This window comes from Cetorhinus maximus, chromosome 1 (genome assembly GCF_964194155.1).
Source record: "Cetorhinus maximus chromosome 1, sCetMax3.hap1.1, whole genome shotgun sequence".
NCBI lineage: Eukaryota > Metazoa > Chordata > Chondrichthyes > Lamniformes > Cetorhinidae > Cetorhinus > Cetorhinus maximus.
Window position 1 is genome coordinate 157,470,709 of NC_135879.1, and position 144,179 is coordinate 157,614,887.

The 144,179-nt window shown below is 44.7% G+C and overlaps 1 protein-coding gene across 1 annotated transcript; it reads left to right on the forward strand.

Moving 5' to 3' along the window:
• The first annotated feature begins 11,669 nt into the window (after positions 1–11,669).
• Positions 11,670–115,786, forward strand: LOC144684633 (melatonin receptor type 1A-like). Its single transcript, XM_078548692.1, has 2 exons — positions 11,670–12,092; positions 113,833–115,786. The coding sequence occupies exons 1-2, from the start codon at positions 11,909–11,911 to the stop codon at positions 114,699–114,701; spliced, it is 1,053 nt and encodes a 350-aa protein (XP_078404818.1). The 5' UTR covers positions 11,670–11,908; the 3' UTR covers positions 114,702–115,786.
• Positions 115,787–144,179: the final 28,393 nt, after the last annotated feature.

The window sequence follows — 144,179 nt, forward strand, 5'->3', positions numbered from 1 at the left end:
ACAGTCAAGTACAATACACTGACCAGTATCAGCTTTTGTTACATAATCAAAATCAAATGAATGGAGAGGGTGAGGAGATTGAACTGATGTGTGATAAGATAGCTTGAAATGAAGGGGTGTATTTCGCTATATATTTGCAACAGAGACATGCACAATTGAACCCGTGTAAAAGATCGAACAACATTTTTTCTGGTATTTTATTGTGATCTCTTTTTGACTGATGATCTTTTTTTATTTTCTGATTCTTTCATTGCACACTTAAAGCATCAGTACAAGTCACATTAAAAATAGAAAAACTTTCACTAATGCATGCTGTTCAACATGCTGGCCTGGAAATACCTCTGTGGGCACAGTTAGGAAATTAGACTTGAATATACACCTGTTTGTCTGAGCTACAATTGGGTCCAAATTTCCATGCAGACTAATTATCACAAGCCTGAATGTAAAATCGGCCATGAATCAGCACAATCTATCAGCCTAATTGAGTTTGCCCCATCTCTTAGGACCGACTGACTGTTCAACTGCTGTTCACATGAAACCCTGTGTACGTGGACCATACAGACAGAGTAATACTTTGCTGAATATTTGTTTCAATTAATAAATGAGTTTTGCTTAAAAAAGAGACATGTCAAAGCTTTTCATCTTGCACTCATCAGGACATCTCGCAAGAATACCAATATAAGGGGAAAACAACCATCCATACTGTATGTGAAGGGGGTGCTGATTGGTTGGCAAGTAGCGTTGTCATGGAAGTCATGGTGACTGACAGTTAACTGCCAAGCATTGTTTGAAATTTAAACCAGGCAGCTTGACCCTGATTGGTCAAGGCATTGCCCTGAGGAATGAACCAGCAAATGGCTGTCACTTATTTTGTTTAGCTGAAACAGGCACAAAGTATGTACATGTTCTTTCTGTCTGCAAAGAACAGAGACCTGTGTGTTAATTTATGTAGCTTCCAGTACATGCAAATGCACCACAATGCGAGCCTGACTGACAATCTTAAATTGGCTGTCAGCATATTTCTTAGCACACTGAGGATTAATCAAGCTGCTTGTTTTAAATTTCAAACAATCTTGGCAGTTAACTGTCAGTTGCGATCACTGGTGCATTCTCCATGGCAACACCCCACTTGCCAACTAATCAGAGGAGCCTGAGGGGTCCTCAGTTGAAGTCCAGCACTCTGAGGATGCACCATCGTATGACTCCTGGACACCCTCCATCAGCATGGATACACACACATCAGTGGGTCCAGGTTCTCAGATAGATAATGTGGCAGGCCACTGAGTGCATGCTGCCCACACCAAAGCCCTGCATGCTATGGTTGCCAGCTAACCTCACCTTGGTGGCTCAATGCCTTTCTGACATGTAGCCAAGTCCTCTCCTGCTCTTGGTTAGCAGGGAAGTACAGGTGGACCTTGAGTTGGAACATGGGGAAATGATAATTGGAAACTGGGACTCTTCGCAAGGCAGCCCTCAGTTTTCAGTCCTCCCCCACCCCAATGACAGAGCTGTATATGCTATGTCCTGCCCCAGTGGCCGAGTCTGCCCCTGCAAAGCTGTGTGTGGGGCACTTTTTGACCAAGCCCTCATGGGCTCAAAATTCCAGACAACATCTACCATGGGCATCCATGTGTCAGAGCAAGGGACTGAGCAGGCTGTCCCTCCATCTCTGCTAAAACAACAGGGATAGTATCACATAGAAGTAATAGGAAGTATACAAGGCGAAGGTCTTAGTTGCACAAATGGAATCACTTAAGTGCTTATTGCATTGCTAGTGTTCTGGGATGAAATATATTTTTTAAAATACCATTTTGCTTATTTAATTGTGGACTTTGATGAACCAAAGGATAGCTGCAACAGGTCACATGATTCACAAGTTGGTTACTGTTTCTGGAAATTTTCAGCAGCAGTTACAGGACAAAAGCTCAACTCTCAGCCTTGTGGAATCTCACACCTCTCACTTTAAGGGCACAATACAATCAGCAAAGCCAGGGGCCAGCAGACGATCCATCTCCCCAGCCTGGCCCTATAACAAAGGGCAAACCATCAAAACTCATTATACCTGCAGAGGCATTAAAGGCCGCTATTTATCTCCTAAGGTGAACAATGGATTTTAACTAGAGGCTGTGTGAAGATGGATGTTTTTTTAAAAAAATATTTTTGGGAATATGGTAGTATTCTATAAAAAATGGCTTAGTGTGTGTGTGTCCATGGGTAATTAAAGTGGGGGAAAGTTAGTAAATGGAGCTTGTCTGTGGAAATTAAGAGATGAAAGGTAAAGGAGCTAGATGCATGCATTTGTAATGAAAGGCAATGGTGAAGTTGGAATTACAAGTAAATAAATTGGGTTTAAAATGTGCATGATGGGTGTCAAGAAAACAAAAAATTATAATATTTTTCTTCTGATAATCCTGGCATATTTCCCCATGCACTGGAAGTCAGGCTGTAATTGGATTAAGAGCTAAAGTCAACAGCAAGTAGTGGTTTTGATATGTTAATGAACTAAGAGGAACTTTAAATAGAGTTTTACATAAACCAATAACAGGAATATTTGAATTAAGTTGTTTTAGTTCAGCGTATGTGCAGGTTGTAAAAAGGTGAAAGGAAATAAGGTAAAGATACAGTAGGTTTGTTTTCACAAGTCTAAGAGCTAAAGTAAAGAATGATTTAATCAAGTCAAGGGAAGAAAGAATTTCTAAAGAGATTGGCCGAGGCAATGAAGAGATCAAAGTGAAGGAATGTATTTAAGGAAGTACTGAAGCCTATGTGAGGGAGTAGCTGCCCAGAGGACAGCAGGGTAGCTAGTCATAACTCCCAGAAGACAATGTGAGTAAGGCCAGTCTGAAAAAAACAGTTGCTGCCAGCCTCAGAGGACATCCCAAGGAAAAAGCACTGTTTGGTAAAAATTACTGGGCTTCTATGGATTCTAAAATCTATAAGGATAGTTGCTGAATAGAAAAGGGAAAGGTTAGCTCTGAGGGTAGTTAAGTTAAGATTTGTGGAACAATTTACAAAGGTTTCATAAGTATACAAGGGAAGGTTATTAATTTTTGTTTGCCCTGAAAGTGGAGGCAAAAGCAAGGAATTAAAGATTTTTTTACTTTGGAAAAGTTGATTTCAAAGAAGTGCTTTGGACAATGGAGCCTATGGTGAAAAGGATTAAAGGTATTTAAGGGAGACGTTTAGTTGAGTTGGTGTGGCTGTGGGGGGATGTCCTGAGACCATCTCTGTGCTGAGAAAAGTTGTGAATATGAAGCAGCCATCCAGTTTAAAGCCAAAAAAAGTCTTTGTTTTCAGAAAGCAGCCTGTTTCTCAACTTCCTTCAAATTTCCACAGCAGAGTGGAAGAGAGTGAGAAGCTGTGTAATGTACTTTACTAAAGTAGCAGCAGTTTTGCCTTAGGTGATTTGCTGGATTTATATGGTTAAAAATATATAAGGCAGTTGTTGCCAAGTAGTTTACTTGTGCGTTCTGACCAAGTGGGTTTTTGGGGGCAATGTTTTGTAAGACTGTTTCAACCGTGTAATTTTAATCTTGTGGTGTTTATGTTTTTCTTTCTTCTTGTTGTAAACCTTATAATTTTAAAATCCCAGAAGTATTATTGAGATTCTATGCTTCCGGGATCAGTAGTTTTCCCCTTCAAAATAGAAAAAAAAAATTATGATCAGTAAGACAAGTTTCCTTCTAGGATTTGGCTTGCTCACCGAATAACATTAGCGGCAATTGTGACAAATTTGAGGCTCTTGGCAAGATTTAAAATTCCTTGATTAATTGGGATTTGGGAATTTAAAGGATACAAGTATGCGGAGAGTACTGAACTCAGGAGTTTTGTGTTGAGGGATTGGACTGCACCATGGCTTTGGCAATTGGTAAGACTTTTCTGGGAGTGAAAGATGTTACTGTGGAGTATTTGAAATCTTTGACTAAAATTCAGCTGAGAGAGTTAGCAAATGAAATGCAGGTACAAATAAAAGTGGAACTTCGTAAGGCCAACATGGTTAAAGTACTTACTCAGCATTTAAAGTTAGAGGAGGAGACACCTGAACTTAGTGTGTCACAGCTTGTGGTAGTAAGACTGCAGTTACAAATTAAACAGCTTGGTATGGAAAGATACAGGGCAGAATTTTGTCGTCGGTGAGCAGGGGGCGGGGCCCGCTCGCTGACACGTAAAATGATGCGGGATGACATCAGGCGCAACCCCCGACATCATCCCGCCCCATTTAAATTTTCAGGAAGGTGGGGGCACAGCAAAATCAGCTGCGGGCCCGCCGACCTGTTAATGGCCAATTGAGGCCATTGACAGGATCATTAAAACAATTAAAGGACCTGCCTGTCCAACCTTAAGGTTGGTGGGCAGGCCAGGAGCCCCGGCGGGCAATAGAAAAAAACATCCACCGGCGGGATGAGGTTTCATGTAGGGTTTTAAACATTTTAATAAAGCTAGTATGTAAATTATGAACATGTCCCATCTCATGTAACATTGTCACATGAGGGGGACATGTTAGGGAATTTTTTTTTTCTATTTTTAATCTTTTTCAAAGTGTAAGCGGTATCCCTGAGGCAGCACTTAGCCTCAGAGATATGTGCGTTCTTTCATGCGCATGTGCGAAAGAGCGCACTCTCGCTTTTGGGGAATCCCCCCCGCCCACACAGGAAACGCATAGCACTTCCCGCTGGATGTCACGCTGGGCGGGCCTTAATTGGCCCGCCCACATAAAATGGCGGCGGGGCCCACTTCTCCGGCGGGGATCGGCTCCCCGCCCGCCGGAGATTGGGTCAGGCCCACCTGCCTGACAGGCAGAAAATTCTGCCCATAAAGACAGAAGTTTGAAATTGAAAATGAAATAGAACTGAAGGAATTGAAAAATGAAAAAAAGAGAAATTAGAAAACTTGAATTAGAGAGAAAGGAGAAAGAGAAAGAAAAGGATAGATTAGAAGAAGTAGAAATGAAAAAGATTCAATGGGAAAAAGAGGGGCAGGAAAGGGAAAAGAAGAGATTTCAAGAGATAAAAATGTGAAAGCTCAAACTTCAGCCTCAGAGAGAAAAGTTAACAAATGAGGAAAGAGAGAAGGAAAGAGATAGAGAGCTTCAGGGCGAGAAAGAAGCCAAACCGTATGAATTGCCTAAAGCGAAGCTTAGAATAAAGGAGGAAAGGAGAGATAGTAATTCAGATGGTGACTTTAATTCCTTTGAGTAATTTGATTTAACTAGAAATCTTTGGTTTGTGCCTAAATTTATGGAGGATGGAGTTGAAAGATATTTCAGCTCATTTGAAAAGTTAGTTATAAAATTGAATTGGCCAAAAGATGCTTGGACTATAATGTTACAGAATGCTTTGTCAGGTACAGCAATGAATGTGTATGCTAGCTAATCAGAGGAGCAATCTGCAGACTATGAGGTAGCAAAAAATGCAATATTAAATGTTTATAAGTTTGTCCCTGAAGCTTATGGGCAATATCCTGCCCATAAGAGAAATTGTGATTATGGAAGAATTTAGACATAGTATTCCAGTAACTGTCAAGCATTTAGGACTGTAAGAGAGAGACCCAATCAAACATTTGTAGAGTTTGCAAGAAAAGAAGAAACTCTCTGGGATCAATGGTTTAGGGCATTAAAGTTAGACAAGACTTATAAAAATATGGGTAGAACCTTACCTCTAGCGGACGGGCTGGGCAGGAGCGGCTGGGCTGGGCAGGAGCAGGCGGGGACGGGCGGGGAGCCGATCGCTGCCTGCGATCGGCTGCACGCTGCCATTTTACGCGGGTGGGTCAATTAAGGCCCACCCAGCGTAATACGCGGATGGTAGCACTCAGCACTACCTGTGTGGGGGGAGGGGAGGAGGGAGAGTCGGGGCTTGCAAAAGAGCACAACAATCTCCCTGAGGCACGGAGCTGCCTCAGGGAGATTAAATTGATGATAAAACTTTCCAATAAATGAAGTAAAAAATTATTTAAACATGTTCACTCACGTGACAGTGTCACATGAGCTGGGACACGTTTGTGCATTTCGCAAAATTTATTTAATTATTTAATTAAACTTTCAGGAAATCTCAACCCGCCAGTGGATGAGGTTTCCTGAAAAATATGAAGGCCACTTGGGCTGTTTGCCTGCTGGTCAACCTTAAGGTTGGATGGGCAGCATTGTTAACAACTTTAATTACCTTTTTAGTGGCCTTAATAGGCTATTGACAGTTCGGCGGGCATGCAGATGCCTCTGGCGCGTGCCCACTGACCGAAATGTCAAAATGATGCATGATGACATTGGGATGCACACCCGATATCATCGCGTGTCATTTTATATGTAAGCGTGTTGGGCCCACCCCTGCATGCTGACGGCAATATTCTGCTCATAAGAGAAATTGTGATTATGGGAGAATTTAGAAATAGTATTCCAGTAACTGTCAAGGGATATTTAGATGAAAGACAAAGTAAAAAGATCATGGAAGCTACTGTTTTAGCTGATACTTAATGATATTTCACACAGGCAGTTGGGTGTCGGAAAGGGATCATTTGGGGGTCAGCAAGGGAATTAGAGGCATCGAAAACCCAGTGATGGTAAAAGTGTTAGTAACAAGGAGCCAGTTGAAGGACGCCAGTCTATTAAATATAGAAAGGTAGAAGTCAATGGTGAAAGAAGAAAAGTAGTATGTTAACATTGTAACAAGAATGGACATACAAAATCAAATTGTTGGAGATTCAATGGGAGACCAATTGCAGTGAGAGGAAATCAGAAGAGTTCTATAAGTAAAAGTGCTCTACATTCTGAGATGCAGGTGCAAGGCAGGCCAGTAGCCTTTGTACAGGTGAAAGAGGAAGAGTGAGTATTAGCCAGAGAGATGGGAATGTGTTTGCAACCTACCCAAGGAAATTCGGAAGGGAAAGTTACAGATATGTTTAAAGATTTTATATGCAAAGGGAAAGTATATCTATGTGTTCCATGAAGAGTACGGAAAACTCTTAAGATCTTAAGAGATACAGGGGCTAGCCAGTTATTAATATTAAGGGATAGTGCCATCTGCTGTCCAAAAGGGGTTGTTGCAGAAGAAAGTGTTAGTTAGTGGAACTCATGGAGGGTTCAAGCCTATTTAGTTATATAAAGTAAATTTAAAGAGTGATTTGTTAACAAGAGTTGTTGGAATGGTGGAGAAATTGCCTATTGTAGGGGTTCAATTTATTCTAGGGAATGCTATTGCTGGATCCCACATATTGACTATGCCTACTGTAGTAGGGGAACCTGTTGAGATGCAGTCAACAGAGGTTTTACAAAAGGAGCATCCTGGATTGTTTCCAGATTGTGTGGCGCCAAGGTCACAGACACACAAACTTAAACAGGAAGAGGAAGAATCTAAAAGACATGGGGAAAATACTGAACCTTAGTTGGCTGGATCAATCATTGAAAAGATTACTCAGGAAGAGAAGATTAAAGGGGATGTGGTTGAGGTGTTTAATTTGTTGGAGTTAGTAGAGTTACAGCAGGGGGATCCAGACTTAAAGCAGTTATGCCAAACAGCTTATTCTGAAACTGAAGCAGCATACATCCCAGAGCGTCAATACCTTCAAGGCAATGGGCGGAATTTTCAAGCACATTGGTGGCAGTCATGATAGGTTGTGTGTGCAAAAAATATGGTGCAACCTGCTTCATGACGGTGTGAAGGCAGGTCACAATCATCCACTCAGCCCGCCGGCGGCAGGCTGCATTTCCCGCCATCGGTCGGCGAAGAGTTAATTGTAATACATCAGCATATAATTAAAAGGCCATCCCACCAGGCTCTTGTAACCTCTCTGTACCATCCATTCATGTCGACGGGAAGGCACACCATTTTTGTCGGTGGGTACAACTCCATTTTACCCACCCATTACTGCACTTAGTGCAATTCTTGGATAATTCCGCCTATTGTGTTAAAGAGGAAGTGGAGACCACCTCATTTTAAAAATTAATTTATGGGATGTGGGCACCGCTGCCTAGGCCAGCATATATTGGCCATCCCTAATTGCCCTTGAGGTGATGGTGAGCTGCCTTCTTGAACCTCTGCAGTCCTTGTGGTGTAGGTACACCCACAGTGCTGTTAGGAGGGAGTTCCAGAATTTTAGACCCAGTAACAGTGAAAGAACAGCGATATATTTCCAAGTCAGGATGGTGAGTGATTTGGAGGGGAACCTCCAGGTGGTGGTGTTCCCATGTATCTGCTGCCCTTGTCCTTCTAGATGGTAGTGGTCGTGGGTTTGGAAGGTGCTGCCTAAGGAGCCTTGGTGAGTTTCTGCAGTCCATCTTGTAGATGGTGCATAATTCATTGGTGGTGGAGGGAGTGAATGTTTGTGGAAGGGGTGCAAATCAGGTGGGCTGCTTTGTCCTGGATGGTGTCAAGTTTCTTGAATATTGTTGGAGCTACAGTCACCCAGGCAAGCGGAGAGCATTCCATCATACTCCTGACTTGTGCCTTGTAGATGGCGGACAGGCTTTGGGGAGTCAGGAGGTGAGTTATTTGCCAACGGAATCCTAGCCTCTGACCTGCTCATGTAGCCACAGTATTTAAATGGCTATCCCAGTTCAGTTTCTGGTCAGTGGTAACCCTAGGATGTTGATAGTAAAGGATTCAGCGATGTTAATGCCATTGAATGTCAAGGGGAGATGGTTAGATTCTCTTTTGTTGGAGAAGGTAATTGTTTGGCACTTGTGTGGTGTGAATGTTATTTGCCACTTGTCAGCCCAAGCCTGGATGTTGTCCAGGTCTTGCTGCATTTGGATATGGATTGCTTCGGTATCTGAGGAGTCGTGAATGGTGCTGAACATTGTGCAATCATCAGCAAACATCCCCACTTCTGACCTTATGATGGAAGGAAGGTCATTGATGAAGCAGCTGAAGATAGTTGGACCTAGGACACTACCCTGAGGAACTCCTGCAGTGATGTCCTGGAACTGAGATGATTGATCTCCAACAACTACAACCATCTTCCTTTGTGCTATATATGACTCCAACCAGAAGAGAGCTTTCCCCCTGATTCCCTTTGACTCCAGTTTTGCTAGGGCTTCTTGATGCCACACTCAGTCAAGGAAATACTTAAGAATCTAAATGTGATATTACATTACCTCCTAAACAACTGTGATTTACAAGAGTTGTTGCAGTCACACTAAGCAATTTTCAGAAATAGACCGGGGAAGACAAATTTGGCTTTGCATGATGTTGAAATCAGGGCTTTAGTTTCAATAAGGCAACACCCATATAGATTTAATTCAGTAAAAGTGGCTCAAGTGCAGAAAGAAATTGAATTTATGCTTGAAAATGACATCATAGAGCCCAGTCAAAATAATTGGAGTTAACCCATTGTAATGGTGCCAAAACCAGATGGATCACAAAGACTATGTATAGATTACCGAAAAGTAAATGCAGTAACAAAGGTGGATTCATACCCTATTCCACGATTGGGGGATTGTATTGAAAAAGTGGGATGGTCAGTATTTATCACAAAAATTGATTTAATCCGAGGATATTGGCAAGTACCCTTATCGGAAAGGGTGAAAGCAATATCAGCTTTTGTGACACCGGATGGTTTATATCAATGCAAAGTAATGCCCTTTCGTCTGATGAATGCAGCAGCAACATTTTGAAGACTAACAAACAAAGTAATTGAAGGGCTAAGCAATTGTGCTGTCTATATTGATGACTTATTGATATTCAGTCAAACCTGGGAGAAACATCTACGACGTTTAAAGGAACTATTTGATCCACTACAGGAAACCAATTTGGTTGTAAATTTGCTAAAAGTGAATTTGCGAAAGCAAAAGTGACATATTTAGGCCACACACAGACAAGGCCAAGTGGCCCCATGAGATGCAAAAGTAAAAGCTGTTGTGGAATTCTCAGTGCCTACAACAAAATGGGAAGTTTTGACATTTGTGGACATGAGTGGATTTTATCAGAAATTCTTGTCAAATTTTAGCAGTGTAGCAGTGAAAAAGAACAGGAGATCCCAATGGACACAGGAGTGTCAGCCTGCATTTGACAGCTTGAAAGCTGTACTAACAACTACACCTGTTCTCACAGCACATGATAATACAAAACAGTTTAAAATGGCTGTTCATGCCAGTGATGTGGACGTTGGTGCTGTGTTACTACACGAAGATAAACTGGGACTTGAGAAACCAGTAGGATATTTCTCACGGAAGTTGAATGTACATCATATTCAACTGTAGAAAAAGAGACTTTAAGGTTGGTTTCAGCTTTGCAGAATTTTGAAGTGTATGTTGCAAACAACTCTTCAGGGTCAGTTGTATATATGGACCACAATCCTTTGAAGTTTCTGGAAAAGTTTTGAGATAAAAACGCAAGACTATTTTGGAAGAGCTTGTTATTGCAACTGTTCAATTTTAAAATTATACATTTGGCTGGACAAGACAATTTAATTGAAGATGCATTGTTAGGAGCTTAAATTCAAAAGGGCTTGGATGTTGGGGAATTGAGAATGGACTGGAATGAAATTCTAACAAAAGAATTGTATATATGTTCATAGTTGATGCATGATAGTGTAATCATTTTTTTGTAATAATTAATAAGAAATGGACTGAGAAAATGAAAGTGCCTTTTTAAAATATGACATTTCCTTTTTCCATTGCGGGAGGTGTGAAGATGGATGTTAATTTTTAATATTTTTGGGAATATGGTGATATTCTGTAAAAAAGGCTGTGTGTGTGTCCTTGGGTAATTCAACTGGGGGAAGATTAGTAAAGACAGCCTGCCTCTGGAACTGAGATGAAAGGTAAAGGAGCTAGACGCATGCATTTGTAACGAGAGGCTAAAGTGAAGTTGGAATTACAAGTAAGTAAGTCAGGCTTTAAAATTTACATGAGGTGATAGGTAAGAACTTGACTGTTCAGCTGCTAAATTTCAAAGAGAGTTTAATGGACTTTTACAATTTACAAAGGTTTCATAAGTATACAAGGGAAGATTATTAAATTTTGTTTGACCTGAAAGTGGAGGCAAAAGCAAGACATGATTTTTATATTTTGGAAAAGTTGATTTCAAAGAGGTGCTTAGGGCTTTATGGAGTGTAGGATGAAAGGGAAACTATATATATTAAAGCGAGAGAGGAGTTGGTGTGGCTGTGTGGGGGAGATATCCTGAGACCAATTCTGTGCTCAGAAAAGTTGTAAATTTAAAGCAGGCATCCAGTTTCAAGCCAGAAAAGTCTTTGTTTTCAGAAAACAGTCTGTTTCTGCCCCTCACCTGCATCCCCCAAATGGAAAACAAGCATTTTTTTGTATTTACTTTATGATTCAGCGACCCCCAGGTAGAGTTGGTATCTTCACAAAAGATCTGTAAACCCTAAAACTGAATTTGGTCAAGAAAAAATTACATCTGAATGAATAATCGAATTAGTTATTTAAATAGACGGAAACTAATAGGCATGATTGAACGAGCAGCAATGGACTAACTGCACATGTATGGATGCGTGCAAATATGTACATGGATGAATGAATGAATAAACAGTCGAATGAGCTGAAAAGGCGACAGACAGCAAAACGCCGCTACCTTTGAATCAGGCAGCGTGCAAAGCTCCGTGTCTTCACCACACAGGGGCGGTGTTCTTACATTGCTCAGTGCAAACCCCCGTCAAATGATGAAAGAGGGGCAGCTAACGCTGAATTGCCACAAACTAGTAATGTGATGGGGAGACCGAGTGATATAAAAGTCCCGCTTCCGATAGATTAGCAGGTCCAGAAAAGTTAGATCGCTGTATTATTTAAAAAAAAAATAAAACTTTAACCATTATGGATCCAGATGTAGATTACATTAGTCAATTTCATCACTGGTGACCAATTTTAAAATTTAGCCGGACTGGCTTTGGATCGAATGGTTGGTTATTTCCCTTAGAATTCACATTTGCTGCTACCAAGTTAAAGCCAGCCAAAATGAATACGAATATAAGCTGTGTAAACAGTTCTAGTCCGGTACCTGAGCGGTTCATTCTCGATCGCCCACCTTGGATAGCAAACACCCTGGCGGGACTGCTCATATTTACCATTGTGATCGATATCTTGGGGAATCTACTTGTCATCTTGTCAGTTTATCGGAACAAGAAATTGAGGAACGCCGGTGAGTCCAGCACATTTTTTTGTGTGATAGGTCATGTCTTCAATTCTAACATATTTCCCATTTCAAGTGTTAGCTTCCGTGGTTTTTTTTAATGTATTGTGTTTAATCAGAACGATGCCGCTAATTATTATTTTATTGTTTAGTTGAGTAACGTGTTTGCCAGGTTCTCGGTGGATGGGATGTATTTACATTCAGAGAGCACCCTGTCAAACACAGACCATTCCCGGAAATCTGAGCAGAGAACAGATAAAGATCGACAGCATCGCCCTGATTGACAGGTCATCTGGGTAACTGTGGATCAGCTCGGACAGGTTGTTGCTGATAGAATCACAGAAGGAAGCCACTCGGCCCATTGCGCCTGTATCGGCTCTTTGAATGAACTCTCCAATAACTCCCACTTTCCCGTTCTTTCCCCAATGTCCTGCAATTTTCCCCCTTTCTGTATTTATGTAATTCCCTTTTGAAGTGACCATTTAATCGTATGCTACCATTCTTTCAGGCAGTGCACTCCGGATGTTTTCCATTTTTAAAGTGGACATTTCCCTTATCTACTTTATTCTAAATTTCACACCGAGTGTGAGTTGCTGCAAGAAATAGTGCTGGTGATGGTGGGTGAGCTGGGGGTAAGTGGGGAAGAGTGTGGTAGTGGGAAAAGGAATTGTTTCACAATCAGAGTGAAAAATTGTAGCCGTTTTGTCGGCTTTTTGCCTTCACGGTGACTCTTCCTTCAGTGTGTTGGAATTGTGACATTGATCTTACAGTCTCTTGTGAAGAGATCATTATAACAACTGGCCTCTTCTGACCTGACACCAGTACCTCACTACGATGGTGAAACAGGATACATTCCCTTATGAAATAATTCGTTTGGCGGGACGTATCCTCTCACTGTGTTAAATCGTGTTAAGCCGCACAACATTTCATTAAGACAGTATTTACACTGCAGAGGGAGTGCCTGAGAACCCGCGGTCCACTTGTAGTGTACATGTTTTGTTCAGCGCCTGCAGGAATGTGCCTGTTGAATTCAGTTGGAACAGTGGGATTACCCACCCAACTGTAGGAGCGAGTGATCAAAATTGAGGTGATATTCAACCTTAATGCATAAATAAATGAATTTTGACTTGGTGCTATTTTTACTCTTTCAACACAACAATAAATATTTCTTTGGTAAAAAATTCTTACCTGTGGTGATGCTGATCTCTGCTGAAGTTTGTGGAGAATTCATTGTAAAATAATACAGCTTTCAAACAATAGTCCCCCTGGCAAATGTTAGATGACAGTACCCTATAAATACTATATTGCCCTTTCCATTCTGTCCTATGTTGAATTTTGTTCCAGTTGGTATTAAGTTTCCTCACTATATGTTAACATGTACTATATATAATATATCAGTATGTTTGCACATATAATATTTCAGGATTATCCACCTTTTCCCATTGCATTTCAAATTTTATTGAATGTGTTGGAGTGATTTTCTTTGAGCTCCCAGAACATTGTTCTATAAAACATGAGAGATAGCAAAAAAGGACAAAAATTCTCTTTGGAGCTGCCATAGATGAATTCAGAGCTGATCATGATAATTCTATGACCTTCTTTGGGATGTTTAGATAGATATTCACTTAGTTAAAACACTATTGTTGTGGTCCTTCTCGCTAAGTAGATAGAAAGATATTGGTGGAATAAGTGAGAGGATTATTGAGATGACAAAGTATGATGATAGAGAATTAATCAACCCTCCCCAGAATTGCCATGTGCTAATTTCATTGACCTGTCAGTCATATTGTGGTATCCATTTGGTGGTGATGACATTTGTGATAAACTTTCCTAATTCATTGACAGATATCAATAGAAACAGCAGTATTTTGCAAAGTAACAGAATTCCATTATATTAAAGTTACAGCACACAAACCTGATTGACAGTGAAATATTGCAAATAACAATGTAAGGAGCATCATCCTTTTTTCATTGATGTTTTCAGGAGAAGAAAAGTGCAGCAAAGCAGTTGTGAGAAAGCAGAATGAGCAATGTTTCGACATCTGTGATGCATTTAAAGTATGATAGATACCACTTCCTCTCTATTTTCATACCATCTGCTTTTTAAATCTTATTCCTGGCACTCAGTCCAGCAGTTTGCCAGCTTTCAGTAAAAGATAAGCTCAAAGTGCAAACTTTCCAAGCATGTTGAAAGTAATGTAACAACAGAGGAGCAACAGAAAGAAAAATCAGAAGAAATATAAGCACGAGGAAAAACTTTTTCACACAATGAGTGGTTGGGATCTGGAATGCACTGCCTGAGAGTGTGGTGAAGGCAAATTCAACTGAGGCGTTCAAGGGGGAATTGGATTGTTATCCAGAAAGAAAGAATATACGGGGTCATAGGGAGAAGGCCGGGGAGTGACACTAGGTGAACTGCACCTTTGGAGGGCCAGCGTAGATATGATGAGCCGAATGGCATTCTTCTGTGTTCTAACCATTCTGTGATTCTGTGATGACAAAGGAAAGGACTATGTGTTATATATAGAACATGGGCAGGCATCACAGTGAAGCCGCAAAAATTAAATGTCCTGCTAGGACATAACAGAAGGGTTTAGTTGGTACTTGGTACTGCTGCATTTTCTAAAATCTTTATGTTATAATTTATAATCTTGTCACAAACATTCTAATCTGGAAGACTAAGTATTTATAATTTGTCTTCAGGTTACCTTTCATCTTAATAGTATTTACTGATTATTTAAGATTTGCAGAAATATATGTCTCACATTAATGTGAAATGATGAAAATGATTCTGATTGTGCAGCTATTTTAATTTGTCTTTAGGACTGGTTTAAATTTCCTGTCTCATGAGAGAGGAAATTATTTATTCAGAATTTCAGCTTTTGACATTAGAGCTTAAATTTCAATAAAATATTTGTTTCTCTTGACAATCAAAGGAGTAGATATATTTTAAACAAGCAAGTGTAAAGTGCCTGTAACAAGTCCTTCCACAGAAGAGCCCCTTATTAAACTATCCTTTCCAAGTAATTGAATTACAACATTTTAAAAATAAATATGAACCTTTTTGACCGTAAAACTTATTTGTATACTCAAGGTATTCAAGGCAACACTGAGAAGACAGATTAAATGCCGTGAGATCAAATGCAGCAGGAGCTCATTCATTTGTTATTGCAAATGTGAATTGTAGCATTGCTCTGTGTGCCATTAAAATTATAATATTTCCTCCTAAATTTTCTACCAATTTTGCTTTGTGAGTTTAGGTGTAAAGTGAAGCTATTGCTGGTTAATTGGCGTTAGTTCATTAACATTGCAATTATACCACACAGCTGCTGTGAATAGCTGTGGAGCATAAAGCTCTTCTGGCAAGATCACGGACATACAGCAGATTTCATCTCCAAGAGAAAGCCATGAATGCTTATAAATAGGCAAAGAGCTCTGCTTTTCAGGTGGCTGTGTTTTAATGTAAGGAGATCACAGATGGCAGAGTTATTTTCCTCTTCATAAATTTAGGATACTCATTAACACATTAAGAAAGTGCCCTGGAGATCCAATAGACCACAAGAGCACTCTGAACCTAACTTCACAGCATATTCGTATTGATGTGTAACAAAAACCACTAAGAACAAAAATCTCTAAGAAGGTGGTGCATAGTTGTAATGTAACAGATCTTATTTACAAAGCACAGTGTTGTCTTAGGAAAAGTTCATGAATGAACAAAGAGGTTAATATGGACAGCCAGCATAGAGAGTATAAAATGTGCTATGATCAGGCTCATGATCATTTTGCATGAATTGCAGGCATTCTTTAGGGAGGCAGTCAACCTTATTCCAGGAAACATCTTTTCAGTGCAAATCAATTTATTTAGTACACTTTTAACATATATTGTATTTTCCAATTACAATTATAGAGTCCTATTAATGAAAACAAGTGTAATTTAGTTTTGATTACATACATTTATAGTGCATTTGTAACCAGAGTATTAATAGTTATGATTCTGCATCTTGCAAAAGCAAGTTTATCTTGACTGCATCAGTACGCTTATTTTCTAGCTTGTTAAATAACATCTGGTGTAAATGTGACAGGTCATATTTTTCCTTTCCGCTCTTTTTGACATATTGTACTAAAAATAATTTTTAGCTCGTATTTGTTTCCACTCTAGTTAAACTGAAGAAACAAATTATCATTACTTTCAGTGTCGTATACAGTATATTTTACATCAATTACTCTTCTGAACTGTCAGAGGTGTTAAGGATAAGGTGTTAAACCAAACTCTGTCTGACCTCTCAGGCGCAAAAGATCCATATCACCATTTTGAAGAAGAGCAGCTGAGTTTTCTTTGGTATCCTGCCAATATTTATCACTCAAACAGTATTTTTAAAAATCTGTGTGCAACTTTGATGGCCATAATTTCTACATTACAACAATGACTACACCTTAAAAAGTACTACTTTGGATATAAAGCATTTTAGGAGGTATTAAGGTCATGAAAGGTGCTATAGAAATACTTGTTTTTTCTTTTATTATGTACCATCTGTATATAGTACAGTATCCACACAGCATTTTTATTGCTAATCCAATTCAGTTTCTGGTCAATGGTAACCCCAGAATGTTGATAGTGGGGATTCAGTAATAATGCCATTGAACATTAAAGCGAGATGTTTAGATTCTCTGTTGCTGGAGATGGTCATTGCCTGGCATTTGTGAAGCACTAATGTTACTTTCTGCTTAGCAGCCCAAGCCTGAATGTTGTCCAGTTCTTGTTGCATATGGACATGGATTGCTCCAGTAATAGGACAGTCGCGAATGATGTTGAACACTGTGCAATAATCCAAGTGCATCACCACTTCAGGCCTTACGATAGAAGGAAGGTCATTGATTAAGTATCTGAAGATGGTTTGGCCTAGGACACTACCCTGAGGAACTCCTGCAGTGATATTCTGTCACAAAGATGATTATAATCCACCTATCACTCACTGAAGGTCAGGCATTCTGCTGCAAGCTGGGGCCTGAACTTGTGCTAATTAAAAGGCCAAGTTGCAGGTGAGGTGCTTTTGAGTAATTTTTTGCTAAGACAGAGTTGGTGGCAGCACTGTGCTGGATTCTTGGATGTGTTTTCTTTTAAATCAGTTTCTGAACACAGCCAAGGAAGAGAGAGCACCACTTGATCCAGGTATGGGGATAGTTGTTGCAATGCCTCCTCATCTGCAGCATGACCAGGAAATAGAAAAGAGGAGGCAGAGAGGGGAAGGCCTGTGAGGCGGGAGGGAGTGGGAGGCACAAGAGCAGACAGGGAGGAGACACCCTGGTTGTGGTGGACAGGCTGTACATTAACAAATTAACAACTTCCACTTCAATAACTTCCCCATCAATCACCACCATCACATTAATTTCACACTCACCATCACAACTTCCCTTGGCTAACATTCAACAATAAAAGCCGCCAACAAAAACCTTTGCAAAACATCTTTAGACTGCAACATTTGTAATTATACAAACAACAATGAACTACTTATCCTTGTGCATTCTTTTAGTGCCTGTCCCTTTCCTCATACCCCAATGAGGTGCTACCCCAATGACTGCACATAGCTGGTGGAAGGCTGCTGGCATTTACTGGGGGAGCCTGCAGATGGCCTGAGATGACACCCTCAAGCAGCCCTGGGTCTTGAGGATCAAGCTTTGGACTGCACCACCTCGGCAGCATTCAGCTGAGAGGCACTGCAAGGGCACTTGCAAAGTAGCAGCGGTGGAAGGACAAATGCAGTCAACTCAAGAAAGGACTTAAATTTGCAGTCCAGGGAGTCAGTGGCACTTCCCCATGGTGACACCTCAACCTTTCTAGTAGCCTGCTGCAGGACAGATTGTCGAACTGCTATGAGAGTCTGCATGCCCCTTTGAGCGCTGAAATCTACAGCTATGATGACTGTATGGCACCAAGCATCAACATTATGACCTTATCTTCCTGAGGTCTGAAATTCCACTGAAACGCTGAGACCTTGGGAGGATTCTGCCTGTGCTGTAATGGAAGCTGAGGCAGCAGCCACCATACACTGTATCATGGCTGGGCCGCTGGTGCTGTCATGTAGATGGCCACCACATCCATGCTAGAAAGGATGGACTCCAAGCTCCGCATGATGCCCTGTATTGTGGTGAAGCCAGACTTCTCCATGCTCCTTGACAGTAACAATGTGGCAAGCCTGCCAATGTCCAATTCATCTTGATATTCGCTGTCACCAGTGATCTCCTGTACACCACTCCGTCAAAATTTTTATCTAAGTTCCCTGCGGGAGAATTGTCTGTGACCTCACCCTCCAGGGAGCTGGAACATGAGCCATCCTTTTCCCCTAGACTGTCTGCAACCTACTTGTGCCCAGTGATTCACCATGTGCTGAACTCAACTGTATACTAGTCTGTAAAGTTCACAGAGTGCTGGTAACTGAGCTGATGGCTGGGATTGTAAAATCAAATGATGTTGCCTCCTTATCATTGTGGAAGGATTGCTGCTGCTCATCCTCCTGGCTCTACTAAGGCGGTCCAGGTGGTAGGTCTAGGGTATTTGAAAGCATGCAAGCAGAAGGAGAGAACTGAGGTAAGGAAGTGTTTGTGAGAAAGTTCATAGTCATGCCATCAGTGGGTTCCACTTGATGGTTTATCTCATGGTGAGGAGTGAGTTGAGAAGGGGTATAAGACAGTCACTTACCATCACCCTGGACAATCTCTGCTGCATCAGAACCACAGGCTGATGATCCAGAGCCCCACCTCCTTGAGGAGGCTTAGCAGTGGAGTCTTGCAGGCCACCCTCCGGCTTTCTGGGGCTCCCTGATGTGTGTGGCATTCTCTTGCAAGAGAGAATGGCAGTGATTGTGTTGCACTATGATTGGTTGATGTGCCTATCATAGCTGAATAGCTGGAGACCTTTAAATTTGCAAAAAAGTGGGTGTGTTGCTGCTAGCATTGGTAGATGCGTGTGGGTAAGGTGCAGTATGTGAATGTTAGATGTGAGTTCTGAGTGTCTGAGTTGCTAGGTATGGGATGAAGATGTGGTATATTGAGCAGAGTGAGACATTGGTGATGCAGTGGGTAGGAGATGTAATGTGAGGATGGATTCACTCACATTGACCACCTGTGTGAGGTCATTTTACTCGCTTTTGCACTGCTGCCATGTCCTTGGCATCAGAATCCGTGCAATAATCTCTCCGACAATGCGCTCCCACTCATGCTGCAGGTTGGTTTGTGAGGGCTTCCTGCCAACCAGGAAAACATAAACTCCCTCGTGGACTCTATTTTGGTTGGCAGAGTTTCCAGGGTGGTGTTGCTAAACCTGGGAGCTCACTCCCTTGTATGCTGCTTCCTGCAATCGTTGCAGTTAATTGCCCAGCACCCTTCATGTCAGCAGCTCAGTTTCCTATAACATGGAATCTGCCTTTAAGAAGGGCAGGCTGGCTGGATCTTGCGATTTGCTAAGAGACCATGTGATTTACTAACAGCACTGCCTGGTCCCTTATGCAGAGCGCGGAGGTTCCAGGCAGCAGTTCAGAGAGCAGAGCAGCGTGGGAGCCGCACACCCAGTGCTACCATTATTCAGGTGAGGCAGGTATACCAAAATCGCGTGGTGCCTACCTCGACCTGAACGGGAGTGAGCAGATTACGGGTCATCACCCCTGCATGCAAAATATGGAGCTATCTAATTTTTAGCCTGCAAGGGCTAAGCCAGGGGACAAAGGTTAGAATATTTAATTCAATGTGAAATCTCATCTAGAATGCAAAGTAAAAAGAGAGAAAGAGAGACAGGATTAAGAGAGTGAAAGAGAGATAAGAGAAGGAAAAAGTAAAATAAAAAGTATTTTTTCAAAATTTCTAACCATAGTCAAATTCTGAAGAAATTATGCTTCACACTTGCATTATGACCAATGCAGTTGGTAAAGCAGAGTTATTTAAAAATCCTAGAGGGACACTTCAAATAACTGTCATAACCTATAATTTTAAGTGTTATGTTTGAGATGCAACTCTAAATTCAGGGATCAGACCAACAGTTCTCGAGGTTTTATGTTAAATTAAATGAAATATTTTATTAATTTACACAGGTTAAAAATATACATGGCTACAGATTACTACTATCATAACTTTTAACGAATTCCCAAACTAATCTCCATTAAGACAACAGCAACCCATAGACTTAACCAAACACCAGGCAAAGCATTTTCACCTTACAAATTCAAAATGAGGTTCTTTTCATTTGGTTCCTGTGGATCCAGTTGGAGGCTTACAGCTGCCTTTTGATCTTACATTGCCTCTGCTCTGCACACTCGAAAACCGCTGATGTTATACCTACCACCACTGATTGAATTCAAATTCACATTGTCTCACCAACCTCTTTGAACGTCACCTTTTAACAATGAAACCCCTTTCATAGTATCAATTTTATTCATAATATAAACATATTGCTTGGTATCTGCTAGATAGGCATCAAGTTTTCACCCCACTTCTTGAATGGTCTATTCAAAAAAATGCAAATGCACGCTATCTCTCTTACATATCAAAACTAGTACATATCAAAGCACCCATCTAGCTGGCTTTAATCCAATTAAGACACACCCACAGACTAAACCTCTGTTTTAAAAGAAAAATATTTTCCAAAATATATACATTAATAGCTTCATGACATCCCCATCCTTATCATAAAATGAACTGTTATAATTCTAAAAGACAGCTTCATTTTAATAACCCATCTCACATGATCTCCTATACTTATTGCACTATTACATTACCAGATGTATTAACATAACTATACATATATATATATATATATATATACACATATATATGTACATATACATACACACAAGTCCTTGGTATGAACAGAAGTCACTCCAGTTCAGTGTCCAGTTTTTTTCAAATGTCCCAATTTCCTTTAAGCATTTCCTTTAAGTTTGAACTCTTGATAATGCATCTGCGAACAGATTTTCTCTTCCAGCAATATGTATAATACGTAGATTAAATGGTTGTAATAATAGACTCCATCTGAAAAACCTTGCACTTTTGCCTTGAAATTTGTCCAAAAGATTCAAAGGATTATGGTCCGTATAAACGATTGCTTCTGATGAATTGTTTGCAACGGAAATTTCAAAATGATGCAATGCTAACACCAAACTCAAAATTTCTTTTTCAGTCATTGAATATCTTCTCTCTTGTACATTCAGCTTCCATGAAAAATACCCTATCGGTTTCTCAATTCTAGTGTTATCTTCTTGTAACAATGCCTATATCGTTCACGTCAATGGCCAACTTGAATTGCTTGGCATAATTGGATACTGCCAACACTGGTGTCGCAGTTAATGCAGTTTTCAAACTATCGAATGACTTCTGACACTCCAGTGTCTATTGAAACTTTTTGGGCAGCATTTTGCTGTCAGCAAGCAGGGGACTGGGACCGCTCGCTGACACGTAAAATGACGCAGGATGACGTCGGGTGGAACTTCCGACGTCATCCCTCCACCATTTAAATTTTCAGGAAAGCAGGGGCGCAGCAAAATCAGCTGCAGGCCCGCCAACCTGTCAATGGCCACTTGAGGCCATTGATAGGATCATTTAAACAATTAAAGGACCTGCCCGTCTAACCTTAAGGTTGGCGGGCAGGCCAGGAGCCCCAACCGCAAAAAGATAAAACATGAAACCTCATCCACTGGCGGGGTGAGGTTTCATGTAGGGTTTTAAACATTTTAATAAAGTTTTTCTGTAAATTATGAACATGTCCCATCTCATGTGACACATGAGGGGGACATGTTAGGGAATTTTATTTTTCTATTTTTAATATTTTTCAAAATGGAAGCGATCTCCATGAGGCAGCAGTGAGCCTCAGGGAGATGTGCGCTATTTCGTGTGCATGCGCGAAAGAGCGCACTCTCGCTTTTAGGGAATCCCACCCCCCCCCGCCCGCACAGGAAGCGCATAGCGCTTCCCGCCGGACGTCACGCTGGACAGGCCTTAATTTGCCCGCCCACATAAAATGGCGGTGCGGCCTGCTTCGCTGGCGGAGATTGGCTCCCCGCCCACCGGAGATTGGGTCGGGCTCACCCGCCCGTCAGGCAGAAAATTCTGCCCCTTGTTTTTTTTGAATAGTTCTCAGTGGAGCAACCACTTAGCTAAAATTTGGTGCAAATTTCTGGTAAAGCTCACTCATGCCCAGAAATCTCAAAACTTCTCGTTTTGTTGTAGGCACTGGGAAATCCACGATAGCCTTGACTTTCGCATCTCTCAGAGCCACCTTACCATGTCCAATGGTATGACCTAGATACGTAACCTGCGCTTTTGCAAATTAATTTTTATCCAAGTTCATCACCAAATTATCTTCTTTTAGTCGAGTAAATAATTCTCCCAGATGCTTCAAATGCTCCTCCATGTCTGACTGAAAACAATTAGTTCATCAATATAAACCGCACAATTGCTTAGAACTGCAATTACTTTGTTTGTCAGTCTTTGAAATGTCACAGGTGCATTCTTCATACCAAATGGCATGACTTTAAACTGATATAGTCCACTTGGCATTACAAAAGCTGATATCTCCGTTGCTCTTCCTGACAATGGTACCTTCCAATATCCTTTTAGCAAGCCAATTTTTGTGATAAATTTCGACTGTCCCGCTTTCTCAATGCAATCCTCCAACCGTGGTATGGGATATAAATCTGCTTTTGTCACCGCATTCACCTTTTGATAGTCCACACACAGATTTTGTGTTCCATCTGGTTTTGGTACCAGTACAACAGGCAAACTCCTGTTTCTGCAACTAGACTCAATGATATAATTTTGAAGCATGAGATCAATTTCTTTTTGTACTTGTGATAACTTTGCCAGATTTAATTTATAAGGTTGTTGCCTTATTGAAGGTGATATTCCTATACACACATCACGTAAAGCTAAATGTGTCTTTCCCAACTTATTTCCACAAATAGGTTTGTGTGACGACAATAGCTTTTCCAAATCACCTTGACACTTGCTTGGAAGGTAACTTAATATTGCATTTAAATTTTCAAGCATCTCCTCATTATCCAATTTGATTAGTGGAAAATCAACTTCAGAGTCCTGCACTTCTACCTCATCATCCACCATCATTAACATCTCTTTTTGTTCCTCTTCCATGCATGGCAGGGGGATGGGATCCTGAGAGGAGGTTCAGCAGGGGGATATGCACAGCCAAAATTAGAAGAGAGAGCAAGAGAGTCTGGAAGGCATAGAACTTATAGGCCAGTTAAGGCACAAGGGAGTTTGACAAGGTTGGGTGTTATTTATTTTAATGCAAGGAGTCTGACAAATACGGCAGATGAGTTGAGGGCACAAATTAACACATGGAAGTATGATATCATTGCTGTCACAGAGACATGGTTGAGAGGGGGCAGGAATGGCAGCTCAATATTCCAGGATATAGGGTCTTCAGACGAGACAGGGAAGGAGGTAAAAGAGGAGGGTGTATCGCAATATTGATCAAGGAATCAATTACAGCAGTGAGGAGGGAAGGCATCTTAGAAGGCTCTTCAAATGAAGCCATATGGGTAGAATTGAAAAACAAAAGAGGAGCAATCACATTGCAATGAGTGTACTATAGGCCCCCAAACAGTCAGAGAGAAATAGAAGGGCAGATATGTAGGCAAATTTCAGAGCAGTGTAAAAATAATAGGGTAGTAATAGTGGGGATTTCAACTTCCCCAGCATTAACTGGGTTAGTCATAGTGTGATAGGTTTAGAGGGAGCAGAATTCTTAAAATGCATCCAGGAGAGCTTTTTAAGCCAGTATGTAGAAGGTTCTACAAGAGAGGGGGCGGTCATGGACGTTACTTTAGGGAATGAAGGCAGCATGTGTCAAAGGTATCAGTGGGGGAGCATTTTGCAGATAGTGATCATAGCTCTGTTAGATTCAAGGTTGGTACGGAAAAGGACAAGGATGGGCCAGAAATCAGAGTTCTAAAATGGGAGAAGGCCAATTTTAATAAGATCAGATATGATTTGGCCAGAGTGGACTGGGAGCAGCTGCTTATAGGTAAATCTGCGCCAGAGCAGTGGGACTCATTCAAGAAGGAAGTAGGGAGAGTACAGGGCCAACTTATCCCAGTAAAGACAAAGGGTGGGACCAACAAATCCAGGGAACCCTGGATGTCGAAGGATATACAGGATTGGATAAAGAGAAAAAGGGAGGCTTATGGCAGATACCGAGGGCTCAAAACAGCAGAAGCCCTAGAGAAGTATAGAATGTGTGGGGGGTGGGGGGGGAACTTAAAAAGGAAATTAGGAGAGCAAAAAGGGGGCATGAGAAAACATTGGCAGGTAAAATAAAGGAAAATCTAAAGTTATTTTACAAGTACATGAAGAGTAAGAGGATAACTAGGGAAAGAGTAGGGCCCATTAAGGACCATCGTGGTAATTTGTATGTGGAGCCAGAAGATGTAGGTAGGGTTCTAAATGAACACTTTGTGTCGGTGTTCACAAGTGAGAGGGACGACGTGGGTATGGGAATCAGGCAGAAGGACTGTGATATAATTAAAGAAATTAGCATAGAAAGGGAGGAGATTCTAAGTGGTCTGGCAGGCTTAAAAGTAGATAAATCTCCAAGCCCAGATGAAATCCCAGGCTGTTGAGTGAGGCAAGGGAGGAGATAGCAGGGGCGCTGGCAATAATTTTCAATACCTCTCTGGCCACAGGAGAGGTGCCAGAGGACTGGAGGACAGCCAATGTAATACTGTTATTCAAGGAGGGAAGAAGGGATAAACCAGGGAACTACAGGCCAATCAGTCTAACCTCAGTGGTGAGGAAACTATTGGAAGCAATTCTGAGGGACAGAATTAATCTACACTTGGAGAGGCCGGGATTAATCGAGGACAGTCAGCATAGTTTTGTTAAGGGAGGTCATGTCTGACCCATTTGATTGAATTTTTCAATGGGGTGACCAAATGTGTAGATGAGGACATTTGATGTAATCTACTTGGACTTCAGCAAGGCTTTGGATAAGGCCCTTCATGGGAGACTGATAATGAAGGTAAGAGCCCATGGGATCCAATGCAATTTGGCAAATTGGATCCAGAATTGGCTGAGTGACAGGAAGCACAGGGTGATGGTCGAGGGGTGTTTTTGTGACTGGATGCCTGTGTCCAGTGGGGTCCCTTGCTGTTTGTGGTATATATAAACGATTTAGACTTGAATGTAGGAGGGTTGATCAGTAAGTTCGCGGATGACACGGAAATTAGTGGGGTGGTAAATGGTGAGGAGGATAGCCTTAGATTACAGGAGAATATAGATGGGCTGGTCAGATGGGCTGATCAGTGGCAAATGGAATTTAATCTGGATAAGTGCGAAGTGATGCACTTGGGCAGGACAAACAAGGCACGGGAATATACGATGAATGGTAGGACCCTGGGAAGTAGCGAGGATCAGAGGGACCTTGGTGTACATGTCAACCGGTCCCTTAAGGTAGCAGGACAGGTAGATAAGGTAGTTAAGAAGGCATATGGGATATTTGCCTTTATTAGCTGAGGCATAGAATATAAGAGCAGGGATGTTATGCTGGAACTGAATAAAACACTGGTTAGGCCACAGCTAGAGTATTGCATGCAGTTCTGGAATCCGTATTATAGGAAGGATGTTATTGCGCTAGAGAGAGTGCAGAGGAGATTTACCAGGATGTTGCCTGGGCTGGAGAGTTTTAGATATGAGGAGAGATTGGGTAGACTGGGGTTATTTTCCCTGGAGCAGAGGAGATTGATGGGGGACATGATTGAGGTGTATAAAATTATGAGGGGCATACATAAGGTAGACAGGAAGGAACTTTTCCCCTTGGTGGAGGGATCAATAAGCAGGGGGCATAGATTTAAGGTAAGGGGGAGGAGGTTTAGAGGGGATGTGAGAAAGAATTTTTTCACCCAGAGGATGGTGGGGATCTGGAACTCACTGCCTGAAAGGGTGGTAGAGGCAGAAACCCTCATAAAATTTAAGAAGTATTTGGATGTGCACTTGCGATGTCCTGGCATACAAGGCTATGGGCCTAGTGCTGGAAAATAGGATTGGAATAGTTAGGTACTTGTTTGACCGGCGCAGACCCGATGGGCTGAAGGGTCTTTTTCTGTGCTGTAGACCTCCATGAGTCCATGACTCTATGAGCTCCCAAGACGCGTACATCCTCAGACGCTCCCAGGTACCGAGGCTCTTCAGTGCTCCAGCCCGACTGGATGGATGTCTGCTGGGAACAAGTGCTATCCATTGAAGATGTGGCTCATGACGCCTCTCCGCCACCCAAGAGCAGTGGCGGAACAGTGGTACAACAGGAGTCATGCCTCCACAAGGGTGGTGGTAGAGAGAACCATAAGTCTTCACAAGGTGTGCTTCCGATGTCTGGACTGTTCAGGGGGTGCACTGCAAACCCCCACAGAGTGGGTGTCACTGATAGTGGTTGCATGTTGCGCCCTCCACAATTTGGCACTGTTAAGGGGTGACCCACTGGAGGAAGAGGAGCTTGACGCTGCTGCACAGGCCCCAGATGAGTTTAGTAGTGAGTCAGAAAAGCACCACGGTGAGGTGAACATTGAGGGTGTGGAGCCAGACCTTGGTAACCTCCAGGGAGACAGGGACACCGTGATCCAAAGCTCCTTCAGCTAGGCTGCCAAGTAAGAGCTACCACCTCATGCCAGGGCTGCCGCCTCCATCCTGGATCACAGAAATGACTCTTTCCTTGGCCCCCAAGATACACTCTGTTCCATTTGCAATTAAGTTTCGAACCACCCACATTCAGCATTACATAATGGCATACCCTTCAACTACAACAAATGAAGCATACTCAGGCTAAATCACAAAAGCAAATGTAATTTAACGTTGGAACTCACATAATATTGAACAGAACATTATCTGGGTTGGTGGTCACACCATTAAAAAAAAAATGGGGAACTAAAGATCACCCGTGACCAGTCCCTCTTGTGCTTAAGGTGCTTTCAACTTACGTTTGCCGGTTCTATGTCTAGGTGCCCCCCCCTCACTGGCACCGGCATTGGAGGCAGCCTGCTCACTCTGCTATGTTGTTGGCCTTGATGACCTTGGTGGTCGTCCTCTGGCCAGCACAGCCTGTGCTAGCCCCGCCTAGGAGGGAGCAGCCAGTGCCAAGGCTGGCATCTCCCCAGTCGCCGTAGACTCATCAGATGTCGTGGTCATTAGCAGGGGGGGTGGAGGAGTTACTGACATCATTCACAGCACCCTAAGAGGAACTCACAGAGATGACAGGCAGCTCGTATGCCAATGTGAGGTCGCTGTGGACCTCCCTGCTCGCCATTGATGGATGGGCACCTAGCTGCGATACTAGGTGCCCCATCCATCTCACACACCGACACCTGTGTGAGGGTTTGCAGGTCCAAGCGCAACCTCAGGAACCCCTGATTCTGTCCCTGGAGCAGCCTCTCCATGAGAGTCACCACTCTCTCCATGGAGAGGCAGTGTGCTCGGCCATGAGGGTCAACGCAGTGCTAATGCTCCGCATGGGCTCCACAACGGAGACCATGGCACACAAACCCTCTTGGATCTCCACTAAATCCTCCTGCACACACCGTTAGACATCCAGCATCTGCTGCCTAATGGACAAATCCAGGGGCTGATTATTAGCCTTCGACTGAGCATTGTCCTGGTTCCCAGCAGACCTCTGACTGCCAGCCCCCTGGGCACTCCCTGCCTCTGCCTGCACCTCAAGCGAGTGTGAAGTGCCCTCACCAATGTGCACTGAGATACTAACTGCTGAACTAATGCCCACCCAGGTGCTGGTATCTGTGCTTCTGCCCGGTTCAGAGAGTGGGTGTGGCGCAGGTGCTTCTGGAGCATGGTTGTCCTCCAGGGTCAGGGGTAGCTCCTGGATGTCCTGTGCTTCGCTGCTTGGTGGAAGATCCAAGGGAGAAGAAGGACATGTCATTAGTTTAAGTCATCACACTGTCACTGTGCATGCCAAGCATCCTGGTGAGACAATGGATATATGCATCATGGTGCCGCTGTGGATTAATGAGGAATCCAGTCTGGAGGCTCCCATCGATGATGAGACTGCACAAAAATCTTTGCAGCATCCGAAACTCTCACCTCAGTGCACTGCACTCTTACCTTCATCTGACACCCCAGCCTCTCCGCGGCCGGTTGACTGAGGTGTACAGCACCTCTCGAGCTCCAAGGCCTCCTGCTCGTAGTGGGAGAGGATGAGGAGGTGTGGGGGTCGTCCGCCAGTCTGCGACCTCTCAATATTGTTATGGGATGTATTCCCCTGAAAGGACAGAGGAACATTGATTAGTCCACTCTCTACCTGCATCACCACTGCAGCCCGGCCAACTCCACCTGAGGAGCATCTCGCAGGGTAGATCCGAGCTGTGGTCCTCGAGCCGCAAGACACTCAGTCCAAATAGCTAGGGCTCACCCCCTTGGCCAGTGCTGGCATGATTGACATTTGGCACTCAGACTCTAGCACCCCTGAGCTCCAAGGGGGGAATGGCCGGCCCAAAACAATTCAGTGCACTAACCCAGGCCAACACGGTACTCACCTTTTCTGAGCGCAATAGGTCATTAAACCTCTTTTGACATTGCACCCAGGTGCGCCGCACCATGTCATGGCTGCTCACCTGGACTGCCACCTCCTCCCATGCCCTCTTTGTGAGGTGCGGTGGCCTCCCCCTCCCATCTCTGGGGACAAGGGTGTCCCTCCTGGCAACCACCTCCTCCAGGAGGGTGGCGAGGCACTCATCGGAAAAGCGGGTCGCTGATTGCCCAGCCGACCTCACCTCCCGCCTGCTCTCTGCATCCTCATTTGCAACCATGTTGCTGCTGCAACTCCGACGTGGTCAGCCTCCTTGGGGTTGCCTGCGCCATTTTTGAACCAGCCACTGGGTCGCCATTGGACCGTGTGGACAACGGGCCCCCATCTCCGCCACCCCCTTCTCAGATGCTCAGCAGTCGGCGTTCACGCTGGGCGGGCCTTAATTGGCCAGCCAGCGTGAAATCATGGTCGGGCCCCAATCGTGGTTCCCAATCGCTCCTGCTCGCCCCAACCGAGCCTGTCCGATGAGGGCAAAATTCTGCCCATTAATGAAAAACCTGGCCTTTTTAATCCATGTGCCTTGAAGTGTAAAGATTTTGTTTTAGTAAACTAGGAAGGTTTAATTTATTAAAATTTATTAAATATTTTTCTTTAATTTTAAATTCATAAGAAACAATACTTGTTGTGGGAAAACAGTTGACATTGTTCATTTGATTATTTTTCTGCAGTCAACGAAAACAAACTTTATGAACTTGTCAATGCCCTGACAGTTCTTCTCTATAATCTGTGTTCCCTGGTGTCCAAAGCTTTAAGGGATTTTTGTTGGTCAATTTGTGTTTTCTCTGCTCCTGCCATTTAGAACACTCAAAAAAAAAACTGGTGACTTTGATGTACTTGATGCATTAAGTCCAATTTAAAATGAAACAAAATCAATTCTTTCCAAAAGCAAAATACTGTGGATGCTGGAAATTTGAAATAAGAACAGAAAATGCTGGAAAAAGACACAGCAAGCCCTATTCTTTCCCTAGTTATTCTCTTGCTTTTTATATATATTTTTTAAAAACCCTTTGCATTTTCCTTTATTCTACCCACCAATGCTTTCTCATGCACACTGGGACATTTCCCTCTCTCTTGCAGGATAAGATGGAGCACAATCATTTGCAGCAGAAGGTAACTGGGTCTGGGGTAGGGTGGGGGTGGTGTGGGCTGTTTATGCAGGCACAGCTGCATGTCCTAACTCCTGTGGAGGAGGTGGTGCTGGCCATTTTGGTGACAGCCATTACTGAAGCTCTGGCAGCAGTGGGGCTGAAACCATCAAAGATATCCATATACTCATCCCTCATCCTCCTTTTTACATCCCAATTACCTCTCATCCCGCCACCTTTCCTGACTTACCAGCTGCATAAGGTGTGGGGTCATTCTAGGCATCGGCTGGAGACATCTGTGGGATCTCGCAAACTGTGGCCCAACAGTGCATCAGGCAGGAGACGGATGCCCTGTTCTCAAGGCCAGGGGAGTACATAATGTTCCACATTGATAATGTAAGTGAGGCTGAGAGAGAAATCAGCTTCAATGCTATAACAGGATTCCCTCAGCTCCAGGGGGTTGCAGACTTCACACCTATGGCCATCAAGGCTCCCTCAGACCAACCAGGCTTTTTTTTTGAAAATGGTTATGCTCGCTTAATGTTCAAATGGTCTTCAAAAACCAGAAATGGATCCTGCAAATGTGCACTGGAATCCCGGAATGCTGCCTTGATTCTTTCATCCTGAGACATTCCCAGGTGCCTCAATTGTCATTGCATCAGAAAGCCTTCGTGGATGCATCCTAGGTGACGAGGGGAGACTACTGAGGACCTGGCTGCTCACACCAGTGAGGAACTGCAACATCAAGGCAGAGGATTCATACAATTACAGTTGGCCTTCTAAAATGTGCTTCAGATGTTTACACCATTCTGAGAATGCTCTCCAATACAGGCTCTCAAATGTCCCCTACATTGTGGTGATTTGCTGTGCTCTGTACAAGCTGGCACAACAGAGAGGATTGAGATGGTGATGGATCATTCTGTTGAGTGCCCTGCTCTTCCGATGAGGAGCATGAGGGCAAAACAAAACTACAGGAGGTGCCGATGGCCGCAGCCATTGACATGCGTGCAAGGGAAACCCGCACCTTCCTAGATTCTTCGGAGACTCCCTATGCTGCCACTGAAGCAGAGCCAGTTGACTCCCTGTGGATGCCCTGGTGGCCTGTGATGCCATGACAATGTCATGGGCCCATGAAGCCCCTATCCAAAGTCCATCATCCATCCTTGTCCTTCAGTCACCAGCTCCCCTTTCATGAGCTCCAGCTCCATCTGGACATGGCCCCTGGGGGAGTAAAAATCACACAAGACATTGAAGTTAGTCATAATAGAATTCTATGAGGGGTGCAGGAGCAGAAAGACCTCAGGGGAAATGTGCACAAATTGTTGAAGGTGGCAGGGCAGGTTGAGAATTTGGTTAATAAGGCATATGGGATCCTGGGCTTTACAAATAGGGTCATAGAGTACAAAAGCTAGAAAGTTTAATAAATGTTTATAAATAGCTGCTTCAGCCTCAATTGGAGTATTGTATTTAATTCTGGGCACCACATGTTTGCAAGGATGCAAAGGTTTTATTGAAGGGTGCAGAAAAGATTTGTGAGAATGGTTCCATGGATGAGAGACTTCCATTATGTGGATAGATTGGTTAAGCTCCTTTAAGAAGAGAAGGTTGAGAGGAAATTTGATAGAGGTATTCAAAATTATGAGGGGCCTGGACAGAGTAGATAGGGAAAAACTGTTCCTATTGGCAGAAGGATTGAGAACCAGAGAACCAATTTAAGGTAATTAGCAAATGAACCAAAAGCGCAATGAGGAAAAGTTTGTTTATACAGTGAACGATTAGGGTCTGGAATGCACTGCCTGTGAATGTGATGGATTCAATCGTGGCTTTCAAAAAGGAATTGGATCATTATCTGAAGAGAGAGAATTTACAGGGCTGCAGGGAAAAGCTGGGGAAGTGAAATTAGGTAAGTTGCTCTTGCTGAGAGCTGGCACAGACACGGCAGGCCGAATGGCCTCCTTCAGTGCTGTAAACATTCTATGATTCTATGAAAGCATAAGTTGAGATGAACAAATTAGATTGTGGTGCCATACATGAAATAAAAGCAACCCCAAAAGGCCCACTGAGCAACTAGATGTGATTTTGCAGTCGCTTCTGGGTGCAGCTATGTTGTGATGCCCCTGTGCCTGTAGCTCATGTGGGGTGGCCAGCTGGCCTTGCTGCTCCAGTGCATTAGAGACTTATTGGAGATGAGGGTGAGAAGCCCTTGAGGGGCCCAACACCGGCTGTGCCACCTTCATCTGCATGTAGTGCTGGAAGCAGCATTCATGTCACTGTCAGAGGGGCCAAGGGGCCACTGTCAAAGTCAGGGGCACCTTGAGCAGAATCCCCTTCCCGTTTAGCCATCCATTCCTTGACCCTTCCATGGCCCACCTGCACTCTCCTTTGGAGGAGTGGATTGTCACCTGGCAAAGGGTGCATGTGTCGTTGAGTCATCTTGCCTATCCAGCACTCAACACCACTCAACGATGAGGCCAAACTGTGGATGCTGGTGTGTGCCTCCTGCATCCACTTAGTGCTCTGCTGTATGTGGCTCTCCAGAAGGGTTGCCACTCTCTTAATGGTGGAGGCCACATGCTCATAAGCCACTCATGGTGATGGATGGACTCCTCCATCATGGGTTCGTGGGAGTGAACAGACTCTGGGAAATCTGACAAATGTTCACACATTTCCTGCTGTACTGCTATTCTCACTCCTCTCATGGGGGCTGACTGCAGCTGATGCTGCCTCTCTCAGCTGCTCCTGCACATGCACAATGTGTTTACCAGCCGGTGCCACCCTGCGTGTCAGGCTCCACCAAGGTGGGAGTATCTGACTGTTGGAGGGTGCACTAACCTGATGTGCTGATGTATCTTCAGATGCTACCAACTCCTCTGAGGTCTCTGCTGTCTCTGATCCTCTGTGCTGCACCGTCTCCAACACTGGCCCTGCGGGAGAGACAAGAGTGCTGTTAAAAATGTCCCTATGCAGACTCTTCCTCCTGGCTGTGCATGCTACTGAGCTGCATATGGGTATCATGGACCATAAGCTCCCCACTGAAAACTGAGAAGGTTCACATCTCTCACTCTCTCTGGGCTCCAGACCCACTGAACCCTCTGTGACAGCCTGGCCTGGTACCACCCTGCCAATCTCCATCATCACCTCCTCCATCTGTGTTATCATTGCAAGGAAGGGCACACCACCACCTGTCTATCTCCTCTTCCTTGCATTATGAGCTGTCTTCTGCAGTGGCCCAAAGAAAGTGTGTGTCGCAACTCTCCTGCCTTTGCAATGCTCATCAGGCTGTGTCACTTTCAATGGCCACCATTACGGCACTGGGAGGCCTGCTGCATGCACTCTTCCCTGTTGGCACTGCATTGAGCACTAATGATTGGCTGTGGTGCTCTGGTGTGATGCCACCATCTGCCTTGATACACAAGTTGGTCCTTGTTGAGTCCCTTTGTATGGGTCATCCACATTGTTGCACAAGTCATGACCACCACATTACACATGAGAGCCTGTCAACTTGCTAGCCTGTATGTCACTCACCTTGCCAGCCCTCACAAGGTCATTGAAGCACTTCCAGCACTACACCAAGGTTCATGCCACAATCCCACATCTGCTCACTTCTTCCGCCATCTCCAGCCAAGCCTTCTGAGCCTGGCTGGCCTCCTCCTCCTGATCCTCTCTGAATGGTATCTCCCTCCTTTCCTGCATTACCTTCAGGAATACCTCCGGAGAGGCATAGTTGATGCACGGGATGGTCCTTCCTCATACTCCAGCTATCCTTCCACACACACTGTCTACCTGCTGCTGAACCCTTTTGTTAGCCTGCTCTGTATGCAACCAGTATGAAGGCTGTAGACAGCCCTTTAAAAGTGGCGCCCTCAAGCTTTCCATCAGCACTAACTCCAGACACCGCCTCTGTTGGGTGACTCTTCCTCAGGCCTGCCGTTAACTGGCTGCATTGCCTAAGATACCTACAGAAACCCCACTGACTGCACATGTGGGCGCGTAAACCAAAGTAACTACAGTATTGAGATCTCAAGCCAATCGGCAAAATCAAGCCTTGTGTGGGGGTAGTTATTTTTATTTTTGATAAAAGCCCTGCTGCCCCTATCCCAAAGAATGCTGCTATTTAGAAAACTCCAGGATTGGCAGACCTCAGTTCCATTCTTGGCTCTGTGTTACTCGCTGACGGTACAGAATTAGAATTGCCAGAAGTTAATTTTTAACACCAATTATATTGCCACCCTTGAGAAATTCAATTGATGCAGGATTAAACCCTCAACATAGAAGTGCCTTTAGACATTAAAGGTGTTGTATAAATGAGGTTGTTGCAGTTGTTTCACAGCGCTGAGCTAGATACAAATTAAATGACTTCACACGCGAATTTTGTGTAAAGTTTAATGTGAAACCATCTGCCTGGAACCAAGGCAAACTGTTTGGTGTGACGGAAAAATAAGTGATCTCCCCAGCCAAACCTTACCTACATAAGTGAAAGGAACAGAACTCTTGGTGATCAAATTCCTGATTGTGAGTCACATTGACATTTTAGTTTAATGGGCTTTTATGGGCTGGACTTGCTACACATTCTTGGAACTATAGAATATGAAAACAGAAACTGGCCATTTGGGATAGCAATTTAACTCACTCTGCTTTCTGATGCCAAATGGGTGGCATAATGTGAACACATGCCTGTAACATTGACCTGAGGCCTGTTTGAAATTGGGGTTTGGGCCCAACTTGCCTGAAACTGATGAGCTTCTGGTGATCAGGTATATAATAGAGACCTCCGGGATCTTCAGAATTTTGTCTGGCTCCCATGCATAGTTTCAGGTTGGTCCTTGGATGGTGGGCAGTAAAATAGAGGTGGATGGAGAGCCCAGACAGCGGTATTTTGTAAAAAAAGCAGGAGGACCAAGAGAGAAAATCACTTTTAATTTACCTTTTTTAATGCTAGCTTCCAGCAGCCCCTTCAAGGGTCTCCGGGTAGACAGCTGAATATCTGGAACATCTGGACTGAACATGTGTGGCACATGTTTCGCCCATTTGTTCATCAATTTTCCCTCAAAGCCCTAAATCTGGCATTAGGCTGAGTAAATCTGGAATATTGAAGACACCGAACACAAGTGTCAGTATCAGACAACTAGGAGCCCTGCACACATGGAGGTCACCAGCGTCCATTTTGGCAGCCCATGCAATGCTGGAGATTAAGTGCAAGAGAACATGATCCCCGATTCATTCCTCCAGCCTTAATCTTTTGCCGAAAACCTGTGTGAAAAGGGTTTGAAGCTTTTCTCCCACTGTGTCTTTACCAATGTGATGGGGCTTTTGCAACAGCCTGAGATGCAGTTACAGCAAGGTAATTCTAATTCTACATCACCATTTTGTTATGATGTGGAAGATGGTGTGTGCCAGGTGGATCAAATCCATGAAGGAAACTTAGAGCAGAATATTGAGCTCGGCTGCTGGACGCGCACACGACCCAGCCAAGCATAAAATGACACACGATGGCGTCGAGCGAGCATCCCGACGTCATTGCGTGGTCCCGCGATATTTCGTTTGGCGGGCACATGCCAGAGTCGACAGTGCACTCACTGACAATTAAAAGGCCTATTAAGGCCATTAGAAAGTCAGTAAATTCAAATTTACGTTAGCGGGCAGGCGAAAATGCCAAGCGGCCTTTGCACTTTTTAGGAAACAGGATGAGGTTTCCTAAAGCAAATAAAAATAAAATAAAATTTTTACACTTAAATTAAAAACATGTCCCTGCTCAGGTTCCAAAGTCACATGAGGGGACATGTTTTATGACATTTTTATTTTCTTCATTAGTTTTTTTAAAACAGTGCTTCACCTCCCTGAGTCAGCTTCATGCCTCAGGGAGATTGAAGAGCTCTTTCGCGTGCATGTACGAGGTTCATGCTCAGCCCACTTGTCCTCCTCTCCCTGCCCACACAGGCAGTGCTCAGCGCTGCCACTCGCGTTCCATGCTAGGCGGGCCTTAATTGGCCCGCCAATGTGAAATCGTGGTGCGGTGCCGATCGCGGGTGGGGGTTGGCTTCCCGACCCCCCCAGCCGAGCTCCCCCGCCAAGGGCAAAATTCTGCCCTTGATCATGCGGTCACAACGATTTTGTAATTTGTATTTTATTTGGAGAGGCGGCCCTGAATTCAGTAGTAATAAGTCCACCAACAGTCTAGGGATTTTTTAAATAAAACTAAATTAAACATTTATTAACAAAAGAAAAGATTTCAAGCACATACATAAATCTACAAATTGCTACTATGATAACTCCTAAAACCCCAAATTAATCTGGCTAATTAATCTGACTAATCTGGTAATCCCAATTACACCCCTGTTAAGGCAACAGTAAAAAATAGATTTAAACAGACCTAGGCAAGGCAAACACAATACCCTGGACTGTAGAATTCATAGTGGCTTTTCCCAGCTTCGGTTTCTGTGGACAGCAGCTTGATGCACAAATACTGGAGGCTTTTGACACTTCTGGTAGCTCTTGCAATACCTTCCCTCTCTGACATATAGCCTCTTCTCCTTTGTACATGTTTCTCCCTTTTAATGCAAATTCCATTCTTCCCATATGTCTTTGGAATTTTACCTTTCTTATAATATAAATATTTTCATGATACTCAAACTATCAGTAACCTTTGGGAAAAATAAACACATTGCTTGGCCTAGCTTCTCTGGCTAGGTGTAACACCCTACCATCTCTTTGAAGTTCAAACTACCCTGATTTGTCTAAAAATGCAAATTCTCCTCATTCACCTTCTTAACCTTCAGCCATGCTAATGTATTTGGCATTTCAAACCTAGCTTCTTTTAATGAATCATAAGCCTCCAGACCAGCTGTCTCCAATTCAAATAAATCCCACACACACAGACACACACAGAGAAACAATCCAAATCCCACCAGTAACCTACTTTTACAATAAATCATAATAATATTATGAGAATTATTATAATTTCATGACAATTTTATGGCTGCTTAAAACTTGGTAAGGAACAGAAAAGCATCTCAAAGAAATTTTGGATTGAATTGAGCCAATGTTTTTTCATGGAGAGCTGCGGGGCTGTCATGCATTATCAGAATTAGTGTTTTGAATTGAATACAAAATTGAATCCAAAAGCAGGAAGGTTATGCTTCAGTTGTACAGGGCACCAGTGAGACTGTGCACAGTACTGGTCATCTTATTTAAGAAAGGATGTAAATGCGCTGGAAGCAGTTCAGAAAAGGTTTACCAGACTAACGCCTGGAATGGGTGGGTTGTCTTATGAGGAAAGGTTGGGCAGGCTATCTGCTGGAGTTTAGAAGAGTAAGAGGTGACTTGATTGAAACATAAGATCCTGAGGAGTCTTGACAGGGTGAATGTGGAGAAGATGTTTCCTCTTATGGGAGAATCTGGAGCTAGGGGTCATTGTTTAAAAATAAGGGGTCCTCCATTTGAAACAAAGATGGGGCGAAATTTTTTCACTCGGATTCGTGAGTCTTTGGAACTCTCTTCCTCAAAAGGTGGTGGAAGCAGAGCCTTTGAATATTTTTAAGGCAGAGGTAGATAGATTTTTTGTAAGCAAGGGGGTGATAGGTTATCGGGGGTAGGCGGGATGCAGATTTCAGGTTACCATCAGATCAGCCATGATCTTGTTAAATGGCAGAGCATACTCGAGGGGCTGAATGGCCTACTCCTCTTTGTTCGTATGTTGTCAACATTTAAGAATTGATTTGTTAGGTGGTTGAAGGAAGAGGGAATAAAGTGATAAAGGGATAGAATGGTACATGGCATTAGCACTAAAAGGTGGAGGGTAAACACCAAAGGCAGAATTTTCTCTTCAGCATGCGGGGGCGGGCCCCGCACGCCGACACGTAAAATGGCGTGTGGTGACGTTGGGCGTGCGTCCCGATGTCACTGCGCGTCATTCCGATCTTTCGCTCGGCGGTCACGCAATGGAGTTGGCTGCGCGCCTACTGAACTGTCAAAGGCCTATTAAGGCCATTAATAAACTAATTAAACAAATTGACAGGGCTGCCCGTCCAACCTTAAGGTTGGCGGGCAGGCGAAGAGCCCAGGCGGCCTTCGCGTTTTGCATGAAACCTCATCCACGGGCTGGATGAGGTTTCATGAAGGTTTTATTGGATAAATAAAACTTTTTTGACAATTTTCTTGAAACTGTCACATGAGGGGACATGTCTGAATAATTTTATTCTTTCTTTTTTTCTAAGTTTCATTTTGATCTTAATCTCCCTGAGGCAGCTCCATGCCTCAGGGAGATTTATGCACTCATTTGCGTGCCTGTGCGAAAGAGCACAGGTCCCGACTCTCCCTCCTCCCCTGCCTGCACAGGTAGTGCTGAGCACTACCGGGCGCGTCTCACGCTGGGCGGGCCTTACTTGGCCTGCCCACGTAAAATGGCAGCACGCAGCCGATCGCGGGCAGCAATTGGCTCCGTGCCCGCCCGCTCCTGCTCTTGACCGGCCCACCCGACAGAGAGAAAACTCACCCCCAATCACCAATACATACTGGTTTGGTCAGATGATTTGTTTCCATTTGTGATTTCTATGTAACCCCATTAATCTGCCTCAAAACAAACCCTAAAACATCCTGTAGTGTATTAGTATCCCATTTCCCATACAAGCTGCCCTGAGCTAATTAATATGCATTAGCCTCCATTTCAGAAGAAATTGCATTGATGCTTATTTCACCTCTGACCTAACACCAAGCAGACATTCAGACCATCTGAGTTGAACTTGAGCACAGGTCTCAGGTACATATATTTCAGTGTGCTGCACCACATAATCCTTCCCCCTTCCCATACTCATGATTATTATAATAAGGTACATTGTAAAATAACTAATTTAATTAAATGTGCATAACCGTTAGCATTAACAACCACTCATGTCATTTCAACCAACTGTCTGCTGAATTTCAGGTCAATAATCAGGAGATTACCAAAAGCAAGGTTATGTTAAACCTACATAAACCACTGGTTTGGCCTCAACTGGCTTGGCCTCAGAAACTGAGCTGGACCAGCCATGTAAATAATATGGCTACAAGAGCAGGTCAGAGGCTAGAAATCCCTCAACGAGTAACTCAACTCCTGATTCCCCAAAGCCTGTCCACCATCTACAAGGTACAAGTCAGGGGTGTGATGGGATATTCCCCACTTGTCTGGATGAATGCAGCTCCCACAACACTCAAGAAGCTTGACACCATCCAGGACAAAGCAGCTGCTTGATTGGCACCACATCCACAAACATTCACTCCCTCCACCACTGATGCACAGTAGCAGCAGTGTGAAACATCTACAAGATGCATGGCAGGAATTCACCAAGGCTCCTTCGACAGCACCTTCCAAATCAACGACCACTACCATCTAGAAGGACAAGGGCAGCAGATAGATGGGAACACCACCACCTGGAAGTTCCCCTCCAAGTCACTCACCATCCTGACTTGGAAACATATTGCCATTCCTTCACTGTCTCTGGGTCGAAATCTTGGAACTCCCTTCCTAACAGCACTGTGAGTGTACCTATACCACATAACTGCAGCGATTCAAGAAGGCAGCTCATCACCACCTTCTCAAGGGCAACTAGGGATGGGCAATAAATGTTGGCCCAGCCAGCGAAGCCCACATCCATGAATGAATAAAAAAAAACTGTTCCATTACATCCAATTCCAGGCACCACACTTTAGGAAGGATGTGAAGGCATTGGAGAGGGTGCAAAAGAGATTCACAAGAATGGTTCAAGGGATGGGGAACTTCAATTATGTAGAAAAAATGGAGAAGTTGGGACTATTCTCCATGGGGAAGAGAAAGTTGAGGGAATATTTGATAGAAGTATTCAAAATTATAAGGGGTCTAGATAGAGTAGATAGGAGGAAACTTGCTATCTATGGAAGGATTGAGAAACAGTGGGCACAGCTTTAAGGTAATTAGTAAGAGGAACAATTACGAAATGAGGAAAAACTCCTTCACGCAGCAAGTGGTTAGGATCTGGAATGCACTGCCTGAGAGTGTGGTGGAGGCAGGATCAACCGAGGCTTTCAAAAGGCAAGAAGATCAGTATCTGAAAAGGAAAGAATTGCAGGGCTATGGGGAAAAAACAGGGGAGTGGCACGAAGTGAATTGCTCCTTCAGAGGGCCAGCACAGACACAATGGGCTGGATGGCCTTCTGCTGTGCTGTAATCATTCTATGATTCGAAGAAAATCTATCTGTAATTGCTGACATTTACAAAGCACCTGGATCATGCTCTTTTTAGGTATCATGCCTCCAGATTTTGAGCAAGAATTTGAATATTGAGACACTGTTGGTAATTAAGCGCCTTTCATTAAATTTGACTAATGTAACAGAAGAAAAAACTGAAAACAAATGTATTAAATATGTTCCCACCGTTGAGATGATTTGCTGCATTGTGCAGGTTCTTTTAAGAAATTAGATGCCATGATATGCACATTTCTTTAGTTACATTGGAATTGCTCAGATATAGAGAACCATTTGAATTTTATTGTTTCTGAATGCCAATTTTATTATCTTCACATTTAGCATTGACACCACCTGAACATAGACGGGGCTGGATTTATTTACCTGGTTGTGAGGCTGCATGTCCATCGCTGCACCCTCTTCCTCCAGGTGCAGCCCCAGCAGTAGTCACCACTCCCACTACTGAGGGTGCTGAGCTGCTGGCTCTCTAATTGGCCAGCAGCTCTCAGGGGTGCGCTCTGTCCTTATTGGCTGCTGCTGACAAAAGACGCCCCCGGGTCCCGCTGACTGTCAAAGAGGTCTCAACCCCTACTCTTGGACCCATTGTTGGATCCCTGCTATCAAAACTTAATTCAGCCCAGGGGACCTTCAGTATAAGGAAACTTTCAAAAGACACTACAGCACTTCAAATAATGCAATATCCTTGCAGTAGCGGATTGGGGAATTTGTGTTAGGAAGATACAATAATTTTCATTAATGTTATTGGAATTTATTGTAGAGTAATAATAGGGTCTGTGTGTGTGTGTGTGACTTAATTGAATTAAAGGCAGCTGGTCTGAAGGCCTTGATGTAACAAGATAAGCTAGGTTTGAAATGTTAAGTAGGTAAACACAGGTGTATAGGGAACATTTGCATTTTTAAATAAACCATACTAGATTGATTTCAAAGGAGAGGTAAAATGTTTCACCTAGTCAGGAGAAGTTAAAAAACAGTGTGTTTATTTTTCCCAAAGATCACTACTACGAGGGATTTTTATTCATAGAGAGGTAAAGTCCAAAGATATAGTGAAACAATGGGAATTTGTGCTCAAAGGAGAAAATATGTATAAATGAATGAAGGTTGTGTGTAAGGGCAGGAATTCTAAGATCTAAAACAAGTGTGAAAAAGCCTCTTGCATTTATGCCTCAAGTTGCTGTCTACAAAGAACTGAAGTTAAGAAAACTCACTTTGTATTGGATTGTTCAGGGTATCATGTTTCTTTGCCTGGGTTTTTAAAATCTATGTGCCTTACTGTTCCCTTAATGAAAGTGTAACTGGGAGTTAGATTAACTAGGGGATTTAGAAGTTATCATAGTAGTAATTTGTAGATCTATGTGTGTATTTAAAATCATTTCTTCTATTAATAGGGGCTTAATTTAGTTTTGTAATAAACCTATAAGACTTGATGGTCTTATTGCTACTGAATTCAAGGTACGCATCTTGAAATTTATACAAATTGCAAAACAGTTGTGGCAGTTGTTTCAAGTTTCCCTTTGGGATTTGAGCAGTTTAGCATTTACTATTGGCTGTGCCATAACAGCTTGATTAAATTATAAGCTCAGGTCTAGGTGTAGGGCTGAAGCCCACAACCTTCTGGCTGTAAAAGACATGACTACTATCAACAGAGCCAAGCTGCCGCATATGATTCTTATTCTCTTAGTAAAGCAAGTCCATAGATATGGCAATGAACTTAATATTAAATGCCTAAATCACTTACATTTATTCCTATGTTTGTCCTCTTATTCTAGACTCCTCAGTCATGGAAACAGTCTGTTTTTATATACTGTCTCATCCTTCATAATTTTAAGTACCACTTTGAAATCATACTTGAGGTATTGCTTTTAATGCCTTTCAAACCTGAAGTCCAAATGTTCTTCCACAACATTCAACTTTATGCCTTATAAAGTGTTTTTTTTAATGGACTATCTTATATTTACTGACATTGAATTCTGTCACATTTTGCCCATTGCACCTTAAAATCAATATCCCATTGCAGCTTCCTTTGGTCCTACAGTTATTTACTTTGTCTCCTATTTTGGTATCGTCTGCAATTTTGCACACCTCTCCCTCTATCCATGTAGTGTATCTTCATTTAACTGTGCTGTCCTTTGTGTTGATTTGAGAAACCTTCCATTTTCCCACACAAACATCTCTCATCTTGATGAACTCAAGTTATGCAATAAAATCATAAGTAATTTTTCCTACTGTGTGCTAGACCTGATAACTGTTCCTATCATGCTTCACTTTACGCTGGAGTGCTGTTAGATGTTGAGGCATTACTCCATAGTGCTTCAGTCTGGATAGAAGTGGAAAATTGAATCAAAATGGAATGTAATTTTAATAACTAAAACTCTGTTTAATATGGGACTGAGTAAAGGCACTTTTGGGATAAGGACAATATAACAGTATTCCTTTGTGTACTATCTGTATTTGACTGAACATTTTCATTGTGATTCATGATGTCTGTTGACCTTAAATGAACATTTTGAAAATGACTTGAGGAATAAAATCTCACAAAATGAAGTTGGTAAGAACATTGTCCTTTCACTCTGGGACTTGAGATCAAATACAGCCCAAAAGGACAAGGTAAATAGTTATTTTAATGCAATGGCTGACATGCACAAAATTAATCTAGAAAATTTTGGTTTAGTCCTGAGATGACACGTCCACAATATAAACTGTTCAGTCCAAAGACTGAACCTGACATTTATCGGCAATAATTTGACAAAAGCAGGTTGAAAGGGTTGATCATGTGATAACTATTTCAAGAAATACCTGAGGGAAGGCACATAAAAATAGTATTTGTCAGGCAGAAATTTCCCAGTTTCTGTTTTGAGACTACAACAGCGTCCAAAATGATGCACAATGGTGTCGGAGCTCTGAGCCCACCACTGATATGCACTGAAATTCAACCTGAGCCAACTGGAGTACTCAAGTTTGAAAAAGTGAGAGAGAAAAAAAAAATCAAACTGTGATGTCACAGGGAGGCCATGAGTTGATTGGATGGTAACTATTGCAGCTTTGTTTCCCTTTAGTACCTCATAACATAACTACAGATTATCATTGAGTGATATTTCTAAACTTAATTAGCTATGGAAACAAAATAAAAAATGGCAGGGTAGGTGATGTGTTACAGCTGCAGTATGTAGGAGCTGATGGATACCTGTGTGATCTACGGCAACCACATCTGCAGTAATTGTTTGCAGCTCTAGAAAGTTCAGGTCAGAGGATGGTGCTAGAGTTTGAGCTTTGGATCCTGCTATGCCTCAGGGAGGGGGATGGTTACCGGGAGACAGGAGGCAGTCACAACCTTTAGTCTCGGCTCTTTGAATCTGATATATGGTCAGGTGCATGGAGGTGTGACTGCAAGTAAGGCAAATAAGGGGAGTCAGAAGGTAGCTCTGGAGGAGCCTCAGCCTTCATAATTATCCAACTGGTTCGAGGTTCTTCCAGCCTGGGTGTTCGAGAACACGGACTGCAGGAAGAATGAACAAACTGACCACAGGACCACAGGGCAGGGAGCCATTCAAGTTTTTTATTCATTCATGGGATGTGGGCATTGCTGGCTAGGCCAGCATTTATTGCCCATCCCTCTTTGCCCTTGAGAAGGTGGTGGTGAGTTGCCTTCTTGAATTGCTGCAGGCCATGTGGTGTAGGTACACCAAAAGTGCTGTTAGAAAGGGAGTTCCAGGATTCTGACCCAGCAACAGTGAAGGAACGGTGATATATTTCCAAGTCAGGATAATGAGTGACATGGGGGAGTGGATCTTCCAGGCGGTGATGTTCCCAAGTACCTGTTACTCTTGTCCTTCTAGATGGCAGCGGTCATTGGTTTGGAAGGTGCTGCCTAAGAAGGCTTTGTGAGTTCCTTGTAGTTGGTACACACTGCTGCCACTATACATCAGTGGTGGAGGGAAGGAATGTTTATGCAGGGATGTCAATCAAGTGAGCTGCTTTGTCCTGGATGGTGTCAAACTTCTTGAGTGTTGTTGGAGCTGCACTCGTCCAGGCAAGTGGGGAGTATTCCATCACACTCCTGACTTGTGCCTTGTAGATGGTGGACAGGCTTTGGGGAGTCAGGAGGTGAGTTATTCACCACAGGATTCCTAGCCTCTGACCTCCCCTTGTAGGTATTTATATGGCAAGTTCAGTTTCTGGTCAATGTTAACCCCCAGGATGTTGTTAGTGGGGGATTCAGTGATGGTAATGCCAGTGAATGTCAAGGGGTAATGGTTAGATTCTCTCTTATTGGGGATGGGCATTGCCTGGCACTTAGTGTGGCACATATGTTACCTGCCACTTGTCAGCCCATGCCTGGATATTGTCCAGGTCTTGCTGCATTTGAACATGGACTGCTTCAGTATCTGAGGAGTCACAAATGGTGCTGAACATTGTGCAATCATCAGCGAACATCCCCACTTCTGACCTTATAACAGAAGGAAGGTCATTGATGAAGCAGCTGAAGTTGTTTGGGCTGAGACGCTATCCTGAGGAACTCCTGCAGTGATGTCCTGCAACTGAGATGACTGACCTCCAACAACCACAACTGCCTTCTTTTGTGCTAGGTATGACTTCAAGCAGCAGAGAGTTTTTTCCCCGATTCCCATTGACTCCAGTTTTGCTCGGGGTCCTTGATGCCACACTCGGTCAAATGCTCAGAGGATCATTAGTGTTTGGAATTCTCATCCACAGAGAGTAGTGGTTGCTGGGTCATTGCATATATTGAAGGCTGACTTAGACAGATATTTGATCTACAAATGAGTCAAGGGTTATGGGGGGCAGGCAGGAAAATTGAGTTAAGACCACAATCAAATCAGCCATGAACTTATTGAATGGTGGAACAGCCTTGAGGGGCCAAGTGGCCTATGTCTTCAATTCCTTATGTCAATAAGGGGCCTAACAAGGAGAGGGGGAAAGACAATAACCCACACAGGGAAATAAATAAAATCACCTGGGAAAAGTTTAAGTGGAAAACATGAGTGTTAAATTGCAGAAACTAAAGAAACATGAGACAATAGAAGGCAGAATGAAAGAATGACTTATGGGACAGAGAATGTGTGAACTGCTTAGTGATTTGAAATAGGCAAGTGAAATGGAAGCAGCAGGAAGGATCTCTTCCTAACCAATACTATTTAATGTTGTTATCAAGTACTTAGAGGTTACTTGCTGATTGATTTCTTCTGGCTGTTTTTGCTAATTTCATGGCTTCTGCACAAATTGTTTGCTCCCAGATATGGGTACACTTGGAAGCATTGTGCTGGCAAAAGCTTGTATTTTTTGTATAATGTCTCCTAAAGACCATAGTGGGCTGGCGAGTATTCTGGAAGGGAATTAATCGGCTTCCTGGTTATGACATTATTAGGTTCCAAGAAATGCCCATGTGACATGAGGTTTTCATGGAGGTGAAAAGCTAAGAATGAAAAGGTAAATAGAAAGCTGATTGCAGTGGGATTGAGTCAGCCAGCGTTTTATGTTTGGTAGTTCATGACACTGAGAATTCATGTGAGAAAAATTAAGGGAGGCTCTCTTCAAATTGACCATTTTACTGTTTTGCAATTTTTTAACAGATCCTGGTGTTGAAGCAGTTCTTTGAGAATAGATAGAGATTGTGTTACTGTGTTATACATTGGAAAGAGAAAGGGCTACAGACAGGCAGGGTAATGAATTGTGGATTGGACAAGTCCCATTTCTGCTGCTTCAGTGTTGTCAGAGCCCATCAGACCATTTTTTAAAAAAAGAGAAGGAAATCTCTGGGGATTCTGTGCCATCAGGACAGTTGTGATGATTGAGAGAGGGATTGTAGAAGTGTACCTGGTCAGTGTTAACTGTGCTTGGGGATGTCAGATGGAATATGACTGGTGAATGTGACTTAAGTGCCTAAATGATTGAGTGGGAAGTGAAGGATCCTATATAGTGGAGGTCAAGTTAGAAAAATTGGAAATGGTTTCATGGTTATCATCAGACGTTTAATTCCAGGTTTTTATTGAATTCAAATTTCAACCTGGGTCCCCAGAGCATTACCCTGGGTCTCTGGAATACTAGTCCAGTGATAATACCACTATGCTGTTGCACAAGGTGCCCTTCCATTGGCTTTTTAAAATTTATCACTGTCCAGGGATTGTAACTAATTAAGGCTCATCCTAGATCTTGAAATACAGAGATGGGAAAACCAGTACACTGGAATTTTCCAGAATTTAAACAAACAAGATTTCACATTTACTTTTGTATCATTCAGTGAAAAATCAACATGGCTACCTTTATTGTTCAGACCTTTCGGGAGAGAACAGATTTAGCTCAGTACCTTAGAACAGATAACAGAAGTAAATTTCAAGGCAGTGGCAGAGGAATTAATGATCAGCTTGCAATCAGGAGCTAGACAGCAGAGTTTATTGAAGCAGTGACTCAGCACTTGAGGCTTAAGGAAGGAATGGATGGTTCTACTAATGTTCAGGTCGAATTAGCAAAAATTGAATTAGAGAAAGAAATTTGACGGAGAGAGAATTGCAAAAACTTGAATTTGAAAGGAAAAAAAATAAAAGATTTGAATTAGAAAGGAAAAGGAAAGAAGTGAAAGCTTGAGTTAGAATTAGAAAGGAAGAAATTAGAAAGAGGAAAGGAGTAAGGAAGGGGCAGAGAATTGTAAAGAGAAAAGCTTTAAAGTTTATGCATACTTTTGATTTGGACAGGAATATTTGCTTGTAACCTAAATTTAGTGAGGAAGTAGTAGATATATACTCTACCATTTGAGAAAGTTATCACAAAACTGAAATGGCCTAAAGAAGATTGGACAGTGCTCCTACAGAGTGGTTTCATGGGAAAAGCTTTGGAGGTGTACTCATATCTCTTTCAGAAGAGCAAAGAATGCTGTTCGGTGCTTATGAGTTAGTACCAGAACACTGCAGATGGAAGTTTAGAAATTTGAAAGGAGAACAGAGTCAAAACTTTGGATTTGCTAGAGGGAAGGCAATGGTGTTTGATAGGTGGTATAGAGTAATGAAGATTGAACACAAGTTCAAATGCCTGAGGGAAGCCATTTTGCTGGAAGAATTTAAAAATAGCGTCCCTGTCCACCTGGACTAGTGTAAAGTAAATAAAATAAAGGGGGATGTTGTAGAAATGGCAGGTGATTATGAATTTATTCACAAGCATATTATTAACAGGCCCCACTTTGGAAATTCCCAGAGAAACTGGACAGATAGGGGGTTTGATAATGTAAAAAAAACTGGTTCTGGTGAGCGAGATGACAAAGATATGCAGGCACTCCTTGGGTTAAAAGAAAATCCAGTCTGATTCGAGGGGACTAATTTGTTATTTTTGTCATGATAAAGGACATATGAAGGCTGAATGTTGGAAATGGAAAAGTAAATCTGTAGCATTGGTACAGTTGCTCAGTGTCGCCCAGGGAATACCGTCCTAAACTTATGAGAAGCTGATAGGTCCTCTTGTGCTTAGTAATTGAGTAAATCAGGGTGCAGAAATTGAGAAGTTTTTTGTCTAAGGCTGAAGTGTTCCCTATTTTGTCTGGTGAGGCAAGAAAGTCGATTGTTGTCCTTAGAGATATGGGGGCAACGCAGTCGCTGATTGGGGCAGGTGAAATGAGGCTCTCACCAAGTGGCTCACTGAATAAAGAAGTATTGATATGGGTATTGTTGGAATTTTGTTTTACTCTTCCTCCATATAAGGTTAATTTTATAAATGTGACTGTTAATGGTCTTGTTATGGTGAAGGCCATTCCTAATTTACCTATGGAAGGTGTGGATTTCTTATTGGGAGCTGACTTGGCTGGGATTGAGATATTGTCGTCTCCAGTGGTTGTGTGGAAAGTCTGCCAAGGCTGCTGTAACTGAAGCTTTGTAGTGAAACTTGGAAAAAAATTCAATTACTTTTTGTAAACCTGATGTTAAAATGTTTTCTAGGTGTGTTGAAAGAGTTAGCAACTCAGCCTGCTAGTTTAAAAAGGGCATTGGCACATTAGACTGAGAAAAAGTTAATGACAGTTGGAGAAGTTATAAAACAGCCTGAATTCAAAGTGTAGGAAAAACATGTGGAAGATGTGACAAAGCAGATGGAGACATTGATAAAAATGGAAAAGTTGAGTCCAGTGTTAACACTGTAGAGCTGCAGGAACACATGCATGCTTGTGAACTTAAATTAGTACTTCAGAAAGAGATGACAACTTTCCCAAAATGGAACTGGACAAAGCTCAAGTTCAATGGAATGTGGAGGAACAGGAGGAGATTAGGGGAATTTGTGAACTGAATAAAATAGGATTATTAAACTCTTAGCTAAACATAAGAACTTCCTTAAAGGTTATTTTTAAAGCAACTGAAGAAGACTTTACTTGGCAAAAAAATGAATCTGCATTTGAACAGGATGTGGTGAATTCAATTGTCCTTCACAACAATTCAGATTTTTTGGCTGGTGTCACTTTTTTTTTTCAGGGATTTGGATATTAAAAAATTGGTGGAAAAGGAAGAAACTGAAGATCAGGTGTTAAAACCTAAGCAGAATGATTCAGAGCTTGTTTTAAAAAGTGAATGCTCCTGAAGAAGAGGCTTATAAAGTTGTTTTTTTAAAAAAAAAACAGCAAGTCAAAGGTTTGGGAGTGTTTGAGAAACCAGCAAAGGGCCCCCAAAAAGCTGCTGAAAAGGGGAAAAAAGGATATGAGTAAACTAGCTAGAAATGTAAAAAGAAAACAGGTTGTAAGAACTTTAATAACTATATAGGAAGGAAAAGAATAGTTATGCTAAACATTGGTCCCTTAAACAGAAACAAGACAAATTATCATGGGGAATGAGGAAATGACAGAGGCATTGAATAAATATTTTCTGTCTTCACAGTAGAAGGCACAAGTTTAATCAGAAATAGATAGTAACCTAGGGGCTAAAAAGAGTGAGGAAATTAATATCAGAAGAGAGAAAGTATTGGAGAAACTTAAGGGTGTAAAATCCAACAAATCCCTGGGACCTGATGTCCTACATCCTTGGGTTCTAAAAAAAACTGCAGAAATAGTGGATATGCTAGCTATAATTTTCCAAAATTCCTGAGATTTGGGAACAGTGCCATTAGATTGGATAAAAGCAAAATACTGCGAATGCTGGAAACCTGAAACAATAACAGGAAATGCTGGAAAATCTCGGCAGGTCTAGCAGCATCTGTGGAGAGAGAAAACAGTTAATGTTTCAACTCCAGATGACCCTCCTTCAGAGCCTTCCATTAGATTGGAAGTTGGCAAATGTGGCACCACTTTTTTCAAGAATGGAGGGAGAGACAAAAGAGTGAACTACAGGTCAGTTAGCCTAACATCAGTTGTTGGGAAAAAGCACTTAGAAAAGCATAGTATCTTTAGAACAAGTCAACATGTTTTTACTAAAGGGAAATCTGTTGGACAAATTTATTAGAGTTTTTTTGAGGATGTAACTAGTAGGGTTGATAAAGGGGGCAAGTAGATGTATACCTAGATTTCCAAAATGCATTCTTTAAGGTGCCACATGAAAGATTATTAAGCAAGATAATGACTCATGGAGTAGGGGGTAATATTTTAGCATGGATAGAGGATTGCTTAACAGATAGAAAGCAGAGTGTGGTCATAAAAGGGGCCTTTTCAAGTTGCCAAGCAATGAATAATGGATTGCTGCAAGGATCAGTGCTGGTGCCTCAGCTATTCACTCTTTATATTAATGACATAGATGCAGAAACAGAGAGCAATTGTATCAACATTTTCTGATGATAGCAAGCAGGGTGGAAGGATAACTAGCACCAAAGAAAGCCCTGAGGGTAATTTGGTATCCAGCTTTGAAGAAAAGTAGGAGAAATTGCTGAATTCAGAGGGTGAGACCAGTATGACAGGGGATTTCTTAAGTTCCAATTCACGACAGCTAGTGCCCAAAAGCCAGATGGATTGCCAGCAATCAGCAGTGTTAGTCAAGACGAAGTTAACCAAATCTAACAAATTATAAAACCTTTGGATCCATCACGAATGTTATCCCAGAGTGTCGGCTGTACACAATCCTATGTAAATTTGCAAAAAACACAAGGAATGTAAAGGTAACATACAACCTTTTAACTTACAACATGGAAAACTAGAAAGTGTACACAGAATGAGAGAGGATATCTCTTGAGAAGATTGAAAGAAATTGAATTAGTCATTTGTAAAACAAACTCTTGTTTGCAAGAGCACTGGGACTCTTTAAAAACTCAGTCAGGTTGAACTTTGAAACCTAGCTGTCATATTTGGTTGGTTTTACCATGGGTTAAGCATTATAGTATTGCCAATGCGGTGTATTTAATTGTAAAATGTGACAAAGGGAAAACTTTATCTGTACATTGTGTGCAGTAAGTAATTAATGTTTATGATAGTGTGTATTTTGAAAAGGTTGTGAAAAAATATCCTTTGTTCAGTAAGGCTTTTTTCTTTTGAGGGGGCAACATGAGATGTGCCATGTGCATTGTACTGGCTTTGTTTAATTCTTGTACGGTAATTTTTTTTGTTTAAAACACAATACCTTGTATTGTTTTTTCATGTAATAAGAGGGAGTTTGAATTTCTTTTTTGAATGTTAATTGTCTCCCTTGAGATCATAATATCCAACTCTGCCATCAGAGGCAGGTTTTCTATGGTGACTAGAGCTCCCTCAGTGACTCTATTATTCTCTAGAGTACAACTGAAGGTAGTGTTCCACCCCCTTTCCAACTGTTGATTGTAGTCAGTGATGATCTCCCCATGCCTTTGTTTTCAATGGAGTCATTTTCTTTTCTGATGACCTGTTGTCTTTTTGGTCCCTTCATACATGTTCCTAGCATTCCCTGTGTTGAAGGACATCTGGATACTCTGGCAAAGTTGTAACCAGTAGTCATTGGCGCACCACCTAGCAGCCTGTTGAACTTTACTTTGAGCAGCCCTGAGTGCATTGAGTCTTCTCACTCAGATCTCTCTTGTAATTAATGAGAGCAGACTGCGTGACTTCAATGACAGGTTCCATCACAGCATTGTTTAACTCGAACCAGTCAGTATTCTTTTGCTCTTCCCATTTGTTGAGAGTGCCGTATCATTGATGGTATCTCAAGTATGTTATTTTGCATTTATGTTGGAATAACAGAGAGCACCTGTTCAATTGATTTGAGGAACCATTGGTTTTTATCTGGGTAGACAGTATGGCTGATGTTAATACATTTCTGCTTGGAGTGAAAAAACTTCAAGTTGCATCCTCACTCTACTGCTGGCCAGGGAGTGAGCTGTATCACAGTCAATGCTGTGGTAGCTGCATATATTGAGAATGTTGTTCAGAGTCACACCTGGTGATCAGATCCAGCTGGTGCCAATGCCTTGATCTTGGATGTCTCCAGGATGCCTTGTGGCATGGTTTGTCCTGAAAGAAGGTGTTAGTTATACGAAGCTCATGGTAGCAACAAAGCTCAGGTAGTCTCTGTCCTCATTTACCTTTCTCAGGCCATGATGTCTGAGGCAGGAGGTCCATGCCTCCATGGTCCATATCCACTCTTACATTGAAATCCCTGGGTAGGTAAAGATGTTCTGATTTAGGGATTCTGCAGATGGCAGTGTCAAGTTCCTCACAGGACTGCTCTTTTGTCTCTGTAGTGGAGTGCAGCATTGGAGCAAAGGCACTCATGGTTAACTATTTGAGTTGAGAGGAGGACGGAGAGGACACATACTGAACCAGTTATGGGTGCATTCTATCATTGAGAGTAGTGAGTTCCTCAGTGAAGCCAACACCTTGCGCTCACATTTTCTCTGTAATCTTCCCCAGCTTGATGAATGTGTGATGGTTTTCTTGAGATCCACTCTCAGTAAGCCTGGTCTCTTGTCAATGTTCAGCCTATTCAGTTCTATGTTGGTTACAGCTGCCTGGCATGTTATCGATCAGCTGCAAGCCATCTCAGTCCCATGCATTTGGTCCTGATGTTTCAGCTTGCCAATCAGTTAGCAAATTTCTTTGTTTGCCTGGTGCAATAGATTCTATGCACCTGTTGAGCAGAGGCTCTAAGCCCCAAGAAGCCATTGAAGCAGATGGAGTGTGGTGGGTCAAGACCTTACTAACCAGTGGTTGCCTGACATGAGGTGGGTGATCTGACCAGTGAGACATGATAGCCCCTCCCACTGTCTGAGACAGCCCATAGCACCTGTTCTATATGCCAATCGAGTTGGGTTTATCACTCGTAACTGCTGTCTGTGTTATGTTAACATTCTGCAGCAAAGCTGGAGTATCCTCTCCAGGGTGCAAGCCTGGGCTGTCATGGTCTCCCCCTTGACTTTTCCAGTTGAGGCTAAAGGAATGCAGAGCACTATGTTTGGCATTGGCTTGGTTGCAGGAGTTTCTGGAAAGATAGCATACTTAAGACAGCAGTCTGCCTTTTGACTCCACTCCAGATTTTTTTGTCAGGGATCACTCTCTTCGCCTTCAACTGTCCTGTAGTATCCACAAGACAGTGGAGCTACTCACGCATAGCTGGGAGTTTGGTACATGAGTGCAGTGTGTAGTATAAAGGTTAACAGATGGGTATGCTAATGTATGATGTAGATGATTATGTACCACTGACGTCAGTCAGTCACATGTTAGACTCTCTCTAGAGAGAGACATTGGAATCATGCCTAGGAACAACATGCCTACTCTGTAACCTGTTTAGATGGATTTCTAATAAACAAGTGTGAAGCAGATACCAGAGTATGTCTACAGTTTCCTGAAGAACCAAGTCCCATGCCTAGAGCCCAAGGTAGAAGGACCCAATCTCAGAATATGGTGCCAGTGGTGGAGACATCTCAGTGCTATTGAAGGAACCACAGTGAAGAAACCTTGATAGCTTGTAACAAATTGGTGGAGGGAGGAGGCACACTGGAGAGAGGTAACAATGACTGTACCTGGTGAGCAGTCCCTACCCTTGCCCCACCTGATTGACTGCCTTGAGGGCCCACAGAGAGGCCAGCAATGGGAGTTATGGAAATGCTATTTTCTCTAGTACCGAGCAGCGCCAGGTCTCCACAAAAAGGAGCTAAAGCTTCAAGTTAGTTCCTTTCTTTGTGCAGTAGGTCCAGTGGCAGACAACATTCTCCTAAGGCAACGGGTGCAGGAGTCCACCACGGGCTTTGACTCTGTTATTAAAGCCTTTGACACCAATTTCAGCCTGAAGCAAAATTTAGTAATTGAAAGAGTATGTTTTAACCAGCACTCACAATGACCTGGGGAATTGAATTATTTCTAACTGACTAGCTAGTTCATCGGATGCGGGGCACTAAAGGATGAGCTAATCCATGATCATATAGTCATGGGTGTATGGGATGAAAAACTGACTTTCTGCAGACTAAAGACCTTTCTTTGCATCATGTAGTCCAGTATGTGAGGCAGGAGTATTGCTCCTCTTAGCTACAGGGGGTGACAGATGGTCTATTCTGTTCTTCACAATCTATGTTCATCCTTAGAGTGACAATGTTAGCATACTTCTAGGAATCTTAGAAAAACCAGATGATGCTCATTATTTGAGTGACTTATTGTCTATCATGCAATAATCTTCAACCTTTTATTTAGAAGCAGTGGAAATTCAGCTATTAGAAGCTGAGGGAGTTTATACTCACGCAAGTATAAACTCACAGAAGTAAGTTCCTTTCTTTCAGAGGCACCATCCACTAGACCCAGGGCAGACATGGAAGTTATGAATCCCTCACTTCATGAAGTAAGGCCAGGGGTGGCTGATACAGAAGGCACTGCAGCAGACAGTGACCATCCCCATGAAGACCTGCTGGATCTGAATTGACTCTTCCCAGAAAGTGATGAGGAAGAATCCCTTGCAGTCCTGAGTGATCTCTTGGAAATTGAAGCCCTCCAGGATAATTCATCTTTCTCTTTGATGGATACATCTTATGACTTCTCTATTATCTTTTTAGAAGAATCAGCTGTGCTCTTAGCGACTGAGCAGCATTCAGATCTTGATTCTGCTGAATCTACTAATGTATTGCCTACTTTATCTCCTGTTGTCCATGAGTCTCCCACAGAGAATGTCTTGCCTGAGTCCAGGTTAGAGCCCATAAGAGGGTCAGACTGCTATAGAGCTGGTACCTCCCCAGGGTGAAAGTCAATTGGCTCTCAAACTTCAGTCACAGTCTTCCCTTTAGAGCTGGAGATCAGCACAGAACCTGCAGCAGAATCTTTAGCACTTCTGAAGCTGCAGGATCTTGTACAGCAACCTTGTCCCCGAGTTGATTGTCTACAGGAAATACCCCTCATTACAGAAGATGAGACTCTTGTCTCCATATCCTCAGCAATTCTTCTCATTGCCCATAGTGGAGCAACCTCATACAGTGAGAAGTGTGGCTCTCTTACCACTGCCAACAGAAAGTAAGCAGTCCTTCCAGAATACGGTTGGGAAATCATGCTGCCTTTTTTTCCTGATAGTTTTACATAGTTGGTTATTTCTTCTGTGTTCATTGAAATCTCGGATCTTCAATGCCTGCCTTTTTGATCTTCAATACAGCAGTGGATGACACAGCTGTGACAGTCTTCCTTGGAGTTGATCATTCCTCTTCCACAAGCCTTCCCCAATCTGCTTTGAGGGAGCAAGTTCCATAGTGACCAGAGTCCTTCTCTTCTGCTCCCACCGAGTCCAAAAGATTGATGCTCATCAATCTTCTCTCTTGGATCAGTCTTTTTATTGAAAAGTCTTCATTGTTCTTGCAGGTCAGTCATCCTGCAACCTACACTCTGCTTCTCAGCAATGCTGCTAACGTGCTGTCCTATTCTGCAAATGATGTCTTAGGAGATGCAGAGGAATGTCCTCGTGTCTCCAAAATGTCTTCCTAAGGGTCGAGAAAACTGTGGGAGAGTGAATTCCTCAGGACTGACTTGGGGAGGGGAGGAATAGGAGTTGGAGTAGGGTAGAATCTGTAGTTGTAAAAAGGGAGCTACAGAAATGCAATGTAAATAGTTGAGACATAATTTCATGTTGTTAAAAAGTGGGATAGTATACATGGGGGGAGGTGTAGTATAAGGGGTTAACAGATGGGCATGCTAATATGCGATAGATGATGTACCACTGACATGAGTTAATCATGTGTTAGACTCTCAAGAGAGAGGCTAGAATGATGCCTAGGAGCTACGTGCCTACTCTGTAACCTGTTTAGATGTATTACTAATAAACAAGTGTTAAGCAGATACTAGTGTGTCTACAGTCTGTCTAAGGACCAAGTTCCACACCTAGGCTGGAATGTTCCAGCCCCTCATGCCAAAGGGATCTTCCAGCCCCACCGACGTGAATGGAGATTTCAATAGCTTGCTGATCCTGCCACTGGGGAAGCTGCCATGGGGGAGCTGGAAAATTCCAATCCTACAGTCCAAGGTAGAAGTATCCATCTCTGAACACTAGGGAGTGTCCACATGCCAGTGGGCCTGGACACTCCCATGTCTGAGGCCCAAACCTCCTCCAAGTTCCTAGAAGCTTTAGTCTGGAGCTGTGAGGGACCCAGTTTCCTTGTGTTGCTACGAGGAGGCACAGCTGAGGACTTGCTGATGGAGAGGCTGTGTACCGACAGGGAGAAATTTACACATTTGGCTCTCTCTTCGTACTGCTGCTAGTCAGTGGTGTGGGCTGAAAATGAGAAGCAAATGAGCATACAAGTGCAAAGCATACTAACTGTGTCCAAGAAGTTGATGTGATCTTTGTTGTATCAAATATTTAAGGTGAAACTTACATTTTTAAAAAATATCCTTCACTTGTTAATGTTTGGATTATGTTGATTTTAGTTAGCTGTAATTTTGAAGAAGTGAAATCTTGTCCATCAATTTTCTTGAGAATTATTTTAAGTTATTGGTCTCTATGAGGGTGGCATAACAGCATTCTCTTTGGAATGCAGCATATCCTGGACAATGAACAGAGGACACAGAGCAGCTGCTGGAAGAGGTAAACTCACAGAGCCTCCCACAGAGCCCTGAGGTGCAGTTTACTGGGGCAATGCAGTAGGAGTTCTTTGAAACAGTTAAATTATTGTATAGGATGTGACCTGGGAGGTTAATTAGTAGTGCTTAATAGTTTGATTTTGCGAACCAATTTTGTAAACACTACAAAAAGGCTTTTGAATCAATAGCTTCAATTTTAATTACCCCACCTGTCAGAAACTGGCTGGATGGAGCAACTACAATAATGCAAATCATTTACTCCCTCCAGTGCCACTGTCTTCCCACTCCTGTCCCAATATTAACCTGCTCTTTTGAGCAGAATGAGTGGCACACACAAAGGAAGGAAATGGGGTCCTACTTTAAATATGGTGCTCTGGTCCAATGATGCCAGAAGGACCTGATTTACAATTTCAAAGTGATGCCGGAGTCACCCCTTCTGCTGAATCTGTTGAGAGCTGGATTCTAGGCAAGAAGAGGCTTAAAGTACTCCTCTGGCTCCCACAGAGAAACCTTGGGTCTCCCTGGTACTGGGGTACCCCTGCCCTGATCTTTGTCAGATTCTTCCTTCCTACACCTGATGGCAGTGTGATGATATGTGTATATTTTTATATTTGTTTATGTATACATTCTCTGTAGGTAAGGATAAGCTGTGCCTGTGTGTCCAGGGTTAGTCAAAGGCAAGGTTGTTTGAGCCAGATTGTAGAAAATAAGGTATATGAGTAAAGGTGTTATCTTGCATTTTGTAATGAGGCTTTATTGGGGGTTTTAATTTACAAGTAAACAGATTTGAAATTTTCATTTGGAGTTGAGTGAAATTGATGTGTAGTTATTGCATTTCAAAGGTCCAAAAGAACATTTGCGTTTTACAGGAGATTCGTGAGTAACACAGGTGTTTAAAAATGTTATTGACTCCAAAGTAAGGGTGCAATAGGAACATGAAAGATTTTAATATTTGGAAATTGAGTTTTCAAAGAGATATTTAAAAGATAATGGAGACCTAAGATGAAAGAGGTAAAAAGAGTATTTATGACTACAGGGCTTCAGCTGTAGTGAGTTGCTGTGAGGAAAGTCCCACTGAAGGCCAATTTCCGTGTGCGTGTTCAATCTTTTAATTGAAGGAAAGCAACTCAGTTTTGAGCCAGGAGAATATTTGTCCTGAGAAACAATTTGTTTCAAATCTGCCTTTGGAAAAACCACATCAGTGTGGAGTTGCTCTGGGAAGTTGTGAATTGTACTTCTGTTTAAATTGAAAGTAATTTCTCGGTTTGGGTAATATTTCCTGGATTTTTGGTTAAGAATCTACAAGGACTGTTGCCAAAAAGATAGTTTTATTGTGTATCTTTAAAGCATTTTGGGGGCTGTTTTGTAAGGTTTTTCTAACTATCTTTTATCTTTTCTACCTTTTTTTAAAAATAATTTTTAAAATTCTTTTATCACTAGAGTCCTTTGCTTTTGAGTTCAGTATCTTTTCCTCCTCGTTACTGCAATACAAAAAAAGATGATCAGATGAGATGGATTTCAACCTGAGACCTGGCTTGTTCAGCATTACCATCAGTTGCGACAATCACAGCCAGAGGCACCCCTCTCCGATCCCTGTCAGCTGTCTTTGGCCCTAACCTGGTACCTTCCTAGAGACTTGCACCCACCTGCCTCCCCCACAACTGTCAGAGGCAGCTCACACAGGTACCTAGCTGACTTCCTGCAGCTGGATGTATGCTCCCTCCAAAGACCAGGCAGTCAATCTGATTGTCAGGGCTGTGTGCAGATTTATTTTAAATCCCTGGGCATGCTGGTTGTTTTTTTTTGGCCTAGTGTCATGCTTCTTAGCACTCAACTTGCCTCCCCACCTACCCTAATCATGCCAATGGATGCTCACACGCCTAGGCCTGAATTTTTCCTTCATCGGGTGTGCGGTTGTCTAGCGTGAAACACGCACTGAAAAGCTCAGTGCTGCCGGGGTGGGGCAGGAAGAGGGTGGGCGACGATGTCACTACGGGTGAGGGTGAGCACTTCCACTGAGCTCCCTGAAGGCGGACAGCTGTCCCAGGGAGCTACAGACCTCCAAATGATAAAATGAAGCATAAAAAAGCTGCAAAAAAGTCCATGCAGCACAATCAAGTACCTGAAAGCATACCTCAAAAATGCTGTCCCCAGATTTATTTTTATTTTTATTTTTTCCTAACGGAGATTTTTTCCCGCCCTTGGATGAGATGTCATCAGAAATGTAAAGGCCACCTGGTCGATTGACCCATCTGCCAACTGTAAGGTTGGACAGGCCATGAAAAATTGCTGGCAATTGTGCTGTTAAAGGGCATAATTGCCTGCTTAATTGTCGGCGGGCATGCTTCTGATTGCCACATGTGCCTGCCGAGCAACATATTGTGCGAGTGCGCGATGATGTTGGAACGGTCGCCCAAAGTCATCTTGTGTGATTTTTATGCCCATTCAGGTCAGGTGCGAGCCTGCCCGTGGAATGTAAAATTCTGCCCCAGGACTCCTTCATGGCTCAATTCCGCAGTCACTAATTTCTAAATAGATTCAGTTTAATTTACTTCAAATTGACTCCAGTTTTTATTTCCCTAGAGCATTTTCGGACCGAACAATTTGTGCTTAAAGCTAGCTGACTTTGGCTTAAAGAAAACCTATTGCCACTTTCCTTTAATGACCATATACTATTGTAACTGCTTCTTCAAAAAATATAATTTTTCTGCTTCAAACACTAAGGCTTGATGGTGACATGCGTTACTTTTACGTAGAAGTGTTAAACTATGTTACACCAAGTTAATGAAGAGGTGTGAATTGAAAAATAACTGTGGGATGTGGTGCCTGTTTGGTCTAGGCCAGGAATTGCCTTGGAGCTGCTCTCACTGCACCAACAAAACTTCAGTGCAATATTTAAAAGGTAGCCATGAGGCAAAGAGGGACCTGAAAATTCAGTACAAGCCCAGGAGGTATCAAAAATAGTGATGAGACAGACAGTTAACTGGGGACTGAGTTATGAGGAAAGACTGTGGTAACTTAGACTTTTAAACCTTGAAGGAAGGACAGAAAGGTGACCTTTAGAGGTATTTAACCTAGTGAACAGCAACACTAGATCTGGAACACTACTTCACAAATGAACCATGGTAATGAGTTCAAACAAGTGAAATGCAGTTTTAGGAGCAATGTCAGGACTGTCTGCTTCAACTTCAGAATGGAAGCAGAAAGCCAGAAACCATTTATGAGCAGTTAATTGAGCCAGGGGAATTGTAGAGTTTTACAGATGAATTAACTAAAATGGGCTAAATGATACCCTCTAAAGCATCTAGGAATATAGGAAGAGGAGAAGGCCGTTCAGTCTGTCGAGCCTGCTCCGCCATTCAATACAATTATGGCTGATTGAACACTTCAATGCCTTTTACCCACACTATCCCCATAACCCTTTTCATTGTTGTTAATCAGAAATCTATCAATCTCTACCTTAAACATACTCAATGACCGAGTTTCCACAGCCCTCTGGGGTAGAGAATTCCAAAGATTCACAACCCTCTGAGTAAAAAAATTTCTCCTCATCTCGGCCCTAAATGTCTCCCTTATTTTGAAATTGTGTCCCCTGGTTCTTGACTCCCCAACCAGGGGAAACATCTTACCTGCATCTACCCTGTCTATTCCTTTAAGTATTTTGTAAGTTTCAATGAGACCACCTTTCATTCTTCGAAACTCTGGAGAATACAGGCCCAGTTTCTCCAATCTCTCTTCATGAGACAGTCCTGCCATCACCAGAACTAGTCTGGTGAACCTTTGTTGCATTCCCTCTATGGCAATAATATCCTTAAAGGTAAGGGGACCAAAACTGCACACAATATTCCAGGTGCGGTCTAACCAAGCTTCTATACAATTGAAGTAAGACTTCACTACTCCTGTACTCAAATACTCTTGTGATAAAGGTTAACATTCCATTAGCCTTCCTAATTGCCTGCTGTACCTGCATGTTAGCCTTCAGTGACATATCCTTCATAATAGATTCTAGTAGTTTCCCTACTGATGTAAGGCCAACAGGTCTGTAGTTCCCAGTTTTCTCTCACCCTCCCTTCTTAAATAGTGGGGTGGCATTTTCTAACTTCCAATCTTCAGGAACCATTCCAGAATATACAGAATTTTGGAAAATGATCACCAATGCATCCATTATCACTATAGCAACCTCTTTCAACACTCTAGGATACAGAATATCAAGCCCCCAGGACTTAACAGCTTTCAATCCCATTAATTTCTCCAAAGCAACCTTCTTTCTTATACTAATTTCCTTCAACTCCTCATCCTCCCTAGTCCCTTGGATATCTAAAGCTGGGAGATTTTCTGTATCTTTCTCAGTGAAAACAGGCACAAAGTAATCATTTAGCTTCTCTGCCATTTCTCTATTCTCCAGACTCTGCCTGTAATGGACCCGCATTTGACTTAGCCAAATGTTTCCTTTTTACATACCTATAGAAGCTTTTACAGCCCATTTTTGTTTTTTGCTAGATTGCATTCATATTCTAGTTTCCCTTTCTTTACCAGTTTCTTGGTATTCCTTTGCTGCATTCCAAAAACCTCCCAATCCTCAGGCTTACTACTACTACTGGCAACTTTATAAGTCTTTTCTTTTAATCTTATACAATTCTTAACTTCCTTTGTCAGCCACCATTGACTGACTTTTTTGGGGGTTTTGCACCTTGAAGGAATGTATAAATGCTGCAAGCTATGTAATAGTTCTTTGAAGACTATGCATTGCCTATGTACAGTCATTCATTTTAATGTATTTTCCCAATCCCTGCCAGCCAATTTGTCACTCATACCTTCATAATTTCCTTTTACACAGCTTTAACACCCTTGCTTCAGAGTGAACTACCTGACTTTCAGAGACAATGTAAAATTCTATCATATTGTGGTCACTCATTCCTAACGGTTCTTTTACAACAGGATTATTAATTAGCCCTTTTTCATTACATAATAGATCTAAAATAGCCTGTCCTCTAGTCGGCCTCTCAACATACTGCTTTAGAACACCATGTCTAACAGATTCCAGAAAGTCGTCTTCCACAGCATTAGTGCTCAAATGTGGCCTTGACATCAAGGCTGCATTTGACCGAGTGTGGCATCAAGGAGTCCTAGCAAAACTGGAGTCAATGGGAATCAGGGAGTTGGAGTTATGACTCCACTAGTTGGAGTCATACCCAGCACAGAGGAGGATGGTTGTGGTTGTTGAAGGTCAGTTATCTCAGCTCCAGGACATCACTGCAGGAGTTCCTCAGGGTAGTGTCCTAGGCCTGATCTCCTTCAGCTGCTTCATCAATGACCTTCCATCCATTATAAGGTCAGAAGTGGGGATGTTCGCTGATGATATTCACTGATGATTGCATAATGTTCAGCGCCATTCGCAACTCCTCAGATACTGAAGCAGTCCATGTCCAAATGCAGCAAGACCTGGACAATATCCAGGCTTGGGCTGACAAGTGGCAAATAGCATTCACACCACACAAGTGCCAGGCAATGACCAACTCCAACAAAGAATCTAACCATCGCCCCTTGCTGAATCCCCCGCTATCGACATTATGGGGGTTACCATTGACCAGAAACTGGACTAGCCATATAAATACTGTGGCTACAAGATCAGGTCAGAGGCTAGGAATCCTATGACAAGTAACTCACCTCCTGACTCCCCAAGCTTGTCCACCATCTACGAGGCACAAGTCAGGAGTGTGATGGAGTATTCCCCACTTGCCTGGATGTGTGCAGCTCCCACAACACTCAAGAAGCTTAACACCATCCAGGACAAAGCAACTCGCTTGATTGGCACCACATCCACAAACATTCACTCTCTCTGCCACTGACGCACAGTAGCAGCAGTGTGTACCATCTACATGATGCATTGCAGGAATTCACCAAGTCTCTTTAGACAGCACCTACCACACCCACGACCACTACCATCTAGAAGGACAAGGGCTGCAGATAGATGGGAACATCACCAGCTGGAAGTTCCCCTCCCAAGTCACTCACGATCCTGCCTTGGAAACATAATCGCTGTTCCTTCACTGTCGCTGGGCTAAAATCCTGGAACTCCCTTCCTAACAGCGCTGTTGGTGTACCTACACCACATGGACTGCAGCTGTTCAAGAAGGCAGCTGACCACCACCCTAAAGGCAACTAGGAATGGGCAATAAATGCTGGCCCAGCCAGCGAAGCCCACATCTCATGAATGAATTTTTAAAAAATAGTTTACCCAGTCTATGTGCAGATTGAAGTCACCCATGTTTACTGTATTGCCCATGTTACATGCTTCTCTCATCTCCTGATTAATACCATGCCCCACATTACTGTTTGGTGGCCAATAAACAACTCCAACCAATGTTTGCTGCCCCTTGCTGTTTCTTAGCTCCATCCAGACAGATTCCACGCATTGTTCTTCTGATCTGAGATCCTCCCTCACTAATGCCCTAACCTCATCCCTTATTATCAGCGCAACTCCACCTCCTTTCTCCTCTTGTCTGTCCTTCCTAACCGTTGAATATCCTGTTCCCAGTATTGGTCACCATGTAGCCGTTTCCACAATTGCAATTATATCATAACCATTTACCTCTATTTGTGCCTTTATACCATCTACCTTATTGTGAATGCTGCGATAATTCAGTTAGAGTGACCTTAACTTTGTCTTTTTGACATCATTCTGCATTCGAAGCATACTCAATGCTCTGCTTTGTTTCTCCAGCCTTCTGGTCTCACTACTACATCCTGTTACCAACTTTACTTTCTTCCAATTTGGGCCACCCCTCGGGTTCCCAGCCTCCTGACAACTAGTTTAAACCCACCCCAACAGCACGAGTAACTCTCCCTGCGAGTCCCGGTCCTGTTAAGATGTAACCCGTCCAGCTTGTGCAGATCCCAATTGCCCCAGAACCGGTCCCAATGCCTCAGAAATCTGATGTCCTCCATCCTACACCAGTTCTCTCGCCATGTATTTAATCGATCTGTCCTTCTATTCTTATGCTCACTAGCACATGGCACTGGGAGTAATCCTAAGGTTACTGCCCTTGAGGCCCTGCTGTTCAATGTCCTTCCTAACCCCCTGCAATCTGCTTTCAGGGCCTCATTCCTCTTCCTACCTATGTCGTTGGCACCAATCTGGACCACAATTTCTAGCTGATGATCTCTCCACCCCTGCCTGCCCCCACCCAAAGGATGTCCTGTAGCCGCTCCATGACACCCTTGACTCTAGCACCAGGGAGGCAACAACCCATCCTGGAGTCATGTTTACTGCCGTAGAAACGCCTGTCTGGTCCCCTGGCTATGGAATTCTCTCTCACTATTGCCCTTCCATTCTACTTCCTCCCGCCCTATATATCTGAGCCACCCATGGTGCCACAGGCTTGGCTCTGGCTGCACTCCCCTGAGAACCATCGCCCTCATCAGCATCCAAAATGGAAAACTGATTAGCAAGCAGGATAGACTCGGGGCTCGAGCACTACCTGCCTGGTTCCCTTCAATTGCCTGGCAGTCACCCATTCGCCCTCTGGCTGTATGCTTCTGCGGCGTGACCACCTCCCTAAATGTGGTATCCACATAGTCCTCTGCCTCGTGGATGCACAACAATGACTCCAGCTGCTGCTCAAGTCCCAAAACCTAGAGCTCAGGCTTGTTCAGCTGGTGACACTTCCTACAGATGTTTGTCTGGGACACATGTGGCATCCACAACTTCACACATACACTCCACTTGGCTGAGCTGACCTGGCATCCTGTAACTCTTAAAACTATTTATTACACTTAGAGTAAGTAGAATGAGTAGAATAAAATACTAGTAACAACTTTACTACACTTAGCTAACTCTGTCTTACTTTGGTTTACTTTATTACTTTATTTCACTTTGACTTGATTTAACTTCCCTATTGCCAGTGTTCCTTACTAAAATCCAGGTAGCAGCTACTTTATAAATGATAAGTTTTTCTCGTTTAAGCTATTTAAACACACCCCCTAACAGCAGCTTCTCATCAACCAATGAACTTAGTTTTCCTATGATGTCACTCCTGGATTTTCTCAAACTCGGCCTGCACCTGAATCGGGGTGTCCTTCGTAGGCCTGGCTATCTCCGCTCCTGGAATGTGAGTGAAGGCCCCGAGCCTTTCCCTCTATTTATCTGTTGCCCAAGTAGAAGTGTGCCTCATAGGTCTGGCTGTCTCCACTCCTGGAAGGTGAGCGGAGATTATGATTTTAAAAACAATGGCCTTTATCTTGTTGAGTGTCCTGATAATGAGATTGGAAGTGCGCAGGACTGTCATTCATAGGCAGAATATGATCCCATAGTGGCCAACCAATTAGATATTCACGATGAAGTGTCCAGTCAGTTGTGTGGTGGGGCGGACAGGAAGTTGATAACCTTGCCATTTAACTCCTGGAGTTGAGGGTTGGGGCACCATATTTAAAGGCACCTAGACAGGCATTCATTCTCTGTAAACTAACAGCACCAGTCTGGCAGTAAAAGTGGATTCCTTGAGATTACGACTGTTGCTAGAACCTTCTACTCTTTCTCCCAGCACACCACCACACCCCCCCCCCGCCCCACCCCGACACCCCCGGCCAACAACCCTGGATAATTACAGCTGCTGCTGCTACCACCAGTGGTGTCTCAGAACAGACAACGAATGGCACCAAGGTTTATGCAGCAAGCCCAGTGCCCACCTCCTGAGGATGATGAAACGGACCAGTCAGGGGATGCATCGTCACATCATTCCCCTGTACTATCTACCAGCGCAAAGATATCCACCGCGGCTACACTTACACGAATAGACTCGGGGTCACAATCCAGTAAACGCATCACAGACAAATCCCTGTAGCTGATGGAGGATGTGACACCTGATGTTCCTGACAGTCAGAGGTCTGTTGGAAACCAGGCCCATGCGGACCTCATGCAGATGACATGCCTCTGGAAGATGCCAGAATGGAGATGCAAAGACAAGCAGGGGAACATCTGGCAGAGATGCCAGAGGCAATGCACAGCCTTGAGCGAAAGTTGGAGGAGTCCACCCAAGGCCTGAGTTCTGCCATGGCTCCAGCATGTGAGTGCATGGTTTCCTCTGTGAAGGGGTTGGCGACCGGCATAGAGAGCCAGGTCCAGCAGAACACTCGGTGTCTGCCAGGCACATGCTCAGACCCGCATTCCATCACTCTGGCCATGGGCTCTATACAGTGGTGGCTAGACAAGAGGAGGATGGGGCACCTCACCCTCCCTGCAGGTGCCCTGCACATGTTACACTTCAGGTGCACCGACTGGGGAGAGGAGCACCAGCAAGCCATCTCAGGGGTGTCATCTCAGGGTATTCCATGGGTGCAACGGTGCTCCTCCTCCCCTCTGCCAGGGACCCTAAAACCTTCACCAAGTGAGGCCAAAGAGGGTATGACTGGACCTGTACAGGAGGCCAGAGCCCTCTAGGCCTCGGACCACCAGAGGACAGCAGCCCATGTTGTAATATAACAGGTTAACAGAATGGATATGCTAATCTGAGGGACATGATGATGTAGCACTGACAGGCAGTCATATGCTAGGTACTCTAGCCAGCAGAGAGGTAGCTGTAAGGAGTGAAGTGTCTTCCCTGTAACCCACTATGTAAAGACTATAAATAATGTAGATAAACTAGTTTTAAGTGAATATCCTGATATGCCTACAGCTCTTTCTTGTTAGAATCCTGGCAGTGTCAGCACCAATTTAGTCCATTGTTAGTGCCATTCAACGAGCGCCCATGGTTCATGCCAATTCTGACTTGGCATGATACCTCATCAGGTATCTTGGCATTGCCCTTACTGAAGACGGGTAGCGATGGCGGCACTGCAAGAACAGTCACTGCCCATAACCCTCCTGTTTCCGAGCTTTGGAGACCCTTGCAGAGATTGAAGTTAAAATCTGCAGTTCCTAGCAGCCTCTACACCCACACACAAACAATCTAGGTCAGTTCTTTCCCTTCTTTTGTGGAGCCAGACACAAATCGGATTGTCGACATCCTCAGACGGGGCCGTTCACTAGCAAGGTTGCTGAATAAGTGTGAAGTTATTCACTTTGGTAGAAAAAACAGAAAGGCAGAGTATTTATTAAATGGTGGGAGGTTGGGAAGTGTGGGTGTCCAAAGGGACCTGGGTATCCTTCTTCATGAGTCACTAAAAGTTAGCATGCAGGTGCAGCAAGCAATTACGAATGTTGGCCTTCATCACGAGGGAATTTGAATACTGGACTAAGGATGTCTTGCTGCAGTTGTATAGAACCTTGTTGAGACCTCACCTGGTTTATTGTATGCAGTTTTGGTCCACTTGTCTAAGGAGGGATAAACTTGCCATAGAGCAACATAGGCTCACCAGATTAATCCCTGGGATGGCAGGATTGTTTTATGAGGAGAGTTTGAGGAGACTGGGTCTGTATTCCCTAGAGTTTCAAAGAATGAGGGGTGACCTCATTGAAACTTACAAACTTCTTACAGGACATAGCAGGGTGGATGTGGATGAGATGTTTCCCCTGGCTGGTGAGTCTGAAACCAGGAGACATAATCTCAGAATAAGGGGTAGGTCATTTAACACCGAGATGAGGAGGAATTTGGTGGTTAGTCTTTGGCATTCTCTACCCCAGAGGGCTGAGGACGCTCAATCGTTGAGCATGTCCAAGACAGAAATTAATTTATTTCTGGAGACTAATGATATTAAGAGATATGGAGATAGCAAGGGAAAGTGGCAGTGAGGTAGATGATCAGCCATGATTTAATTGAATGGCGGAGCAGGCTCCTGAATGGCCACTCCTGTTTCTACATTCGAATGCATTTAAGTGCGGGTGTTCTGCCTCCAAGGGTGGTCTAAATATAGCCCTACCAACCTTCTTAACATGAAATGCTACGCACAACATGCCCATTTAACCATTCTGTAAACCTCCTAGTTTACGACCATCATTTTTTCATTCCACGCCCCATGCGATGAGAGATTCTTTCCAGCCTCCATGGAGGTCACCTAAGTGTTGCTAAATAGAGTGAGACCTGCAATCGGTGTGGTGGATGGGTATTAAACAAACGGTCCAGGATTTTGTCCTATCCTGCCACACCAGCTGCATTAACACTCCAACACCAACAAAATCCTTGTACCATCTGTCTTTCCTCACCGCCTGTTGCAGAAGTCAGAGCTCGACATCTTTGACTTCCACAGCAAGATGTACCTCATGGTTATTGATTATTATTCTCGATGATGGGAGATAATAGTACAACCACATCTGAGTCTGTCATCAGGTTACTACAGACCGTCTTTTACACCGATGGGTTCCTGGGCAAAATTATTTCAGATAATGGGCTCCGATTAGCGGATGAACATTTTTGGCATTTCATCATTAATAATGGGATCTCTCATATTACCTGCTCTCCCCCAACGACCCCCCTCCCCCCACCCTCTTCACACCGCCTTACCCACAAGCCAATGAGGAGACTGAGCAAGCAGCCTTGACCAGCAAGGATCTGACATCCAAGAATTCAGCTTGGCTTTCAGCTCTCAAGTTGTACCGGGCCACACTCTTAGCCAACAGATTCCCTCTAGCTGAAATCCTTATGGGCTGCCATTGAAAAACACAAGTTTCCCTATTGCCTGCTAATCTTCCTGACCATAACATGGTGAGAGCGAGGAGTTGAACCTATGGGAAAAACAACGCCAGTGGTACAATACCAGACACAGAGCGAAAGCTCTGCCACCTTTAATGCCAGGCCAGTAAGTGTGGATCCGAGTCCAAAAAGCTGAAGGCCTCATTCTCACTAGCCCTGAGCAGCTGTGCTTATATTCGGTCCAGCTGCCTTCTGCTAATATCCGATGGAACGGGCGAGTTCTCTATCCCACTCACACCCACCAGATGCATGGGGTGTAGAATGCCCAAATGATGGTCGTAAACTAGGGAGTTTACAGAATGGGCAAATTGTGCATAGCATTTCCAGATAAGACAGTTGGTAGAGCAATGTTTAGACCACCCTTGGAGGCAGAACATCTCCACTTAACTGTATTCGAACATAGGAACAGGAGTAGGCCAATCAGCCCATTGAACCTGCTCTGCCATTCAATTAGATCATGGCTGATCATCTGCCTCAATGCCACTTCTCCTCCCTATCTCCAAATCTCTTGATGTCATTAGACTCCAGAAATCTATCAATTTCTGTCTTGGACATGTTTAATGATTGAGCGGGGGTGCTGGGGGAGAAGAGGAAGCAGTAACGTAAATAGTTCAAAAACAAATGTCACGTGAATAGTTAGAGAGAGTTTCATATTGTTATTAGAAAGAAGATAGTATGCTTGGGGGGAGGTGTAGTATAAGGAATATCATAATGCAGCACTGATATTAGACAGTTATATGCTGGATACTCTAGTCAGTAGATAAGAGGGGAGATGTGCCTTCCCTGTAAACGACTATGTACAGACTGAAAATCAACAAGTTTTAAGTAAATACCCTGTTTTTTTTTCATTCATTCACAGGATGTGGGCTTTGCTGGCTGGGCCAAAATTCATTGTCCATCCCTAGTTGCCCTTGAGAAGGTGGTGATGAGCTGGCTTCTTGAACTGCTACAGTCCATGTGGTGTAGGTACACCCACAGTGCTGTTAGGAGGGGAGTTCCAGGATTTTGACCCAGTGACAGTGAAGGAATGGCAATATATTCCCAAGTCAAGATGGTGAGTTACATAGAGGAGAACCTCCAGGTGGTGGCGTTCCCATCTATCTGCTGCCCTTATCCTTCTAGGTGGTAGTGGTCATGGGTTTGGAAGGTGCTATCTAAGGAGCCTTGGTGAATTCCTGCAGTGCATCGTGTAGATGGTACACACTACTGCTACTGTGTGTCGTTAGTGGGGGGAGTGAATGTTTGTGGATGTGGTGCCAATCAAGCGGGCTGTTTTTTCCTGGATAGTATCCAGCTTCTTCAGTCTTGTGGGAGCTGCACTCATCCAGACAAGTGGGGAGTATTCCATCCCACTCCTGACTTGTGTCTTGTAAATGGTGGACAGGCTTTGGGGAGTCAGGAGGTGAGCTACTCGCCTCAGGATTCCTGGCTTCTGACCTGCTCCTGTAGCCACAGCATTTATATGGCTAGTTCAGTTTCAGGTCAATAGTAAGCCCCCAGGAAGTTAAGAGTGGGAGATTCAGTGATGCTAATGCCATTGAACATCAAGGGGCAATGGTTGGATTTTCTCTTGTTGGAGATGGTCATTACCTGACACCTGAGTGGCATGAATGTTATTTGCCATTTGTCAGCCCAAGCCTGGATATTGTCCAGGTCTTGCTCTTTTGGACATGGACTGCTTCAGTATCTGAGGAGTTGCGAATGTTGCTGAACATTGTGCAATCATCAACGAACATCCCCACTTCTGACCTTTATGATAGAAGGAAGGTCATTGATAAAGCAGCTGAAGATGGTTGGGCCTAGGACACTACCCTGAGGAACTCCTGCAGTGATGTCCTGGGACTGAGATGACTAACATCCAAGAACCACAACTGTCTTCCTTTGTGCTAGATATGACTCCAACCAGTGGAAAGTTTTCCCCCTGATTCCCATTGACTCCAGTTTTGCTAGTGCTCCTTCACGCCACACTCTGTCAAATGTGGCCTTGATGTCAAGGGCAGTCACACTCACCTGACCTCGGGAGTTCAGCTCTTTTGTCCATGTTTGAACCAAGGCTGTAATGAGGTCAGGAGCTGAGTGGCCCTGGTGGAACCCAAATTGGGCGTCAGTGAGCAGGTTATTGCTAAGCAAGTGCCGTTTGATAGCACAGTTGATGACCCCTTCCATTACTTTATCAATGATTGAGAGTAGACTGATGGCTGGGTTGGATTTGTCCTACTTTTTGTGTACAGGGCATACCTGGGCAATTTTCCACATAGCTGGATAGATGCCAGTGTTCTGGCTGTACTGGAACAGCTTGGGTAGGGGTGTGGCAAGTTCTGGAACACAAATGTTCAGTAGTATTGCCAGAATATTGTCAGGGCCCATAGCCTTTGCAGTACCTAATGCCTTCAGCTGTTTCTTGATATCACGTGGAGTGAATCGAATTGGCTGAAGACTGGCATCTTTGATGCTGGGGACCTCTGGAGGAGGCCAAGATGGATCATCCACTTGGCACTCCTGGATGAAGATTGTAGTAAATGCTTCAGCCTTATCTTTTGCACTGACGTGCTGGGCTCCCCCATCATTGTGGATGGGGATATTTGTGGAGCCGCCTCTTCCAGTGAGTTGTTTAATTGTCCACCACCATTCATGACTGGATGTGGCAGGACTACAGAGCTTAGATCTGCTCCGTTGGTTGTGGGATCGCTTAGCTCTGTCTATCACTTGCTACTTATGCTGTTTGGCACACAAATAGTCCTGTGTTATAGCTTCACCAGGTTGACACCTCATTTTTAGGTATGCCTGGTACTGCTCCTGGCATGCCCTCCTGCACTCTTCATTGATGCCTACAGCTCTTTCTTGCTAGAATCCTGGCTTGGCACATTCTACAACAAAGGCTGTTTCATGCAATGGGGCCTTGCACTCAGCAAGCTGCCTGCACCTCAGCTGTGGCTGTCAGGGTTGTACTAATGCGTAATGTTAGGAAATGTAAACTGAAAAATTTCTAATGGCACAGGATGGCATATTCATTTGATGGATTTTATAAATCATGGGCTGAATTTTCCATGCCCGTTGGCGGTGGATGTGTTTGATGACGTGAGTGGACAATATGGCCAAAAGTTGATTTCACAATGTCGTGAAACCAGTTTGCAATTGTCCGCTCCTACCTGTCAATGGCTGGCTGCATTTCCTGCCACTCGACATCGGGAACTGCATATCATTATAAGCCCAGCTCGCAGGAATCATCCCCGCACCCCCCCTCCTCCCATGCTGGATCCTCTGGCGTGATTGCACTCTGACGTGCTTCACAGTTGTACGTAAGCGATGTGCACCTGGTGAGCTGCACTTCACTCGGGACTTTGAGGTTTGTTTGGCTACCTTGCTTTGGTGAGCGGTCTTCAGTGCCAGGCTTCACAGGAAGCACCACATCACTTTTAGGGGGCCTCACGGGCAGGTCTCTACCTAGCAGACCAGCCATAAGGTGGGGTGGCTTTTCAATGGCTGCAAGGCCATGGCTTGCTTGAAGGAAGGGGTAGAAGTGACACCAGGCAAGGGAAGAAGCTGCAGGGCCAGGGCTGTATTGAGGGAGGGGACTATCCCAGGGTGCATGTGGGGGCACAAGTTGATCTGTGCAAATGGCCTCAAGATGGTTAGGCCTGAGGAGGCAGTCTCCAGAGGAGATGAGGCCAGATGGTGATGTGAGAGAGAGTAAGTGGTGATGTCCCTGGAGCTGGCAGTGAGTGAGATGTCAGTGAATGTGTGATGTGCTTGTGAGTGTGACAGTTTAGAATGATGAGATGGTTGCCTTAACCTGGTGTCACAGATGAAATCATTCATCCTCTATCTGTACTGGATGGCTAACCTCTTCTTTTGTGCTGCATTGGCAGTGACCACCACTGCCATCACCCTACCAAGCCAGAGTGGTGAGACTGCTGGACCTCCTGTGACTGGAGAGGGGTTAGAGGACATCACAGCGGGCCTCCACAGTGACTAAAAGGCACTCCAATGATGCGTCATTGAATCAGGGTGCTGTAGTCTTCTTGCTTTTCAGGGCCGTGTCTTCTGTGCAGCAGTCCTGGGCTAGAAGCACTGAGAGGTGTGCGCACGGCTGCACTTTAAACATGGTTCTCTGTGTGAGGAAGCGGCGAGATGATGGCGTGGCAGGCAAATGAGGGCATGGCGGGCAAATGAGAGCCAGCTGCCATCAAAACGGTGTGTTTCTTGGGAATGCATAATTAATGAGGCAGGATTGGGTTGATACAGCATGAAAAGCCATCATTGTGGCTGGCGGGTAAAACATTTGTGTGTTGAATGGTCATTATGTTGGGAGATGGACAAACCAATGGGTGCATTAAAGGGTATGGAACTTCATGGACTATCAACGATGGGTGATGTGGGCCTAGGACAACACCATTTATTGTGTGGCCTCAGAAGTAGTGGCATTTGAATCTCTTGGCATGTGCAGACAGATGCTGAGAGGGAACAAACAGTTGTGGCACCTGAGAATGATGAGCATGTACGAATCATGAGAGTTCCCTGGGAAGTGAGCAGACAGCTGAAGAATTCATTTGCGGTGGTTACACACCAGCTGCAAATTGAGAGAGTGAAACCTTTTGGGTTACGAAGGCTGCTACATGATCCCTGTACCTATGGAAATCCAGCGATGGCAACAAATCCCACAGCTCCGGCTGTCTGGCTCTAAGGGCCTGTGGTGAATCACAAAAATCCCTGGCTCTCCTGAACAGGGCATTGGTAACTTCCCTGATACATCTGTGAGTGGCTGACTGCGAGATGATACACATGTCTCCAGTGAAGCCCTGGAATTATCTGGTGGCAGAGGAATTCAATGTCACTGGCACTGAATTGCCTCCAAGTCCACGGGAACTTAGGCCACCCTGAAACACTGACATAGGTGAGTAACAGAATTCCTTGACATTCTCAGCTGTCTCTGACAGTGCTTCTCCGGCATTTGTAGGTAGTTACTCTGCCTGCGGTATACTTGATTACGCACCAATGCTCGATGTCCCACTGGCCCCCAATTGCCATCATCCTGAGCTGCCTGACGCTCTGCTGGTTCTGCCTGTTGGTGTTCTGGCTGTTTTAGCACTTGGCCCTGGGCCACCCTCTGGTTCCTCTCCAGATGTGCCAGAGCTAGCAGACGTACTGTGTGCACTTGACCCATCTTGTCTGCCTGAGGTGAACTGCTCACATAAGGCTGGCAACGATCTGGTCAACACAGTTTTAATGGCCCTCCCTCCTGACCCGAGAACTTTTGACCAATGGGGAGTCTTATACTTTGCCACATCCTGGTCTCCACCCACCCCACGATGGACATCCCCTGTCCTCGACCTGTATTCTGGAGACCCCTTCATGCTGTCGCAGCTATGTCTCTGGACACTCCTACATTGACCCTGGAGCTGAAAGTCACTAGCCTGCATCCTCCTGCAGCCACCTTTTGACCTTCCCTTCATCAGCCTCTATCCTCATTCCATCACTCTTTCCCTGCCTTTGTTAATCCTCGAGCTACCCACCATCACCCTCACTCAACTTTCATTCACCGTAGTGCTGCCGCCTACAATCATCATCGATCTGTCCTCTGGCACCATTCATCTGCACCCCCCCACCCCTTGACCTGTCATCATCGACCCTCCCTCATCGCCTTTGACCTGCTCTCTCCTATCCTCGGCTTTCAGGACCTCACCATGGACCCTCCCTGGATCTCCCCACAATCATGCTTCACTTCCAGTCTGTAAATGTTGACCTTCCCTGTGTCAGCCAACTTCCTTCTGTCCCATACAAGCCCTCATAGGTCTACCACAACCCACCCTCCCTCTGTCAGCCAAGCCCTGATTCCCCTTGTGCAGCCAGCACCCTGCCTCCCTCAGTCAGCCAGGTCCCGATCTCTTTACACTGCCACCACCCGATCTCAACGCATCAATGTCTCCTCTGCCCTGGTCCAACAAAAAGCTCCTGATGAAAGAAAAGTAGCTCCTACTCAGTCCAAATCTACCAGGAAGGCTACCTCACCTGCTGCACGCCACCTTTACCCAGTCGTGAATCTGAAGGCACATGTTCCTTGGTCGCTGAAGAGTTAATTGCAAAGCCACCATTTCATCTGGCACAATGGTGTTTTTAATGAGTAAGCATGGCATGCTAATGCATTAAAAATAGGTTCTTGCCACTTGCCATCAGGAAGCTCCATCAGTCAACCGCAACCTTTAATTCCCTACTTTTGTCTGGCCATTGGGCACCTGATGTTTCACCCCCTGCACAATTACGTGCACCAGCCCACCTCATTTCCCATAGCTGGTAGAAACACAAGATTCCAGCCAATGTCTCTGGATTACAATAATTGAGCAATAAGAGAGAGGTGTTAATTACAGGCTACAGCATTAAAAGGTGCAAACTGCAACCCGAAAGTATCAGACCATCAGCTAGGAGACAGCATCATAGTTTTGGTATTTGCACTTGAGCATAGCTCGATGAATTAGCTTGAGCCTCAGAAAGGCCATCATGGGAAAGAAGAAGAATTGACTGGATAGTGATCTATTACTATTTTCATGTGGCAGAATTTTTCCATTGGTATGTGAGGGCAGCACGCATGTAAAACGATGCGCGGTGACATCAGGTGAGCATCCCAACATCACCATGCGCCATCGCGATATTTCGTTGGGCAGGCACGCGATGATATCCGATGCGCACCCGCCATTAATTAACAGGCCACTTAAGGCCCTTGACTCACCAATCGACGCTGATTTTTTGACGCTTGTGTAATCTCCGGGTCGGCGCACGGGTGCAACAGGCAGTCGAGTAGGACACATTTGTATAAACCTCATCCACGGGCAGAATAACCGGGCTCAGTGGGGTTGCGAGTGTGCTCTGTCAAATATTGATTTTTCAAAGTTACTGATACTTGCCTGTGTGATCTACAATACTTCAAAACGCATACTAGCTGCTTGGTCTGGACTCTTAACCTTCAGGTCAGCACTCTGCATGTTTCAGGGAGCCTTCCCATAGCCTGGGAATGGGAGCTAAACTCTCCACTGGAGGCACCTCCTCTGAGGAGGAAGGTGGGGGAGTCCAGGAGTACACATTCTGTCTCCAGGGGAGCTACCTTTGGGAGGACAGGCACAAGGAGTTCAGGGCCAAGCGGTAGTCTAAGGCGGAAGAGGCCGCAGAAGACACCACTATCCTGCTGCTAGGTATATAGGCGGCAAAGCAGCTACCTCAATATGTCTGAGGTGCAGTGCCAAAGGAGGCTCTGTGTCTCAAGGGAGACAGTCAACTATATCTGTCAGGTAATTGGGCCTGAGATCTCCCCTAACTGTGTGAGTGGACACCCCATGCCAGTGGCTCTGAAGGTCACAGCTGCCCTCAACTTCTATGCCTCTGGCTCCTTCCAGGGGTTGGTGGGTGATATTTGCGGTGTCTCCCAATCAGCTGTCCACACTTGTGTCAAGCAGGTTACAGATGCTTTGTTCAGGCGTGCATCGACCTTGATCCACTTCCGTTGGGTCCAGACAAGCCAGACACAGCGAGCCAGAGGCTTCGCGTCCATTGCTGGCTTCCCCCGTGTCCAGGGTGCAATAGGCTGCACACATGTGGCCATCAAGGTGCCAGCAGGTGAACCCGGTGCCTTCGTCAACAGGAAGGGCTTCCACTCCATGAACGTGCAGATAGTGTGTGATCACAGGATGCTGATTCTACAAGTCTGTGCAAGGTACCCAGGCAGCTCCCACGACGCCTACATCCTCAGACACCCCCAGGTGCCGGGGCTCTTCAGTGCTCCAGCCTGGCTGGATGGATGGCTGCTGGGTGACAAGGGCTATCCCCTCAGAAGGTGGCTCATGACGCCTCTCCACCATCCAAGAACAGAAGCTGAGCAGCAGTACAATAGGAGCCACGCCTCCACAAGGGCTGTGGTGGAGGAGCCATCGGTCTTCTCAAGATGCGCTTCCGCTGCCTGGACCGCTCAGGGGGTGCACTCCAGTACCCCCCAGATCGTGTGTCAGTGATAGTGGTTGTAAGCTGCACTCTCCACAATTTTGCGCTGGAAAGGAGGGACACAGTGGATGATAACGCATTGGCTGCGGCTGCACACAATGAGTCCAGCAGTGCGTCCGAGGATGAGCACGCACAGGGAAATGCTGAGGGGGTAGACGCTGACCCGGGCATGCTCCAGGGAGGCATGGGCATGCAGGAAGTTTTAATCCAATGAACCTTCAGCTAGCACAGCACATATGGACCACCAGGGTAAGCCTGGGCTGCATGCTCCATATTCGAGACCTAAGTGCAAAACCTGCCTGGATAGGAACAGTAACTAAGGTCCTTTTTTAATAAAGCTGAATGTCCCACAAAGTACTCATTACATTATTGGAAACCAACCAAAGAATCTTAATGAAACAAAATGAAAAAGGCGTTATAAATCACACCAACTCATAAAGAGCTCCTCTCGAGCCAACACAAAAGCACCAGTGGAGGAGGCTCTTCACAAGAGTCGCCACTCTCTCCATAGAGGACGCAAGGTGCTCGGACATGAGATCATTGCTTCGGCGATCGTCCACGTAGACTCCTCCACCACAGACACCATGCCTAGCATAGCCTCATGTATCTCCCCCGGATGCTCCCGCACACCCGGCCGCATTTCCTGCCCCTGCTGCGTCACGGATGTCTCCAGAGGCAAATCATCAGGCACCGACTGAGCATGTGCCTGATCCCCTGCGGTCCCCCGACTGCTGGTGCCATGGGCACTCTCTGTCTCTGCCAGCACCTTCAGCAGCTGTGAAGTGGCCTCACTGCTGTGCCCCAGGACACTAGTCGATGTTCTAACTCCCACCGAGGTGCTAATATCTGCGCTGGTGCCTGCTTGGCAGAGATGCTGCGACGCTGGTGAGACTTCAGGCCCCTCAGTCGTGAGAGGGGGCCTTTGCTGCTCCTCCTCCCGGCCCTGCTCCGCTGATGCTGAAAGGAAGAACAAGGACATTGTCTCCACGTTAACTGATCCAATGTTAAAAGTGTATCTCTGTCCCCCGTATCATTATGCGCTCATCCTTCCATAAGCAATGGTCAAGCCATGTTGCAAACTTCAACCACTGAACATTCAGCAGTGCCATGGCTGTTGGGAGAACAATGGTGACCTCACTGCTAGGCAAACATACCATCCTGTGACACCCCAGCCTCACCAATACTGGTGGACCTGGGCACATGGCGCCTTTCCAAATCAAGGGCCTCCTGCTCTCAGCGGCTGAGAATCACTAACTGTGCCTGGCCGCTACCAGTCCTCACCCACTCGGTGGCATTATGTGCATTCTTCTCCTAAAAAGGAGAGAAGAGCATTGATTTTGTGCTAATTGTACCTGGACTCTCTTTGCAGATGGCCCACCCCAACCAGAGTGGAACTTATCAGGGCTCCAGTGCCTCCTCACCCCGCTGCTGCCGTGCACTCTCACAAAGATGCAAGGCCTGTCTACCCACCAACACACCCCCACCCCCACCCCCTTGGCCAAATGCTGCCTACATCACATTAGGCACTACACGGTCGAACCTTCCACAGCAAGGAGGCACAAGCACGTGGAGTGCAGAGGACAGCAGATCAATCGGTGCCACGCCACCTTGAAGCTCCCCTCCCAGCATGTCATCACCCTGACTTTGACATGTCCTGCAGGTCAAGCACTGCGCCTAGGTGCAGCTCCTCCAGGTTGCCCCCAACACAGTAATGTGGGTCTCAGTGTACCACATGCTGTGGGGGAAGAACCCATCTCTTCACCACCCTCTCAGGCTGACCTCGGCATGGGCAATATCTGCTGGCCCACCCAGCAAAGGACACATGCCGTCAATGATTCAATGCAGTAACTGCACTCAGACTTGGCGGGGGCGGGGGAGCGTCACCAGGGGGGAATGCCTACCTGCTAGGTTAAGTGATCAATGCCAATGTGTTACACTCAGGAAGGGTGAGTACCAAGTCGTTGAAGCACTTGCGACACTGGATCCAGTTGTGCTGCACCACATCGTGGGAGTTCACCATCTCCGCCACCTCCTCCCAGGCACGTTTGGTCATGTGGAGGGGCCTCCTCCTCCCATCCAGGGGTACCAGGACCTCCCGCTATGCTGCCACCTCGTCGAGGAGGGCAGCAAGGCAATCATCAGAAAAGCAGGGGTCACAGTGCCCCCCCCACCCCTGATCTACCCTCCTGCCTGGCCTGCTCACTAGTAGGGCCCTGGGAAGCCCTTCCACTGTTCATGATTCACAGCCTTGGAAAGGCTGCAGCAACTTTTTAAAACCAGCGACCCGGTGGACGTTGCAGACCCGCTGCCCCCGCCCGCCCACTCCCACTGTCCTCGGGAGCTGCGATTCACATAAAATGGCGGCGTGGACCCAATCACAGGTGGCGATCGCCCATGCCCGCTCTGCCCCCACCCCGCCAGCCAGAAAGTTCAGCCCATGAGCACAAAGCTTGGCAGCTCAACAAGCTTTCTCAGCAGTAAGGGACGTACGTTTGTCTATCTTCTCCAACTGAGGAAACTAACATGGATGCAGAGGATTAGCTTGAGGAGAAATAAGGGTCACATTAAACTTTTGGATTTTTGGCAACCTTCTGGTAGCTTGACAAGAGCTCAGAGTTTAATCACATGTAATTAAAAGCAAAAAGCCTACCTGGGACCTGTGTGGTGCAGTGGAATAATTCACAGCTTTCTTATCTCTGGAGTAGCGATTTGAATTCTCATGACTATTTTTGTTTCAAAATTATATACAATTTTGTGCTTAACTTGTACCGAATCAGAATTATTCAGCTTTATGCACTGCAAGGTTTGACACTAATATGGTCTGATTTTACAAAGAAGATTTAAACTAAGTTAATAGAACAGTGGCAGGCTGAAAAATGACTGTGGAAAATTGTCTGGCTGATTTAGTCTCATCTTAGTTGGGTCAGAGTTTGCTTCCACCCTCCAGTTTACAATTTGCCCTCAGTAATGTCAAGATCTTTGAAAATCTTGCTCACAGGTAAACCTGGGTTTTTCTCCTTCCATCAGAAGTCCAACATCTTCCTACATGTGGCCAGTTTCCACCAACAATAACAATTTATGACTAACTCCAACAAGAGGGTGTATAACCATTGCTCCTTGACATTCAATGGCATTACCATCACTGAATCCCCCACTTAAAACATCCTGGGGGTTACCATTGACCAGAATCTGAACTAGACTAGTCATATAAATACTGTGGCTACAAGAGAAGGTCAGAGACTAGGAATCCTATGGTGAGTAACTCACCTCCTGACTCCCCAAAGCCTGTCCACCATCTACAAGGCACAAGTCAGGAGTGTGATGGAATACTCTCCACTTGCCTTGATGAGTGAAGCTCCAACAACACTGAAGAAGCTTGATGCCATCCAGGACAAAGCAGCCCACTTGACTGGCACCCCATCCACCACCTCCAACATCCACTCTCTCCACCACTGATACACAGTAGCAACAGTGTGTACTATCTACAAGATGCATTGCAGGAATTCACCAAGCCTCCTTAGGCAGCACCTTCCAAACCCACGGCCACTACCATCTAGAAGGACAAGGGCAGCAGATACATGGGAACACCATCACCTGGAAGCTCCTCTCCAAGACACTCAACATTCTGACTTGGAAATATATCGCCGTTTCTTCGCTGTCACTGGGTAAAAATCCTGAAACTCCCTTCCTAACAGCACTGTGGGTGTACCTACATCACATGGACTGCAGCGGTTCAAGAAAGCTGCTCACCATCACCTTCTCAAGGGCAGCTAGGGATGGGCAATAAATGCTGGTCTAACCAGCGATACCCACATCCTGTAAATGAATAAAAAATAATGGTTGGAGTGATCCCAAGGTGGAAAGACAGGAATGGATTTGGAAGGGGACAATGTGACTTTGGAGAAGAAAGGGAGGTTGGAGATGGGTGCTAGTTTGCAAGGACGATGGGGGCAAAGACTTTTTCATTGAAGAGAAGGTGATGATGATAGAGTTAAAGGGAAGAGGGACAGCACCTGAATAGAGAGAAGCATTTACAATATTGATGAACATAGGGGCCAGGAGGGGAAGTTGGGTGATCAGCAGTTTAGTGGGAATAGGATTGAGGGAAAAGGAGGTGGGTCTCATGGACAGGGTGAGCTCCGAGAGGGCATGAGGGGAGATAAGAGAGAAACTAGAGAAAGATGCAAGTTCAGAACTAGTTTAGAGGAAGTTTGGCCCGGTGGACAAGCAGAAAGGAGGGACATGGCAGAGGCAGTTGATCGGATTGTCTCGATCTTAGTAACAAAGAAGTCTGAGCTCCTCACACTTTGTTTGGGGTGAGGGTGAGTCCTGAAAATTTCAGATGCCTTGGTGGATGTTCTCTTGGCAGAAATTAGGACTGGAATGGATGGACAGAGAAACACCAGAAGAAGATTGTTTCGATCTTCCAGAAGGAATGATGCCATCTTCGCCAATCCTCTGCACAACCATACAGTGCTGAAAGAGGCTTAATGACCTCACCAGCTTGGCCAAGTAAGTAAGAATGACAACACATATCCTTACACATCCTGAACTGTAATGTTACAAGTATGATTCAACCATTATGCCCTCGTTGTGAATTATGAAATGAAACTTAATATTCATAATATATCACAACTCCCCACACATAGTCACAAATACACAATTCACAAACACACAATTCAAAATACATCACAGGTGGAATTTAACTCCCCGCTCGGTTGTGGGCTGGGAGGTGGGAGGGGCAAGAATCGGGAAGGAAGGCAGTGGACGGATTACCTGGTGCCTTCCCGACCCCCACCGATTAAGTCAGAGGTAGAGGACAGTCTTTGCACCCAGGTCTCGTCTTGCTGCAGCATTGGTAGGGGGGCTGAGTGGTCAGAGAGAGGACCGTATACCACATGGGGAGGCCATCCATCAAAAGCTGGAGGTCCCTAGTGAAAGACACCCCCTGTCCTCACAGCCAACATGGGCAGACTCACGAGCAAGCCTGATCCTCAAGCAGGAGTGACTATATTTTGAATGGGAGCAGGAACTCTGGCTGAATTTTCTGCTCATGTTTGAGGCTGAGATCAGTTAATTCAGCATAGATCAGGAATTAAATTTAGGGGCTTTTGAGTTATGTGGCTGCATCCCACATCACCTATGATCATGGGCAGTTTGTCACTACGTTATTTTTTATTACATATTTCTGTTTGTGAAGCTAGTTCCAGGGGAGATACTATATTTTATGACAGTATTCCTTCACAGTAATGATGTATTTGCCATGTGTACACCTGCACCAGTTTGGCCTGTTCTGCAAATTAAACTGACAGGTGCTTGTTATAACCGCATTATTATTGTAATGTGCATAATAGTATTGCATTCTATCACTAGTGATCAGGACAATGCTTTCCATACCATTGTAATAAAACTTCTACAGATTATTCGGAACCTTGCTTCTGTCGACTGTGAATTAATTTTCCTCAGTTGAAAACTCCTGAATCCTTGAGCATTCTGCTTGAATTCTTACCCTTGGATCAGAGCCTAGGCATTACTGTTATCCTCATAGGTGGATAAACGCTTAATCCTTTAAGCAACATTGCACTGTTTATTATTTCAACCTAGCATTAGCCCATTTCAAATAACTGCCAGGCACTGTCACACAAACAGGCTAAGCAACCGTCCATTAATATCGCTGAGCTTCTTTAAGCCTTAAATCACAATAATAACATCCTTTCCTCAATCTTGTTTTTCAAAAGCACTTTGAGCAGGTTGGTTCCCCAGGAGAGTTCTTGCTTAATATTTCTCTCTTCCTCTTCCAGGACACGAAGAATGAGCTTCTGCAGGCTGATTTACTGCATAAGCTATGATTTCGTATTTAATGCCCAACAGCTACATTTCCAGCAGAGGTTGGTGAGGTTACCCAACCCAATGTTAATTAATCTAGTGAAGTATCACTATCACTGCCCCAACTGCAGCTCTGTACCTAAAACAGGAAAACAGCTGCTAGGCACTATTCAAATGAAGCCTAGCAACTAAAATCTGTCAGATATTTGATGAAGGCTATCTTCTTATAGCCGTAAGGGGGCAGCAGTGGCATAGTGGTATTGTCACTGGACTGATAATCCAGCGACCCAGTGTAATGCTCTAGGGACCTGGGTTCAAATCCCACCATAGGTAAAAACCCATCTGGTTCACTTGAGCCCTTCAGCCCCCCTCTGCTGTCTTTACCTGGTCTGGCCTACATGTGACTCCACAGCAATGTGGTTGACTCTCTTAAATGCCCTCTCAACAAGGGCAATTAGGAATGGGCAATAAATGCTGGCCTAGCCAGTGACAGTGAATAAAAAAAAAGATATTAATGCCTGTGATTAGGTTGTATAGAAAAATCAATTAAGGTATCTACTCTTGTTGTCCCTGCTGGAAGGTGTCTATGTGTGGTTATTAGAGGAGATAAGGGGAGGGCTCCAAATCTGATGTTCTCTACAAATCTGAAGCTTTACTTATGAATGGCCACTCTGACAAAGTACCTGGAGTAAGTCAGCATTTCAGAACTTTAAAAACAGAAAGACTTGCATTTATATAGCACCTTTCATGAGCACTGGATGTTCCAAAACACTTTTTTAAGTGGTTCACTGCTGTAATATAGAAAATGCAGCAGCCAGTATGCACACAGCAAACTCTCACAAACAGCAATGTAATAATGACCAGATAATTTGTTTTTGGTATGTTGATTGAGGGATAAGTATTGGTCAGGGATAAATATTGGTCAGGACACTGGGGATAACTCCCCTGCTCTTCATTGAAATAGTGTGGGGCCTTTTACTTACTTACTTACCTAAGAGGGCAGAGGAGACCTCTGTAATGTCTCAGCTGAAAGATACGCCCTCGGCCAGTGCAATACTCCCTCAGTCAAGCTTAGATCTCGTGCTCATGCCTCTGGAATGTGATTCTAATCGACAACCTTGTGACTGAGGCGAGAGTGTGACTAACTACCTCAGACAGAGGAGGTCAATTGGAGAGGAAAGGATAAAAGGGACAAAATTGAAGTGAAAACCTCTCTCAAAAAATAGGACTTGTTCAGAACACTACATGGGCCCTGAAATACCATAAGGCTTGCATCGCTGAGGCAAGGCTTGTACCCACTGATGTTCTGCAGAATTGAATCTGTCTAGATTTATGGGGTCAGTGTATATAGGCATCCTCTAGCAGTTTTCTAGCACATCTCCCTTGCAAAAGACAAGTGCCCTAGGGAGCGGGGATTGAATATTAAAACACAACGACAGGTTGGGGAATTAACAGGTAAGTAAGCATTTTGTCACAATCCCCTTAGAGACAATCATTTATAAAAAGAAAAGGAAATGTGAATTTCGCTGTGACCGCACAGCAAGATTTCGCATTTTAAAACTTTTTCTATAACAAACACACTGAAATCAACACAGGCTAAACATTACTCAATAGGTAACTAATACAGAAAAGTTATTCTCAATTAACTTCTTTACATAACTAAAAACTCCATGCTGCGTTTATAGATTATACTGCACCCTCCACAGAATTGTAGCCTTGGACTGGCGGGGGGTGGTGTGGAGTGGGAGCAGGTGGGCGTGGACTCGATCGCTGTCCAGTGTACTTCACGACTCCTGTGCATAGCGGGAGTGGGCGGGCAGTGGCAGGCGCACTCAACCCGCTAGGTCCAATAGCAACCTGACAACCTGTATAAAGGAAGGCCTGGCAGCCTTAGAAAGGCTGCTCACAATGGCTGGGAGAAGGGCTCTGCAGGCGGGCAATGCAGGTGATGCAAGTCTGGAGGGTAGGCCATCAGGGCAGGCCAGGCTGGAGGTTAGGGCGGGGGTCCAGTGTGCCCTCGGTTTTCTGATGACTGCCTTGCTGCCCTCCTCGAGGAGGTGGCAGCACGGCGGCAGGTGCTGGTTCCCCAGGACGGAAGGAGGAGGCTCCCCCACATGACGAAACGTGCCTGTGAGGAGGTGGCGGAGGTGGTGAGCTCCTGCAATGTGTTGCGGCGCAATAGGATCCAGTGTTGCAAGCGCTTCAACGACTTGTTGTGCTCTGGAAGGGTGAGTACCATGTTGGCATTGGGCATTTATCCCAGCAGGCTGGCTTGCCTCACTGCTGCCGCCCGCACCCCCCTGCAAGTCTGAGTGTAGTGACTACATTGAATCATTGATGGCATGTGTCCTTCGCTGGGTGGGCCAGCAGATATTGCCCATGCTGAGGTCACCCTGAGGGGGTGGTGAAGAGATGGGCTGTGCACCCGCAGCATGTGGTACACTGAGACCCACATGACTGTTTTGGGGGCAACCTGGAGGAGCTGCACCTAGGCGCAGTGCTGGAACTGCAAAACATGTCAAAGTCAGGGTGATGACATGCTGGGAGGGGAGCTTCAAGGAGACGTGGCACCGATCGATCTGCTGTCCCCTGCATTCCACGTGCTTGCGCCTCCTTGCGATGGAAGATTCGACCGTGTGGTGCCTAATGTGATATAGGCGGCATTTGGCCAAGGGGGTTGGGGGAGGTGGCGTTGGGGGGGTACGGTGGGGAACAGGCCTGGCACCTTTGTGTGACTGATCAGCAGCAGCAGGGTGAGGAGGTGCTGGAGCCCTGATATGTCCCACTCTGGTTGGGGTGGGCCGTGTGTGAACAGGGTCCATGTACAATTTGCACAAATCAATGCTCGTCTCTCATTTGCAGGAGAAGAATACTCATTATGCTGCAGAGAGTTTGAGGACTGGCAGCGGCCAGGCGCAGTTAGCCATTCTCAGCCGGTTTGAGCAGGAAGATCTGGAGAGGCGCCATGCGCTCAGGTCCACTAGTGCCAGTGAGGCTGGGGTGCCACGGCCAGGTATTTATGCCCAGCAGTGAGGTCAGCATTGTCCTCCCAACAGCCATGGCAGTGCTGAATGTTAAGTGATTTCATTTTGCAACATGACGACCATTGCTTTTGAAAGGCTGAGCACATAATGATCCGGGGGACAGGGATGCACTTTGTTATTCTCTCCATGTTAACTGACCCAATGTCCTTGTTCTTCCTTTTAGCATCAGCGGAGCAGGGCCGGGAGGACCTCTCTCACCTGAGGGCCCTGAAGTCTCACCAGCGTCATGCCATCTCTGCCAGGCAGGCACCAATGCAGATACTAGCACCTCGGTGAGAGTTAGAGCATCGGCTAGTGTCCCGGGGCACAGCTGGAGGAGCTGGCAGAGACAGAGTGCCCATGGTGCCAGCAGTCAGAGGACTGTGGGGGACCAGGCACATGCTCAGTTGGTGCCTGAAGATGTGCCTCTGGAGTCGTCCGCGATGCAGCAAACGCTGGAAATGCGACCGGGTGTGGGGGAGCATCTGGGGGAGATACATGAGGCTATGCTTGGCTTGGTGTCTGTGGTGGACGAGTCTACGCGGACGATTGCTGGGAGTGTCTGAGGATGTAGGCATCGTGGGAGCTGCCTGGGTACCTTGCACAGACTTGTAGAATCAGCATCCTGTGATCACACACTATCTGCACATTCATGGAGTGGAAGCCCTTCCTGTTGACAAAGGCACCGGGCTCACCTGCTGGCACCTTAATGGCCACATGTGTACAGTATATTGCACCCTGTACGCTGGGGAAACCAGCAATGGCCGCGAAGCCTCTGGCTCACTGTGTCTGGCTTGTCTGGTATCAGCGAAAGTGGATGATGGTCAATGCACAGAGCGTCTGTGATCTGCTTGACACGAGTGTGTACAACTGATTGGGAGACACTGCAAAGATCACCCAACGACCCCTGCAAGGAGCCAGAGGCATAGGAGTTGAGGGCAGATGTGACCTTTAGAGCCACTGGCATGGGGTGTCCACCCACACAGTTAGGAGAGATCTCAGGCCAAATCATGGACAGATATAGTTGACTGTCTCCCTTGAGACACAGAGCCTCCTTTGGCACTGCACCTCAGACATATTGAGGTAGCTGCTTTGCCGCCTGTATACTCTGGCAGCAGGATAGTAGCGTCTTCTGCGACCCCTTCCGCCTTGATCTACCTCTAGCTCTTGCACCCCTTGTGCCTGTGCATGTCCTCCCAAAGATGGCTCCCCAGGAGGCTGAATGTGCACTCCTGGCCTCCTCCTCCTTCTAGTCCTCCCTTCCTCCTCAGAGGAAGTGCCTCCAGTGGAGAGTTCAGCTCCATTCCCAGGCTAAGGGAAGGCTTCCTGAAACCTGCAGGCCCAAAAAAGATTCCTCTTTGCAGAGTGCTGACCTGAAATTTAGAGTCCATATGGTATGTGTTTTGAAGTATTGCAGATCACACAGGCAAGTTTCAATAACTTTGAAAAATCAATACTCGAGAGAGCACACTTGCGACCCAGGTGAGCCCTCTTATCCCGCCCATGGATGAGGTTTATACAAATGTGTCCTACCCGCCCGCCCATTGCGCCAGTGCGTCAACCCGAAGATTGCACAGGCGGCAAAAAATTGGTGTCAATTTATGAGTCAAGGGCCTTAAATGGCCTGTTAATTAATGGCGGGCGCGCATCGGATATCATCGCGCACCCACCCAACGAAATAACGCGATGGCACCCGGTGACTTTGGGACGCTCGCCCGACGTCACCGTGCGTCATTTTACGCGTGGACGTGCAGGGCCCACCCCCGCAGGCTAACGGGAATGTTCTGCTCCTTGAGTTTAAAATCCAAAGCTCCTTCGGCTCAACACAATCTATTCTCCCTGCTTCACCTGGGTAAATATTCCAGTGTCCTTTTAAACAAAATCCCCTTCACTCAGCCCTTTGAGCAGAATTGAATGGACTTTCCATTGCAAGGTACCCTCTGGTTGCTCTGTGGCCTTTAACTCTTCATAATCCTTGCTTCCTCGAACACAGGTTCCATCCTCATCAGCCCTCCGCTTGGTGGTTAACTCAAAGGCAGTCTTTTTTTTTCTGTCTGGTGTAGCAGCACCTGCTTTCAGTATTCTTCCCCAAATCCCTCAGTCTGACTGACTCTGAGCATCTATGGATCTGAGCAGTGGTAAGGCCAGATATCTCGTCCTTTGTGTCAAGCTTTTAAAACTTGCACTTGACTTTGAATAATTTCAGTTTGAGTTTCTGTCTCCATGATAAGCAGGTCACAGCAGTTTGTCTCCAAGGCAGATTTAGTATGAAGTCACATGGCTTGTCTCCAGGCAGATTTAGTATGAAGTCACGTGGCTTGTCTCCAGGCAGATTTAGTTTGAAGTCACATGGCTTGTCTTGTCTCCAGGCAGATTTAGTAGGAGGTCAGATGGAGTTGTCTCCAGGCAGATCCCAGTGGAGGCCCCATCTCGCTCTCCAAACAAATACATTTTTATCTTAAAGGAGATTGTTCAAAACATAACCATGTTATCAAGTTCAGCATTTGTAATGCCTTCCCCTCCCCCCCCCCCAAAAAAGGAGAAATTATTACTGTAGTAATGTACAGTAATAATTTTCCACTGTATTATCAAACTATAACATTGTAAATTAGTTGTTAAAATGTTTACCACACACAGTACAAGTAATATTCTTTCCCCCTCTGTCACATTTCACTATTAAACTTTTTGTCTTGGCAACATTTAAATATTTAACCCGTAACAATGTGAGTTAGGATTTGAAGTTCAGTTTGCATGAGTTCTTAGAGTTCCAATTCTCTTGCAAATGGGAATTCACTTAATGGTGGTTTCCCTCTCTGCCACCTGTTTCAGAAGATCTCCTTTATCATTTTGGATGGATTTTATAGCTTTTCCATGTTCTTGGTTAGAAAATTGTATACTTAGTTTGGTCTGGTTAACTTTGTCAAGAACAGCATTGTCATCAGGGCAATTTTTAAGTTTTTGAAGCCCTGCCATTCAGGTTTGAACTCCTCATTTCCATTCTCTTCCATGTCTGCAGGTTTTTTAATATCCAAGGGCTGAATAATACGCTCCCAGATCGGGAGCATTCGCCGCTTCACGGAGCATTATGTGGGGCGTGATGACGTCCTGTGCCGTTTATGACATCATCACTCTGGCTTGCAACAATACCGTACGTGAGTGGGTCAAAAAGCTGGAAGCCTGCCCACATTATTTAGATTGCAATTGAGGTCATTAACGACCCAGTTCACAGCTATAAGACATTCAGAAGACAAAAATACGCCTTCAGGGTGGCAACAGGTGGGGAATCCATTTTTCATGGGCAAGTTTGTTTGGGTGGGTTTTAAAACAGCAGCTGAGACCCAAGTCTTAGCTTTGCAGTCAACACTTCATTGACTGCAGGGACTGCTCATGTAAATGAGGAGAGGAACCTTTTTTGAGATTGTGCCATCAGGAAGTCTCTACTTTTGATTCTGAGGGCTCTTTTGATTCATTATTTTCCTGTCCATTACCCAGGGGTGCAAAGCCTCTGTGAGAGATGAGCATTGTGATCTCAGTAGGAGAAACAACTTCCGGTGAGGAGGGGAGAAGGATTAAGAGGAAGAGGAGGAGAAGGATGAGAGGAAAAGGGAACACAGCGAGGCTCAGTATGCTTTGGCTTTTCAGACAGGGCACAGGGCAGCACCAGGCCCCGAGGGTCAGGAGGAACCCAGAAACCCTCAGTGGAGGTGTAGACGATCTTATGTTGCCCCAAAAGTATACAGGCAGAAATTTAGCAAACTGCAGTTGAGGGAGACTCAATATAGGAGAATGACTGACTCAGGCTTTCAAGAGCTACAGTAGCATCACTTGGTGAGATGCTTGCAGGGAAGATCACATCCAAATGCATTGGAGACCGCCCGATGCCTGTCACATTGAAGGTGATAGTGTGTTGAACTTCTTTGCAACAGGCTAATTCCAGGCAGCCTGTGGAGACCTTAGTAGGATAACAGAGCCTGCTGCACACCATTGCAATGTCCTGAAAGGCCGGGAATTACATCTCCTTCACATAGGAAGTCCACAGTCATATGGATTGAGCCTGAGGATTTGCAATGATTGCAGGTTTCCCCAGGTTGCAGGGAGCCATTGATTGCATGCGCCTAGCCATTAAGGCTCCTCTTGGACAGCCATGCACCTTCATAAACAGGAAGGGATTCCACTCACTCAATGTCCAGCTTGTGCGTGACCATAATCAATGGATCATGCAGATGTGTGTCAGATACCCGGGCAGCAGTCACGACTCATACATACATCATTAGGAAGTCACAGATTCCAGACCTTTTCACTGGCCCAGGTTTGTTGGAGGGATGGCTACTAGGTGATAAGGGCTTTCCACAGCAAAGATGGCTGATGGCCATGCCAGCTTCAGGACCACAGTGGAGCAGACCATCGGACTCCTAAAGATGCGATTGTGATGTTTGGATAGACCTGGAGGTGCATTACAGTACTCCTCCTCACCTATGTCCCTTATGATTGCGGTTTGTGGTGCACTCTATAACATTGCCATTCAAAGAGGAGATGCCTTGAAGGATGAGGACATGCCAGATAGGGGCCAATCCTCTGACAAGGAGGGCAATGATGAGTTGAGGGACCACGGAGATCCTCCTGCTGTTGGCCCTGGTTGTGATTGAGTGGATGGGCATGATACCAGGCATGCCTTAATGGGCAAGGCTTCTGTAGTGCGTCTTCCACGGCTACAGAATGGGTTGGTGAAATCTTGGCCCTCCTTTGTTTATGTTGTTTTGAGAGAGCCCTGTAGCCCTTTATATCCACACATTATCCATTACCCCACATGAGAACATGATTCCTCCAGCCCTCCCTCAACCTTTTGTTTCTTCCCTAAACCTCCAGACACCAATCACACAACCACAGCAATCAATAAGTACATCGGCATGAGGGAATGTGGGATTTGTGTTCATCCGCAAGCTTGAAATGCCCAACATCAATGAATAAAAACCTCACCCAGGTGCCTCTATTCATGACTAATGTGGATATTTATTAACACGTTTACAAGTGCTCCATCACAGTGCCCCTCCACCACCCCCCGCGCTTGCAGCTGCACTGGAGAGAGGCAGCTGACCTACCACCTCCCTTGGCCTGAAAGACTTCAGCGGGCGTCCCCTGTGTGGCCGAGGCTTTGAACAACTGGCCACTCAGGAGACTCTTGCTGAGGTGCATGCGAGTCTGCGGTCACCATGGCAATGGTCAAGGCCTATGTCAGTGGCTGATGGATGGAGGAGATGCTGCCCCCATCAGAAGTGTCATGAGAGGAACTTCCAGATGGAGGCAGCTGTTGCTCAACCCTTGCCATTAGGACCAGTTGGTCCTCCCTGCCAACCAGTGAGGTTCCCAGAGCTGGGTGGGCAACCAAGCTCCTAGTTCCCCCTGTCACCCTGGGTCTGAGCCCCTCAGCTCAGAGTCAGGGCGATCGTTGTGGCAGTCAGAGTGCATTCTAACAATTGCATCTGCAATGTACTCGGTTTGCCTCTCCAGGTCAGTTGCCATTCTGTTCATGGTGAAGGCTTGATGCTCTGAAGAGTTGGTGATCAAAGAGCTCATGGCCTGGATGGACACCTCCACAGTCTGGGCCAGAACATGCAACCCCTCTGGTATACCCGTCAAATCTTTACAGACCTCCTTGTGCGTGTGCAACCTGTACCGCCTTATGGATGACTCCAAAGGCTCATCATGTGACACAGAATCAGTCTGTGGGTCACCCGGTCCCTCCTCTGACTGCCTGAGGCCTGCTCCACCTCACCCTCTGGCAGCTGCACATGCGAGTGTGAAATGCCCTCATCAGTGTGTGCATGACCCCTGTCTGACAGTGAAAACCTGCCGTAGTGCCAGTATCTGCAATGGTGCTGGGTGCAGAGAGAGGATGCGATGCTGCACCCTCCAAGGGTTCCTCAGAGGAGGAGGAGGAGGGAGGTTGCTGCATGGCTTCTGGTGCAGCTTACTCTGAGGAGGCTTTTCCTGTAACAGAGAGAAATCAGTAATGACGTAGTTGAGTATCTGACGACTTGACACAACACTATGACATGATACACGTCAACTGTTTCACGGTCTGACGTGGGTGATTAAACACCACAGACATAATGAACCCTTGAACAATGATCTAAAGCTTGAGATCATGAAACTTGTCAAGGTGCCAGTGTGTGAACACTATTCACTAGACACATTGCATAATTCCTAACCTCCATTAAACCACCACTAGCCATCTCATATCAACCAGTCTGATACTTTGGCCATTTCACGAAAACCAGGCCTTCCTCTGATTCCGCCACTGCCTATTCTCCTGGATGAGTCAGGATTGAGCAGGGCCAGCACTTGCTCCTCATAAAGAGTCAGGACTTCCAGATTGGGTAGACCCCAGCCTGTATGGGCTCTCTCGCAACTGTTGTGGGCTCACTTCTCCTGAAAAGGTTTGACCCAGAGATTTCATCAAAAATTTCAAACTACCATGTGGTATGTATCCATTATCAGATCAGTGCGTGCCAGCCTGAAGCCTATGCTCATGCATCATAAGGTGATCCTGCCAACCATCCATTGTATACCTAGACCATTGCTTTAAATGCACAATGGCATAGTATAGGGCAACTCTATCCTTGTGGAATCATGGGCAAAATTTTTACCTTAGCGGGTGGGTGCGCGCCCGACCTGCTCGAGTGTAAAATGACGCGTATTGACATTGGGTAAGCGTCCTGACGTCAACGCGCAGTCGTGCGATATTTTGGTTGGTGGGTGTGCGTGGGAATCGGCAGCGCACCCACCGACAATTAAAAGGCCTGTTAAGGTCAATTAACTTACATTTTTTGCTGCCTGTCCAACCTTACGCTGGGCGGGTAGGCAAAAAGGCCAAGCGGCCTTTGCACTTTTTAGGAAACCTCACCCATGGGCGAGATGAGGTTTCCAAAAGCAAATAAAAATGTTTAAATTTAATTAATAACATGTCCCTGCTCATGTGACAGAATGTTTTATAACATTTTTCAATTCTTTTATTTTGTTGAAAACTCTTCATCTCTCTGAGGCAGCTCTGTGCCTCAAGGAGATTCTCAAATTCTCAAGCATGCACTTGCGTGTATGCGTGAAATTCACACTCGTCCTGCTCACCCTCCTCCCCCGCTCTCACAGGCAGTGCTGAGCACTGCAGCTCGTGTTTCACACTGACAGCTGGCCTGCCAGCGTGAAATTGCGGTCCAGCCCCAATCGCAGGCGGCAGTCGAGGGCTTCCCGACTGAGCCTGCCTGACCAGGACTAAATTCTGCCCCATGCTACTTTTGATAAACAGCTAACCTTAATTACCTCCTGCATTCGCAAGCAAGACCTGAATCACAATGGACCAAGATTGCTCATACTGATGCCATCCTCACACTGGCTAACCTCATGAGGTCATTGGGTCTTTTGTTGCACTGGGACCAAGTCCTTCTCACCATGCCAACACTGTTGACCTCTTCGGCCACCTCCTCCCACGCAGCACCAGTCTGGCTGGACTTCCTCCTCTTGCCAGTGCTTGGCATGAGCTGGTCACGTCAATCATATACTGCATGCAGGAGGGCACCAAGAGCAGCCTCACTGAATCTGGGGGCAGCTTTGTGCCTTCCAGAACGCCTCTCCCCTTGCTGTTTAGTAGATTCACTTGGTTAATCATCTGATGGTTCACCTGACCCTGTCCCACACCACGGACCCCTTTAAAGTGCTGGACCCTTGTTGCGGTACACAGCCTGCAGAATCAGAGAATGGACATCCTGCCCTCCAACACTCATTGGACAGGATGGTGATCTGTGATCCACCCTTATGTTAATTGCCACCAATTAGCGGTATTATCTGGCGCACTCCGACGGTGGGCCCGGACATTGGAACGCCGCCAACTTCTGGATGTGGAACCCACTGTCGGCGCACGACTATTATTGAACCCAAGTCTGTTAAGAATGTCTCAACCTGTCACACACCTGAATTGTGCTCACTCAGAACCACATTTATCTTTAAATTTGTCCCGATGATTTAAAGCTTCCGTGTTTTATCCAGGTGGTGCCAGTTTTACACGGTCCCCTTCTGTGTAAGCAGTTCGTCCTTCTGTCAAGTGAAACTCTCTTTAGCTGCTGTAAGAACTTTGTTAAAATTATGTTTGTGATCAGGCAAAAAATTTCGATACCTCTTTTTCAGTTCGCTCACAAATTATATTAGATCCTTTTTGTTTTTCATCTTCCTTTCAGCACCAACTTTATCTAGTTCTTTTCTAGCCAGAGTGACAGCTTAGTTATTCGGAAGTTTTAATTTAAACTCAAGCGCACGTACTGTCCTTGCAGCTCCATGGGCAGGATTTTCCCCTCGTCGGGCGGGCATGGTGGGCGGGCGTGGGAGCAGCTGCAAAACGGACCACCGCCTGCGATCGGGCCCCGACCGCAATTTCATGCCGGCTGGCCAGGCAGTGAGAAAGGCGCACTGAAACACGCAGCACTGCCGGGGTGGGGGCGGGGGCGGGAGCGGGAGGAGGGCGAGCACATGCAGACAGCACCCTGAGGGCACAGAGCTGCTTCAGGGAGCTGAAGAATTGGACACCGACCAATAAATATTTTACAAATAATATAAATGTGTCCCCACATGTGACTCAGTCACATGAAAAGGAACATGTTAAAAATGATAAAAACAAAAAACTGCGGATGCTGGAAATCCAAAACAAAAACAGAATTACCTGGAAAAACTCAGCAGGCCTGGCAGCATTGGCGGAGAAGAAAAGAGTTGACATTTCGAGTCCTCATGACCCTTCAACAGAACATCATTTGTTAAAAATTATGTTGAATTAAAATTTTTTTTAAAAAATACTGCTGGAAGCCTCATCCCGCCCGTGGATGAGGTTTCCTTAAAAAATCCAAAGGCCGCCTGGCTGATTCGCTTGCCCGTCAACCATAAGGTTGGAAGGGCAGTGAAAAATAGCATTCAATCATTTGATTGACGACCTTTTAATAGGCCTCTTAATTGTCGGCGGGCACACTGCCGACCCTTCTGCGCACCCGCTGACCGAAATATCGCATTAGTGCACAATGACATCGGGACGCTCGCCCGATCAGGTCGGGCGCATACCTGCCTGCGGTACGTCAAATCCTGCCCTATGGTATCAGTATTGGTTGCAAGCAGAGCCATTCTGTTTCAAAGCAGTGCTTTCTTTTGTTTTGTCATTAGCTTTGAGTACTGTTCCATCTGCTTTGTCACTTCTTATTCAGGTTAGTGTCATGGGGTAGAATCTTACCTATGGCGGGAGCAGGCAGGGGCAGGCACAGAGCTGATCACTGCCTGTGATTGGCTGTGTGCCGCCATTTTACAAGGCGGGCCAATTAATGCCCACCCAGCGTAATGTGCAGCTGGTAGCGTTCAGTGCTTTTTGTGCGGGCAGGGGGAGGAGGGAGAGCCGGGGCCTGTGCTCTTTGGTGCTCGTGTGCGCGAAACAGCACAGCAATCTCCCTGAGGCACGGAGCTGCTTCAGGGAGATTAAGTAGATAATAAAAGTTTTTTTAAAATAAAGTTAAAAAATTATTTAAACATGTCCCCTCACGTGGCAGTGTCACATGAGCTGGGACATGTTTGTGAAGTTTGCAAAATTTACTTATTGATTTTATAAAACCTTCAGGAAACCTCATCCCGCCTGTGACTGAGGATTCCTGGAAAATGCGAAGGCCACTTGGGCTCTTCGCCTGCCAGCCAACCTTAAGGTTGGACAGGCAGTGTTGTTGATAAGGTAAATTGCTTTCTTAATGCCCTTAGTAGACCATTGACAGTTCGGCTGGTGCACAGCTGCCTCTGACGCGCCTGCCGAATGAAATATCGAAATGACGTTGGGACGCAAGCCCAGCGTTATCTCGCATTGGAGTGTCGGGCCCGCTGAACTGTCAAAGCCCTCTTAAGGCCATTAAGAAAGCAATTTACCTTATTAAGACGGGCATCTTAAGATTGGCGGCCAGGCAAAGAGCCCAAGCAGCCTCTGCATTTTCCAGGAAATCTCAGCCACGGGTGGGATGAGGTTTCCTGAAGGTTTTATAAAATTAATAAATAAATTTTGCAAATTTCACAAACATGTCCCAGCTCATGTGACACTGTCACATGAGGGGATATGTTTAAATAATTCTTTAATTTATTTTAAAAAAACTTTTATTATCTACTTAATCTCCCTGAAGCAGCTCCATGCCTCAGGGAGATTGCTACGCTCTTTCACGCGCATGCACACCAAAGAGCACAGGTCCCGGCTCTCCCTCCTCCCCCTGCCCGCACAGGTAGCGCTGAGCACTACCAGCCGCACGTTACGCTGGGCGGGCCTTAATTGGCCCACCCACTTAAAATGGTGGCCCACAGCCTATTGCGGGCGGCAATCAGCTCCGTGCCTGCCCCAGCCACTCCCGCCCAGCCTGTCATAAGTAAGATTCTACTCATAGAGCTATACAGCACAGAAACTGGCCCTTCGGCCCATTGTGTCCATGCCAGCCATCAAGCACCTATCTATTCAAATCCCATTTTCCAGCACTTGGTCCATAACCCTGTATGCTATGACATTTCAAGTGCTCGTCTAAATACTTCTTAAATGTTGTGAGGGTTCCTGCCTCTACCACCCCCTCAGGCAATGTTTTCCAGATTCCAACCACCCTTTGGGTGAAAAAATTTTTCATCAAATCCCCTCTAAACCTCCTGCTCCTTACCTTAAATCTATGCCTCCTGGTTATTGACACCTCCGCTAAGGGGAAAAGTTCCTTCCTGTCTACCCTATCTATGTCCCTCATAATTTTGTATACCTCTATCAGGTCACTCCTCAGCCTTCTCTGCTCTAAGGAAAACAACCCTAGCCTACCCAGTTTCTTTTCATAGCTAAAACGCTCCAACCCAGACAACATCCTGGTGGATCTCCTCTGCACCTTCTCCAGTGCAATCACCTCCTTCCTATAATGTGGCGACCAGAACTGCACACAGTACTCCAGCTGTGGCCTAACTAGCATTTTATTTTAACCAGCTCCAACATAAGCTCTCTGCTCTTATATTCTATGCCTCGGCTAATAAAGGTAAGTATCCCATATGCTTTACCATCTTATCTACCTGTGCTGCTGCCTTCAGGGATCTATGGACAAGTGCATCAAAGTCCCTTTCATCCTCTGTACCACCTAGGGTCCTACCATTCATTGTGTATTCGCTTGCCGTGTTCGTCCTCCCAAAATGCATCACCTCACATTTCTCAGTATTAAATTCCATTTGCCACTGCTCTGCCCATCTTACCAGCCCATCTATATTGTCCTGTAATCTAAGGCTTTCCTCCTCCCTATTTACGACACCACCAATTTTCATGTCATCTGCGAACTTACTGATCATACTTCCTATATTCACGCCTAAATCACTAATGTACACTACAAATAGCAAGCATCCCAGCACAGATACCTGCAGTACACCACTCGTCAAAGGCTTCCAAACGCAAAAACAACCTTCGACCATCACCCTCTGCCTCTTACCACTGAGACAGTTTTGGATCCAATTTGCCAAATTGGCCTGGATCCCATGGACTTTTACCTTCTTGGCCATTCTCCCATGCGGGATCTTGTCAAAAGCCTTACTGAAGTCCATGTAGACTACATCTGCTGCACTACCCTCATCTACATAACTAGTCACCTCCTAGAATAATTCAATCAAATTTGTTAGACATGATCTCCCCCTGACAAACCCATGCTGACTATCCCTGATTAATCCCTGCCTCTCCAATTCTGTCCCTCAGAATTTTTTCCAGTAGTTTCCCTCCCACTGATGTTAGATTCACTGGCCTGTTATTACCTGGCCTATCCCTACTACTCTTCTTGAATAATGGGACCACATTCGCTGTCCTCCAGTCCTCTGGCACCTCTCCTGTGCCCAGAGAGGATTTGAAAATTAGTGTCAGAGCCCCTGCAATCTCCTCCCTTGCTTCACATAGCAGCCTGGGATACATCTCACCTGGGCCTGGGGATTTATCCACTTTTATGCCTGCTAAAACTGCTAATACCTCTTCCCTTTCACTGCTAATTTGTTCAAGTACATCATAGTCCCCCGTCCCTGATTTCTACACCTACATCGCCCTTCTCCATAGTGAGCACAGATGAAAAGTACTCATTTAAAACCTCACCTACGTCCTCTGGCTCCACACACAGATTGCCACTTTGGTCCCTAATAGGCCCTACTCTTTCCCTGGTTATCCTCTTGCCCTTAATGTATTTATAAAATGCCTTGTGATTTTCCTTTATCTTGCCCACCAGTGTTTTTTTCACACCCCTTCTTCACTCCCCTAATTACTTTTTTAAGTAACCCTCTACACTTTCCATATGCCTGTAGGGTTTCTGCTGTTTTCAGCCCTCTGTATCTACCATAAGCCTTCATTTTTTTCCTTATCCAATCCTCTATATCCCTTGACATCCAGGGTTCCCTGGACTTGTTGGTCCTACCCTCCACCTTTTACAGGAACATGTTAGCCCTGAACTCTCGCTATTTCCTTTTTGAATGACTCCCACCGGTCTGATGTAGACTTTCTTACAAGTAGCTGCTCCCAGTCCACTATGGCCGGATCCTGTCTTATCATATTGAAATCGGCCTTCCCCCAATTCAGGACCTTTAATTCTGGTCCATCTTTGTTCTTTTCCATAACTACCTTAAATTTAAAAGTGTTATGGTCACTATCCCCGAAATGCTCCCCCACTGACACTTCTACTGCTTGCCCAGCTTCATTCCCTAAGATTAGGTCCAGTACCACCCCTTCTCTTGTAGGAATTTCTACGTTCTGGTTCAAAAAGCTCTCCTGGCTACACTTTAAGAATTCTGCCCCCTCTAAGCCAGGCCATTTCTCAGTTAATATTGGGGAAGTTGAAATCCCCTACTATTATTACCCTATTATTTTTACACTTCTGAGATTTGCCTACATTTGCCTCCTCTGTTCCCCCCCGGACTGTTTGCAGGCCTATACTACTCTCCCAGCAAAATGATTGCCCCTTTTTCGCTTTTAACTTCTATACATATGGTCTCATTTGAGGAACCATCTAACATACCATCACTCCTTACTGCAGGTTCTGCCTGAATGTTTAATTTAGACATCTTTAACTTGTCTCCAGCTGCCATTCACCCTTTGCTGTCGGTCAGGTGCTCCAACATCCTTTTAACATTAACTTCTGACCCTTTGAACTTACATTTAGTTAAAATAGTAATTTCTGCAGCAGGATTACTGAAAGTCATGGATTTTTATATGTGACTCAATTTCTCTTATACATTTTCAGTTTTAGCAGCTTCACCAGGCTTTTCTGGAGACAGCAATATTATATTCTTAGCCAGGCCATTTCCTAATATAAAATCAAAACCTTTAATAGGTAACTTAGGCACAATCCCCATATTTACAAGACTGGAAATTAAACCACATTTTAAATTAACTCTGTACAACAGGGTGGATAAACAACTTCCAACATACATTTCTATTTAGCAAATTTTCTGGAAGGAAATTCCTGTCACCCGCCAACATCAGCAATTGAGCTGACCCCTTATCCATAAGAATAATGACCAACTTGCCCGCTTTACCAGGGGCTGAATCTTCGGCTCACTGAGGCGTCAAATGACATGGGGTGACATCAGGCGTGCATCCCAACATCACCGCGCGTCATTTAGATTTTCAGTTTGGCGGGTGAGTAGCCAGGTAGGCTGCACACCCGTTGAACTGTCAAAGGCCTGTTAAGGCCATTAATGAACTAATTAAGCCTATTGAGAAAGCTGCCCATCCAACATCTTCCATCTGAACGTTCCCCTTTTCGGACGGAATTCCACATTGGCCCCAAGCCCTGAGCCCTCCCTCGGGTGCCAGTGCCCTGCAATATGAGCCGCCTCGGGGAAATGCCCTTTGTGTCATTTAGCACGGCGCGGATGAGTTTCCTGTATGGGCTGCTGCTGCACACCCTTCACTTCCTTGCCCACTGCCCAGACACGCCCTGGCATGCCTTGTTGCCATCTGGCAGCAGAGGTCTCCATTGGGAGGCCCTCTACGGAGGTGTCCTCCCGCTTTCCTTCGGGGGCCTGGGGTGGAGGGTGTTGCACGCAGCAGTCCCATACAATCGTAGAATGTGTTGGTTCACGGACTCCCAGGATACCTGCCCTTTTTGCGGTCTTGTGGAGTCCGTGGACCACGTTTATATAGGGTGTGATAGGCTGCACTCCCTTTTCAGTTATTTAAAAAACCTTTTATTACTGTTTTGTTTGCACTTCAGTCCCATGCTCTTGATCTACGGACACCCGGTGCGGAGGGGGGCTGGGAAAGAGGAGGACCTCCTCGTGAACCTGCTCCTGGGCTTGGCCAAGTTGGCCATTAACAGGTCCAGGCAGCGGGCGATCGACGGGGGAGTCCCACCGGACTGTTTGGCCCTCTTCTGCGGCTACGTTCGCGGCCGGGTGTCCCTGGAGAGGGAGCACGCGGTGTCTGCCGGCACCATCGAGGCCTTCCGTGCCCGGTGGGCACCGCGGGGACTGGGGTGCTTTATCGACCCCTTCAATCACATTTTGATTTGATGTTTGTAAGTTTTCTTTAAACTTTGTCTTTGGTTTTACAGCTCACCTAACTTAGGGGCTGTGTTTACCTTATCCCTCATTTTGTTGATTTAGTTTATTAGGTTGGCTTTAAAAGAGCTGCCTGTCCAACCTTAAGGTTGGTGGGCAGGTAAAGAGTCCAGGCGACCTTCGCATTTTTCATGGAACCTCATCCACAGGCGGGATGAGGTTTCGTGAATGATTTAAAATTTTCAGAAGTTTTTTAATTAAAATTAGTGCACATGTCCCAGCTCATGTGACAGTTTCACATGAGGGGACATGTCATAAAAATGTTTACAACACTTTATTAGACTGTTTAAACTTAAAACTAATCTCCTTGAGGCACCTCTGTGCCTTAGGGAGATTTCTGTGCTCTTTCACGTGCGTGCGCGTGAAAGAGCGCACACCCGACTCCCGACTCAGGGAACTCTTCTCCCGCCCGCACAGGGAGTGCTCAGCACTTCCGGAGGCGTGTCATGCTGCACAGGCCTTAATTGGTCCGCCCATGTAAAATGGCGGCGCCCAGCTGATTGGGGGCACCAATCGGCTCCACGCCCGCCCACGCACAACCCACCCCCGATGGGGAGAAAACTCTCCCCCAGATAACAATGGGGCCACTTCACTCTTAAACACAAATCTTCTATAATTTTCTATGCTTTGATGTACTCCAACAGTAAATATATTCAAAACTATTTGCTTGTCACAAGTTCCACCCACTGGTACAGCATTTTATGAAGAGACACTATGCAATCCTACAAATGGTGTCATCTTGCTTTTTAATTTTTAACAGCCAGCTTTTAAAAGCTCTCTCATGACAAAAATAACAACGCTGGTCTCCTTGAATCATACTTATCCTCTATTCAGTCCTTTTTACTAACCTGAGGAGTTCCTGTGTTCTCATTTTTGCTATTTCCCTCACTGTAACCAGTGGCACTGTTCAGTGTCAGAACTCTTAACTCTTCAGTTTCTGTGTGGTTTGAAAACAAAGGGCAGAATATTACGCTCGACGTGTGGGTCCGCGCCTGACACACCCGAGTGTAAAATGATGCGCAATGACGTCGGGCATGCGTCCCAACACCATCGCGCAGTCTTGCGATATTTTGTTTGGTGGGCGCAAGCTAACAGTCTAATGAAATTCAAATTTACACTGCCTGTCCTTCCTTATGGTTAGCAGATAAGTGAAAAGGCCAAGTGGCCTGTGCATTTTTTTGGAAACCTCATTCACGAGCGGTATGAGGTCCCCTAAAACAAATAAACATAATTCAAAAATAAAGTTTTTACTTAAAAAACATGTCCCAGCTCATGTGACAGAGTCACATGAGCAGACATGTTTAATTAAATTTTCATTCTCTTCAATTTTTTTTTACACAGCACTTCAATCTCCCTGAAGCAGCTCCGTGTCTCAGGGAGATTGAAGCACTCTTTCTCGCGCATGTGCAAACTGCGCGCTAGGCCCAGCTCTCCCTCCTCCCCCTGCCCACACAGGCAGCGCCGCCACTTGCGATCCACGGAGGGCGGGCCTTAATTGGCCCGCTTGCGTGAAATCGCGGTGCGGAGCCAATCGCGGCCAGTGGTCGGCTTCCCGAGCACCCCTGCCAAGGGCAAAATCCTGCCCAAAGCCTTACTGCTACATGCTGGTGAGACAATTTGTAATCGTCAGCCATTACAGCAGCTGCACTTAGCTGAGAAACTTTATGGTCTTCTAGTTGGGACCTTTTTCCTAAAGGGGCACTATTTTTGAATTCTTCCATTAACAATACCTCCCTAAGGGTTTCAAAGTCTTGTTCAACCTTCATAGACCTATATCATCTATCAAATATCTTTCCTTTTTTCTAGCAAATTCCACAGCAGCCTGATTCTGTCTCTTAATTTTCCCAATTTCTGCCTGTAAGCATCTAGCAAGGACATTGAGGTCAGCAATTTTAAACCTTTCAATAGTCACTTTGTTTATCCAGAAGAGATGAATAGACTGCTAACACCTTCCCCACTAACATGCCCTGCAATAAGATTGTCAAATTTTGCTTCAATTATTGTAACTTTGTATAACAATTTTCTCAAATGACCCAAAGTACATTTCAGCTCCTTTCTCACTGAATTTAGGCAGTAAGTGAATATTCCTTGCCAAATCAACACCAGGGGCAAAATTTTCCCCCCATCGGTGGGGGTGGGGGGGCAGGAGTGGGAGTTTAGGAGCAGGCGTGTGGATGCGCGCTTCCGATCAGCGTCCCCAATTGGTGGCACACCGCCATTTTACGTGGGTGGGCTAATTAAAGCTCCCCCAGCGTCATGTCCACAAGGAAGTGCTATGCGCTCCCTGTGCTGGCTGGTGGGGGGGGGGGGGATTCCCTAAGCCAAGAGTGCTCTATCGCGCATGCACACGAAAGAGTGCACTCATCTCCCTGAGGCTAAGTGCTGCCTCAGGGAGATCGGCGTCAAATTTAAAAATGTTAACAATAGAAAAAAAAAATCCCCTGACATGTTCCCTCATGTGACACTGTCTCATGAGTTGAGACATGTCCATCACTTTCATTGACACTTTTATTAAAAATTTAGAAACCTACATGAAACCTCATCCCGCCTGTCGATGAGGTTTCATGCTTTTTCTAATACCCGCCGGGGCTCCCGGCCTGCCGCCAACCTTAAGGTAGGACGGGCAGGTCCATTAAGTACTTTAATTAAAACAGAAATACCTGGAAAAACTCAGCAGGTCTGGCAGCATCGGCGGGGAAGAACAAAGTTGATGTTTCGAATCCTCGAAACGTCAACTTTGTTCTTCTCTGCCGATGCTGCCAGACCTGCTGAGTTTTTCCAGGTATTTCTGTTTTTGTTTTGGATTTCCAGCATCCGCAGTTTTTTGTTTTTAAGTACTTTAATTACTTTGTCAATGGCCTCAATTGGCCATTGACAGGTCAGCGGGTGCACAGCTGATTCTGCTGAGCTCCCACCTTCCTGAAAATTTAAATGGGGCGGGGTGATATAGGGAGCTCCGCCTGACGTCATTTTACATGTCGGTGAGCGGACCCCTCACCCCGATCGCTGACCGGAAAATCCTGGCCCAGGAGTTGAATCTGAGTCATCCTCAAGGGCTGAATTTTGAGGCTGTTGGGCTGGCGCCGTGGGCAGGCCTGGGACCGCCAACTGCGATCAGCCCCCGACCGCGAATTCATGCTGGCTGGCCAATTAACGGCCAGCCAGTGTGAAAGGCACGTTGAAACGCTCAGCACTGCCGGGGTGGGGGCGGGAGGAGGGCGAGCGTGGATGTCTGCGCATGCGCAGGGGAGCACGTACTGAACGCTCCCTCAGGGCACAGAACTGCCTCAGGCAGCTGAAGAATTGGAGAAACGAAAATTAAGATTTTGAAGATGATATAAACATGCCCCCACATGTGACTCATTCACATGAAGAGGGAGATGTTTAAAATGATGGTGGAAAATGTTTAATGCATTTTTATTTACCGTTGGAAATCTCATCCTGCCTGTGGATGAGGCCTTGTTAAAAATCAAAGGCCACCTGGCCTATTTGCTTGCCCATCAACCAAACGGTTGAGCAGGCAGCGAAAAATATAAATTAATTAATTGCTTAAGGACCTTAATAGGCTTCTTAATTGTCAGCGGGTGCGCCCACCGACCGAAAGATTGTGAGCATGCGTGATGGCATCAGGATGCTCACCTGACATCATCGTGTGTGATTTTATGCCCAATTGGGTTGGGCGCGTGCCTGCCCAACGAACGTAAAATTCAGCCCCAAGTTTTCCTACCACCCCCGTTCATATAATCTAAGCTTTCCTTTGCTGAGATCAAATTTCCTTGCTTTTTCTCTCTGAACTTAAAGTTTTCCCTTTTACTTTTTCTCTTTCTCTTTAGGCAGAATTTTCTGCTTGGCGTGTCAGGGTTGGGCTTAAAATGACGCGCGATATTTCGCTGGGTGGGCGCGCGATGAAGTTCAACACGCGCCCGCCATTAATTAACAGGCTAGTTAAGGCCCTTAATTCATCAATCAATGGTGATTTTCAGGCACCCGTGCGATCTTCGGGTCGGAGCACGGGTGCAACGGGCAGGTGGGTAAGAGACTTTTTAACAAACTTCATCCACAAGCGGGATAAGGAGGCTCAGTGGGGTCGTGAATCTGGTCTGTAAACTTGCCTGTGTGATCTGCAGCAGTTCAGAACGAATTCCAGCAGCTCCTGTGTACTTTGAACCTTTAGGTCAGCACTCTGCAGTCAGGAATCTTTATCAGGCCTGCAACTTCCCGGAGGCCTCCCATAAGCTTGGGTATGGGTTCTGACATCTCCACTGGAGGCAGCTCCTCTGAGGAGGAAGGGAGGGCTAGAATAAGGAGGAGGCCAGGAGTGCACATTCAGCCTCCGGGGCTGTCACCTTTGGGAGTATAGGTGCATGCACAAGGGGTACAGGGCCAAGAGCTAGTCCAAGGTGGAAGGGGCTGCAGAAGATGCCACTATCCTGCTGCCAGGGTACTACCTCAATATGATTGAGGTGCAGTGCCGAAGGAGGCTCTGACTGTCAAGGGAGACGGTCAACTACATCTGTCAGATGATTGGCCCTGAGATCTCTCCTAACTGTGTGGGTGGACACCCCATGCCAGTGGCTCTGAAGGTCACAGTTGCCCTCAACTTCTATGCCTCTGGCTCTTTCCAGGGCTTGCTGGGTGATCTTTGTGGTGTTTCCCAATCAGCTGTCCACACTTGTGTCAAGCAGGTTACAGACACTCTGTTCAGGTGTGCATTGATCTTCATCCACTTCTGTTGGGACCAGGCAAGTCAGACACAGCGAGCCAGAGGCTTTGTGGCCATTGCTGGCTTCCCCTGCGTCCAGGTGCAATAGGCTGCACACATGTGGCCATCAAGGAGCCAGCCGGTGAGCCCGGTGCCTTCGTTGACGGGAAGGGCTTCCACTCCATGAACGTGTAGATAGTGTGTGATCACAGGATGCTGATTCTACGAGTCTGTGCAAGGTACCCAGGCAGCTCCCACAACACCTACATCCTCAGACACTCCCAGGTACCGAACTCTTCAGTGCTCCAGCCTAGCTGGATGGATAGCTGCTGGGTGACAAGGGCTATCCTCTCAGAAGGTGGCTCATGACGCCTCTCGGCCATCCAAGAACAGAAGCTGAGCAGCGGTACAATAGGAGTAACACCTTCACAAGGGCTGTGGTGGAGAGAACCATTAATCTTCTCAAGATGCGCTTCCGATGCCCCCTCGGGGTGCACTCCAATACCCCCCAGATTGTGTCTCGGTGATAATGGTTGCACACTGCACTCTCCACAATCTTGCGCTGGAAAGGGGGGACGCAGTGGATGCGGCCACACACTGATTCTGAGGATGAGGAAGCACAGAGGCTAAAAACTGACCCGGGGCTACACCAAGGAGGCAGGGACACCCGGGAGACTTTAATCCAACTAACCTTCAGCTAGCTCCACACAAATGGATCAGGAGGACCAGCCTTGCCTGGCGCTTCCATACTCGGCATCTAAGTGCTAAATCTGCCAGGTAATCAGCAGGAACTAAGGGCTTTGGACATAAACTTGAATGTCCAAACAAACACTCATGACATTTATCTTAAATATACTGCAAAGATAAGCTGATCATTACATTGACCACCATTATGAAAGTGTTGGCATGTATAACAATACTTTTTCCATTGGAGAAAGTGCAATAATGTAATCACAAATATAGCAACATGTGTTGGTAAAGCCTCTGCCATGTTTGGATTAAAACGCATCTACATTATGATGCAGCATCTAATAGAGACATTTGATGGTGCCAAAACATTTAGCGCTTACCTTTCAAAATGTTTCCAACTCCTCTGCAGGCATCCCACAGTGTTCACAAACTCTCTAAGAAGGCATGTTTTATTTCAGGGTTTACAAAAGCTGCACCAGTGCACAAAAACAATATGCAGGACAAAATACAATTTTCCTGTGGCCCTCACAATGGGGACCACACCACTGAGGGAGTGCATGTGAATTTTACGCTCAAGGCCTTGCACCCAATGAGCATCTCCATCATGGCAAAAATCTGGGTCTATGGTTTGCATTTTGCAAGCTCCACCTCCATCATGAGATAAAGATCTAGCCCCTGCACATACACAGAGGAACATGGAAATACAGAAGTTATACTGGGATTAAAATGTATAGACAGCTCCGTATATGAAAAAATACTCCTGCCTTTGAAAGTTTAAAAAAGATCTAAGCACCTCCTACCCTGCACCCCCCCCCCCCCTCCCCCCCCACCCCCCTCCTCTCCGATTGACAGGTAATTTGCTTTGAAATGGAAAAGACGCTATCTGTTCTCTCAATTTCAAGCTCCTGGAGTTATAAGCAAATGCTTTAGCTGTGGCCATCATGGTAGAGTTTGGTAGAGTTCCAAAAACTAATGGTTTGTTGATACAACTGCTCAGGGGAATGACTGACAGTTTTAAGAGGTTGTAATAATATATTGTCTGTGATATGGTTTCTGAGTCCATGGTTGTTTACTTGCACAACCTAAGGGCCACTTAAGTGATTAGTTTATTTTTTCTATGCAGTACAGTTTTTTTTGCAGTGTCAAAGACCGATCTTCAAATGAGAGATTTATTAGATTGTCACAGGTTCATTTTGTTTACAGATTGCTATTGCATAACTCCTGAGGACTGTACACAGTGGATACTGGATGAATGGCTATGGAGGATCCATGAGGTGGCATGGGTAATCTGAGGGGTCATGCGGACCTAAGGGAGCATAAGTAGATCGGGGGGTGGTGGGGGGGGTGAAGTTTAGGGGACCTTTAAATGATGTTGGGAGCTAGTTTGCTGTCTCTGAGAATGAGGTGGGCCTTCTAACCTGCCCATCGCCACTCTCACACGATCACTCTCCTCCTGGACTGTATTGCGGTTCGCAAATCACACTGCAAAGCCGAAATATGCATGAAGAAAACAAAAATCCCAGGTGAAGTCAGTTTGCATGTCAGAACTTATAAAAATGCCCAGCTCGCGTTTCCCTGTCCCCACATGAAAATCTGGGCCCAGAAGTTGCCATCAGTTTCAGTGACAAAATGATAATAGATTTTGCTGTCATTACCATGGCAAAATCCATGAAATCAGTCAGCATCTTTTCACATAAAGGGTGGTAGAATCTGGAATGATGTCCAGCAAAAGGCTGTGGATCTGGGGAGAATTGAAGCTTTCAAGGCTAGATTGGTTAATTTCTTTTGGGTAAGTGAATGGTGGAGCAGGCTCGAGGGGCTGAATGCCCTACTCTGTTCCAATATTCCTTTGATCAGTTTGTCCTGGCTGAAAGCTGTGAACTGAAATGAAGCCCAGTGAATCTTCCAATGTTAGCTACGTCATCTATATTTTAAAGCACTTAGAATTCTTAGGGAATTATAAGAAGACTGTTAGTGGACCAAAGCACTTTCACAAATGGCACTAAAAGAGCTGTTTTTGATGCAGAGAAAAGATTGTGCTCTTTGCCAGCTGGAGCTCAGTTGATAACACTCTCAGCTCCCACTCCAGAGATTTTAGCACAATAATCCAGGCTGACACTTCAGTGCAGTACTGAGGGAGGCTATTTGGAGGTGCTGTCTTGTGAATGAGGCATTAGAAAGAGTTGCTGTCTGCCCTCTCAGATGGATGTAAAAGATTCCATGCACTATTTCGAAGAAGAGCAAGAGAGTTATGCCCAGTGTCCTGGCCAATATTGTGATGAAACTCAAACTCACCTTCTTTAGTTCAAAGGTCAGGAACTCTGCTTCTGATGAACCTTAGGTCTCCCACGCATGCATGGCTGGGAACTGGCAGCACGTGCACAGTGCTACCATTTTATGTTCTTCAGCTGAGGAACCTGTGAGCCTGTGCAGAAGAAAGGAAAAGAATGGTGTGAGAACTGCAGGTCAGATGACCTGATACAGAGTGCCATTATCAAGTAGGTGTCCCAGGGAGAGGAACACGGGAGGGGAACAGGGGCAAGGTCCCAAACCAGGGAGGGGGACATGGAAAGATCCCAAAAGGAAGTTCCAGGTAAGGGACAAAGTTGGGACAGAAATAGGTCCCGTAAAGTCAAGCTAAAAGAAAGGAACAGAAAAATAGCCTCCAAATTAAAGAAAGATCTGTAGGGAGCAGGCTTTAAGTGAAGTGGACATGAGAGAAGAAGATCCAAGAAGACAGCCAAAGATTGGTTACTCCATGATGCGAGTTGCTGGAGCAAAGGTGCTCCTTTGAAGCAGTGGTGTTTTACACAGCCGAAGATCTGAAATTGTGCTTGGAAGGTGAAGCTTGAGTGTACTCAGAGATCCAGGGGAAAACAATCTCGGAAGGCGAGATTGAAACCCTGCAAGGTAGAGGGAGGCAGTGGCATAGTGGTATTATCTCTGGACAAGTAATGGAGAAACCCAGGGTAATACTCTGGGGACCTGGGTTCGAATCCCACCACGGCAGATGGTGGAATTTGAATTTGAATTCAATCAAAATCTGGAATTAAAAATCTAATGATGATAAAACGATTGTTGCAAAAACAATTGTAAAAACCCTTCTGGTTCACTGAAACCCTTTATCACTGAAACCCGTTAGGGAAGGAAACCTGCCTACCATGCCTGAACTGGCCTACATGCGATTCCAGACCCACAGCAATGTGTTTGACTCTTAAATGGCCTCATACTCAGTTCTATCAAATTGCTTCAAAGTCTCAAAAAAGTAATGAAACCGGACAGACCAGTCAGCATCGACCTAGGCACTGGAAACAACAACGACAAACTCAGCCCTGTCGACCCTGCAAACTCCTCCTTATTAATGTCTGGGCTAGTGGCAAAATTGGGAGAGCTGTCTCATAGACAAGTCAAGCAACAGCCTGACAGAATCATATCTTACAGATAATGCAACAGACCCCACCATCGCCATCTCTGGGTATGTCCTGTCCCACGGGCAGGACCAACCCAGCAGAGATGGCAGCACAGTGGTATACAGTCAGGAGGGAGTTTCCCTGGGAGTCATCAACATTAACTCTGGGCCCCATGAAGTCTCATGGCATCAGGTAAAACATAGGCAAGGAAACCTCCTGTTGATTACCACATACCGCCCTCCCTCAGCTGATGAATCAGTGCTCCTCCATGTTGAACACCACTTGGAGGAAGCACTGAGGGTGTCAAGGGTGCAGAATGTACTCTGGGTGGGGAACATCAGTGTCCAACACCAAGAATGACTCTGTAGCACCACTACTGACCAAGCTGGCAGAGTTCTAAAGGACATAGCTGCTAGACTGGGTTTGTGGCAGGTGGTGAGGGAACCAACAAGAGGGAAATACATACTTCCTCATCCTCACCAACCTGCCTGCCACAGATACATCTATCCATGACAGTATCGGTAGGAGTGACTATCGCACAGTCGTTGTGCAAATGACGTCCCACCTTCACATTGAGGGTAACCTCCATCATGTTGTGCGGAACTACCACCGTGCTAAATGGGATAGGTTTCGAACAGATCTAGCAACTCAAGACCGGGGATCCATGAGGCGCTGTGGGCCATCAGCAGCTGCAGAATTGTACTTGAGCACAACCTGTAATCTAATGGCCCATCATATCCCCCACTCTTCCATTACCATCAAGCCAGGGGATCAACCCTGGTTCAATGAAGAGTGCAGGAAGACATGCCAGGAGCAGCACCAGCCATACCGAAAAATGAGGTGTCAACCTGGTGAAGCTAGAACACAGGATTACTTGCAAGCCAAATAGCATAAGCAGCAAGTGATAGACAGAGCTAAGTGATCCCACAACTAACGGATCAGATCTAAGCTCTGCAGTCCTGGCACATCCAGTTGTGAATGGTGGTGGACAATTAAACAACTCACTGGAGGAGGAGGCTCCACAAATATCCCCATCTTCAATGATGGGAGAGCCAGCACATCAGTGCAAAAGATAAGGCTGAAACATTTGCTACAATCTTCAGCCAGAAGTGCCGAGGGGATGATCCATCTTGGCCTCCTCCACCATCACATGCCATCTTCAGCCAATTCGATTCACTCCACGTGATATCAAGAAACAGCTGAAGGCACTGGATTCTGCGAAGGCTATGGGCCCTGACAATATTCTGGCAATAGTACTAAAGACTTGTGCTCCAGAACTTGCCGTGCCCCTAGCCAAGCTGTTCCAGTACAGCTACAACACTGACCTCTGGTTATGTGGAAAATTGCCCAGGTATGTCCTGTACACAAAAAGCAGGACAAATCCAACTGGCCAATTACCACCCCATCAGTCTTCTCTTCATCATCAGTAAAGTAATGGAAGCAGTCCTTGACAGTGCTATCAAGCGGCACTTGCTTAGCAGTAACCTGCTCACTGATGCCCAGTTTGGGTTCCGCCAGGGCCATTCAGCTCCTGACCTCATTACATGGACAAAAGAACTGAACTCCCGAGGTGAGGTGAGAGTGACTGCCCTTAACATCAAGGCAGCATTTGACTGAGTGTGGCAACAAGGAACCCTAGCAAAACTGGAGTCAATGGGAATCAAGGAGAAAGTTCTCTGCTGGTTGGAGTCATAGCTAGCACAAAGGAAGATGGTTGTAGTTTGTTGGAGGTCAGTCATCTCAACTCTAGGGCATCACTGCAGGAGTTCTTCAGGGCAGTGTCCTAGGCCCAACCATCTTCAGCTTCCTTCTATCATAAGGTCAGGAGTGAGGATGTTCGCTAATGATTGCACAATATTCAGCACCATTCGCGACTCTTCCAGATCCTGAAGCAGTCCATGTCTAAATGCAGCAAGACCTGGACAATATCCAGGCTTGGCCTGACAAGTGGCAAATAAAATTCACGCCACACAAGTGTCAGGCAATGACCAACTCCAACAAGAGAGAACTCAACCATTGTCGCTTGATGTTCAATGGCATTACCTTCTCTGAAACCCCCACTATCTACATCCTGGGGGTTACCATTGACCAGAAACTGAATTGGACTAGCCATATAAATACTGTGGTTACAAGAGAAGGTCAGAGGCTAGGAATCATGCAACGAATAACTCACCTCCTGACTCCCCAAAGCCTGTCCACCATCTACAAGGCACAAGTCAGGAGTGTGATGGAATACTCCCCACTTGCCTGGATGAGTGCAGCTCCTACAACACTCAAGAAGCTGGAAACCGTCAAGGACAAAGTGGCCCGCTTGATTGGCACCACATTCACAAACATTCAATCCCTCCGCCACCGACGCACAGTAACAGCAGTGTGTGTCATCTGCAAGATGCACTGCAGGAATTCACCAAGGTTCCTTAGACAGCATCTTCCAAATCCACAACCACTACCACCTAGAAGGACAAGGGCAGCAGATAGATGGGAACATCATCACCTGGAAGTTCCCCTCCAAGTCACTCACCATCCTGACTTGGAAATATATCGCCGTTCCTTCACTGTCGCTGGGTCAAAATCCTGGAACTCCCTTCCTAACAGCACTTTGGGTGTACGTACACTATATGGACTCCAGCGGTTCAAGAAGGCAGCTCATCACCACCTTCTCAAGGGCAACTAGGTATGGGCAATAAATGCTGGCCCAGCCAGCGAAGCCCACATATCGTGAATGAATTTTTAAAAAAATTTCCTGAGGTTGCAAAAGCAGCTATAAAAATCTAAATATTTTGTGCTTTTCCTTTTCACAATGGAACAGCAGTCTCTAAAAGGAGATCAAACTGAAATCTCCAGATACAAAGACAAGACCATCATGTCACAAGGCCAAATAGAAGTCTGTCAATTTTTATTAGATCTCTTTTATTTTCATCCTTAGATATTTCATAAGGAACTGAGAATATAAGCGCAGGAGTAGCCTTTTCAACTCTTCGAGCCTGCTTCGCCACTCAATAAGATCATGGCTGATCACCTCAACTCCATCTCCTTGTACTATCTCCTTATCCCTTGATTCCCTCAGTATCCAAAAAGCTAATGTCTTCAATATACTCAATAACTGAGCACTCTCTGAGGTAGAGAATTCCAAAGTTTCACAACTTCTTGAGTAAAGAAATTTCTCATCTCAGTCCAAAATCGTTGACCCCTTTTTCTGAGACTGTGACCGCTATTTCTATACTCCCCATTCAGGAGGAAAAGCCTCTGAGCATCTACCTTATCAAGCCCCCTGCGGATTCTATGTTTCAATAGAATCCACAAATTGATCCTCCATTCATGCTAATCTATTACCCCAATCCCATGAGCTCTATTTTGTGCAATAATCTTGAAATTTTCAAACTTGTGAAGAAAGTGACAGCCAAAATTCTTGAGGGTGCTTAGTGGAAGAAACCATACAAGCCCTTTTCTGCTATACACAAATTTAAACTGACCAGGCACTGAAAAAGCTGGCCACCATACAACAAATTTTAAAGGGAACATTGGTGACAACTGATTCATTATTGTGAATGTCCCAAATATCGGGGACAATTTAAAAACTTGCCGATCAGGCAAAGCTTGATGAAACATTTTCATCCAACTAGTAATCAAGTTGTGGAATAAGATACTAAGGAAGATCATCAAAGTTGCAAGTTAAACGAATTTAAGAGACAATTAAGTTTGTTTCTGGAGCATGAAAGGGGATTGAGTGAAATGGTGAGGAAGTGAGATGCGGGAACAATCCCTGAAAAAAAAAGTTTGTTGGGCCTAATGGGATTTTCCTGTTCCTTAAAGTACCTCTTTCTGATAGCAGCACTTCTATAGAAAGGAATAACTTGCTTTCATTTGGCATCTTTTGCAAGCTCAGGACATTTCAAAGTGCTTTACGTCCAGTTGTTTTAAACTGTAGCCACTGCTGTAATGTAGGAAATGCAGCAGGCAGCTGTGGACAGCAATGAAATAATAACCAGATAATCTGTTTGATTAAGTATTGGTTGAGGGATTTCTGTTCGTCAGGACACTGGGAGAACTCACCAGCACTACTTCAAAAAAGGCCATTGGGTTTTTTATGTCCACCTGAGAAGTTTGATGGGGTCCCAATTTAGAGTGGCCAACACAGGATGGAGGCAAAAGCAAAATGCCGCAGACGCTGGAAATCTGAAATATAAACATAAAGTGTTAGAAATACTCAGCGAGTCAGACCGTACTGGTGGAGAGAGAGAAACCGAGTTTATTTTTCAAGTCTGTGACCTTTAAACCTGAAACGTTAGCTCAGTTTCTCACCACAGATGCTGCCAGACCTGCTGACTATTTCCAGCACTTTCTGCTTTTATTTCTGGTTTGAGGCATTCCTGGAGGTTTGATCATATGACAGTCTAACCACATGACATCCAATCATGTGATGCTTCATCATGCGACATTCAATCTCATGACTTTTACAAATGTTGTTTTTACTATATGAAGGTTGTGCCCACTATTATTGAATATTTTTGCTTGTGCCAGCAGTTGTTTGAAATGTTTCAAGAACTGGGAGGCTGCTTGTGATCAGGTGCAGTGGGAATCAAACTGATGGCAACAGGGAGTCAGAAGGTGGGGAAGACAGGAATGCAAAGACAGGGAATTAGAGAGCAGGAAAGGGGTGAAACTGGGTGCAGGGAATTGAGGAAACTGAGGGCAGGGAATCAGGGCTGGGAAGAGACAGAACGGAGAACAAGAATCAGAGGGTAGGGAAGAATAAAATCTGAGAATGGGAACCACAGGGCAGGAATGAATGGAAAAACTGAGAGTGGGATAACAGAAAATGGGGAGAAGAGGAAACTGAAGGTGGGGAAATTGAGTGCCTCCCCATATTGCAAAAAAAAGTATATTGAAGACATTAGGAGATCATATCAGGAGGTGATCCTGCTATTGTCTGATTTACATTTTAGATAATAAGCAATGCTCACAAAACACAGAATGTCCAATTCCAAAGTTGACAACTTGACCCAATTGGAAAGTTCAGAGAACTGAGGCTGATGTCTAAATCTCAGTGGTTTAATACACTCACGGTGGCCTGCTGTTGTTCTTTCTTCTGCCTGTCATTGTTCTCTAAAGATTTGTTAATCAAGTTAATTCAAATGCATAAAATCCTTCATAGGCCTCGACAGAGTGGATGTTAAGAGGCTGTTTCTCATGCTGGGTAGTCTAAAACTAGGCAGCATAGTCTCAGGATAAGGGACAGGCATTTAGGAATGAGATGAGGAGAAATTTCTTCACTCAGTGGGTTGTCAATCTGTGGAATCCTCTTCCTTAGAGGGATTGGGAGCTCAATCATTTCAAGGCTGAGACTGATAGATTTTTGAACACTAAAGGAATCAAAAGGTATGGGAATAGGGAAGGAAAGTGGAGTTAATGTAGCAATTCAGCCAATTTTATTGCTTTTATTTCTTATGCTCCTATAACAATAGCTAGGTTATTCTGGAATAAAACCAGAAAGCATTTTTTCTCACAAAAGGCAATGACACTGTGGAATTCGTCCTCCCCACCCTGCACAAAAGGATGTCAATGCTGGTTCAGTTGAAATTTCAAGGCTGACATTGAAAGATTTCATTATCTAAAGGTATCAGGAGATATAGAGCAAAGGTGGAAAAATGGAGATGTGGTATAGCAGATTGCTGTTACCTGATTGAAAGACAGAACAAGCCAGATTGAGTGGATGGCCTGAATGACCGAGAACTGCTGTTCATGTATTGTATGCTGTTACATCCAGTCCCTGACTGGACTCTCAGAACTTCCAGTGAGTTGTCAGGAAATTTGCAAACTGGAAACTGGCTGCCAAAATCCTTTTTTTAATAAAATCAATATTTCCATTTATTCCTGTTTTATGATGTAACATCATTCACATTTAAGGTTTTAAATGAATTTTCAACAAGTAGTACTTGATTTGTGTATTTATGAATAGTTTGCCTTACAAATAAATATGGTATTTTATAGTTTTATATACACAAACTCTTTATATATACATATATATAGGTATAGATATAAATTTCTCTTTTTCTCTTTCTTTGCTTAAACAGGAAATATATTTGTTGTCAGCCTGGCCATTGCAGATCTAATAGTAGCAATCTATCCATACCCGATGGTTTTGACATCTATATTTCACAACGGCTGGAATCTGGGCTACATGCATTGTCAAATCAGCGGTTTCCTGATGGGTTTGAGTGTGATCGGATCAATTTTCAATATCACTGGTATTGCCATCAATCGGTATTGCTACATCTGTCACAGCCTGAAGTACGACAAGCTCTACAGTGACAAGAATTCCCTGTGCTTTGTAATCCTCATTTGGACCCTGACGTTTATAGCGATTGTTCCAAATCTGTTTGTGGGATCTTTGCAATATGATCCGAGAGTCTACTCATGTACTTTTGTGCAATCTGTGAGCTCTGCCTACACTGTCTCGGTGGTGTTTTTTCACTTCATCCTCCCTATTGCTATTGTCACCTTTTGTTACTTGAGAATATGGGTCCTTGTCATCCAGGTCAGAAGACGTGTGAAGCCAGAAATGAAACTCAAGCTGAAGCCCCACGACTTGCGGAACTTTGTGACGATGTTTGTGGTCTTTGTGCTCTTTGCAGTTTGTTGGGCGCCCCTTAATTTTATTGGTCTTGTTGTGGCTGTCAACCCAGACGCAATTGCCCCAAGGATCCCAGAATGGCTATTTGTAGCCAGTTACTTCATGGCATATTTCAACAGCTGCCTTAACGCTATTATCTATGGACTGTTGAACCAGAATTTCAGAAGAGAGTACAAGAGAATTATAATCTCTCTCTGCACTGCAAGGATTTTCTTTCCAGACAGTTCTAATGATGTGCCTGACAGAAATAAAAGTAAACCTTCTCCTTTAATGACAAACAATAATCAAGTGAAGGTAGATTCTGTCTGAATGGTTTATGCATTCACTCCATGTGCCAGCCAATGAAGCTTAAGTGAAAAGCACATTATATAGAATCGATGGAAAGCATAACATATAGGCAAAGATTGTTAAACCTATATTTGCATTTGTTGTATGTGTTATTTTACAGTATAAAGGAGAAACACTACAATTCAATTATACATCAGTGAGTGATGCTCAAGGGAGCAGTAGATTCCATTTGATTATAATCATATCAATACTGAAATGTATATGGAGAAAGAATGTTTATTTTTAAATAATTGATAAGCCCTTATAGTATTAGAACTGGGAAGAGGAAACTTCATAACTAAAAAAAAATAATATTTGAGCCTAACTATGCTTAACTTAGTTTTTAAACATCTGTGAGTTGAAGTTGCCTTACAGGGTATGTAAGATTGGAAACAAATATAATGAGCAGAAATTGCATTTTAACTACTATATATTCCATAGTTTTATAAAAATACAATTTGCAAAAGAGGCTTAAAGTGTATTTGAAAATCAGAATGGCTGTAAATAGTGCACAGTTTGAAATGCACAATCAAATTTAAACCTATATTTTTAAAGAAAAGCACATTAGAAAGTGATGGAAGAAAGAATTTTAGCATGTTTAACGGATTTTAACTTCTACTGGATTGAGAAATGATGAATGACACTTAATTAGCAAAATACACAGTATTTTTGAAGAATCATTAAAAAGTGAATTGCCAAGCATGTAGTGAGAGTTCTACATTAACTTGGACCGGCTGCATGCTGTCCTTATATACAAAGATGAATTTAGTTTTACCGACAGTGCTTTTACAGTGTTTGACATGATAGTTTTGGCTTCAGTATAACGATAAAGATATATGAAATGTTTCTGTAATGTAACTGATTTGGAAAGTCAAGAATGCACAAATGTGAATGGCTAACAGACCAACATATCCTAAATATAGTAGCTGTGATAAAAGTATTCAATTATGAAGTTAATTATATTACTAATTAATCAATTGGCAGGTTTGTGATTATATTGTGCCAGATTGGCACGTTACCCTTTGGAATCTAAATTGGGTCAGGGATTGCAATGTGCAATTAGCCCATGCCAGCAGACCAACTTCATGCTGCCTGTTCATTTGAATGATCTCTGCATCTAGCCAGCACTAACCACACTGCTGATTTGACTGGACTCATAAACAGAGGGCCGTCATCATGAGTAGCTAGCATGACTTAAAGGTAAAAGCAAAATACTGCGGATGCTGGAAACCTGATACAAAAACAGAAAATGCTGGAAAAACCCAGTAGGTCTAACAGCATCTTTGGAGAGAAAAACAGAGTCAACGTTCTGAATCCGTATGACTCTTCTTCAGAGGCATTACTTAAAGGTAGTCTGCAATGCTTAAAGCTAGCCAGCACTCTTAAAGAGGAGGTGCATAGTGGCTGGAGCAGATGTTGATGGCCATGGTTGATCTGGGAAAGTATGAGGAATGGAACAACAGGGGAGAGATTGGCTCCAAGGTTTTCAGATGCTGGAATGGAGATCTTAGTGGAGGAGGTAGTGAGCAGAAAAGACATCCTGTCTGTGTACAGGGAATGAGACCCTCCAGATACATAGTCAAAATGCAGCAGATAGCCGTGGAGGTGAATGCTAGGATTCAAGCCCTGAGGGCTTGGATGCAGTACCGCAAGAATCTCAAAAACCTCATACAAAGATCAAGACCAGTGAATATGATTCAAGTTCCATATCCTATCAAGTGCACCCCAGCCTCAGTCACTACTCGAGTCACCACATCCTCATCATTCACTTACCAACAATCTCCATCCATCAAGCCTCACATTTAACATTCATATTTCTCATCTCACCCTTAAACACTTAGCATTGCAGCAATCCTCACACTCATATTTCATAGGGTTGTACATGCTGCCAGCTATTCAACCATGAAAGGTACTCTTTTTATTTGTTCATGATATACGGGGAGGCGGTGGCATAGTGGTAATGTCATTGGGTTTTCCGTTGTCATTTTAGGTGCCAAGTCGATGCTGGGTGATCCATCCGAATTCATTCCTTTTTGACTTTTCTGTAGTGGTTTAATACAACTGAGTGGCTTGCTAAGCCATTTCAGAGGGCATTTAAGAGTTAACCACATTGCTCTGGCTCTGGAGTCACACGTAGACCAGACCAGGTGAGGACAGCAGATTTTCTTCCCTAAAGGACATTGATGAACCAATGGGTTTTCATGACAATCGATAATGGTTTCATCATCACCATTACTGAGACTACCTTTCAATTCCAGATTTATGAATTGAATTTAAATTCCACCAGCACCTCGGCCAATTAGATTCGATTTGCTGACCAATCAGCACTTTTTTCTCCTGTAATATAAATTGTGGTAATCATTTCAAATTTGGCATTCTTGTGTTTGTCCTGCTGAGCGTTTTCAGCAATATTCAGGTTCGGTACTACCAAGCAACTATAATTACATCTGTGTAAATTGAAAAGAAAAAGTTTGGCATATCACGAGTTTGAGTCTTATTCATTAGTTATTGCCTGAGTAGTACTGCACTATGATTTTATCATTTACTTTATTCAGAAACTATGAACATTGAGGGTGAATTAAAGGGATGCTCAAAAGTACATTTCAACTAAATGGCCAGTCAAACTTTGATGTCTCATTTTAAATTTTGATGGCTATTCATGAATTAATTCCTTTGCCAAATATTTGGAATGTAGGTCACTGTTTTTTTGCACCTCCCAGAACGATGCCGACATAGGGATCTGCCCAATAAGAAGTGGGGTAAGTCTGCCTGGTCTTGGTGTTCTCTTCTTGTTTTAAGGTAATTGCCATGACTTTAACTCAGGGCAAGAGTCACACAGACAGTAGCTAAGATAGGCAGCAAACTATCTGGCTTTCGCTATCATAAGCCCAGTAAATTCTATCTCCCAGCTCTCATTTGCTTAAGCCCCAAGCTGTTTCCTGCTTGAATCTGGTGGGAAGTGGTAACTGGCTGGTGGCAGGGACATGTCAGGTAGACCTACCTAAATGGTCCCTGGCACTCAAAGATCTGGGATGGCCTTGCAGTGAAGGGATTGGGGAAAGCCCAGGTCAGAGGAAGCCCAAGCCTTTCAAGTTGGTGCTAGAGGAATATGCCTGCTCCTCCGGACCCACAAAGAAAGTAACAAAAAAAAGATCCACTTACTTTTTTGGGCCTCAGCTCCTTTTCCTTTCAGTTGATCTTGCCTGGAATTGGTTTCCTCTGGTCAAAATTGCATGCAGGCCTCCATGGCAACAATGGACCACACAATCTACATATTTACAGCTGAGCTCTGCTGTCTTCTGATGGGTGACTCTCTCGCTTGCTCAGAAAAGCAAGTTAAGATCGGAACCTGTGGGAAGACAGAAGGGTCAGTGTGGTTAATCCTCCCCAAGACATTTTAGCTGCCTGTCTTTCCTGTTTACTCCAGGCTGGAAGCATTAAAATTGGCCCTAATGTGTTATAAGCAATTGTAACAGTGACAGTCTCAGGCACGAGAAATTCTTTGGAACATCTAGCCCTCATATCTATGTATTCCCTTTGTGCATTTCTAATAGCCATAAATAATATTTGTTGGCAAGAATCAATTCCTTCTTCAAGCCATTAATATTTCTTGTTCCACCACCCATGCCAGTAATCTGTTCGACGCACTATCCATTCTTGTAACAAATAAAGTTCCCCCTGCTTTTTCTATTTTCCTTTGTCCTTAATTTGTAATTTTGATCCCTCGTGTTTAAATTCTGTACATGGCAGAAAAGCTGACTTAGGGCAGAATTTTCGGTGCTTGCTGTCTTTGGGTGTGCTTGACGGCATGAGTGGACGATATGGCGAGAAGGCCAGAAATTGGTTTCATGACATCGTGAAAGCAGTTTGCAATCACCCGCTCAGCCCATCGATGGCGGGCTGAGTTTCCCGCCATTGGATGTTGGGAACCTCATTGTAATACATCTGCATATCATTATAAGGCCAGCTCGCCGGAATCATTCTCTCGCCACCCACCCACCCCACATCGCCTTGCTGGATCATCCGCCCACATAGGTGTGATTGCATGCTGGTGCAGAACATGCCTTGAGTGTGAGCAGGATGCATGGCACTGCATGGAACATTCATGTGGTGAGCGGAGCCATGGACAGGATGAAGACACAAGCTCCAGAGGATGTGAGTCTGATGGAGACATGAGGGTGTGTGTGAGAGTTAGTGGTGTTGTCCCTTGAGGTGTGAGATCCCTATGGATGTGCGAAGGGCTTGTGAGTGTGAGAGTTGAGAGTGATGAGAAGAGTGACTTACCCTAGCAGAACGGATGAGCCTGTAGTGGCACTGGGTGGCTGTCCTCTTTTGCAGGCCATTATCACTGACCACTGCTGCCACCACCTCCCATGCTGGATTGGTGATGCCACTTCCCCTCCTGTGGCCAGGGCGGGGGTGGAGAATATCATGGAGATCTCCATGGCATCCAAAAGGTGCTTGAGGGATGCGTCACTAAACTGGGGGGCTGCAGTCTTTTTGCCTTTCGGGGCCATCCTGTCTTCTGTGCAACAGTCCTGAGCTGGGAACACTGAGAGATGTGCGCACGGCTACACTTTAAACATGGTGCCTGGTGTGATGAAGCGGTGAGGTGATGGCATTGTGGAAAAATCAGAGCCCACCTGCCAAGGAAACGGCGTGTTTCCTAGGAATGCATAATTAATGCGGCCAGTTTGGGATGATACGGCATAAGAAGCCGCCATTGTGGCCATCGGGTAAAACATTGTTTTCCCCGCTCGCTACTGCACTTCGTGCAAATCTGGGATGCTTCCGCTCTTAAATCCAATTTGTTCAAATATCTCCTCATTTTAAACATTTACATCATATCCACAGGGATGTCTTATTGTCCTTTTATTTTCAAGAGAAAAAAGAGCAGGGGATCCTCATACATTATTCCTTTAAGTTCTGGGGTCAATTGGGCAGCCCTTCTTTGTAACCCCTCCATTAACCGAATGACTTTTTTGAAGCCGACCAGAAATGCAAACAGTACTCCAAGGTCAAACACAGTTTGAGGATGACCTCCCTGCATTTAAGTTATTTCCCCTTGCTATCATCCAGCCTGGGAATGTGGTGCTTGATGGTCTTGGTGACCTTTCCACTAAAACTGCAAGATCTCTCTCCTGTTCCAATACCTCAAATACATTCTCATTTAGCACAATATCCATATCAATATTTCCTCTGCCAAACCTCATAACTTTACATTTCTCTATGAAATTGGGCCTGCCATAACTCTGCTCACTAGTCAAGCTTGACAAGAGTCTTTTGAATTTGTGAGCATTGTTAACCATCATTTATCACTACTCCCAATTTGATATATTTTGCACATGTGGACACTATGGACACAGTCCCTTCCTCTAAATTACTTATAAAAGTTATAAACAGAGACCCTAATGCTGCAACTTGTGACAGACCATGTCCACCCTGAACTTGATGGGCCAAATAACCTCCTGTGTTGTAATGACTCTATGGGCAGGGTTTTTAGGTTGACAGGTGGGCATGATTGGCGGGCCCAGGATCAGCCGGGGAACGGACTCCAACCGCGATTAGTCCTCGAACGCGATTTCACGCTGGCAATGAAAGTTATTTAAATGGACTTCCAGAAGGCATGCGATAAAGTCCTCATAAGAGACCCAAAGAGACTTGGGAGCCTAGGTACAAAATTATTAAAATGCCTTGAACAGTTACAGAAGATAATTTTAAAAAGCTAATGGAATGCTGTCCTTTATATCTAGCCACTAGAATACAAGAGAGTAAGAGGCATAGTACAGCTATATCACACTTTAGGGGAGGGTATATTGGTTTTTGAGGAAGTGCAGTTTAGATTTACCAAAGTGATTGTTGGACTCCCAAGGGTAAATTACAAGGAGAATTACACAGACTAGGGTTATATTGCCTGGAATTTAGACATTTTCAAGGTATTAAGGGGAACGGATAAACACACAAAGTGTGGTGAATAAGGTTGGTTTACGACAAGCCAAATAGCAGTGTGGGAATATGATGTTGTGGTAAAAATGGAAACATGGGGGAGAATTTTCACCCCGTCGCAGGGTTGTGCGGTGGGCGCGAAGCTGATTGGTGCCCCCGATCGGCTGGATGCCGCCATTTTATGTGGGCAGGCCAATTAAGGCCCGCCTAGCGTGACGCGTGCCCGGAAGCGCTGAGTGCTCCCTGTGCGAGTGGGGGGTGAGTGCGGGGTTGCCTGAGTCGGGGAGCACAATCCTGCCTGTGGGCGAGGTTCCATGAAAAATGCAAAAGCCGCCTGGGCTCTTCACCTGCCCACCAGCCTTAAAGTTTGACTTGCTCTTTTAGTTTTTCAAATGGCCTTAATCGGCCTTTGACAGTTTGGCGGGCGTGCAGCCGAGTTGGCTGCACGTCCGCCAAACTGGAAATCTAAATGACGTGTAGTGATGTCGGGATGCACGCCCAATGTAACCATGCGTCATTTTATGCCTTGGTGAATGGGACTCGCCCCTACTCGCCGAGCCGAAGATTCTGCCCATGGTTTAAAAATGGTGAGAACTGGGCGCTTAAAATAAAAGGATATAAAACGTGCAGAAAAGATAGAGAAGGGAAAAAGGCACAAGGGAAGGCAGTAATGATTAGGGAAGGCATTGCAGTGTTGAAAGAGGAGATATCCTTTTGGGGGCAAAAACAGAGTCCATTTGGTTAGAGCTGAGAAACAAAAATGGTATTCTATAGGCCTCCAAATAGTGGGAAAGAGAAATAGAGGAACAAATCTGCCGGGAAATCACAGAAATGTGCAAGAACTATAGAGCGGTGATACTGGGGAACTTTAATTACCCAAATATTAATTGGGATAATGTTAGAGTAAAGGGTAAGGAGGGGGAGAAATTTCTGAACTTTGTCCAGGAGAACTTCCTTGATCAGTATGTTCTCAGCCTAACTAGAACACAGGCATTGCTGGATCTGGTGCTGGGAAATGAAGTGGACCGAGTGGACCAAATGTCTGTGGGGAACATTTGGGTAAGAGTGATCATTGTATCATAAGATTTAGATTAGTAAAGGAGAAGAGCAAAGGACAATCTAATATAGGACTTCTAAATTGGAACAGGGCTTACTTCAATGCAATGAAAAGGGATCTAACCAAGATAAAATAGAACCAGAGACTGACAGGGAAAACTGTAATGGAACAATGGGAGATCTTTAAGGAAATGATGCTTCAGGTATAGGCTAGGTACATTCCAACAAGATCAAAAGGTGAGGGAGCCAAAAACAGGGCTCCTTGGATGATGATGGAGTTAGAGGTTATGATGTAACTAAAAAGGAGGGTGTATACTGCATGTCAGGAGGGGAGGTGAAAAGGAAAATAAAACTGGCAAAGAGAGAACATGGGAATAGAATGGGAGTCGACACAAATGGGAACCCAAAAATTTTCTACCAGAATGTAAATAGTAAGCAGTTAGTAAGAGGTGGACAAAGAGGGTAATATGCATCTAGAGGCCCAGGACAAGGCTAAAAAAACACTTAATGAATTCCTTGTATTGGTGTTTACTAAGGAAGAGAAATCTGACAAAATATTGGTAGAAGCAGAACTAGTGGAGGCAATGAATAGTGTGAATATTGAAAGAAGGTACTGGAAAGGCTGGCTATGTTAGAGGTAGGTAAGTCGCCTGGTCCAGATGTCTTGCATCCCAGGTTGCTAAAGGAAGTGGGGGTGGAGATAGTGACAGGATTGCTTTCACCTTTCAATCTTCCCTAGATATGGGGGAGGTGCCAGAGGATTGGAGAGTGGGAAATGTGACACCTTTGTTCAGGAAAGGGTGTAAGAACAGTCCTAGCAACTACTGGTCAGTTAATTTAACATCAGTGGTGGGTAAGGTTTTGGAATCCATAATCAGTGGAAAAAATCAACAGGCACTTGGAGAGGCTGGAGTTAATTAAAGGGAGCCAGCACAGATTTGTAAAAGGCAAATCATGCTTGACTAACCTAAATGAATTTTTTGGTGAAGCAACAGAGAAAGTTGATGAAGGGAATGCAATGAATGTTGTCTATATGGATTTTAAGAAAGCATTTGACAAGGTGCCACATAAAAAGTTGGTTAACAAAATTGAGGCTTATGGAATAGGACGGCCAGTGTGTAATTGCAGGAAAAATAGGCTTAAGGCAACGAGTCATTTTAGATGGCTGTTTTTCAGACTGGAGGGTGATAGACAATAATGTTACCCAAAAGCTCAGTGCTGGGACCACTGTTTTCTTTGTTATATATAAATAACTTGCATCTTGGAATATGAAGTAAAATTTCAAAATTTGTCAATGATACCAGTCTTGGAGGAGTGGCAACAAGACATAGGTAAGCCAGCAGAATGGGTAGACATGTGGCAGATGGAGTTTAATACAGAGAAGTGTGAGGTGAAGCATGTTGGTAGAAGAGATTGGGAGAGGCAATACAGACTTAATATCATAATACTAAAGAGCGTGCATGAAGAGAAAGACTTGTGGGTGCATGTGCATCGATCTTTGAAGGTGACAGGACAAATTGAGGGAATGATTAGCAAAGCATATGGGACCTTGGGCTTCATAAATAGAGGCATTGAGTACAAAAGCAGGGAAGTTATGCTGAATCTTTATATGGCTCTGGTTAAGCCACAATAAAACACATGCAGGCTTCGGGGCCTCACTCCTTTTCTCAGCACCATTCTTTCTGGTCTGAGGAGGGATCCCTGTGTTTCCACCATCCCTTCTCTCCCATGGGTGCTTGGCTCCCTATCACTCACCCACCTTGTGTTCTTTTCAGGTTGTTGGGGGCGATTAGTGAAGGGTTTCCTTTGGGATGAGTGCTTGAGGACAAGCTCATTATCATTACTCAGGGTCACTGCCTGCCTTGCCCTTGCCACTTTCTGTTCCTCTGTGAATTGTTTACGCTGCCCATCCAACCTTATGGTTGGCGGGCAGGCGAAAAGGCCAAGCAGCCTTCACGGTTTTTAGGAAACCTCACCCATGAGCAGGATGAGGTTTCCTAAAGCTTTTATTAAATAAGTTTTAAAAATTTCATTAATATAAAAACATGTCCCATCTCATCGTGTGACACAGTCAAATGAGGGGTCATGTTTAACTAAATTTTTTCTCCATTTATTTAATTATTTAAATATCAATTCAATCTCCCTGAGGCAGCTCTGTGCCTCAGGGAGATTGAAGCGCTCTTTCATGCGCATGCGCGATAGAGCACTGGCCCTGACTCTCCCTCCTTCCCCTGCCCGCACAGGTAGCACTGAGCACCACGGCTTGCGTCTTGCGCTGGGTGGGCCTTAATTGGCTGGCCCACGTAAAATGCTGGTCCGCTCCGCGACCGCCCGCACCCGTTCCCGCCGAGCCCACCCACTGACTGAAAAATTCAGGCCGTTATGTTCATCATTTGTGACAAAAATCACCAGTGCATATGTAAAATAGTGAAGAGGGGACGTCTCTTCACTTGGTTGGGATAATATAGTTATATAATAGTCTTATCAGCTGGGCCTTCATAGTCCCTGTCTCCTCATTTTCACCAAAGGCATTGACATTTATGATTAGTTTATCTGTGTATGGGTAGGCTGGCTCTGTTTTATAACATGACCCTTAACTGTTCTTTTAAAGTTATGTTAGTATAGATCTCAGACTGTATTGGATTTTTCCTAATCCTCTTAATGAAATGCAGGCCTTTTGCAATTGATGGGTAATTGTGTTATATTGAACCACTGTTCATAGCACCCTCGCCTTTGAATCAGAGAGTTGTGGGTTCATGTCCCACTCCCGGAAACCAAGAACTGTGATTGTACTCGAAAGAGTTGCAATCTGTGACTGTTGATAACTCGAAAGAATTTTGAGGTGTCAGCTGTGGCTCAGTTCATAGCACCCTCGCCTTTGAATCCGAGGGTTGTGGGTTCATGCCCCACTCCCGGAAACCAAGAACTGTGATTTTACTCGAAAGAGTTGCAATCTGTGACTGTTGATAACTCGAAAGAGTTTCAGTAAATACATGAGGTGTCAGCTGTGGCTCAGTTCATAGCACCCTCGCCTTTGAATCAGAAGGTTGTGGGTTCATGTCCCACTCCTAGAAAACCAAGAACTGTGATTGTACTCGAAAGAGTTGCAATCTGTGACTGTTGATAACTCGAAAGAGTTTCAGTAAATACATTCCAAACAAAATTTAATAAGTATTTGAAAAGAAAGAGTATAAAAGAGACAGAGAAGGGATATAGAATTTGACTAGAGCTTCGATGGTCTTGGTTGTCGAGTTTGCCTTGAGTGGTCACACTTCTCCCTGAACCAGCCTTTCTCCCTCTGTTCTTCCTCCATTCTTCTGAAATCATAGGGGATGATTTTTGCCTGGAGCACCGATCGGGTGGGCAGCATAGGCTTTGAAATTCTGTGCGCACCTGATCATGCCAGTAAGAGGCCTGCACAATCTTGACCGTCCCCCATTAACATGTCGACGGCGAGTTGCATATGCTGAATGGGCACTCAGAGGCAGTTCACTGTTTGGGCAGGGCAGGAAATCAGCTCGTTCCTATGCCAGGTAACTGGCCAGTTCAGTCTGAGGGCAGGGTCAGTAATCTGGGGTGGGTTTGGCAAAAGCAAGCCACAAAGGGACTGGCAGTGAACCAAGTTATTTTTGTGCACCCAGGAGGACCACTCCTGCCCCACTTGGCCCTTCATAAAAGGAATAAAAATTCTGGCTGCTGTTTGGATCTCTCTGAGGTAGCCATTTTAAAAGCTGCTGGTTAGCTTACCCCATTCCAAGGATCAATCATCCCATCCATTGGCCCATACAAATCATGGCAGAATCCTAATTTGGGCATATGCCCTTGACTAGTGCAGGGAGAAGTGTGACCACCCAAGGCCAACTCGACAATCGAGAACATTGACGCACTACTCAAATTCTATATCCCTTCTCTGTCTCTCTTATACTCTTTCTTTTCAAATGTTTATTAAATTATGTTTGGAATGTATTTACTTCAATTGCTCAATAGTCTCAGTGAGTCAATCTGTGGTGAAGCACTCCATGGGCAGGATTTTTCAGCTGACATGCGGGGGCAGGCCTGACCTGCCGACGCATAAAATGGTGCGCGATGACATCGGGCGTGCATCCTGACGTCATCGTGCAGCCCCATGATATTTCGTTCGGCAGGCGTGCGCTGGAGTCGGCTGCATGCCCGCTGAAATGTAAACGGCCTATTAAGGCCATTAACAAAGTTATTGCACTTGTTAACCCTGCCCGTCCAACCTTAAGATTGGCGGGCAGGCGAAAAGCCCAAGCGGCCTTCGCGATTTTTAGGAAACCTCATCCACTCGTGGGATGAGGTTTCCTAAAGCTTTTATTAAATAAATAAAAACATTTTCATAAATATGGAAACATGTCCCATCTCATGTGACACAATAACATGAGGGGACATGTTTGAATGAATTTTTAAACATTCTGTTCATTAATTTGAAAATTCCTTCAATCTCCCTGAGGCAGCTCTGTGCCTCAGGGAGACTGAAGCGCTCTTTCGTGCACATGCGCTCTTTCGCGCTGGCCCCAACTCTCCCTCCTCCCCCCGCCTGCACAGGTAGCGCTGAGCACTACAGCTCGTGAATTACGCTGGGCGGGCCTTAATTGGTGATAAAGCAATTGGTTCACTTTGGTGCTTTGTATTATGACAAAACTACTTTTACTGTCCTTGTAGCAGTACAAATGTATTTTACACAACCTGTGGGAGATTTGGAGGTCACCTGCCCAGCAAAAATGTAGCAGGAACAACCCAAAAATGGTAAGGGTGGTTTACTACCCTGTTCCTGCCAATGGTGTGATCATTCCCATCTTCAACAGGCCCTCCTGCTTGGTCTCCAGGTAGGCTTCCTGAGACAGGCAGTGGCCTTTTAAATGTGTAAATTGAGGTTCTTAAGTAAACATACAACTGTGATTGCCATTTTGAGGCAGTACTATACAGATCATGTGATGTGCAGACTCTGACCAATGTCAGCTGGCAGACTAGCTGAAGAGAAGTCCAGCAGGTAAGTTTATCCGGGATCTACAAAGTTTGCCTGGGCCAGTGTGTCGCACGGGGCACCCCTGTCCTCCCGAGGCAGGGACTGGAGGGAAAGCTCGCCCCCTTGGGTCATAAATTATCTTCATCTTTGTTTTTCTCATCATGTAATGATTTTCAATCTATCTTTTTTTTGTTACTGGTTTACCAACCAAATGTAACATCTAACATCTGTGGATGCATACTGAAACTGACATTTATACTTTAATTATTATGATCAGTTACATTCTGGATCATTTTTTGGTTCCCTTTTTCTGAAACACAGTTAGTTTATAAAGAATATTGGGGGCATTTGTGTTGGGGCTGGGGGAGGGTTGTGTGTGGATAGGGTTAGGGGAGTGTATGGTGCAGAATGGAATACTATGACCACAGAACAGGAGGAAAATCCGCTTTCTTGCTAGAGCAAAATATAATTTGCTTACCCTGATACTGGTAGAAATATGTTTCCAGAGGTTTTCATAGTTTATTATTTTTGATAGGTTTGCTTTTGTAACTTTATACATCATGCAAGGCCCTTTTCAATTTGATGTCCCAATGAAATTCTAGCACATTATTATAGTATGCGTCTGGAAACAGATAAAAATACATAAGCATAATTACCAAACATTATTTTTTCTCTTTGGTGCCTCTCCACACACTAATCTACAGTGCATCATCATAGATGCTGACAGATGAAAATAAATTCAGCTCAGAATGTTACTTTACCCATAATGCACTGAAGAAGAAAAGGCAATGTCCTCCAGATATTTACTGTAATCTAGATTTCTCTTCAGCATGACAGCACATGCTTCAGAACCCTTGGCAGATGAGTTTATTTTATGAATAAAGCATAGAATTTAAAAATAAAAATAGAATTGAGTGTTTTTTTAAATACAGGGTCATTAGATTGCTGGGCACATCACTATATATTGATTTTTAGTTTTGCTTGCTGATACGTTATTGTAGAGGTATAGATCACCTTTTTTAAGGCTCTTTTCAAATGATGCCTCTGTGCCTCTGTCAATAAAGCATTCTTCCCTTCTCAAGGGCAATTAGGGATGGGCAATAAATGCTGGCTATGCCAGCAATGATCACATGCCACGAATGAATAAAAAAATATATAGCTTTTGTTTGGCTATCAAAGGTTATAATTATGACATGTAACAAGATAGTGTTAGCATATTGTTTGATAAGTGGCATTTTTTCATTTTATTCTTATAGTTGAGTTGTTTGACAGTTTAAGCACATAAGACTATAGCATGGTATTTATTGTTGAGTAGGTATGAGCCAAATGCACTGAGTAACTCAACCTGACTTATCCTCTGACTGAATGTTTGAAAATATTGTGGTCAGCAGTGAAGCAATGGCACTCATGTTGACCTCGAAGAAAGCTGCTCGCAAAGATCTAGCAATCTCTGTGCCCCTTTCCCAACAGCAGTTTAAATCTGGCACCAAGTCAAAGGGATGACTTGGCATACAGCAGCAACAATGTCAGCAAACAGGTAAGCAACCAATCACATTCACACACAAAAAAGCCTGCTATCCCTATCCATCACTTTTAATTTAAACATTCAGATACCAAAATAAATGATTATGACTGAATTACAAAAGAAGCTAAAATAAAGATAAACAGGATTTTAACAAAAATTATTTAAAACAAGATGGAAATTTTTATCATAATGGAAAAAACTGACATTAGACAAACAAAAAATTAATTTCTCAGGGTCATTGAAGATGTTTAACAGTGACCGTGAAGTCAGTATACACACTGTAAAAAACCTAATTACACTTCATCCAACAAGGTGTAGCTTTTTCAAATGTTTTTGCAGCAAGATTAATAAATGGTTGTGTTCTTATCGGTTCAGTGATCACTAATTGATTGTCGTCTGAGATACAGGGCCTTAACTATGCATCCGATGGAGGAGAAGTGTAGAATCACTGACAGCAACATCAGGATTTCCGTGTTCCTCTGCGTATGTATGGACTCCAGAAACCCTTTCAGTTTCTGTGGGGTAATGACAACAAATGCTGACAGAATTCGAGCTATCATTTTTGGATTTTAATTAAGATACAAATAGTAAAAATTCCAAAGCTTATCTTAGTTTCTTGTAAATGAAATACGATAAAAGAGTCTAAAATGTATCTTTTTTGATATTTTGAGCAGCATGTACATTATATGAAGCAATGCATTATTCATCACTCACCATATTTCTCATTCATTTTTCATTGTTTCGGAAAACAAGCTCCTACTGGCAAAGAAAAGGCCAAGATGCATTTAATCAGTTCAACGCATGACTACATTTATCATTCTCCAGTCATTATGTAGTAGCCACCCGATAGATTTAAAATGGAAAAGCAAAATATTGTGGATGCTGGAAATCTGAAGTAAAAATGGAAAATGTTGGAAATGTCAGCAGGTCAGACAGGATCTCTGAAGAGAGAAACAAAGTTAACATTTCAGATTGATGACCTTTCAACAGAACTCTTAACAGAGAGGAAATTTCTGGTGATCCAGGCAAGCAGTCTGACAATTTAAAGTAGAGGGATTAAAAGAGGTGGTGGTGACGTAGAGCTAGGTGTTATTAGCGTACATTTGGAAATAGATGCTGTGTTTTTGGAGGATGTCGCCAAGGAGCAGCATGTGGATGATAAATAGGAAGGGGCTAAGAATAGATCCTTGAGGAGCATGAGCGGTAACAGTGCTGGATTGGAAAGTGAAGTCAATGCAGGTGCGACCTCATGAGCTGAAAAATGATGTAGCCGATATCTAGAAGGAGGCTTTTGGCCCATCATGTCTACACCCTTACTGTGGATGCTGGAGATCTGAAGTAAAAACAGAAAGTGCTGGAAAAATGCAGCAGGTCTAGCAGCACCTGTGGAGAGATCAACACGAGTTAACAGTTCAAGTCCAATATGACCCTTCTTTGTAACCGGCATTTTCTGTTTTAATTATGCCTTTCACATTAGAGCAATCTATACCGACCTATTTTGCTGTTCTTTCCTTATGCGCTGTAATGTTTTTCTTAATTAATCATTTATCTAATTACCTCAGAAATTGTGATTAACTCAACTTGAATAGTTTGTGGACAATTCATTTTATATTTTAATTGCATTTTGCAGGAAAATAATTATTTTAACCTCATATTTTTATGCTTTTGGTGCTAAATTAAGGATGGCAAATAAAAATTGAATCTCAGGAGAGGGAAGGGTATAAGTTAATTGTAATTCTTATGTGCAGACTACAGCGATAAATAGCATGAAGCACTTAAAGAAAATAAAACAGGACCAGAGTTATCAATATTTTTCATGTAGTAATGTAACAATACATGGGAGAGGATTTCCTCTTCGTCGGATGGGCGCGGTGGGCGGGCCCGGGAGCGTCCGCACAACGGCCCACTGCCCGCGATCAGGCCCCAACCACAATTTCACGCTGGCTGGCCAATTAAAGGCCAGCCAACATAAATCATGCACTGAAATGCTCAGCAATGCCTGGTTTGGGGTTAGAGGAGGGCGAGCGCAAGGTTTGTGCATGCGCACGGGCACGCTCACAGAAAGCTCCCTGAAGGTACAGAGCTGCCTCAGGGAGCTGAAGATTTATAACATTAAAAATAAAGATTTAAAAAATAAGGAAAACATGTCCCCTCATGTGACTCTGTCACATGAACAGGAATGTGTTGCAAAGGAGTTCTGAAAACTTTTATTTTATTTTTAATTAACATCGGAAACCTCATCCCGCCCATGGATGAAGTTTCCTCAAAAATCGAAAAGCCCCTGGGACTATTCAACCGGGGAAAATTCTATTTAATCAATTGATTAATGGGCTTAACAGCCCTCTTAATTGTCGGCGGGCGCACTGCCAACTCCCGCGCGTGCAGCCGACCAAAATATCGCGCGTGTGCGCGATGACATCAGGACGCTTACCCGACGCCATCGCACACTATTTCACGCTCGTGTGTGTCGGGCATGCACCCGCATGCCGAGGTGAGAATTCATCCCACGGATCTTTTCTATAAAGCTAGAGGAAAGAAAACGCAAGTCTCTTTGTTAAATGCTGCTGCCCATATTTAATTATGATTTTCATTATTGCTCATATATTAAGCTGATTGCACAAAAGGAAGGTATTGTAGCCGATACAGATGTTTTATTTGCAATCATTGCCCAGAGAAACACCAGTACAAGTTTGAATGCTACTTTTTTCTTAGCTTTTATTTCAAAATGCTTTTTAATGAGCTTATTTGAAAAACTTCAGATGGTATTTTACTGACAGTGGACTGGAACATGCTCCTGAAGCATTTCATTTCAACTTCCCACTATCTTCACTTACCTGAAAGCAGGGACAGGAAGGTCACCCATCTCTGCGGAGCAGGGGGTCAACTTTAAATGGCAAAGTCACCTTCAGGTGACATCACTGTGATGCTTATGCCTATTAACTGCAGACTGCTCAGCCTTGGACCTTCAAGTGCAAGCAAAGAGCAGTTACTATCTGAGTCACAGATCAAGCTGAGTTGCTTTGTTTTTTAAGCTTTATAAACATACCTTCTGCTCTTCCTGGTGCTGCAAGGATACTCTGGGCCTTCTCCTCTCTGAGATTTCCATCCTACTCTCAATTGTAACCTTAGCCATTTCTAACTATTTCTGTGGGCTCCCGTTGGCAGTCTCACCTCCCCTTGTGAATATCCGCACCCGTTCAGTGGTGTTGGCATTATCCCCACCAGTTTTGAGTGGAAGCTGGTGTCGAAATGTTGCAACGAGGCTGGAGTTAAATTCTCTCAGTTCTCACACTCAGGATACACTGGATAGATCAACACCTGCTTCATCCCTTGCTTTGGCCCTACTTACCACTCCTGGTTAAAATCTAGGTTTACACTGCTTCAGTTTCATTTTCAAATGGATTAACAGTGTAATGAGTCTGCTATGTTCAGAAGCAGGCCTAGTAGCTAAATCAGAAGTGAAGCTTGTCAGATAAATACAAGTCAGTTAACTTGCTTATTACTGCCCTCTTAAAATGAGAATTCATTTTAACTGAACATAATAGTTGCGTCAGCCAATGAATTTCAATTGATTTTTTTTTTGTGTTTACTTCATTACCCAGTTCAGCCTCACATTCCAGAACAGATTTATAACTGGTAGAATTGGATATTGACTGGAGTAAGCAGTCCTACTTTGAACAGAGAAAGTCCTAGGCCAGAATATTGCTGTCGGCATCTGGGGGTGGACCCGACTCACCGATGCGCAAAATGATGCGCAATCACATTAGGCATGCGTCACGACATCACTGCGCGTCATTTAGATATTTCATTCGGTGGGAGCATGCCGGAGGCAGCTGTGCACCCGCCGAACTGTCAAAGGCATATTAAGGCCATTAGGAAAGTAAATTAGCTAATTAACAGCGCTGCCTGTCCAAGGTTGGTGGGCAGGTGAAGAGCCCAAACGGCCTTCGTGTTTTTCTGGAAACCTCATCCAGGGGCGGGGAGGTTTAATAAAATCCCTCAATAAGTTTTGCTCAATATCCCAGCCCATGTCACATGAGGGGACATGTGTAAATAATTTTTCTCTTTCTTTATTAAAAAAGTGTCAATATGTACTTAATCTCCCTGAGGCAGCTCTGTGCCTCAGAGAGATTGCTGAGCTCTTTTGCATGCATGCGCGAAAGAGCGCAGGCCCTGACTGGCCCTTCTCACCCCTGCCACTCGCACAGTTAGTGCTGAGGGCTACAGAACGCCTTTTATGCTGGGCGGGCCTTAATTGGCCTGCCCACTTAAAATGGCAACGCACAGCCGATCACGGGCGATGATCGCCTCCGCGCCCACCTCCGCCCGCTCCCACCCGGCCCGCTCAACATAAGTAAGTTTCTGGCCTTAATTTTTGAATTTCAATCTCATCCTTCTTATACAGGGTAGCCTTGTAGATGCATTCGATACCGAAATGAAGATTAAGGGCTCTAAACAGGAAAAATGATAGTGATATCAGTGCTGTCACTTTATAACTTAACATATGTTGAAACAACTTGTTCTCTTCGCCACAATAAGCCTCAGTTCCTCAGGGTGACATGTGATAAAATGTAATAGGTACGAGGTAGATTTTGTGGGGGTAAAATTTGACTTTGGTGATGATGAAAGACAGGAAATAATAAATCAACAGCCCATTTTACACCCATGCAGAAGCAAAACACTGGGAATGCCGGAAATCTGAAATAAAAACAGCAACTGCTGGGAATATGCAGCAGGTCAGGCAACATCTGTGGAGAGAGAAACCGAGGGCAAGATTTTACTTCCTGCAGGCAGGCGTGCGCCCGACCCGATAGGGCGTAAAGTCACGTACCATGATGTCGGGCGCGCACTCACGTGATATTTTGGTCAGCGGGCGCGCACGAGAGTTGGCAGCATGGCCCCCCAACAATTAAGAGGCCTATTAAGGCCCTTAATCAAATAATTGAAAGCTATTTTTCACTGCCCTGCCAACCTTATGGTTGGCAGGTAAGCGAATTGGCCAGGCGGCCCTTGGATTTTTTATGAAACCTCATCCACGGGTGGGATGAGGTTTCCAGCAGTATTTAAAAATAATATTGTGCGCATCATTTTTAATATGTCCCTGTTCTTGCGGCCGAGCCACATGTGGGCAGTTGTTTCTCTCATTTTTGAAATCTTTATTTGTGTATGCCCAATTCTTCAGCTCTCTGAGGCAACTCTGTGCCCTCAGGGAGCATTCAATGCATGCGCAGACTTCACTGCTCGCCCTCCTCCCGCCCCCACCCCGGCAGCGCCGAGCTCTTCAGCGCGTGTTTCACGCTGGCTGACCGCTAATTGGCCAGCCAGCATGAAATCGTAGTCGGCGGCTGATCGCGGGCGGCCGACCATTTCCCAGCCGATCCCAGGTCTGCCCGTTGTCCCTGCCCGACAACCAGAAAATCCTGCCCAGAGATAACATTTCACATTACTGATCTTTCACCAGGACTCAAAGTTCATCAGAACATTTTACTGCCGGTCTGATATTCTGATCCATGAAAAAGAAAATCAAGTGGGATGTAAAATTGGCTGCCATTTCACTCGGACCTGCTCTGTGCTATCACTGAACCTGAGTTTCACCTTCTGTAGTTGAATCTTGTAGAATGCTAAAGAATTTTATTAGAATGTATTATCTTTATATCATGAAAATATGTTTCAAGTTATTTAATTGTGGAAAATTTGTTAAACTTGCTTACATTTACACAAAAAGTATTTAGTACTGGAGATTTGCAGCAATCTCTCTTGCCTGGACAGTTTACATGTGCAATATATTTGCATAATGGCCCTTTGATGTCACTATAATGAGTGAAAGCACTTGTGGCGATAAGACCTGAGACCTGTGCATCACTGCAAATATTGCCATTAAAGTAACCAATGTGGTGTAAATAAAACATAAAGAACCAAATGCATAGTTATGGACTGATTAATGCTAAATTAATCTATTGGTAAATCTGTAAATAATGCATATATCAGGTTAAAATATTTCACTCTTTGAATGTATATGTAACATTTCAATAAAAAGCTGTTACATTTAATGATCGTGTCCCTCAATATTTCAGTTTAATGAGGTATCACATTCAACTGACACAGTGAAAAATGTCTTATAAAAATGTTGTTCTTTCTGTTTCCCATCTGTTTTTCCATCAGAGAGACCTGGGCGTATATGTGCATAGATCATTGAAAGTGGCAGGACAGGTGGATAAACAGTTCATAAAGCATACAGTATCCTGGGCTTTATTAACAGGGGCATAGATACAATAGCAGGGAGGTTATGCTGACCTTATATAAGAAACTGGTTAAACCTCAGCTGGAGTATTAGGTACAGTTTTGGGCGCCACAGTATGGGAAGGATATGATCACATTGGAGAGAGTGCAGAAGAAGTTTACAAGAATGGTTCCAGGGATGAGAAACTTCAGTATGAAGATAAATTGGAGAGATTAGGACTGTTGTCCTTGGAGAAGAGAAGGCTAAGAGAAGATTTGATAGAGGTGTTCAAAATCATGAAGGGGCTGGATAGAGTAGAAAGGGAGAAACTGTTCCCGCTCGTCAAGGGATCGAGAACAAGAGGGCACAGATTTAAAGTGATTTGCAAAAGAAGAAAATGTGATGTCAGAAAAAACTTTTTCACACAAATAGTGGTTCAAGTCTGAAATGCACTGCCTGGAAGTGTGATGGAGCCAGGGTCAATCGAGGCATTCAAGAGGGCATTAGATGATTATTTGAATAGAAACAATGCTCAAAGGTACAGGGAAAAGGCAGGGCAATGGCCCTAGGTCATGGGGGAGAATTTTCTCCCCGTCGGGCCGGCTGGTCGGGAAAGGGCGTGGAGCCAATTGCCGCACCGCCATTTTACGTGGGTGGGCCACTTAAGGCCCGCCCAACGTGACGTGCATCCGGAAGCGCTCAGCACTACCTGTGCAGGTGCGGGGAGGAGGGACAGACGGGGCCTGCGCTCTTGCGCGTTTGCCCGCGAAAGAGAGCAGAAATCTCCCTGAGCCACGGACCTGCCTCAGGGAGATTAACTTCAGTGTTAAAGTTGGGAAAAATAAAAAATAAACTTATTCAGACATGCCCCCTCATGTGGCAGTGTCACATGAGCAGGGATATGTTTATGAATTTTCATTAAAATTTTTCTTTCATTTATAAAACCTTCATGAAACCTCATCCCGCCTGTGGATGAGGTTTCATGATAAATGCGAAGGCCGCCTGGGCTCTTCGCCTGTGGGCAGCTTTCTCAATAGGGCTAAATGGTTTTTAAGTGGCCTTAATAGGCCTTTGACAGTTTGGCGGGCACGCAGCCGACTCCGGTGCATGCCCGCCGAAGAGAAGATCAGAATGACGCACGGTGACATCAGGACGTACGCCCAATGTCACCATACATCATTTTATGCTTCAGAGTGCGGGGCCTGCCCGAACAGAAGATTCTGCCCATTATGCTCATTTGGAGGGCTGGTGCAGACACGATGGGCCGAATAGCCTCCTTCTGCATCGTAACAATTCTGTGATTCTGAGTAACTGCATATTATGACTCACATTGTACCCTCTTTTTTCTGTTTTTTCTGCCCTTCATCAATCCACAGAATGTTTAGGATAACACAAGCTCATAGAGACAGAGCAACACATCAAATATTTAAATAGAAGCAAAATACTGCGGATGCTGGAAATCTGAAATAAAAACAGAAAGTGCTGGAAAAGCTCAGCAGGTTTGGCAGCATTTCTTTTATTCATTTATGGGATGTGGGCATTGCTGACTAAGCCAGCATTTATTACCCATTCTTAATTGCCCTTGTTCAGAGGTGTTGGATCCTGGTCACTAGTTTAGTTGGACTAATGGATCTGGGTTGCATGCTTTTTTTGAGATGGCCAAGTTGGTACCATAGACAGACTAGATCAGCAGACAGTTCTTATGTAGAACACATTCTATTTATTTACAAAGGAACTCAGCAGCTACACTTGTGTGCTTACAACTCAAACCGTGTCTCTACATTACAGACTCTAACTCTAGACTACTCACTACTGACTACTAAGGTAGCCTGCACTACTCTGCTGTTGGGCACTAAGATCGTGTGATCTTCCATTATAACACATTCGTGTTAAAGGTATATTACACATCAGATTACCACATCCCTCCCCCTTTACTCAGAAATACTTTTTGCGGTTACAATTATAATTTTTCAAAAATATTAAATTATTTACACAGATAAGTAATTTACAAATTCAGTCTTCCTGGGGTTTACTTATGTGTGTAGAACATCTCAGCTCTACAGCTTCAGATGTTTTGTCAGGAACCTCCTTTTCTAGTGTTGTCCGGAGATCAGGTTCTTTGGTGGGCACCTGCAACTCTGTTTCCTCAGCTCTTGCAGGTACAGCCGATCCTTCAGCCACACCTGTACTCAGTTGAGTTCTTTCAACAGGAGACATTGACTCAGTCGTGAACATGAAGGAATGATTTCCTGATACTTTGTTTCTCTCCTCCTTATCTGATCCAAATGTCTCTGTATGACTCGATCTTCCAATTTCACGTGGTAAGAAAGAGGTCCAATCACTGCACTTATTTTGCCTGATAACCACTTGGGTCCTTCTCCAAAATTTTTCACATACACCGTCTCTCCTTTCTGTCATGACTATGGTAGTCATGTCCAGTTTTCTGACTTCCCTGACTCTTTTCCACCTTCCCCCATTATTAAGGCATTATTAAGGAGTTATTACGCTCAATCACATTTGAGATGGCGTTTCATCAACAATTCCACATGTGTGACACCTGTTGTTACATGAGGGGTGATCCTATAATGAAAAAGAAAACATGCTAACTTGGTCTCTATGGAGTCTCCAGTTAACTTCTTCATGCCAGTTTTGAATGCTTGAACTGTGCTCTCAGCCAGTCCATTCGAGGAAGGGTGGAATGGTGAAGTTTTTACATGAGTGATACCATTGAGACTGAAAAACCGTAAGAAAGCACTCGTAAATGCTGTTCCGTTATCTGATATGACCAATTATGGTAGTTCGTTAATGGCGAAACTTTCACGTAGCTTGACAGTTGTAGCAGAAGACGTTGATGACTTCACCTCATGCATGTCCATCCATTCTGAGTGAGCATCAACAATAAGGAGAAACATTGTTCCCATAAAAGGTCCCACATGGTCAATATGTAATCGCACCCATGGCCTTCCTGGCCATTCCCAAGGCTGTAACGGAGCTGTTGGAGTTAACTTGTGCACTTGCTGACACTGCACACAACTTCTTACTAAGCTCTCTATTTCTCCATCCATTACAGGCCACCATAGATAGCTGCTATGGTCTTCATTCGGGAAATACCTGGATGTGTCCTATGTAATTCAGTTAACAATGGGTTTCATCCTTTGGGAGGAACAATCGCTTGAGCTCCCCTCAATAAAATACCATCCTGGCTGGTTATTTCATATCTTCTGTGAAAATTCGGTTTCATTTGATCGGATTCCTGTTTTTGCGACCAACCGTGAAGAACTGGTTCTTGTACTTTGGGTAAGATTGGGTTTCGACTTGTCCACTCTCTAATCTCTCTAGCACATAACAGTGATGAATCTAAGAAGTTCAATAATAAAGTGAGTTCTTGAGGAACTGGAACATCCTCATCGTTTTCTTTCAAAGGCAAACGACTAAGTGCATCAGCGTTTGCAATCTGATTTCCAGGCCTGTGGATGAAAGTGCACTCACACGCGGCCAGAATCCATGCCCATCTCTGTATTCTTGCTGAGGTTATGGGTGTTATAGCCTTGTCCTCGCTGAACAATCCTAGCAAAGGCTTGTGACCTGAAACAATATTAAAATGACAACGGAATTACCTGGAAAAACTCAGCAGGTCTGGCAGCATCGGCGGAGAAGAAATCAGTTAACATTTCGAGCCTTCATGGCCCTTCGGCAGAACTGAAGCATAGTTAGAAGAAGGGAGAAATATAAACTGGTTTAAGGTGGGTGGGGGGGGCGGGGGGAGGTGGAGAGACACATTGAGGGTGTGGTGATTGTGGAGATGAGCAGCTAATCAAAAGATGTCACAGACAAAAGGGTCAAAGAGGTGTCGAAGGTGGTGACATTTGTCTGAGAAAAGTGCTAATTAAGAATTGAAGACAGGATATTCAAAGTACAGCTCTAGTGGGGGTGGGGTGGAAAGACTAACAAGGTTTTAGTTTAGATTTAAAAATAATGGAAATAGGTGGGGAAAGAAGAATCTATATAAATTATTGAAAAAAAAAGGGGGGGGGGAAGAAACGGGGTGGGGATGGGGGGAGGGGGAGTTTAAGATCTAAAGTTGTTGAATTCAATATTCAGCCCAGAAGGCTGTAAAGTGCCTAGTCGGAAGATGAGGTGCTGTTCCTCCAGTTTGCGTTGGGCTTCACTGGAACAATGCAGCAAGCCAAGGACAGACATGTGGGCAAGAGAACAGGGCGGAGTGTTAAAATGGCAAGCGACAGGGAGGTTTGGGTCTTTCTTGCGGACAGACCGCAGGTGTTCCACAAAACGGTCGCCCAGTTTGCGTTTGGTCTCTCCAATGTAGAGGAGACCGCATTGGGAGCAACGAATGCAGTAGACTAAGTTAGGGGAAATGCAAGTGAAGTGCTGCTTCACTTGAAAGGAGTGTTTGGGCCCTTGGACGGTGAGGAGAGAGGAAGTGAAGGGGCAGGTGTTGCATCTTCTGCGTGGGCATGGGGAGGTGCCATAAGTGGGGGTTGAGGAGTAGGGGGTGATGGAGGAGTGGACCAGGGTGTCCCGGAGGGAACGATCCCTACGGAATGCCGTCAGGGGGGGTGAAGGGAAGATGTGTTTGGTGGTGGCATCATGCTGGAGTTGGCGGAAATGGCGGAGGATGATCCTTTGAATGCGGAGGCTGGTGGGGTGATAAGTGAGGACAAGGGGGACCCTATCATGTTTCTGGGAAGGAGGAGAAGGCGTGAGGGAGGATGCGCGGGATATGGGCCGGACACGGTTGAGGGCCCTGTCAACGACCGTGGATGGAAAACCTCGGTTAAGGAAGAAGGAGGACATGTCAGAGGAGCTGTTTTTGAAGGTAGCGTCATCAGAACAGATGCGACGGAGGCGAAGGAACTGAGAGAATGGGATGGAGTCTTTACAAGAAGCGGGGTGTGAGGAGCTGTAGTCGAGGTAGCTGTGGGAGTTGGTAGGCTTGTAATGGATATTGGTGGACAGTCTATCATCAGAAATTGAGACAGAGAGGTCAAGGAAGGGAAGAGAAGTGTCAGAGATGGACCATGTGAAGATGATGGAAGGATGGAGATTGGAAGCAAAATTAATAAATTTTTCCAGGTCCCGACGAGAGCATGAAGCAGCACCAAAGTAATCATCGATTTACCGGAGAAAGAGTTGTGGGAGGGGGCCGGAGTAGGACTGGAACAAGGAATGTTCCACATACCCCATAAAGAGACAGGCATAGCTGGGGCCCATGCGGGTACCCATAGCCACACCTTTTATTTGGAGGAAGTGAGAGGAGTTAAAGGAGAAATTGTTCAGTGTGAGAACAAGTTCAGCCAGACGGAGGAGAGTAGTGGTGGATGGGGATTGTTGGGGCCTCTGTTCAAGGAAGAAGCTAAGGGCCCTCAGACCATCCTGGTGGGGGATGGAGGTGTAGAGGGATTGGACATCCATGGTGAAGAGGAAGCGGTTGGGGCCAGGGAACTGGAAATTGTTGATGTGACGTAAGTTGTCAGAGGAATCACGGATGTAGGTGGGAAGGGACTGGGCAAGGGGAGAGAGAAGGGAGTCAAGATAACGAGAAATGAGTTCCGTGGGGCAGGAACAGGCGCCTCTCTCCTCACCGTCCAAGGGCCCAAACACTCCTTTCAAGTGAAGCAGCATTTCACTTGCATTTCCCCTAACTTAGTCTACTGCATTCGTTGCTCCCAATGCGGTCTCCTCTACATTGGAGAGACCAAACGCAAACTGGGCGACCGTTTTGCGGAACACCTGCGGTCTGTCCGCAAGAAAGACCCAAACCTCCCTGTCGCTTGCCATTTTAACACTCCACCCTGTTCTCTTGCCCACATGTCTGTCCTTGGCTTGCTGCATTGTTCCAGTGAAGCCCAACGCAAACTGGAGGAACAGCACCTCATCTTCCGACTAGGCACTTTACAGCCTTCCGGGGCTGAATATTGAATTCAACAACTTTAGATCTTAAACTCCCCCTCCCCCCATCCCCACCCCGTTTCTTCCCCCCCCCTTTTTTTTTCAATAATTTATATAGATTCTTCTTTCCCCACCTATTTCCATTATTTTTAAATCTAAACTAAAACCTTGTTAGTCTTTCCACCCCACCCCCACTAGAGCTGTACTTTGAATATCCTGTCTTCAATTCTTAATTAGCACTTTTCTCAGACAAATGTCACCACCTTCGACACCTCTTTGACCCTTTTGTCTGTGACATCTTTTGATTAGCTGCTCATCTCCACAATCACCACACCCTCAATGTGTCTCTCCACCTCCCCCCGCCCCCCCCACCCACCTTAAACCAGTTTATATTTCTCCCTTCTTCTAACTATGCTTCAGTTCTGCCGAAGGGCCATGAAGGCTCGAAATGTTAACTGATTTCTTCTCCGCCGATGCTGCCAGACCTGCTGAGTTTTTCCAGGTAATTCCGTTTTTGTTTTAAAATGACAACCGTGTATATACTGGTGAAATTTCTTGACACTAAAGATGATTGACAAGCCTTCTTTTTCTATCTGTGAGTATCCCTTTCCCGCTATTTTGAGCGTTCTTGATACATATCAAACAGGCCGCTCTGAGCCATCATCCATTTGATGGGAGAACACTGCTCCCACTCCATAGGGAGATGCATCGCATGTCAAAATTAACACTTTTCTTTGGTCAAAATATACTAATAGGGTGGATGAGTGCAACAGTTGTTTCACCTTTGTGGGAACTTCTTTTTGTGGTCTATGCCAAGACCAATGTTGGTTTTTCTTGAGCAGGTAATACAAGGGTGCCAGTTCTGTCGACAGATTAAGCAAGAATTGTCCATAGAAATTGATCATCCCCAAGGATGCTTTGAGCTCGGAGGTGTTCTTTGGCGCAGTTGCCTCTCTTATGGCTCTCACTTTTTCCTCAACTGGGTGGAGGCCCTGTGAATCTACCCAGTCACCCAAACAGATTACCTCCCTTGGTTGGAACATGCACTTTTCTTTTTTTAAACACACTCCCACCTCTGAGAAATGTTTCAAAACTTTTTACAAGTTTGCCAAATGTTCCTTTTCAGAGAATCCTGTCACCAGAACATCATCTAAATTAACTACAATGTGAGGCAATCCTTGCAATAAACTTTCCATTGTTCTCTGGAATATGGCACAAGCTGAGGATACACCAAAAGGCAATCGGGTACATTGGTACCACCCTTTGTGTGTATTAATTGTGACAAATTTCTGGGAATCCTTCTCTAACTCTGATTGTAGATAAGCATGACTCATATCCAGCTTTGTGTAGGCGGTTCCACCCATCAGCTTAGCTTACAGGTCTTCAATTTTTGGTATAGGGTGTCTGTCCAACTTAGCCACTTTATTAACAGTCAATTTGTAGTATCCACAAATTCAAATGCTTTGGTCGGGTTTAAGTACTATTGGTGTCTATTGGTACTGCCCATTCTGAGAGCTGCACAGTTCTCACTCCCAGTTCCTCTAACCTATCCAATTTGACGTCTACCTTTTCCCACATTGCGTAAGGTACTGGTCTTGCCTTTATAAATCGAGGGGTAGCGTCTGGATCCACATGAATTTTTGCTTGTAGTCCCTGGATCTTCCCAAGTTCATCTTGGAAAACTAAGGCGTATTTTTGTAGTAGCTCAGGTAGCCCACTGGCTCTCAGTTGGAAGATCTCAGCCCAATCCAATTTAATTCCTTTCAGCTAGTTTCGTCCAAGGAGGCTTTTCCCCTCACCTGTTACCACCATCAAGGGTGATTTTACTGATTGCCTTCCATACTGTACAGTAACCCTGCTTATACTTTTGATTTTGATGCCTTCTCCTGTGTAAGTTTTCAATTTGGTATCTGTTTCTTCCAAATTTAATTTATATTCTCCATGATTCAGGTATGTGAAGGTATGCTCACCTATAACTTTAGTGGAAGCTCCTGTGTCCACCTCCACTCTGATAGTTCGATCATTCACTCTCACTGTTACATAGACTGATTCTGTTCCTCCTACCTTTAAATTAGACAATGAATGAAAACCTGAATCTGTTACTTCAGGCTCTTTTACGTTATGGACCTCATGGGGTTTTTCCTTTTGATTGAAAGTTCACCTGATTCTATCCTTGCAATAGCTCATAAGGTGTCCGTTTCGATAGCAATAAAAACTTTTGATTTTTTAAAACTTCCGTTCATTACAAGGTTGTTTGCTTCCACCTCTACTACCATTATTCCATGTTTTCTCTTCTAAGTAATTTCCTTTTATTTGTCCGCAAGCGGTGGCTGGTTCCAGCTTCTCATCAGAGCTGTGCATTTTTGCACCCTTTTTGGATGGGGCTCCCTGCCCAACATCAAAGACGATGCCTTTTCACTCTCCCTGTATTGCTTTCGACTCCCTCACTGCACTTTCCATGGCCAGTGCGATTTTCTGCGCCTTCTGAAAATCCAAATTTGTTTCAGAGAGTAATCTCTTCCAAATGGTATCTTTATTTATACCGCACACCAGATGATATCTAAGCATATCATTTATAGATATACTAAACTCGCAATATTCTGCTGACTGTTTCAGACTTGCCACATAACATGCAACTGTCTCCCCGGGATCTATTCCCTGAGTTAAATTTGAACCATCGCAACATTACCGAAGGCTTGGGCTGGGAATGACTCTTCACAAGGTTCACTAAGTAGGCTCATAGACTCATAGATGTCTACAGCACAGAGGCTGTGTATTCGGCCTATCGTGTCCACATTGGTTGACAAAGCTCTGACTACCCATTTTCCAGCGCTTGGTCCATAGCCCCAGAGGCTATGGCAACGCAAGTGATTAGCTAAATACTTCTTAAATGTTATGAGAGTTTCTGACTCAGCCACCCTTTCAGGCAGTGAGTTCCAGACTCCCACCACCCTCTGGGTGAAAACACTTCTCCTCAACTCCCCTCTTAGCCTTCTATCTCTTTCTTTAAATCTATGCCCCCTGGTTATTGACCACTCTACTAATGGGAAAAGTGCCTCCCTATCCACCCTATCTATGCCCCTCATAATCTTATACACCTCTATCAGGTCCCCTCTCAACCTTCGCTGTTCCAAGGAAAACAACCCCAGCCTATCCAATCTCTCCTCATAGCTCAGGCCCTCCATTCTATGCAGCATCCTGGTAAATTTCCTCTGCACCTTCTCCAGTGCAATCACGTCCTTCTAATATGTGTGACCAGAGCTGCACGCAGTACTCCAGTTGTGGCCTAAGTAGCATTTTATACAGTTCCAGCATAACCTCCCTGCTCTTGTATTCTATGCCTTAGCTCCTTTAGGGAAGGAAACCTGCTGTCCTTACCTGGTCTGGCCTACATGTGACTCCAGACCCATAGCAATGTGGTTGACTCTTAAATGCCCTCTGAACAAGGGCAATAAGGGATGTACAATAAATGCTGGCCTAGCCAGTGATGCCCACATCCCATGAGTGAGAATTAAAAAAATAAAGGCAAGTATCCCACATGCCTTCTTAACCACATTATCTACCTGCCCTGCTACCTTCAGGGGTCTATGGATGTACACACCAAGGTCCCTCTGACCTTCAGCACTTTGCAGGGTCCTACCATTCATAGTGTAATCCCTTGTCTTGTTAGCCCTCCCCAAGTGCATTACCTCACACTTTTCCGGATTGAATTTCATTTGCCACTGCTCTGCCCACCTGACCAGTCCACTGATATCCTCCTGCAGTTTACAGCTATCCTCCTCACTATTTACCACGCTACCAATTTTCGTGTCATCT

Bases quoted from the DNA above. Each gene is read 5' to 3' on its own strand.
- LOC144684633 (XM_078548692.1), top strand. From the start codon at position 11,909: ATGAATACGAATATAAGCTGTGTAAACAGTTCTAGTCCGGTACCTGAG. The intron at 12,093-113,832 runs GTGAGTCCAGCA...TTGCTTAAACAG, and splicing joins CAAGAAATTGAGGAACGCCG to GAAATATATTTGTTGTCAGC.